This window comes from Alosa sapidissima, chromosome 3 (assembly GCF_018492685.1).
Source record: "Alosa sapidissima isolate fAloSap1 chromosome 3, fAloSap1.pri, whole genome shotgun sequence".
In the NCBI taxonomy this organism is placed as follows: Eukaryota; Metazoa; Chordata; class Actinopteri; order Clupeiformes; family Clupeidae; genus Alosa; species Alosa sapidissima.
In genome coordinates, this window is record NC_055959.1 from 6,208,550 (window position 1) to 6,332,328 (window position 123,779).

Consider the following 123,779-nt stretch of genomic DNA (forward strand, 5'->3'; position numbering starts at 1 on the left):
AAAATGTAGGTTCTTTGTAAGATAAATAGGCTATGACAGATGATGTTTTTGTGTCATTTATCCATAGCCACCCCTTACATTGTAGGTCTCAAAGCTCAAAGTAGTCACAAAGTAGCCTATGTACAGTAGTTTACATCATTTTTGGGTAATTTTGTTGGACAGGGTCGACTGTATTCAAACATTGTTATTTTATTTTAATATAGTAACTATTATGTGTTTTCTATGCATTATTTAAAAAACATATACATATATCATATCGATATATATATATATATGCCTATATAATTTTTATTATTATTATTTATTTATTTATTTATTTATTTTTCAAATAATGCATCGAAAACACATAATGTATATATATATATAGGCCTAATGCAAATATATAACTTTGTTTCCCCCAGTGCAGTAGTGACTTTCACAAAGCGCCAATGTACCCCATGTGAATATGATTATAAAACATGGTTGGTAACCTATTTATTAAATCTCAAATCCTTAAATTCCAATGGATGGCCATGTAAAAAAAAAAAAAACCTACCACGTCATCCTAAAAAACCTTCTAAGTTACAATGTAACATCACCCTCATTATAATGTCTAGAACTACTGGCCTTGCAAGAACGACTGTCCAATGATTACTGCCCTGTACCACGATGTCACTATAAATTGTCCAATGACATTCCCATGCAGAAAGAACAAGTGAGTAGTGGGCAGGAAGCTATCTGACCGAGAGGGGGAAGTGCTGTTGCTATCATTGTTGTCACACACCCAACGAAACTTTTTGTCACGATTTAGCTAATGATATATGACAGAAGTATCGGTAATTACAGAATTAAGTTACATGATTGACATATTGATGTAACAGAGGCACCATTCGTCTGATTTCACGTACAGAAGTACCGCTATATCTCTTCAGGACGTTTGAGACCTACTGAAGAGGTAAGTGTCGAGCTAGTTAGCATTAGCCAAGCCGCTTGGGTAGCGGTTCGAGACTATTATTTCCTTGCTTTTAAATGGCCAAGAAAATGACAAAGGATTGTCGCCAGGGGAGTACAAGGTTGTCTGTTACTCAAGTGAAGAAGACTGGGCATCCAAAGTATTATTGCCTTTTCAGCAAGGTGCGCGTTGATTTTTTTTTTTAAAGCAGTCTAAAGCAGGGTGAAGTTACGTCTTCGAAAGATCAACAGGTTAAAGAACAACTCAAGAAGTTAACTTGAAACCAACATGCTGGATTTTGGGAGTAACGTTAACGTTTGGTATCGTTCATAAACTGGCTTGGTTTGCTGTTAACGAGGAACCTGTGTCAGAATGTTATTTTATTATAACGTGAAATAAAAGGCGTGTGAATACTTTGCGTAGTGAGTATAAATTAGACGTCTTGGTTTATGATAACGAGCATGGACGAGATGCCACTTGCCGGTTAATTCGGACAGTTGCTCATAAAGTTCTTTCTGGATTATGGAACACAACCATCTCGTCGCGTCATCTCCTGGGATACGAAGTTAATTTAGTTGTCCAGCGAAGTCCGTACTACTAACCGACTGTCTAAATACTAAAATGTTAAACTTTTGACACACCCTGTGTGGGGATTCCTCAAATAACGTTTTGTCATAATGATGACTTCCTCCATTCCTCGCATTTTTACGTGGACAGTTTGGCGTAATGTACACCGGTTTCCAGTGCAGTTTGCCGCGCCTGGATTTAAAGCATAGTCCGGCAGATTACGGTGATTTGCAGTTTAATTTTGTGGATTTAACAAGTCTATTAATGCGTGGTTATTGGATTACTGTCAGCTGATGTATTACTACTTGCTGGTCTTTTATTCAGGTTGTAGACATCGATATGAGTGATTCCGAGCCACCGAAGTTTGTGTCCATTGAAGATGAGCGAGACTACTGGAGGGAGCAAGCAGCTCAGCAACAACAAAGGTACCTGGGTGGTGACAGGCTACATGGCTGAAAACAACCGGTGCTATTTCCCATCGTTCCTGGTCAGAGTGTTTTTGATCATTTTACCGGTATTCTGGTTTAAAATATTGATAATATCACCCTCCTTGTAATGATCAATTAATTGCTGCTCTCTTGAACTGGCAGAATAAAATATTGCTCTTTTCATAGCTCTAGTCTATGTATAGACTATAGACACACACACACACATCTATGACGAGTACACACACACACACACACACACACACACACACTCTTTTGTAAGTGGCGGTTGAGTTTTATAGACAATGAGAAATGAGCCTTCGCTCTTGTGTAGGGTGCAAGAGGCACAGGAGGAGCTGCAGGAGTTCCAGCAGATGAGCCGGGACTATGAGGTGGAGCTGGAGACGGAGCTCAAGCAGTGTGAGACGCGGAACCGGGAGCTGCTCAACATCAACAACCGTTTACGCATGGAGCTGGAGAACTACAAGGTACCGTGCTGACAACGTTCCCTCAGGAGAATTCTGGGAACATGCATGAAGTACATTGTAAACGGAGTAACGTAGAACGCAGAAAGTATTGTTTATGCTTTTTAGTCTTGATTGAGCGTCTGAAAGACATTGCTATTGGATTTTCTGTCAATGGATTGTGAATATTCATCTGCTCTGTTAGTCTGCAAGTGAAGCAAAAGCTATGTAATCAAATCAAGTAGAATGAACTGGGAAGAAAAACACTTTATGTAGATGCGTCATCAAGGTAATCTACAGCGAAGCAATTTTTGGTACTACCTTACGTTCTTAGGAGTAGCAGCCATAATCTGTAGTTGGCTTGATCTTTGAAGGTTCTCCCAGCCAACTAGAGCGGCCAAGCAAAATGTTTACCGTCATGGCTATGTCAGTCTGTGTGTCTTGGCTGTGCCAATATGTGTATCCTGCACCAGCATCCCATTGATTCACTGTGATGACATCTCTTCCCCTAGCTTCCTGTTGTGATTGGAGTAGTCTTGAGTGGGGGTTGGTCAAGACCTTAGAGCTGTCAGGCAAATATCTTTGATTGTGAAACATGCCCCATGTTGTATTTGCCAAGTTCTCATTTATTAGATTAGATTAAACTTTATTGTCATTGTGCAGAGTACAAATACAGAGACAACGAAATGCAGTTTGTGTCTAACCAGAAGTGCAAAAAAGCAGAAAAGTGCAATGTGATATACAAAGTAGGTGGTGCATAGACAGGACAAAAGATATAGTGCAGTGTAGACAGTAGTATACAGTTGTTTTCAGAAGGTGGTTTAGAGTAGTAAATTAAATATAAGTAGGTGCAGTGTATTAGCAGTAACATTATAAGAGCAGAATAAATATGACTATGTAATATGAACAATGTATGAACAACATGTACAGATATGTGCAATGTAGTGGCAGTACCATTATAGTAGTAGTAAGAACAATATAGATATATGCAGTGTATTAACAGAATATATTACAGAAAAACTGAATAAATATGGATATTTAGTATGAACCATATAATGGATGTCCGCCTCCTTGTCCCTGTCAAGGCTGCCATGGTCGTGGACACTTCAACAGGCAAGGAGGCATCAGGCGGGGGGGCGGGGGGTGATGGGGGCTTAGTTCGTTGGATGTCACTGGGATGCAGAGCTAGAGTTTAGTAGGGTGACAGCCGCAGGTATGAAGCTTCCTCTGAACCTGCTGGTTCGAGTGCGGAGAGACCTGTAACACCTCCCGGAGGGGAGTGGGGTGAACAGTCTGTGGTTATTTTACTCAAACTCTGAGATCATTGAGGCTTTCATAAGATCCGGTTGTACTGTCTGTGGTTGGAAGATGAGCTGGTGCATCTTGTATCATTTAGTTATGCCTGGAGGGGAGGCAATAAGAGCTGCTGACTACAATCACATATTCAGTGATCAACAGTGGCTGATTGAGGTCTAGGAAGCGGCTGATTGAGGTCTAGGAAGCAGCTGATCTGAGGCCTGTATCTGGAGGGGAAGATGTGAAGAACGTTAAGTCTATGTCGACCTTATGCTAGAGACGGGGGCAAATTATGTTTTCGCCTGCATTATGTATGGCTACAGAGTCTTCAGGGCTTGTATATCTCTACTGCCTTTTGTACTCTCAGCAGAAAGTAGGTCAACAGTAGGCCAACAGCAGTTTGGACTGCTTGCCCTGTTAACATCATATTAGGTATGATGATGTGGCTGAACACATACATGCTCATCCTACATTTCACTTTATTATCTACTTGTATGCAGGAAGTCCTGTTTTCACAGATTGTAGAAGTTTGTTTTTATGCCGTTTCAATTGCTGTTGTTTCCACATTGTTTCCACAATGACCACGTTTTGTTTGTCACCATTGAAAACCATGGCAACTGATTGGGTGTCAGACAAACACTCAAAATACTGTTCCAGTTATGTTGTGTTTTCTTTGACCTTGGTGATATCATATCTGTGATTATTCATTAGGTACATTGCTATCACGTCGGTTGATTGTATGTAAAGAGACGTTACAAGTTACGAGAGTACTCCGAGAGAGTAATTGAGAGAGAACTTGAGAGAGAACAGGGCTTGGAATGCAAAAGAGGGAGGTCTTGACATGCCTAAACATGGGAGGGCATTTTTGTGGTGTTTCCCCCCATTTAGAGTTTGTCCACACATAGCTGTTGACAAGGTTATACTTTATCCAAGATGTAATCCACACTTGAATCTGAGCAAAAGCTGGCAGCTACCCTTTTAGTTGACTTTCTGAAGAGATGCTGGTTTGGGTTGATGGGGGAGTGCTCCTGCTCTTGCTCTCAAGCAGAGATGGTGCTATCATTCTCTGTGTGTGTGTGTGTGTAGGAGAAATACGAGACCCAACACTCGGAGGCCGTCAGACACATCTCCACTCTGGAGGGGGACCTGGCCGAGACGACGGCCATCAAGGACCAGCTGCACAAGTACATTCGGGAGCTGGAGCAGGCCAATGATGACCTGGAAAGAGCCAAGAGGTGGGAATTGATAATCATACTGCTCTCGTATGGTTTTGCCATTTGTGTTATATATATACATATGTGTGTTTTGATCCCGTGAGGGGAAACTTGGTCTCTGCATTTATCCCAATCCATGAATTAGTGAAACACACTCCGAACACAATGAACACACAGTGAGGTGAAGCACACACTAATCCCGGCGCAGTGAGCTGCCTGCATCAACAGCGGCGCTAGGGGAACAGTGAGGGGTTAGGTGCCTTGCTCAAGGGCACTTAAGCCGTTCCTACTGGTCGGGGTTCGAACCGACAACCCTCCGGTTACAAGTCCGAAGTGCTAACCAGTAGGCCACGGCTGCTCTATATAGCCTATATCACAAAATGCATGCTGCAAAAATGCATACATTTCCCTGGCATTTATTGCCCTGAAAAAGTCTTACATACAGGCGATAAGGGACCTGTGTTTTTAGGGACTCCGATATTTTGTTATTAGATGTTTTAGGCTGCGGTAGGCTGCTGTGCCATGGGATTATTTTTTTTCACTGTCAAATGTGTGCTCTAGCACATTTATACAGTGAACTGTAGCATACCTGCCATGTAAGCACACTACTCTCTAACCGTAGCTGTAAAAGTGTCTTATAACAACATGTATTTAAAATAAGTGCAGTGTATCAACTCATGAATTCAGTATTAAATATAAATACACATAGCACCGCATGCTACATTAGATAAAGTTGGGTCGAGTGGCTGCCTGCTTTCTGTGACCCAGGAATTTGGAATGAACTGTTACCAATCATTTCTGTGCTCCTGTAGGGCCACCATTATGTCTCTGGAGGATTTTGAGCAGAGGATGAACAGTGTGATCGAGAGAAACGCCTTCCTGGAGAGTGAGCTGGATGAGAAGGAGAACCTGCTGGAGTCGGTGCAGAGACTTAAGGACGAGGCCAGAGGTACTCACCTGATGATGTCTCACTAAAATTAAAGGCAGGGCCAGTTTGCTCTACGTGGATTAAGCCTATTCCTAGGCTAATATAAAAAGCATCCTCGGAGACCTTGAGCTCATCCAAAAAACAGAAAGACTGTTACCCCCCACACACCCCCCTTCTCGGGGTTCCTTTTTTTGCGTGTCTGCAATTCAGCAACAGTAACTTAAAAATAGAATTAAGTATAAAAGGAGCAGAGCCTGAGGCTGAGCTGAAGTGTCTCCCCCATGTAAAGGGTGAGATTGGCAGGGCAGTGTGGGCCTGGTGCCTCCCGGTCAGCTCTGCTGTTAGGAGCTGAAAGGCTTCTTTGTATCTCAGATGTAACAGGCTGTGTTTGTATTTTCGCTGTCTCTGGGTTGGTTTGTTCTATCTGTGCGTGTGTGTGTGGGTTGTGTCTCTGTCTATGCAAACTGGTCTGTGTGTCTCGATTGTTTCTGTATGATCGGAGTTCCTTTGTGTGTTTGACTTGCGCACTTTGTTTGATCTGTGTGTGTGTGTGCGTGCGTGTGTGTGTGTAGACCTGAGACAGGAGCTAGCTGTGAAGCAGAAGCAGGAGCGACGACCGTCTCTCAGCCTCACTAAAGACACTGACGTGGCAGAGCCTACACCCCCTCCCTCCAGACCTACGTCTGCGCTGCCCACTCCCTCCAGACCTACGTCTGCGCTGCCCACTCCCTCCAGACCCACCTCTGCTCTCCCCACCTCCTTCAACACGCCTCCAGGCTCACAGAGCAGAGGTAAGCAAGTGTTTATAATCTATTTAGATGGGAATTTCCCATCTAAAACAAAGCAGTAATAACCAACAGGAGCGGGATAATGGACTTCATGCCGTTCGGCTATACAAAGTTAATACACTTTTCTCGATGGAACTCCCCTTCACATCGGGCCGTTTTACTATCTAGATTCTAGAACGTGTATTAACTTTGTACAGTCGAATGGAGTGTCGTCCATTATCCCTTACGTATAACTCAAGTCACTGTAAAATGTGGACGGCATGGCGTCCTGCACTTACAACCGCAAGAAATGAAGCCAGAATTGATTGACCATATCAGCAAAGATAGTGTCAGAGAGTCTACACAGGAAGTGTTTTTTGGAACCAGAGTGTGCATGCTAAACAGGAGATCAGACTGGTTACCCTCTGGATTGCACATGAATTACATATTTGGGTAAATAAAAAAAGAAAATGCCTTTTTTTTTTTTTTTTTAGTTTCTTCCAGTGGCTTCACTTTTGACTGCTTAGACTGTAAATAGTTTTTACAGTCACTGATGTAACTACAAGGGAAATTACAAACGTGTGTGTGTGTGTGTGCATGTGCATGCCAGATAAGAGGTACTTCTAAGTTGAGGATATTGCGTTCACTATATTTAGTCATTTAACTGTATTGTATTCTCTCTGGACTGGATTGTGTTCTATCTGATAATGGAGGATTTCATACTTTGATTAATTATCCATTTGTAATACTGGTTGTCTTATTCCTGTGTGTGCGTGTGTCAGTCATTCCAGGTGAGGGTTTGGTCGGAAGCCCTCTTACTACCTCTGCGCGTATATCGGCTCTGAACATCGTTGGGGAGCTGTTGAGGAAAGTTGGGGTGAGTCTGCTGTTTTTGTGCCTCACCAGATCATCAGGCCTTAAGGGCCCTGTGGTTTTCCCATACAAGCCTTTAGTCACTTGATCGGGGGAATCACCACTGTTGTGTAACTGTGTGTGTGTGTTCGTTCACTAGCGCCTCTGTGTCTCCCACTGGCACAGTGGGTCCCCATCATCTGGCTCTAGAGGGCCTTGCTCTTTTGGTATTTACCACCAGTCATGTGCTAGTGCAGGACCAATGTGGTGCATGCTTCAGGACAGGAGCTTAATTGTAATGGGTGAGGGCTCTGTCTCCAGTAAGCCCGGAGTCCCCATCCTGATGGTTAGCACTCGGCCACATTCTGGCCCGTCCTCGTCCTCTTGATCACTTTCTGTGTATTTAGTTATATATACAGCTCTGGAAATAATTAAAGAGACCACTGCGCAGTTTTCTGATGTCATCCTACGGTTGCTGAGGGACATTCGTTGACGGTCATAATCAAATTTGCAGTGGTCTCTTAATTTTTTCCGGAGCTGTATACTTTTGGGGCTTTTTGCCTTAATGCCTTTATGACAGTGAAGTATGACTGGAAGCAAGTGAGAGAGCGAGATGGGGTAGGATCGGGAAATGACCCAGGTCAGACTCGAACCCAGGTCCCCATGGGCACTTGGACCCAAGTGTGGTACGGGTGCTGTAGCCAGTTACATTTTTATGCAGTGATGGTGCAATGACAAGATATGTTTCATGTCTGGTATTTCTAGACACTTCATCATACGTCCTTTCATTTTGATCATAGAAATTCGATATGATGCATATTAAGAGATGAGAATGATAAAACTGGTGTAATAATCATCTCACCCATGGTGTTGTAGAACCTCGAGTCGAAGCTGGCCACCTGCCGAGAGCTGCGCGTCAGCGACAAGTCGGAGAGCCGGCAGAATCTTCCTGCATCCTCGGGGACGCCCGGAAACCAGCGGGAGAGTCCTGACATGCAGGCCAACACCAACGGGCTCTACGAGAAGGGGTGAGGCGCTGAGGGGTGGCATCTTGACTCTCCACTATTCCTGTTCACTCATGCGCAGAAAAGGTTCGACTTTTCTTTAGAGCCCATTGTGTTAAACGCAGCTGGAGAAGGCTTCAAGCAGAAGTTTAAATGGGCTGTTGACTGTGATGGATGGTGTTGGACTCGTCTGAAACACCCAGCAAGCAGTGCTCTCCATAGGCATAAGCATGCGCTAGGCTAGACATTGTGATATGCCGTATGGTATGGTACACTGTTATTGTATTTTGATGTCTATCGTGTGTTCTCTCTTTATGTCAAGTAATGGCCTATTTTTTTAAAAGTTCTGTCGGGGATGAGCAAGCCAATCTTTCAGTGCACTTGCCCAACATAACAAACACATGTATCCTATGAATCTCGTTTGTTTGATAGGAATTGCGATATATATTTTATTTATTTGTTAATGTTCAAAGTGTCACTATAGATTTTTGTCTTCTCTCCCACTGTTTTCAGATTGGTGAGGCGGTTAGATTTTGGACCGGGACCTAAGATTCTCCTATGAGCTCTCCCAGCATGCATTGCACAGCTCTGGTACTTCACCCCATACTGCACTCGTGTGACTGACTCCCCCACCCTTCCTCCCCACTCCTGGAAGGCAGACTCCTCAGCCGCTCCACCCTCTGCCTGCTGCAGTGTTCCTTCCTCATCCCTTCCCACTGTGGAGGAACCGAGCTCTTGATGAAGCTGGCCAGGAGTTCTTTTTTTGCGCACATGCACTGAGAAACACAACTGCACAACTGAGCAGAAAGAAAAGGAGGAGGAATTTTCATCTTAAGACTCTGGTGACTTGTACTCATTCCCTCAAGTCTGCCCTAACATTCTTTTAATCCACAGCATTACATTTGCCTTTCATGTACTGATCAAGTGAGACCACTAAGTTCAACAATGAGAAGACTTTTTTTTTTTTTTTTACTGCAGACAGCTCAACTCTGTGTGTGACATGTTCTTGTTTTTAACACACTGGAGTTCCCTTTGGAAGCTGGCGGTCTACACTTCTTTTTGCACTCTTTTTTTTTTTTTTTTTCCTGACGAGATATTCTCTCTGATGAATGATGATGAAATGGTTATGAGTTACTAGAACCGATTGGAGTCGTTAAGAGCTAATTAGAATAGATGGAGTGAGAAAGTGGAAGTAAGTATGAGGAAGGAAATAAATGAACCCTGCACAGAGCCTATGTGTAAGTAGGAACGGAAACTGCGAGAGCGAGAGAGAGAGAGAGGGGAAGGTAGAGAGAGGGTGAATGTGTTTACTGTAATGATGGGAGCAGAATGGCTGGCGAAGCAGACTGTCTCATCTTTCTATGTGATCGCTCTGGCTATCTGCATTAAGAGTTACTGAATTACTTTGTGGTATATGAAATGAATTGTAAGTGGATGTCAGTCAGATTATTTTTGTTTGTTTTTGGTTATGTTTGTGGGATCACCCCCCCCCCCCCCCCCCCCCCCCCTTTACTGTTCCCTTATATCATTTATCTTACTAACACAGCAGAATTATTAAGTAGCCTAACCTGGGGAGAGAGACCGTATCGTTGGTTATTACTGCTTTGTTTTAGATGTTGTCTCAACTAGAATGTTGAGATGTCGTCGTGTTGTCTCGAGCTTGTTTTTCCAAGTTGTGTGTGTGTGTGACTTGCTGCTGTTTTAATGTGTTTTTGTAAAACGTGTTGAACGTCTCAGGGTTTGTTGTGGGAATATTTAGCAGGAGGTATGATTAGGCCTATATTAACAAACTTACTGGGACAATGTGTTGAGTCCCCCTAATGCTACTCTTAAAGCCTTATTCTCTTGTACACAATTGATAGACTGTTTGTTACACCCAAAGGCCTTGTAGACTCATCATAACTGGAAAGGTGTACTATTTTTATAAAGATCTAAACTTGGTGTGCCTTAAAGTGTTAGGAATTCTAAGCCTTAAAGTATATTTGAGGAGTAAGGTACAATATTTGGGCCTTCCTCAGTGTTAATGTTTTTCTGTTACCTCAAGTGTTATGGTTTCTGTTGGGAGAGAACAGACTGAAAAAGTTTGTATTTTTTTAAAAACGTCTTGAGTCTCGGTCTCTGAGCCAATAAGTGTATATCTCTCACTGCAGAGGGAGGGGTGTTTAGAATGTTATGAAATATGAATACTTCAGTGAAGGGTATGTGTGTTTTATGTTAAAAAGATGGGAATCGAAGAGAGAATAGAGTTCATTTGCTTTGTTCCTTCTCACATCTTTCCCCCTTAGTGGCACCAGATTACTGTAGACTTGCTGATGTATAGATATACTTCTGTACTTATTCATGTGGCTGATGGATAGGAATCAGTAGGTTGATGTAGGAGAGTAGGCTTTGTAGCTTTAACTAACTTACGCCTTATCTCGGCATTTGAAAAAGTGTCTCCATACCTGTTAAACATTCCAGTTGGTGTGTGTCTGAAACAGGCGCCGTGTTTGCCATTGGGTTTGCGTCACTGTCGCTGAAATCCAGACGTGTCACGGTGATGGTTGGTGTGGCTTTGTGCGTCACTGTGTGTAGTCTGTTCACTTGTAAGTGCTTCTTACTCTGCAAAGCAATAGACTCTCTTGTCCTCTTAACCTGAGGTGTTGTATTTATTAATGCAAGGATCCTACCAAATGGGCACAATAAAGATCATATGAAGCATTTGTTGTTGTTGTTTTTGTTGTTGTCATGATGTTTACATGATTCGTTATAGAGTGAAACAGACAGGTTGAGTGGTTTTGAAATCTGTTTATTCCCGAGTGAGGAGAGGAGGTTTCTCGAAAGGGTGGAACAATGTGACGTGATCAAAATATGTATGTGTAAATATAAATAAATAATGCTATAACTTAACATGTGAACCCCACAGTGTCAGTCAGGATATTACTGTTGCCTTAAAAAGCTATACACTACAGGACAATACATGTTATAAATTAAAATATGGCATGAATAGGGTCTATAGTTATTGAGAGAATTGCTGGCTAGTATCTAAGTGTAATGAAAGGACTATAGGCTCTGCTATCAGTTCTAGATCAGGAAAAAGGTAAATATAAGGCACTAGACGATGGTGGACGCTTATCAGGCAAAGCAGAGTAGGATTATTGGCAGCAAGGAAAACCACATGTTACCCAAAGGATCAGACAAAAAGGATCCTAGTCTGATTCAGACAGCAGCGGACACTGGAACGTGCATGGCCCAGATCTGTGCCGTATGCGTCCCAGAATCCTCTGCTCTCTGTGTGGTCATTCATAAATTAGTTTTGATTAATCTAGATTCATCTTATTTAGGTGAGCAGGAAGGGTTCTAGTCGTAGTCTTCAGTACCATTCATCTCTCCCCGGAGCTCCTCCTCCTCCTCGTCCAGTGGGTCCATGATGGGGGAGGGGGAGCGTGGTGGACCCTCCTCCCCAGCCACGTCCGAATTCTCCATGACCCCCCTGCGGCTCCCCAGAAAACTGCTCCCCCCACCACTGATGCGCCGCGGGGAGCTGCTGAAGGAGGTCGCGGGGTCGTTACCACGCCTACAGAAGCCACAGAGGACAGAAGCAGGGGGTTAAGTTAAGGCTCTCGGAGGGGGAGCGGGGAGTGTGGTTACATGGACGGAGGTCTATTGAGTCACAAAGGAACAAATCAATTGCGCCTGCATTCCTGAGGGGGCTCAAGTGAGAGGATTAGTAGAAAACATCCCACGCATGCTCTAGTGGGTTTAGGAAGATGTGTGTTCAAATCCTTATCTCATGTCAGCTACTACTCTACCGTGGCATTCATTATATTCAGTTACCAACAATAAAACAGTCAGAGAGCAAGGTGGTTGCAGACTTTAGGACCACAATACTCTATAGGCCTACAGGATACTAAAAAACCCTGAAACTTGTCATCAAACACAACTGATAGAGGAACAGGAAAAACTGGAAGGGAAAAAACGCACAGTGCTGTGTTGTAAATCAAGCTTAGGTTACTTTGTCAGTGTGGAAGCAGCAAAGATTGATGACTTCCATAAATGTAGTGATTCATCTGTTGACCCAGGGCAAACATTCAGCTCTGCGTCACAGACCCTTTACTAAGACACAGCTACATGGTTCAGTGAAAAACATGGGAAACCACTGGTGATTTGGAGAAGAGCGCTGAGTAAACTTAGCTGAGTGCTATCTTGCAAAAGCTTTTGTCAAGTAATGAGTTAGTGTTCAGATACAAGCAAGTACCCCAGGGGCTTCTCCATACAAGAACTACATAGCCGGCCTACACTCCCAAGCTAAAAGTGTCTCATCTAAGACTGAGAAAGCTCAGTTGTTGAAAAACAAAGGTGTGAAGATCATCTATGAATAACAGAATAATGAAGAGCAAATGGCCTATGATATGAAAAGCAGGGTTGTCAAACCAGTGAAAGCAGAATAGTTACATGACAGTAAGAGTGAGTCCGGGTGGAAGTACAAAGCCTCAAAACGAGGGCACAGTTAGTCAGTGCAATGCAGTTAGGGTTAGGCTGTGTGAGTGGTGGACGCATGCACTACATACATTCACAGATAGAGGTCACTCTCGCACCACCTTAGTTTGCTCTTGAGTGAGGAAACCTCCCGCGTGAGCGAGTCGTTGGCCTCGGTGGCCTCGTCCAGCTCGCGCTGCAGCTTGCGGCGGGCGGCGGTGGCACGCTGGGACTCCTCCTCCGTCTCCTCCACCTGCCGCTTCAGCTGCTTCACGCGAGTGTTGGCCTTCTCCGCCTGCGGGAGAACAGACGAGTTCAGTACTCAGGTGAAATGTTAGTTTGATTGATGAAATTGATTAGATTGGTTGGTTGATTGATTGATTGATTGATTGATTAGGTTGTGTCCGTCAGCGTATCCTGTAAAACGTGTTGAGTTGCCGTATGCATGAAAATGTGCTGTAGAAATACATTTGACTTGACTTGGGCTGCAGAGAACGGAGGGGATGGAGGGGGGTGGAGGGGATGGAGGGGATGGAGGGGGTGGTTTTGACTGTGCAGTGTGCCATTCAGTGTTATTCTCTTCAGCAGAAAACAGAAGAGGTTTCATTTATTTAAATCAGCTTCTTAAGTCAACATGACTAATATGCATGTATGTTTGTATGGTATGTAGGCTATATGGTATGCAGAGAGATAAAACTGCCTGTGTTCAAATCTAGCAGGAACCGAGTCAAATCCCAGGTGCTTATTGCCTACTGTACATGTGTTTAAACAGACTGATTACTGCAAAGTAGTATACGTTAATTAGCAGTACTGTGCATCTCACGACCACATCACCTGGTCCTTATACTGCTCTGCCTGCTTGTGGTCGTCCTCCATCTGCAGAGTCATATCCTTCAGCTTCTTGTCCTTTTGACGCACAGCCTTGGCAAGGGCTTGTTTCTCCCTGACAGAAACAAACAGCATGAAACATCAAGAAGGGTCTGAGGGCAACATGTTCAGCCACAATCGCAAGAGTCCGACAACATGTGGTGTAAAGGTAAACTGTCACCAACTGTTTGGTATTTGATCATTAATAATTTGAGATCATCTTAAGAGACATCTCCCTTTGATATCATGGTCTTTTGGGCCCCCACGGAGAGGGCCAAAAAGACCATCAAGCTCTCCCTTCAGCTCCTTTGGAATTGGCAATGGGCCCTATTGTGGTTTTTATGTCCGGTGTTTTCTTTTCCTATAGTATGTTAAATGGCTTTTTGTATATGAAAACGGTCAGCAAAGTTACAAATGCAACCCCTTACCCCACCTAACCTTTTCCCAAACAGGCCACTCTAGTCCATGTCACACCCCGCTACCTGGTCACACCTGTTAACACCCCACTACCTGGTCACACCTGGTCACACCTGTTCACACCCCGCTACCTGGTCACACCTGGTCACACCCTGCCACCTGGTCACAACTGGTCACACCCTGCCACCTGGTCACACCCCCCCACCTGGTCACACCTGGTCACACCCCCCCACCTGGTCACACCTGAGTGCCCCCTCACCTGCTCTCCAGGTCCAGCTGCTCCTCCAGCTGCTGGAGCTTGGCCTCCATGGTGGAGATGGTGCCCTTGAACTTTGACTTGACCTGCGCCTCCATCTCCTGCAGCTTGCCCCGAAGGTCCTTGTTCTGCCTCTCCATCTGCACACGCGTGCTCTCGTTGCGCTGGGAAATGGAGCGCTCGGACTGGAGCTCGATGGTCAGCTGGTCCACCTGCAGCGTCACAGAGAAGAGAGGGACACGGACAACGAGGGCTTTTAAAGATGTATTTATTTTTGGTATTTTCTTGCCTGTATTGACGGGACAGTGAAGAGTAGACTGGAAATGAGTGAGAGAGTGATGGGGTGGGGGTGTCGAGAAATGACCTCAGGTCAGAAAAAAAACCCTCAAGTGGCTGTGGGTAAAATGGGTGGAATTAAACTCATGTCTCAACCGATCCGTACCCGTAGAATAGATTTGTAAGTGTAGGGTATATTTGTAATATTGACAGTTACTTGTACAGATCATTTTTACAGTTACAAATAATTTCTACAGTTTCAAAACGTGATACACACGTACAAAACATTTGATTCTAATATTCTTCCATATGTCCCCTGATAGGTCCACACATGTGCTGTTGTACATCATGTGTATCACCTCGTAGCTGTACAGTTTGCCCCACCTGTTGGATGCTCCGTCTGAGCTTGTCGTTGACGCTCTCCAGGTTGCCCTGCTCCTCCTCCAGCTCCTCCTCCAGCTGGGCGATCTTCGCATCCAGGCGACGCTTATCTTCGCTGTTCATTGTCCTACAAACACAGGCTGGCGTCACACTCGGGAACAAAAACAGAGCAAACTCCACTCTTTAGTAGTAAGAGATGATCATATGTCTTCTCTTCACAGACTGGTGTCACATTCAGGCAAAGCAAAGGAGCAAACTCCACTCTTTAGTAGTAAGAGATGATCATAATAAGTCTTCTCTTCACTGTTGCTGATGACCTCTGTTGCCCGTTTTAGAGCGTTGGATTTGTGACGTAAGATCGTCCTGCTACTCACTTTCCGGAGTTGCTGGCCAGCTCGTCAGCCATCTCGTCCCTCTCGGCCTCTGCCTGCTTGCGAGCCCTCTCTGCAGCTGCTAGCTCCTACAGGCAGAGTAGGACAACATACAGGTCAGCTGGACCCTCACAACTGGCTTCATTTTTTCATGCCAACTCAGTGATGGTCACTGGCAGAAGCCTTGTAATGCAAGTCATCACTGCTCATGAGCATTATGTTATTTACTGCATCTCTGTTGTTGTATTGTATTGTTGGGTGTCCAGTTGGCTGTGTGGTTGAACCTTTCCTAAATATTGGGATTATGATTTGGGTTTGTTATGATTTGGGTTTGTTATGATTTATGTATCTTCTTACTACCCATAAAAATAGATTTGAAAATGTGTTCCTATTGTCAGTGTAAGAGACTGTGTCTTCTCTGCCGATTACAGTGAAATCCAGTAAACCCAGGCGATATAAGCAATGCATCAATACCTCCTGCAGTTGCATGAAATCAGTTTCTATGGCCTTGGCCCTCCGCTCAGACTCCCTGTGATTGTTGAGCGCCTCCTTCTGGGCAGCACGGGCGTCGTCCAGCTCTCTCTGGATGTCTTTAATCTGGCCCTGTGGAAAGACAGCCATCCAGTGTTGCAGCAGTGTGACATGGTTAAGGGGATAGATCTCATCTATAGTCTGCAGTGTTGCAGCAGTGCAGCAGGGTTAAGGGGATAGATCTCATCTATAGTCTGCAGTGTTGCAGCAGTGCGGCATGGTTAAGGGGATAGATCTCATCTATAGTCTGCAGTGTTGCAGCAGTGCGGCATGGTTAAGGGGATAGATCTCATCTATAGTCTGCAGTGTTGCAGCAGTGCGGCATGGTTAAGGGGATAGATCTCATCTATAGTCTGCAGTGTTGCAGCAGTGCGACATGGTTAAGGGGATAGATCTCATCTATAGTCTGCAGTGTTGCAGCAGTGCAGCATGGTTAAGGGGATAGATCTCATCTATAGTCTGCAGTGTTGCAGCAGTGCAGCATGGTTAAGGGGATAGATCTCATCTATAGTCTGCAGTGTTGCAGCAGTGCAGCATGGTTAAGGGGATAGATCTCATCTATAGTCTGCAGTGTTGCAGCAGTGCAGCATGGTTAAGGGGATAGATCTCATCTATAGTCTGCAGTGTTGCAGCAGTGCAGCATGGTTAAGGGGATAGATCTCATCTATAGTCTGCAGTGTTGCAGCAGTGTAACATGGTTAAGGGGATAGATCTCATCTAGTCTGCAGTGTCTCTGGCACGGCGCTGTTCTAACTTCTACCTGCCATATTTTAAACCTTTACATGCTATATTTTTAACCGCACATGAAGTTAACTTCATCCTTGTCCAAGATCTTCCTTGTCCACGAATGATGGCCAGAAGACTCCAATACAGAAGACTCACTTGATACTGTATATTTATCTGAAAGAGTTTTACTTTTTAAATCTGAGCTTTCCATGCTATAGCTGACCGCAGAGACTCACCTGGACTTTACGCAGCTGTTTCAGGGCCTCCTCTCGCCCCCTGCAAGCGGTGTCAAACTGATCCTCCATGTCCTTGAAGTCTCCCTCCAGCTTCTTCTTGGCGGCGGCAAACAAGGACCTCTGCTTGCGCTCATCCTCCAGCTCTGCCTCAAGTTCACGCACCTGAAAAAATGCAAATATACCAGAAAATATGAAACATATGATCAGATTTATAGCACTCTGGCATGGAAAGACTCCTTCAGGCATTAATATAATAAACATTTAAGTAAACATTTAAAATAAGAGCCTTCGATGTCGGCTCTTCCTATCATTGTGAAGCAGAATTCACCAAGCGTTGGATTGTTCACCCACTAATAGGGAACGTGAGCTGGGTTTAGACCGTCGTGAGGGTTAGTTTAACCCTACTGATGATGTGTTGTTGCACCACTGATGGTCTTCAGTCTATGAATGCTTGATATGCTTGTAACAACTATAAACATTTGTGCCTTTATCAAATGTGGTTATATGCCGGAGGAAATTCAAAGATCATGCATTCATTGACAGCTGCAAGTAAGATTTTGACACAGTAAGACACATTGTGAAGAAAACATGATTGTGACATCCGTGGTGGATTCCAGAAGAGGCCAGTAGGACACCTGTTTGACCAGTTGCTTCTTCTTCTCCTCTCCCTGCTCGTCTCTGCCTTGCAGGTCGCGTTCAAACTGGCTCTTGAGCGCCTGCATGTTGACCTCCAGGCGGAGTTTGGCGTCCTCTGTGGCCTGCAGCTCGTCCTCCAGCTCGTCCATGTGGGTGCGCATCTCGTCCACGTGGGTCTCCAGTGTCCGCTTGGCCTTCTCCAGGTCATGCACCTGACAGAAGAGGAACCAGTGGGAAAGACTTTACCATCAACAGGTGGTCATTTCTCACAAATGGTTAGTGGGGAAGATGGTCTTCATTCTATGAATGCTTGATATGCTTGTAATGAAATTACTTTATCATTTATATATAAATAATAGACATAACTATATGTGAATAAATACACAGTGACCTGATATAGTCACACGATCAATACATGTGGGAAATATTGACTGTATCTGCCTAGTATGTATAGTGTCTCCATCTATATCCATGTTTATTTCAACAGCAGATGACTGACTCACATATTTGCCCACGTCATCCTTGGAGCTGACCAGGTCCTCCATCTCCACCTTCAGGCTCTTGTTGACCTTCTCCAGCTCCTCCAGACAGGCCTGCGCCTCCTCCAGGTTGCGAGCCAGCGCCAGGGCCTTGGTCTCCTTCTCCCTGGCCTCAGCCTCTGCACGGTCCCGCTCCTCAGCGTTCTTACAGGAGAGGCTCTTCTCCTCAGCCAGCATCTGCAGGGGGACGCAGTCAGTCAGTCAGTAGTTAGGTAGTTAGTTAGTTAGTAGATTGGTTGGTTACTTAGTAAGTTTCTTGTTCCCGGAGGGAAATTCAGTTTTAGGGAGATGGGAAGGGCTTTACTGGTGTACTGGAGGTGCTGTGGGGGACTCGACACAATTTGGCTTGACCAGGTTATTGATGGGAACACTGCCTAACGCTCTGGGGTGTGTTTCCCAAAACCATAGTTGCTAACCTGCTAACCTAACCTGGGAAATTGCATTGCAACCAACAAAGTTAGCAACTGTGGTTTTGGGAAACGCGCCCCTGGACTGCTTGTGTTTGGAAATTTGACAAGTTCCATTTCATGGATGAGGTTTCTACAGGTCACTCCTACTCAAGCAACATCAAGGAACATGGTGACTTAAACATATACCTAAATATATATAAATATGTAAATTATATAAATATAACATTAAATATGTAAATTAATGTGTATAAGTATGTCATAGAATGACCCATATGGGAATATATGTATTAAACCACCTGGTCGAACTTCCTCTGCTTCTTCTCCATGTTGGAGACCAGCTGCCTCTGGTTGTCCAGGTCCATCAGGAGGTCCTCCAGCTCCTGCTGCAGCCGGTTCTTGCTCTTGTCCAGCTTGTCGTAGGCGGCCGCCTTCTCCTCGTACTCGTTGTTGGTGGCCTCCAGGTCCCTCTGCAGACGCTTCTTGCTCTCCTCCATTAGCTCCAGATTGCCGCTCACCTCGTCCAGCTTCTTCTTGGTATCTGACAGCTGTAAACAGGTGCAATATTTATGTTTATGTTTATACTGCATTCCATTGGCTCCACTGGATTTCATTGGCTCTATACCTGTACTCTGCTAAATGACAATAAAGTTGAATCTAATCTAATCTAATTTATCTTTATTTTTATGGTATTTAGCCACAATATCAATATTTATGTTTATGTTATTTAGCCACAATATCAAAGTCACAGCATACTAAATTATTCAGTATTGCATATCATCTGACAATATGTATTATGACATTGTATGGGTGCTCTGGAAGAAAAGCAGAAATGCTATACTGTGTACACTGCACTTTTCTGCTTTTTTGCACTTCTGGTTAGACGCACACTGCATTTCGTTGTCTCTGTACTTGTACTCTGCACAATGACAATAAAGTTCAATCCAATCTAATCGAATATAAGATTAGCAAGATTAAATCACCTCTTTTACATTCCTCTCTGCCACTTGATCATCACCACCATCTCACTATGGAAGCTGTGCAGCACACCCACCTGCATGTTGAGGCTGGAGACCTGCCTCTCCACGTTCCTCTTGGACTCCGTCTCCTCCTCCAGCTGCTCCAGCAGGCCGTTACGGTCGTCCTCCACCTGCCTCAAACGCGTCGACAAGTTCAGCTTCATACGGGTCTCCTCAGCCAGCAACTCCTATGGGCCCAAAAAGATAGACAGATAGATAGATAGATAGATAGATAGATAGATAGATAGATACTTTATTCATCCCAGGGGAAATTTAGAATGACACAAAACATTAGATAACATTAACATGCTTTTAGCATGACAATAACAACCACTACAAAGAATCAAATACAGAGCAAATATATTGATTTAATATCAATTCAACGATCATTAAATACTTACCATAAATCTATAATATTTGATTACAGCACACTATAAAACAACTACCAAATACTAATGTGAGACTATCACCATCTTTGCTATGCACACATGAGTTCCATTAGCGTTAGTGTGTTTGGGGTAAAACATTAGGGACATTATTGAGTGTCATGTGGTGAGAGTGACACAGCTGTAAGTGAGGATCACCTGGGCATCCTGCAGCTGGGAGCTGAGGCTTGTGACATCTTTACTCAGCTTGATGTTCTTGCCTTCCACCTCGTTTAGGAAACCACTGGTGCTGTCCAGCTCCAACTGTGTGGAGCAGAGCAACACGACGACAACAGAACAGTCTTTTACAATACACAGTCTGACCATTGATATGAGCTGTACAGTCAGTGGCTTACATAACAGTGGATGTGTATTCTAAATGGAAATATACAGCAAGGGGTTATTTTATGTTTCTGACCAATGACAAAACACCACCAAAACATTGAGTCATTCAGTTATATGTACTGTGCAATCGATCCTTAGTGCTCACGGTGAGTTTCGAGACGCGATCCCCAAGCTCGGCCTTCTGTCTCTCGCAGTCGTTGAAGCGCGACTGCAGGTCAGACAGCTGACTCTCCACTTTCTTCTTCTTGTGCTCCACATCCTGCTTGGAGTTGGCCAGCGAGTGCAGCTCCGCACTCATGTCAGCCGCCTCCTTCTCCAGAGCCTGCTTGGCCTTCTCCAGGTTGGCCTTCACCTGATGACAGATGGAAACATCTGTCACAACTGGGTACTAAATACAGCAACATATTATTTATACTACAACCTTTTAGAAGAGAATTTACTTATGTGATTGCACATTATGCAACATTATGGTCAGAGTGATCATCTTGTAAGTGTCCAATCAATAACTGGCTCTTGGTTGTTCTTCAACTGTAGGATGATACCACTGAGAGATCTGGGGCTATGTTATGCTGCCCCCCCCCCCTCACCCGTTTGGTCTGCTCCAGCTGCTCACTGAGTTCCTCCGCGGCCTGGGTGTGCTTCTGCCGCATGTCCTGCACCTGGGCCTCATGGTGGCGGCCCTCGTCCTCCATGGCTTTCTTCAGTATGGCCACCTCCTGCTCCCGCTTCGCCCTACACAAGTAGTTATATCCACACACAAACACACACACATACTCACTGTGCTGTACTGTGCATGTTTGTGTATGTATGGCTATGCGGTATATTTGTACAGAGAACCTCTGGGTTACTCTGATCACAAGGGGGTAAGATGAGAGATGAGGATGTTATTACTTGCATTAGTTGCACTGTAAAATATGACCTTGCCAAGTCATCTTGTTGTTTTGAGTTATGTGTAATAAAACTTGACACTACACATTGTTAAGTCAACAAAACAACAAGATAACATGAGCGGGTTATGTTGAGTGTGCGTTTAAAAACTGGCCTGCCACCGAGCCCTGACATCGTTTCCAGTGGCCCTGAGACCCCTCTGCTGCTGACCTGAGCTCCTGCTGGGCGGCTGTGGTGTCCAGACTGTCTTCCAGCTCCGTCCGGAGGGCCTCCAGCTCCTCGCCCAGGTCCCTTTTGGCCTTCTCCACCTTGGCACGGGCGTTGCGCTCATTCTCCAGGTCGTCCTGGAGCTCCGAGATCAGGCCCTCCATCTCACGGATCTTCTTCAGGGCGTTGTTCTTCTGAGTAGACTCTTCTTCCAGCCTGAAGGACAGGTCAGGACAATAGGGAAAATTAGAGACAGGGAAAGACTTTGAGTCTGCAAGGCTAGGTTGCTGGTGAAACTTTGTGAGGTCTTTGGTGAAATGATGTTACCTAGGATATCATTCTACCCTTGACCGGACGCCTTTTTACGGCGTTTTATTCACTGATTGGCTCATTATTTTACCATCAGTGGAAGTTCTAGAAATGCACTAGACATTTGTTTATAATGAGTTGTCACATAATTTTACGGTAATTTACCGTGCCACCACTCCCTGATTTACGGTAATTTACCGTGCCACCACTCCCTGATTTACGGTAATTTACCGTGCCACCACTCCCTGATTTACGGTAATTTACCGTGCCACCACTCCCTGATTTACGGTAATTTACTGTGTCATCACTCCCTGATTTACGGTAATTTACTGTGCCATCACTCCCTGATTTACGGTAATTTACCGTGCCACCACTCCCTGCAGCTCCTCCTCTCTGGCGGCCAGCTGGGCCCTCAGGTCAGCAATCTGGGCCTGCAGGTCAGCTAGCTGGTCCTGGAGGTCGTTATACTCCCCCTCCAGCTTGCGCTTGGCCTTCTCTAAGTCCTGGCGAGACTTCTCTTCTTTCTTCAAATGGACTAAGAAGGATAAATGCTGAATCATTGAATCGGGTCATACAAATCCTTAACAACTTTCAACATCTTTCAAGTGATGAAATGATCAATGAATCATTTTGGTAAGAGATAAGAATATGATGAGCGAACCTTCAAGTTCAGTTATCATGGACTCGTGTTTATTTTTCAGTTTCGTCAAGTTCTTGGACTTCTCTTCCTCTTCAGCCAAATTGGAGCTAACATCAGCCATCCTTTCTTCCATCATTTGTTTTTCCTGTAAATTACAGGACAGAATAATATAAATGATGCTTGTTGGTCTGTGTTCAGATATATTTTGTGTTTTGCAACAAGAACACCAACCTTCAGTAACTTATTGTTTTGATCCTCCATGACTAGGACGTCATCCTCCAGTTTCTTGATTTTTCCGTCTGCAGAGACCTTCTCCAGCTGAAGCTTCTGTTTGGCATCTTCCTCCTCAGCCAATTGCTTCTCCATGTCCTGCACATCACATCACAGTAGACGCTCATCAAATGTCAATACAGATCAATGTATACTACTATTGTCACAGGTATCATTTCAATTAAATCCGATTGAATTTCTATCTCTGTAGCGCAAAAACAACGAGAAAAAGCGAGGCAAAGTGAGTAAAATCTATTCATATGACACTTTTCCCAGACAAAAGTAATGAAGAGCTTTACGAGAGCAGGTACCACTAAACAGGATAAAACACACAACAATATGCAAAGTAAAACAGCTAAGCACTAAGAAGATGGGGACAAGGAACACTCTCTTTTAACAGTAGGAAATGTTGATCTGAACCTTAGCTCAAATTGGAGAATGAGCAAATGTTTCCCTTGTTTGTTTGTTTGTTTGTTTTAGCAGACCTGGATTTGCTGCTCCCTGTCCTTTTTCTCCTGCTGCAGAGCGAGGCTGCGCTCCTCCTCCTCCTCCAGACGGGCCTCCATCTCGTGGAGCACCTCCTCCAGCTCCTGCTTCTTGGTCTCCAGACGCACACGCATCTCCTCCGCCTCGGCGTACAGCTCCGTCTCTGCCTGCAGCTTCTCCTGCAGCTGGTTCTTCTCCTCTTGCAGCTGAGATGCAACACACAGACAGACAGACAGACAGACAGACACAAAGACAAACAGACAGACAGACACACACACACACACACACACACACACACACACACACACACACACACACCGACAGACAGACAGACAGACAGACAGACAGACAGAGAAAAGTAATTAGGTTTCAAATGATGCCCGGGCAATGTAGGTACAGTATGTATGTGTGTGTGTGTGTGTGTGTGTGTGTGTGTGTGTGTGTATGTGTGTATGTTTTGTTTGTGTTGGTGTGTTGGTGAGTACAGTTGTTGGACCATGTTTGATGGTATATGCAAACGTTTCTTTTTTGTTTCTAGGTATGTCAAGTGGATGTATGACTGTGTCAGAGTATATGCACATTTGTTTGGATGCGTCTCTCTCATCCTCTACCTTAGTGTGCTTCTGGGTAATCTCTTTCAGCTGAGACTCAGATTTCTGCGCAATTTCCTTTGCTTTCATAAGCTCCTCCTCCTTCTGACCCATTTCCTCTTCCTGTCGGGTCACCTGGAGCAGAGGCTTGACCTGCGGGGGTTAGGAGGGGGGAGCGTATGACTTTAACCGCCATTTACAAAGACTAGGACATATCCGCATCCACATTCCACTAACGAGCAATGTCAACACACAAATGAAGCCACTTTAGCCAGTTATACTCTAGCTAGTTCAGTCACGCTCTGGCAAGCAGTGGTGGAAAAGTCATACAGTTTATTGAATTCAAAGGCCATCTGGAGCCACGTACATAGAGTCACCAGTCATGAACCTAACTTGCGTACCAATGTTATCCAAATTGCATAGATAAGATGAGACTGAAGAGCCTTGCCTTAGTGAAGAGTCTCCACCACTGCCAGTTCCGCAGTTTGAGGTACACAGAACAGTTCCTCTGGATCACTTTCATGGCAGTGAGCTGCTGCTGCCGCTTAGCAAAGGCTCTGGGTTTGGGAGAATGGAGAAACCCACCATATAGCTAGTTTTCCAAATCCAAAGTAGTACAATTACAGAGATGTCTTTTTAAAAAAAAATCAACACTAGACATACACTTCAAACTTTGACCATTGATTTATCTCAACCTAAACTTGTGAGACTTGCTTTGGATTTACTTACTTTTTGCTACTTCAATCTGCAATCACTTTCAACTTTTTTACACAATAATTACTGTTTGACCCAAGATCTGGGAACTCTGAAAAGAGAACCTATTCCTCTGAGAGGCTCCCTTGTCGGACTCACTTGCGGGCCAGGAAGCCGCGAGCCTGGCCCTGGAAGGCGATGATGACCACGGTGAGCTTGAGGTCGCGCTCCTCCTCCAGCTGAGCCAGGACGCCGGTGCGGAAGAACATCTTGCTCTGGCCAATGCGGTACAGGTTGGGGTCCAGATCAAGATGCTTAATCTGTGTGAAGTACAGAAAGAAGCGTTTGCACCTGCAGGAAGCCATGGAGCAATGGCAGGCACAAGCACCAGCAACAAAAGCAGCATGTCTGTGATGTTGTCTCTTAGACACACGTCAACACTGGCATGCACATGTACATACATCATGGTACACACAAAAAAGTAATACATTTGACACGTAATGTAATCAGTACTGTTGACTCTCTATGATGTTCTGTTGTGTATGATTGACATGAGCAGCTCTACAGCTAACTATGCCACACATTGAAACAGAGGCGGCGGGTGTTGTGTTGTTGGAGGACACTCACCATTAGTGTGCAGGCCTGTTTTCCATCCATGAAACCCTTAGGAATGGCACTGGAGGCCAGGATCTCATAGCTGTGGAGTGGAAGGCAAACATGCCATGAAATGAAATCATGAAACCATTAAATCCATATGACATGGTGCTCAAAGCTAGGATTTCATAGAGGCATATGAGACCCAAAGTGGGCAATAATACTTTAAATACATAAATCTGTTGAACCTGACTACCATATCTGTATGGTATCAAAGGAGATATTTCTTTCACACTGGACAGGGTAAAATGGTGGAGAGGCTCACCGCTGACGGAACTCATGGAAGATGACGCGGTTAGGGAAGCCTTGGCGACAGATCCTGATCCCCTCGAGTACACCGTTGCAGCGCAGCTGTTCCAACACCAGATTGGCATCCATCTTTCCTGCCTACAAAAGGGTGGCTCAGGTCAGTGTCCAGAACGTCCAATTTCTTCTCTCCAGGTGATAATTGTCATTATAACCTGTGTCATGTTGTGTAATGTTAAATAGGCTTGGTTGTTGACTGGTCACTGTAGGACAGTGTTTCTCAAAGTGTAGTCCGGGGACCACTGGTGGTCCGCAAGCTATCCTAAGTGGTCCGTGAGCAGACGCGGTAAAATATAATATAGATGAGTTGTTTTCAATATTGAACCAACTTGTGTGTAAATCCAAACCGTTCTGCAACACTGTCTATGTAAGATATGCCAGTTTAAATCATATGAATCCTCTGACACAATAAGCACAATAAGTGCAAAGACAATAAGCAAGGTGGTTCAGTGAGTAGGCCTATTGTAGGCTAATATACTGTTGAAGTAGGTGTAATCTTTTATTTTTTAGCTAGGTGGTCCGTGCGTTTCTTTTTTATTGGTTAAGTGGTCCTTCGTCTGAAAAAGTTTGAGAAACAACACAAGCTGTAGGAAATCTGCTACCTACAGCACAATGAATTAAACACCTTTCATGTGTATATCCGAAATTACCACAGTTGGCTGAAGCAATTGAATTCAGATTTTTTTCTGCGCCTATATTTTTGAAATGGCTTATGTAGTTGTAGTGAAGTTTGCTTGTTGAGCAGTGCATCAACATACCCCCACAGATGTAATGCTAGTCAGTAATGACAACACCACTGGCCCAGGTGTCATCTCTGTGACCAAACTAAGCACCTACCTTCTTCTCATGGTTGGGGATGATGCAGCGCACAAAGTTGGGCGTGGTGTTGTGGAGTGTGGTCATCAGCTTGCCCAGGGACTCCTTGTACAGCTGCCCAACCGTGCGGAACATGCCTTTCTTGGACTTGCCCGAGCTGGGCATGGAGCTGTCCGAGATCTTGCTAATCTGCTCCAAACCCACCACCCGGTCCGCTGCAGAAACCAAGCAGGGAGAGGGAAGGAGAAGGGGGGGGGGGGGGGGGTCAAGCGCAGGGTCAAGTGCTTCGTGATGACGGGGGAATTCATCTAAAACTCCTGGCCATTATGACCATAATAAGACTTTGAGGTAAATGAATAGCCTGAGAACCAGATGAAGATGAGAGCTAGAGCTTGCATTGGCTGGCACTGAGTCTGGCTGGTAAATATAGTACAATAATCAGTCTGGAAAAGTCTTATGTGTCACATGACAGTGTTTAACTCTTTGTTTTATTACACATTACACATTAGTTGTTTATGATTCCTATAATAAAATTGTACTGAAAAAATATCTCACTGTCTTTCCATAGATCCTGTATGAAAGCACTTGAGGAATTCTGGAGCAGTGTGGTCACGTTGTCATTGAGAGGGTCCATGTTCTTGGTGAGCCAGTTTGCAGCATTATAATCCACCTACACACGGACAACATGGCAACACATTTGACCAAATGCAATCAATGACTTTGCTTCTATATCAACCTCTTCATTTGTTTGGACCTAGAGAAATATCAGATACCTTCCCAGCATAGTGCAGAACTGCAAACATTGTTTTTTCTTTGTGCTGCTTCGGTTTGGAGAACTTGCAGTGGCTACCGTGTGTGTTCAAGACTTTGTCCACGAAAGAGATGTCACTGGCTTTGGGGAACCAGCACTCCTCATCCAGCAGAGCGAGGATGCCTGGAGGATTATTCTAGAACAAGGCACAGAATGATGAATGGAATGAAAACAGCGGCAAATGCAAAATTCTCACACCAGTATAATGTCAACTATTAACATAGGATGCATGCAATGCATGTTTACTTGCATATAACTGACTATTCTAATTTATTTGTCCTGATACATTGTAATGTTGCTGAATATTGGTATTACAAGTCACTTTTGTCTAAGTGGTATGTATATTATATATTTTGACTAAAGCTGTGAGCCCATTTTATAACTTTCTTTCACAGGATGTTCCAGGCCAACAGATCTGAAACTGACCGGCCTCTCAATGAGTTCAATGCAGGGCTGCAGGTCCAGGCCAAAGTCGATGAAGCTCCACTCGATGCCCTCACGCTTGTACTCCTCCTGCTCCAGGACGAACATGGTGTGGTTGAAGAGCTGCTGGAGCTTCTCATTGGTGTAGTTGATGCACAGCTGCTCAAAGGAGTTATCCTGTGGGGGAACACCAGAAGGTGACCATAATGAACTGGCTGCAGGAACGCTCTCTCTAGCATAGAGGTGATCTATCAGTTCCAAGAAAGTTGTACAGTGAAGATTCTCTCTCTCTCTGTCTCTCTCACGCACACACACACACACACACACACACACACACACACACACACACACACACACACACACACACACACACATGCATGCACATACACACACAGAAAAACAAAGACATATGCACATAGCTTCTTTACAGGGCACACTAAAACATATATACACATAGCTTCTTTACAGGGCAAGACTTCAAACCTCAAAGATTTCGAAGCCGGCGATGTCCAGGATGCCAATGAAAGAAGACCCAGCACGTTTGGTCTTGTCCAGAACCTTGTTCACACGTAACAAGATCCATTTGAACAAGCGGTCATACATGGCTTTTGCCAGAGCCTCAGTAGCAAAGTCGGCCTATAAAAACACACACGCACACACACACACACACACACACACACACACACACACACACACACACACACACACACACACACACACACACACACACACAATCTACTCAGTACTACATATGTGGGAACTGAAAGTTTCAAGGATCAAGTTGCTTGTCATACATTGAAATATGGCTTTGTATATGAACCATATTAATCCAAATAGCTATTATTTTATTTCAAAGGTTTTCCATCATATGTTAGCCAGTACAAATCTACCAAAATGATTACAGAGCCATATTGAGCAGTCCCCTGTGACCATGTTATTGGCATGTCATAAGGGATCTCAGTCTTGTAGAGGGCCACTCAACACCATTGTAAAATTACCACTTGAAGTTTATAAACAACACTGTGCAATATGGAACCTATCTCTCTAATTGTCAAATGTTTTAACATAAGGGTAAATAGAATAGAATAAGTGAATGTTTAGTTTTTTTATTTATTATTTATTTCAGTGCATTATTTGATTTCAGTTTTATTCCAATTCACAATTTGACAATTCAGTGATTTTATTTCAGTATACTTAAATAATACTATACTTTTGATCGTATGATTTAGCATACTCCATGGAACCCACCTGTTCTTTGGTCTGTGCCTTCTGCACCACCTCTCTACCAACTTTAATTTTGGGGGTAAGCATGGCCTTGGTGAAGTCTGTCAAGTTGATGCCTTGCAGATGGCAAACCTTCTGAGCAGCTGTGGGAGTGTTAGGAGAGTATAAACTGAATTCATTGTGTAATGAATTAACATAGGGCTAACCACTTGTGGAGAAAACCAAGAGAAAGCACTCTTGGTAATCACTGTAGTCCTATTTTAGGCCCCCATCTCACACAAAGCTATTAGAGAACACTGATCCTATGTGAAACTTTTAGCATGTCTACTGTAAACATTGGAAATCAACAGTTTTGTTTTAAAATGAAAGATATTATGGTCTTAAGTCAATTATATATGCACTATGAAGTTAATGCAATAAACTCTTAGAAATGTCTTTGGTGCAATATGCATTCATAACGCATTATGCTGTAAGCACCATCATCAATAATTAATATGTCTGGCTCAGCTCTACTCTTTTTGTCAACATGACTTTCCTCTGCTCTGAACATACACAGATATAGGTACAGAACAGGGTTGTGCACAATTCAAATTGCAATTCTGCTTCCTGTTTGCTACCTCAATTGAAATGCAAATGAAATTCAAGAATTGAATTGGAATTTAAGAGCCATTTTCAATTTAATTCTGGAATTTTGCACAAGCCTGGTACAGAAACCTAGATACCACATTGTCCATCAAGATCTATTGGTGGAATACGTCAACCGTATATTGAAGCAGTCAGGATCCGTAAAAAACAAACACGGACAAAGTTTATGCAGAGCAGAGGACTTCCCTACCAAAATGGTTAAACATCTACTTGGCTGAGGTTGCACTCTGCCATTAATGTCTGTACCTGTGGTGTCAGGCATGGCCGCCTGCTCCTGGTTCTTCTCCTTCTTGAACTCAATGTTACCAATGTGCAGCACAGTGGACACCACCTTCAGCATCCCTGAAGTTGACAAAGATGGCCAATAGAGAGAAGGGATGAGAACACAAAAGAGTTGTACACTCAGTTGAGCTCCATTCCATTGTATTTTCATTGCACCATAATAAGGTATGAATATGTCTCAAGGAGATGTACAAAGCCCAGCTTCAACCTGATCACTTACGCTGGACACTTGTTGATTCTTTTGTAAATATTTAGTTTTTTTCTCTGTTGACCTTTTTGGCTATAGTTCCAGATAAGGTATCCTTGAGGAAATGCTCCTCTGTAAGTGGTGGTGCAGTAGAGGTGTACTGTGGTGGAGTAGTGAAGTGTAGCAGTGCTAGTTGAATATAAACAAGGCCTAACCCACCAATTCTCTCGTCTTCGTTGAAGCCTAGGACGGCCATAGCCTCCAGTGTCTCCTCAAACATCTCGTCGTCCTCTATGCCCGGGACCTGGACATGGCCAAGGTTCAGGAAGCGATAGCTACTGAAGCTCTCAATCAGCAGGTCCTCTGTGGAGACATCAACCTTCAGTGCATTTAGAATATATGCACTATATATATATATATATATACACACACACACACACAAATATGTGCATAGTTGATGTTCACATGCAAATCTTTATTCAAACAACTCTGAACATTTATATTGACATTTAAATTTGCATTCAGCATTTGCATTTGCTTCTGAGATCTCTTACCTTAAATACAACAATCTACATTTAAATGTGTCAGTGTTTAACAGAAGATGGTAAGGGGTAATCAGCACACCTTTGAGCTTGTCCTTGGCCCCTGCAACCATGAAGTAGAAAATGTGGAAGGCCCTCTCGTTCTTTGCCTGCCTCACACAGCGGGACTTCTCCAGCAGATCTTTAGGTGTTCAATAGTTAGGGGAACATCGTATGATAGAGCCATGTTTCCATCCTTCCTCTAGCATAATGTGAACCACAACTACCTCTGGACATGATTTCTCCTGCTCTACCTGCCTAGAGACCTGCTGCTATTCACACATGTGTGGATTGGAGGGCTGTGTGTGTGTGGGGGAGGGAAGAAGAGAGGATGTCAGATTTTTAAATGACTCTGTTATTATCTATCCTGTGTGTGTGTGTGAGAGAGAGAGAGAGAGAGAGAGAGAGAGAGAGAGAGAGAGAGAGAGAGTAAAGTGTGAGTAGGGGAAGAGTCTGTCCAAGTCTGAAGAGTCTGTCCAATCTATCTTTTTAATTTTTTAATTATTTATTTTTAAAAGCACTGATCAGAAGTGGCACCTTGAATTTCATTGTGTTAATACGCTGTATTCAACGCAGTGACAATAAAGCTTCTATTCTATTCTATTCTATTCTATTTTAGACACATAAGCCAGGTAGACAAAAATCAAGTGACTATGAAATCTACTGTATAATGTAGAGCCAAAAGTATTACTGAGTAGTGCATTGCTATTTATGAATCCATGATGCATTCCTTTATGAAGGTATGCCCTCAGTGCTTTGTGTGAGGTAATGTCAACACATTAGGTTCCTTATGAAAACAATATCTTAAAGCAAATCAAATTTGAGAAGAATTATATGGTTTGCCATTTGAGGCTTTTTGAGGATACATGTATCAATTGTGGCCCCAACAATAAAGCCAGTCACGTCAAAGTTCAACTTGATGAACTTTCCCTTAAGGAGAAAATAGAAAAATAAATATTAACTTTGAATGCAATTTATGCATTTATCCTGCTCAACAGAATGTGTTTTTTTCTATGGATCTATGGACTTACAAATCTGGAAGAGTTGTCATTTTTAACGGTCTTGGCATTTCCAAAAGCCTCCAAAATGGGATTTGCCTGTAAAAGCTGTTTCTCCAATTCTCCCTGAATAGGACAGATCCTCACAGTATTATTTGAAACAATCAACAGTGTGCATCACAGAATGCCTGATTCATCAGTTTATGAGATGACATACACATATATGTTTTACTTTATACAGTTGCAAATACTTCTGATTAAATTCTGTGATCAAATGTCAAACATCAGTTATCAGAATCTTTACACAAAATATGGCTACTCAACCAACAATGTATTTATATTTGCCTAAAAGAAAGCATTGCTGTCCAACAGACACATACATGCAACGACAGGACGGAAACTGTAAGAGAGACAATACAGTAGAGTGGGCTAAGCAGAACACCCTGTTGCTGGCCTTTTTGTACTCTCCCAGACTAGTCCCCTCTGAGCTAAGAACAGCAACACTTTGATAACTTTGTCGTCATATGACTGCAAAATAAGACTACAAACCACAAATAAGGTCAGACAAGCCAACATAGTTTTTCCCTGCCAGTTGCATTTCACAAACATGATCACACACCTCTTGCAATCTAGAGATAGCACAAACGTACTAGGCCTACCTTACGTGGATTTGGTCATTTCGATTTGTTTTGCAGTCCTTTTTTTTAAGTCATGTGATAACAAAGGTGGCTAGGACAGTGTCACATGTGACAGGATTGTGACACGTGACAGTTTATGTATGCTAAACTACTAAGCAAACTTCAACAACTACAAACTATACACTCAAGAACTACCACTCTATCACTCCACTACAAATCTACCATTTTATTCTAGTATTTTACTTACGTAAGCCAGCTGACTTTGCTATTTGGAGAAAATGTTCATTATTCATTTTAAAATGAGATTGTATCTTTTTGTGACTATTTTTCCAGATTCAGATAGTGTCTCAGACAGTGTACACAAAGCAGAAAGCACCACCACCAGACATTACAAGATACATTATGGCCTTTATCCATACCTTAACCAATGCACCAGGGGCGGCCTGTCACACAAAGATTACTATCAATTTCAAGACATCCATCCACAGTGTGTGTGTGTGTGTGTGTGTGTGTGTATGTGTCTGCATGGTCTGGTGTGTGGTGTGAGTGTGAGTGTGTGTGTGTGTGTGTATGTTTGTGTTTGTGTGTGTGTGTGTGTGTGTGTGTGTGTGTGTGTGTGTGTGTGTGTGTTTGTCTGTGTGTGTGCGTATGTGTGTGTGTGTGTGTGTGTGTGTGTGTGTGTGTGTGTGTGCGCATGTTTGTCTGTTTGTCTCTGTGTGTGTGTGTGTGTGTGTGTGTGTGTGTGTGTGTGGGTGCGTCTGTGAGTCGTTCCATCTTTCATTTCTACATAAACAGTAACTGTAACTTGGGGTACGTGTTGGAAAGCAATGACGCTGACACTTACAGAGTCTTTCTTGGTTTTGTGAGAGGACGCCACCACTGCCAGATACTGAATGACCTTCTTGGTGTTCTCTGTCTTCCCAGCTCCTGACTCTCCTCTGCCACATGCACAGAACATTTAAAATGGAAATGCTACACATGCTGTTTAAATAAAAAAAAATTCAAAATAGCTAGGACACTCATCAAGATAGTGACCTCAGCGATTACTTAGGACTAGTTAATGGCTTTCTCTCAACATTTAAAACCTCTAATCTATTTAAATGCATCCAGCCAACGTTTATGTCAATGACAGCTGTGTATAATGTAGAGTCTTGCATTATGATGTGATGTTTGAGTATTCAAACGACCAAATTCAAATTGTGTAATGAACATGAACGAGAGCATATGAGAAGTAGGAGATTCTGTCTGTGTGTTAAAGGTTAGTGAAGTGCGTCGATCGGACACAAGTGCAATTTCCCCTTTCACTCACGTGCACAGAATGGACTGGTCATCACGCTCTGTGGAGGGAGAACAGAAAGAGACATGCTGAAAACTTTGTCTGAGGGACCACAGGGACAGGGCCAGCTCAAGCGTGGCTCCTCAAAGCAAAGCAAAGGGCCAAAACAGATTAACAGGAGTCCAGGGAGTCTAAACATGAACTTCACAGATTGTTATCCAAAGGAAGGACAAGCATTGGAAATTTAAAGGGGTCTAAATGACCACAGGACAAGATTAACCTTTCTCTCTCTTTCTCTCTCTCACGCTTCTCTCTCATATTCTTTCCAAAAATAGCGGATCTAAAGAGGCAGCGGGGCCATGTATGGCTATTCTGAGAGCGTACGCTGTACCCCAGTACCTGTGACGGGGATTTAGGATGTGGAGCTTGGATGACTATCACAGACTGGGCATGGGAAACCTCCATTTACTAAATGTCACAAGGTTGAGAGCTGCACTACAATGGACTGGACACATCATTTTTGCCTTTTGTCCAGCATAAAACACATCCATTATGCAGACATGGGATGTCAAATATTTTCCACTTTCAGACGGCTTGATAAATGTATATATTCTACTTCTACAGCAAGAAAGAAACATACAACACATAATCAAGTCACATGACCACTGCTGTGACCACTGGGACTTATACTGTATATAGTGCCATTCTTTCTCTGATCTTTGTACCTTGCATCATGTTCCTGTAAGCATTGTCCGTGATGGAGTAGATGTGTGGGGGGACCTCATGACGCTTCTTGCCCTTGTACAACTCGATGATCTTCTCTGAGTAAATGGGCAACATTTTGTAGGGGTTCACCACCACACAGAACAGGCCTGAGTATGTCTGCAAGAAGAGTAGTCAATGCATGCTCAGCAAAACACAATAATGCACACCCTACACAGGATATAGAAAGGATGGTAGGGAGGTGTATGCAATGATTTCTATCACTAAATGAGATTGTGACATTGCAACTGATGACATTTCCTAATTAATAGCAGGACACTGTTAACAGGTTTATTAACAGTTAAACTGTTCACATAAACTATGCTTCCACTGTATGTATTGACACCAGTTGAACAGTTAACAGGAAACTATTTATTCAATTTATTCACTGTTCTCAGCAGTCAGTGGTTTCAAGAGGGCCTGGGAGGCTTCATATATGAATGAGAATGCGTAAGTGTTTTTACTCACATAAATAAGCCCTGAGAAGTACCTCTCCTTCAGGTTCTGCAGCACCGAGGCTTCGTTCAGGTAGGTCAACGCCGCCATGTCCTCTGCCTTGCTGAACTTCGGTGGGTTCATTTTCTGGATGCTGTCTTTGTGGACGGTCAACTTCTGCCCATTATCCAGCTGGACCAGGACATCATCGCCCTTCTCCTCCTTGATGCTGGCCGACTCAAAGCCATCTCTCTCCGATGGGATCCACACCAGCTTCTTGGCAGACCAGTCTGCTTGGCCCACTCCACTTTGTTTAAAGTCTTTGTCCCCGAAAAGGAATCTGTCACTATCATCATCTGGTTTCTTGGACATGTTGACCTCTTTACCTGCCTATGTGCCCTTAACACAAAAAAAGAAAACAGGAAAATATCATGTATGCTCTTGCTGGACAGTTTGGCTTCTATCCACAATGACTTCACTTCAAGTGCCCAGAGATATGTGCAACTCATGCTGAATCCAATATAACATTCAAATCAGCAGAGCCACAATAAGACAGTGATGACTATATGATGACCAAATAAGGGCACAGTAGGTTCTACACTGTTGCTCTTCCTCTACTGTATTGAGGGATACTGGGCAAACATCCATCTAAGTTATTCCATATAAGGCATAAGCCATGTGTCCAAACCAAGCCAATGTCTTTTAATAATAAACTGAAGACAATATGATGAAAAACGTCCCTTAACTGTCACTCCATGATACAGAAAAAAAAAAAGTTACATGATTATGGAAATTGATGATGCTTTGATAAACTAATCAATTAATTAATTTCCAAAAAATATTAGGACTATCAACAAGAAAGCAGTAACACAACAAAACAATTACATTATGTTTTCACTTAGAGCTCAACATGATAGCCTAAGGCTTGCAATTATGCTGCGGCATATCACTGATGTGATACTTGAAAGAGATGTACTCTACTTATTAGTTGATTGCTAAACTGAAAACACTCATTTTATTTTTCACTGCATATACTACATTATATAGCATGGAAACATCAAATAATATAGCATGGAAACATCAACTAACTAGAAATAGCTTACAATAAAGATAAATGGCCTACAATAGAGAGATTATAACAGACACATTAGAGAGATGCATTTACTTGCCTATGTTCTCTTTTCTGGGTGCTGGTGCTTACGAGTTTGGGTCTCAGCTTGGACTGATCCTCAGCTGTGCTCCTCTGATGCTCCAGGGCCATTTGCATGCCTTATTAACTATCTTACACAGATGACTTCTGCAGGTAGGCGGGACAAGCTTCAGGTCCATTCCTGTCACTTAACTTCCCACGAGCCAATCCACTCTGTTACTTTAAACTTTTCTTGGTTGGATGAGGTCACACGTATGCAAATGTTCAAATCATCAGTTTAATAGACACCAGTTTACAGCAATAAGGTTTGAAGGATTATTAATGTGGTTCTTTTCCATACTGTGACTGTTTTGTCACCTCTTCTTCCAGTATAAACTACTTTATGCAAATCATTTCAGATAAAAAAAGGGGGGGACATGAATGAACAACATTCTGTTATTTACTGTAATATCTTTATATATATATATACACGGATTGTGCTTTGCCTTTGCAAACATTAAGTAGTTTGAGATAAGAGTGTGGTAGAGAGTTCTATGAAATGGACATTCCTGGACTAAAATTCCTTCTTTTTCCTCACTCTATTCTAGACACACAGAGGGAAAAGATAAATAAGAATAGATTTAAATGAAGGTGAGTGTCACCTACCTAGCAAGCCCAAGCTTGTCGGTCTATCAGTGGTGTCAAACATAAGGCCCGGGGGCCAGATCAGGCCAGCAAGCAGGTTTCATACAGCCCACCAGATGTTTTAGGTAGAAAGGGGGAAAACAATTCTGTGATAAATTGATTAAACCTACAAACCACCGTCAGGAGGAAGAGGCAAAAAAAAACTGACATGGAAGTAGGGTGTTTCAAGAGAGAAAGAGCAGGATATGATGGCAGTAGATGATTTGTACGTGTTTGCTCTCAAGTGTGTAAAGTAAAGGAGTATCACCAAACAACACTGATATCAGTGCAGAGAAATGATAATGACCATGACAGTGATGGCCCCCACCAGATGTCATTCCAACAAATCTGGCCCACTGCCAAATATGAGTTTGACACCCCTGGTCTAAATGTTGGAGATGTAGTTGTATGTCTAACCAAGTCAACCATTTTCCATGGCAATATTTTGGTTTGTGGAAATTATTTTATTATCACTTTCTGAAATACAGTATAATAGCCTACTATGGAACTCATTCTTTAACACTTTGTAGCCTACACTAATGCACTCAGGTTGATCGGCCTATATATTTTACAGCCTGACAAGTCTTCCCTTTGCCCATAGGCTATAGCCTACTACCACGACACAGTAGGCAATTGATTGTTTGGATTAAATGCAGGATGATGAAAAAGGAATTCCATTGACAACAAATAGACAAATAATTACATGACCATTTGACTTTCTCTGAAACAGGAAAGGAACTAACCAAGGCTACAACAGTTTGGAAAGACTTTTTGATTTATAAACGACATTATCACAAATTCGATTGTTATTTCTAGTAGACGAATAATACACCAATGTTTTCTTTGTAGGCCTACTTGTTATAGTGAGTGTCCAAGTTAACGTCTATCTAAGATTAATGAAAAAAGGAGCCAATTGTCATCACCTTAAAGGACACCCACGCCGATTCTGAAGGAAATGAAACCCCTGAAGGGCAGTGGAAAAACAAACTTGTGTAAAACTCATGGTGGCTTGTTTTACTTGCGTAGAGCGACCCCTATCATCTAAACACTTGTTCGTCGTTGTATTCGGCTAGAACGCAAAGAGAAAGCACTGGTTATGAAACCAAGGTTGCTGTATTCATTAAATGTTACGATAATTTGCAGTGTGGCGAATGGGTATTGACAACTTCTGCAGCGTGGACGGTTCCGATCCATTTTGGGTAAGTTACAGTCTTGCTCAATTACAACATTCCACAAACGTTATCAATGTCAGCTGTTGCCCATAACACAAGTTTAGCAAGCTAACGCTGCCTCTAATGCCTATTATGGCTTTTGCTAGCCATGAAGCTAGCGGTATGTTTGCCAGGCCGTCGCCGCCGGTATTTTAGCTTGCTAAGGACGGTGATTTTCAGGAATGGATTTTTGTTGTAACTGATTTCATCAGATTCTCCATTTAAATGGAAACTTCACTCACGACAATTTTCTCAAATGTAATGTTGAAACGAATGTTACAATGGCCCCTCTAGCTTCTACTTAGATAAGACGTTGTGGTTGTTTTGCAAGAGGTAACGTTAACGTTACGTTAAGCTTGGCTAACGTCAATAACGTACTGTTAGTTGCTTAGCTGGCTAAGTGACAATTACTTGCTTTAAGTAAATTTGCTATCGCTGGATGGTCAAGTTAGCCAGTTAATGCTATTGCCCAACATGATCAGCTGCTGTCCAATGGCCATAGCTAGATGCGAGATTGAACATAACTGGGGTAGTCTTGTTTCATGATACTCTGTACAGTGTACGATATCGTTGCCTCTAATTACTATACCTACTAAGAACTCTTACAATCAGAGACCCAGTAACTAGTGAGTTCAAACTTGTAATTAGCATCCCAATGGTAGGCTATTTGTTAAGGCCCATCAAGTAAATGCATTGTGGTTGTCATGTTCTTCACACAACCCCATCACATTGAACGCTTCAGACACTCTTAAAAATACTTCGGTTAACTTAGAGAGAGAGAGAGAGAGAGAGCGAGCAGAGACAGGACAGAGGAAAAGAGAGAGGTACCGGTTGTTATGCTATTTTATGTTGGGTTATTGAACCAAATGGCTTTTGTACTCTTTGTCATGTAATAAAACTCATGAGCTCTTTTATCCTTGACACACAAGATAGAATATTTGTTCTGATGACATCTTTCCTTTTCCTTCAGGACTGGAATCGTACATGGCAGTCCGACAACCCAGATCTGACGCCGTGCTTTCAAAACACTCTCCTGGTGTGGGTCCCCTGCCTCTACCTCTGGATTTCTGCCCCGTTCTACTTCCTATACCTCAAATTTAATGATCATGGATACATTTGCATGACCCACCTCAACAAAGCCAAAACTGTGAGTTTGACCCACAACTGCTCATGGGTTAAGGAGGCATGCTTTATGACATTCGTGATTTCTTCTTATTATTTTTAGAATAATTCTGCCTTTGAACTCTGAGCCATAAAGGATGTGTATTCTTTTGTGCTAGGGAAAGCAACATCCTCCCACTGTCTCTTTCCACAGGAGCAACAGGTGCTTGACAGTTTTGTTGCTGCCAGTGTTTGAAAGTCATACTGTGTGTTTATTCTCTTGTTTCCTCAGGCATTCGGTTTTTTACTATGGATTATCTGCTGGGCAGATGTGTTCTATTCTTTCTGGGAAAGAGGCCAAGGACAGGCCCTTGCGCCTGTCTATTTAGTCAGTCCCACGCTACTTGGCATTACAATGGTGAGGAGCCCCCCCATCAGCTACATACAATTTTGTTGTCTATATTCCACCATAGTGATCTCCTGTTAAAGCAAATGATTACACTGCAAAACCTTCCATTGTGAGAATGTGCATGTGAACAAAGGCACATGCTTTGACTTTTCCTTTTCAAATTGTGTGAGTGTATTATGTGTGAGTGTGTGTGATGTATTGGTTGTGGTGTCACTACAGCGAGAGAGCAATGAGGTAGTACCGAAGCCAAGACAGGAATTTAGTCAGTACCCTTTTGCCACCAAAGGGATCTGATGGAATTTGGCTGCAATCCTGTCCAATTTGATTCAGTCCTCAATCACAAGACAGCCTTGAGGCCATTATTAGTGGGAAGGAACAGTCCATGTGCTCATGATGCCTTATTTATGCCTTATTATTTCTAATTTTAGACTAATTAAATTATTCTTTGGAACTGGAACAGGTCTTGTTTGGTCATTGTTAATGTGTGTGTGTGTGTGTGTGTGTGTGTGTCTGTCTGCAACCCCCCCCCCCCCCCCCCGCAGTTGCTGGCAACATTCTTTATCCAGTATGAGCGGTTTAAGGGGGTCCAATCATCTGGCGTGATGCTGAACTTCTGGTTCATCGCTGTGGTGTGTGCCACAGTGTCCTTCCGCTCCAAAATACTGCAGGCTCTCAATGAGGTGAGACCCTGGCATCCCGTAACCCACTGTTGCAATGCAACACGCAACATGAGCGTTCAGCACATCATTCCCCAGAACCATTGACCCCATACGAGACACCATAGAAATGTTACTTAAGCATATTTTGGAGACTGACGCCCGCTCTTTTTGGAATTTTGCCCCCGCAGCCCTCCACTGTGGTGGTGTTCAGATACACCACTTTCTACATCTACTACACCCTTCTGCTCATCTCTCTTTTCCTGTCCTGCCTCTCTGACCGGCCCCCTCTCTTCTCACAAGCCGTGAAGGACCCGGTGAGTGTCAGTGGTTGGTGGCCGCTTTTTCAGACCAAGTGCAGGTGCTTGTCCATTTTTGTTTTTGTTTTTTGTTCAACACTAAAAGTTTCTCACACCTTTTGAACTTGCAGAATCCATGCCCAGAATTTGGAGCCTCATTCTTGTCAAAGATAACATTTTGGTGGATAAACAAGTAAGTAGGCGAATACTGAGGTGTTTGATTTTGAGCGGATGTTAGAATTGCATACATCAGTCACAAACAGAGAGTCCTTTTGTTGTTTTTGTAGGAGACATTGGAGGCTGCATTTACTGCATAATTCAATTTAAGTGATGTTTTGTTAATTTGGTCATAGTGTTTGCTTAATTGACTAAATGTGTCTACATACGCCTATGTCTATGTGTATGTGTGTGTGCCGGAGGTACAGTAATGTATTTGTGTGTGTATCCCCTCTGTAGATTAATGGTGCTGGGCTTCAAAAGACCCTTGGAGGAGAAGGATCTTTGGTCTCTGAACTCAGAGGACCGCTCCCAGAAAGTGGTTCCCCAGCTGGTGCGACGCTGGGACTTTGAGTGCAACAAGGTCAAAAGGTCAGACCGTGGTGTTTCATGTTGTCCTTGTGTATTTCATGTGAGTCATGTATGACAATAAGAATACGACGATACAATATGGAAAAGCAAGTTTTACATCAGACTACTTGTTTTGTTGGTTCTCATTCTGTCGTAATGCATTTATCTGTACATGTAAATGAGGACTACCCTCAATGAACCTCCGAGAATAAATAAAGATTGAATGTGTCTTAATTGAGTTCCATTTTAAAGATTTTCTGGCCTGCTTAAATGCAAGAGACTTCGAGGGCAGTGTGGAGACACACGAGTGACCTAACCTGCCTCCATCCCCTCTCCTCTCCTCCTCAGGCCCTCAGAGAAGACACTGTATTCCCCCAAGCGGCCGGTGATGGGCGAGAAAAAGGACGCGCGTCCGCTGGAAGAGTCTGAGATTCTCCTGGTGAAGACCATGCAGAAGACAGGCGAGCCCTCGCTCTTTAGGGCCCTCTGCCGCACCTTTGGCCCCTACTTCCTGGTCAGCACTGTCTACAAGATCGTCCACGACGTCCTCATGTTTGTAGGGCCCGAGATCCTAAAGTAAGTGCGTCTGATGTAACTTGCCCTGATTAAAAGGCCATAATGGCTGAAACACATAGGCTGTTGTTTTAACTAAATATAGCTAAGTGATATTAAAGACTGATTGCCACTTTTTGGAAAAAAATTTAAGCCTGATGGAACACTCCCCCCCCCCCGCCCCCCCCATATTGAAGACACAGTAACGCCCATGGGGAGAGAGCATCTGAAGGTTGTGACTGAGTTTGAATCCAGATTGCCACCACTGTGCCCCTGAGGGAGCACCTCCAAGGGAACTGTCCCCGTAGTTGGTTCACTGCAAGTCGTTATGGATAAGAGCATCAGCTAAATGCAGTGAACTGGATTGAGTGGGTGTGCCAGAATGTATTAGAGGGACTAAGGGTGATTGTTCCAGAGAAGGAGAGGGATAAAGTGGGAATGTAGTGTTAGGATGCCTCATTAGTTCAGTATTAGCATGTAATACTGCACAAATAAATTAAACATTAAACTGATCAACAGTGATTGGCGCTTTGGATTAATGGGCTCTCTGTTCCTGTAGCATTACTGAGTTCCATATCGGTCAGCTATTGCCTGCTGTAAGTGAAAATATACAAACTCTCTTCGAGCTTCGCTGTTGAGTGTCATGGTGGCGGTGTGAAGTGGACACACTACAAGGAGACACAGAGGGAATGTTTTAGTGGTTCATGATGATCGTGAATGGTGTCAGCGCTGCATTTTTAATATGGCCTTCCACTTTGGTATACAAAGTCTGTTATCCTAGATAAGAAACCTTGAATTGGTAGCAGTGAACATTCATAAGATAGTATTAAAAGGGAACGTCTGGTGGATGTCTGCTTAGTTGCATGTGTAATGCTTGGCTGCTCGTTTGGTAAAACAATAGTGCAATGTTGTGAGCGTGAACCCCACTGTTGTGAGAGTGGACCCCACTCTCAATTTGCACAGCCCCCCCCCTTGTTCCAGACAGATTGCGACGGATACTATAGTATACTTTAGCAGTTGTACAGTGGTTCAGCGCGTTGCCCTCAGAAGCAAGAATGAAATGTGTTTAGTGGAACTCAGACAGCTGAGAGTAAGTGTGAGTGTGGGTTAAGTGCCACCTGAACGTTGGAGTACTCTTGTCCTAGTTGAGTTTGGCACACAGCAGGAATTTTGCATAGTGGTTTCCCCTTAGCTTGCAGAATAAGACACACCCTAATCACCATTAAAACTAAGCTGAAACCATACCATACTGTCATTTGTACTAAATCAATGGCAGATTGAGCCATTCTTACATGAACTTTTATATATCAGGTTCTCAGGTTATCAGGTTCTTCTGTAAAGCAACTTGCCTCACAGAGACTTACATGATATGTGTCAATAGTCATTAGTATGTGTGCATCCTTGGAACCTGTGACCTGTGGCGTGACTAAGGAGCGGTAATTCTGGCTTCTTGCTTGACTGGTTTTACCATGAAAAAGCATGTGAATTCTTTTACAGTGCTAAGTGCTCCATGTGAGGGGACTTGAAAGAGTGAAACTATTCGATGAGATTCTCAGATATGATCCAAAGGCAAAGACACAAGTGCTCAGCTCACGCCCCTTCATGATGGAACCCCCTCATGTTTTAATTCCCTCTTCCTCCTCTTGCCCTCTCGTAGGCAGCTGATTCAGTTTGTGAACGACACCAGCGCCCCTTCCTGGCAAGGCTACTTCTACACGGCACTGCTGTTTGTGTGCTCCTGCGTGCAGACGCTCATCCTGCAGCGCTACTTCCACGTGTGCTTTGTCACGGGCATGCGGCTCCGCACCGCCATCATCGGCGCCGTCTACAGGAAGGTGAGGACAGCACACCTGTTGGTTACCATGACGCTGGCTTATTACTGCACAGTGTGTTTGACAGGTCAATAATGTAGGTTCTTTTGTGTGCATTGTAAACACAGGAATGACTTTGCCATCTCATCCATGAAATGTCAGGCATGGTTTTCTGCATGGTGTTTGCCACTAAAAGCAGATTTTTCATAACATATGCTCAAAACAAATATTTGCCACCTGTAGATGAACTATCTGTGTGTGAGTGCCTGTGTATGGATGCACTTAAGTTGTAAATTATTATTAATTCCTAATTTATCAATTTCCGTCATTCAACATCTATCATTCACTCACATTGCCCAGACTCATTGCTTTTAAGCTCTGTAAGGCGTGGATCACACTGACCAGTGGCAAGCGGCAGGTTTCCTATTGTTCTCTATGGTTCGGCAGTGCTTGCCGCTGGCCAATGTGATCCCCACCTAATGCCCACAACACAATCAAAGCGCTACCATCCAGACGTCTCAGATGACTCCGCTATGATTGGCTTGTCTGCTTCAGGCCCTGGTCATCACCAACGCGGCACGGCGGACATCCACAGTGGGGGAGATCGTGAACCTGATGTCTGTGGATGCCCAACGCTTCATGGAGCTCATTACTTACATCAACATGGTCTGGTCAGCCCCTTTGCAAGTGGTACTTGCCCTCTACTTCCTCTGGCAGGTGAGTGGTATGCAAACCACACACATGGACACACCCAGAGCATTACAGAGGATGTGGAAACAGAAAGGTGTGTGTGTGTGTGTGTGTGTGTGTGTGTGTGTGTGTGTGTGTGTGTGTGTGCGCGTGTGTGTGCATACATCTATACTGGTAGGTGTACAACACAACACAAGCATGAACTCAGCAAACCAGTACAACCAAGGCTTACACAGTAAATTCCTGTGTATAGTAGAGTCTTGGCTGAGACTACTCCTGTGAAAGTGATAAAGTTATTGTGGTGATAGTCAGCCATCAGTGATGGACCCCTAGACGCTACAACTGTTTCAAAAGACTTTGTGATCCTCCTTAATCAAACACACTGTTCTTTTCTTCCTAGAATCTTGGACCATCTGTTCTGGCTGGTGTTGCTGTGATGGTGCTTATGGTGCCAATTAATGCTGTCATCGCCATGAAGACCAAAGCCTACCAGGTCTGGCTACTCACAAAAAGCTCATTTTAGTCAGGCTGTGTTTTTGTTTGTTTCTGTGATCAGTTTCAAAGACGGGTTTGTCTTTGGGACTTAGGTTTGAAATGATTAAGCCTACCTCCAGACTGAATTTCCTGGAAGGGAAATGCCATCTGATACTATTTCCTTAAACTAGTCTAGTCCTCTAAACCATCATTTAACTTGACCAGATGTACCAGAAACTGTAAGTGACTAATACTGATGTTGTTTTGCAGTAGCTAGCATGTTAGAGCTATGTTTAAAAATTAGCTACCTCTCTAATTATTAGCTAATACCTTCTGTTCTTGACCCACTGATAGTGTTGTGATTTGGCTAGTTTACATTTATATTTATTTACATGTATTCATTTACCAGACACTTCTATCAAAAGTGACTTACATATGTCAATTATATTATAAGAGTCATTGTCTCCGGAGCAGCTTGGTGTTAAGTGCCTTGCTCAAGGGCACAACGGTAGAAGTTGGGAATTGAACCCACAACTTTTCAGGTTACTAATTGCTAGCCCAGCTCCTTAACCACTATAACCCCCCCCCCCCCCCCCCCCCCCCCCCCAGGTGGCTCAGATGAAAAACAAAGACGGGCGCATCAAGCTGATGAACGAGGTTCTGAACGGCATCAAGGTGCTCAAGCTCTATGCCTGGGAGCTGGCCTTCAGGGACAAGGTGACGGCTATCAGAGAGAGCGAGCTGCGCGTGCTCAAGAAGATCGCTTATCTGGGCGCTGTGTCCACCTTCACCTGGGTCTGCGCTCCCTTCCTGGTGAGAACACACACTCCACATTCAGAAGCTAGGGACTTTTGGTGTGTGTGTATACTAGTTCATTGCCATGATGATGTATTATATGCTGTTCCATGAAAGTGGAAACCACTTCAAAGTGGGAAACAAATCAAAGTCAAACCTGTGATTTGAATTCACTCCACTCCTTTGCAAGCCTCTGATTGCCTAGTATCTTTACTCTACATATCTGTAATTAGTGATATGATTTCATTTGGTGTCCTCCAGAGAGACTCGTTTGTATATATATTCTTGTCTTTAAATTGCGGCTGCTTAGCTGGGTTTTTGAACAATATACATAATATGAACCGCACAAGAGGGCATTTCACATGTTGAAGTTTGTGCTGAATATGACTTCCAGAAATAATCCGAAAACACAAAGGGTTTGTGTCCTTCACAACTTGATGGCACTCAAAACAGTGTATTTGTATTTCCTGTGTGTCTTCTTCCTCTGTAGGTGGCCCTGTCCACTTTCGCCGTGTACGTGCTTGTGGACGATAACAACGTGCTGGATGCTCAAAAGGCCTTTGTCTCCCTGGCGCTGTTCAACATCCTGCGTTTCCCTCTCAACATGCTGCCCATGGTCATCAGCAGCATGGTCCAGGTCAGTCGCATGACCTCCTCTCTCTGTCTCTCTCTTTCTGTCTGTCTCTCTTTCTCTTTCTTGCTATCTTTATCACTCTTTCTCTCTGTCTGTCTCTGCCTCTCTTTTCCTTGTTCTGTCTGATTGTAGCTGACCGACAGGTCAGGAAAAAGTTCTGTAAGGGAAAAGTTCCTTATAGGTCTGTTGAAAGTGCTTAATGTTCTCTTGTGGGCTTTTTCTGGTAAGAAGTGCCTTTTGGGTTAGAAAAAGGTTGATAGTGCCAAGAAGCAAGACTAATCTCATCTAAGTTCCTCAGCCAGTGATGTTCTTACTCAGAAAATGTTGGCTGATAGTGGAAGGCCACTGTCTGTTTAGAAAAACATCAACTATCACTATCATTAAAAACAGTTTTAAAATATTGTAATAACAGATTTAGATTTAAACTCCCTTTTTCTCCTGTAATTTGATTTAGTAAATCTTTCCTGGGGTGATAACTGATATGTTTACGGCATTGATTGAATCGCAGTGGCTTCCCCTAATGGGACAAGCCAAAACCCCATTTTTCCTGAAAATTGTAGTTTCCTAAACCAGAAATAGTCTGAAACTTAGTCATTTTGTGAAGTTGTGATGAAATGGCAACTGGTGAGTCACCACTGCCCTCTGCCATAGAGCACTAGCAGTAATTACAATCACCACATCTGTCATCTCCAAAATCCCTGTAAAACCTTTTCTGTATGTTTTCCTATATTTATGGTGGCTCATTTGGTGTTCCCTGTCTTGTTTGGACTGTGTGTTCTCTCCTGCCCCCGTGGTGGTGATCGGCTGGTTGGTTGGTGTCCGTCCCTGATGTCGACCCCAAGGCCAGCGTGTCCATGAAGCGCCTGCGAGTCTTCCTGTCCCACGAGGAGCTGGACGAGGACAGCGTGGATCGCAAAGCCATCACTGGATGTAAGTCACCTCTTCCCCTGTCCTGTCACTGTCATGTCTGTGGTGGAGCCCCCCCCAACAATATGAGTGCTATAGAGCTGGGTCATTCCACGTCAGTTCAACCAGGGCCCACGCACTTAGGTCTCAAAAAAATCTGAAAAAATTACCAGGTGTACCTATGTTACCCAGGAGACACACTGTAAAATTACTCTTATGTAAGATCAATACTTTCCAAGATACAGCCAGTTTTATAGGGGGAGGGGGTGTCGATTTTGCTCGGCCTCTTTTTTTTTGTCAAAGTTCACAAGCCCACAGCGCAAGAACTAAACCATGTAGGAGGCTCAAATTGTGCATGCTGGTACATAAATAGGAATAGTATGTAGCAAAATCGTCACGTTTGGTCTGTATAATCCTGCATGGTCATAGCTGTCCCTCAAAGTTGATACAAATTTTATTGGAGTTTTTGGCTGGGCTCTGTTTAAGCCTTCAGAAGACATATTTGTACTCAACATAGGCTGTTGATTTATTTTTCTTACTGAGATAAGTAGAAACACTCTCACAAAAAACAAGGAACAGAAAATAAATCCCTTCAGGGTCTGAACAGCAGACCTCACAAGTCTGAAAAATCATTTTGGTTATCATTTTCAGAGCACCCAAACACCTTGTGGGAATATACAAAGATTTTTTAAATAGGTTTTTCTTCTTTTTGAAAACACCAATTTGACTTGTCTTATGCAAATCTTTCTTTTTTATTTTCCACCCTGAACATGGGCAAAATGCCCCATTGACATCAATATGTTTTATATAGAGTCACCACACTGCCACCTGTGGTTGTATAGAGTAACCTGTGGTAGCTCTATACAAAACATATTGATGTCAATGGTGCATTTTGCCCATGTTCAGGGTGGATAGTGAAAAAGAAAGATTTGCATAAGACAAGTCAAATTGGTGTTTTTAAAAAGAAAAGATCATGGAGAATAAAGAAAAAAATATTTAAAAAATCTTTGTATATTCCCACAAGGTGTTTAGGTGCTCTGAAAATGAGAACCAAAATTATTTTTTAGACTTGTAAGGTCTGCTGTTCAGACCCTGAAATGATTTATTTTCTGTTCATTGTTTTTTGTGAGAGTGTTTCTACTTATCTCAGTAAGGAAAATAAATCAAGAGCCTATGTTGAGTACAAATATGTCTTCTGAAGGCTTAAACAGAGCCCAGCCAAAAACTCCAATAAAATTTGTATCAACTTTGAGGGACAGCTATGACCATGCAGGATTATCCAGACCAAACGTGACGATTTTGCTACATACTATTCCTATTTATGTACCAGCATGCAAAATTTGATCCTCCTACATGGTTTAGTTCTTGCGCTGTGGGCTTGTGAACTTTGACAAAAAAAAGAGGCCGAACAAAATCGACACCCCCTCCCCCTGTAAAACTGGCTGTATCTTGGAAAGTATTGATCTTACATAAGAGTAATTTTACAGTGTGTCTCCTAGGTAACATAGGTACACCTGGTAATTTTTTCAGAATTTTTTGAGACCTAAGTGCGTGGGCCCTGGTTGAATTGACGTGGAATGACCCAGCTGTAGTTTTGCCATGCCACAATTGGGCTGTTTATGTGAACGAAGACGACAAACAAACACAGTTTGCTTGGCAGCGGGAGTTATTGATGGCCTGGTAAAGCAAAGTCGTCCTTGATTTGTCATTTTGTTTTGGAAAGCAGAGAGGAGGAAACTTTTGGGTGGAGCTGTTGGTTTTCTCGATTCCGAATCAGAGGTTGTAGAATGTTGGGCACAGTGTGGTTGGCTAAATATTTCTTTCTGTGAAGGATGCTGATTTGAGATGAAATGTTCACCATCACCTGGAAGAACTGAGATTACCATGGCTTTGAGCATGACACAGGCCATTGCAGTTAAAAGATTTGGTATTCCCTAAAGGCTAGGAAATCAGACTTGTGGCTGAAAGGTCGCTGGTGCGATCCCCTGATTGAAGGGGAAATTATGGGGTGAGTGATTGAACAGTGCTCTCCCCTCCTTCAACACCCACAGCTGAAGTGCCCTTGAGCATGGCACCTAACCCCCAACTGCTCCCTGGGCACCTGGCTGTCCACTGCTTTGTTGTCACAAACCTATTTTTACTGTAGTCGACCATACAGAAGCTCCTCCCTTCAACATCATATAATGATGGGCCATATAAAACCAGGGTTGTTGTGTCTTTGTATCTCAAAAACATGTTTATGTTTCTTCCACACAGTTTTAGTGTGTGAGCCATTGCCATATTCTAGTGGTTATAAGTAGGGCCTCATTTATACATGGAGGCAGATAACTCACTTGAACCCCACAGTTAGCCTACTACAAGGGAGTCACTATCTGACCAGTAAGGGTATTAGGAATGGAAATTTGAGTATGTTTGTAATGTTTGTTGGATGTTATCTTGAGAGTGCTGTGAAAATAATGATGTTATGTATGCTAGGAGTGACTAATCACTGTGCAATCCATCAAAAGTGTTTGCACCAGTCAATATGCTCTTGGTGCAACAGGTCATTTATTCCCTTTTTAGTACATGGGGACTGGAAAGCACCAGAATATAATTAAACCTAATTAAAGGTCTTGTGAATGATTACTCTTCAGAAGAAAGAAAAACGACCGGAAACATGTCTTGGTGTTTGCTGACTTGCTTTGCTCTTTGACATTCTAAGTGCCCACCTGGAAACATGAAATATTTACTTGCTTGAAAGTGCTTCAAAGTGTTAGAACAACACAATGTTTTCCTCAGTAAGGCACCTCTAAACGGCCTGAGAGAGTGGATGAAATAGTGACAGTCATTGTTTCATGACTGAGAGAGGCTCTTGAGGGTGCTGCTCACTCACTCTCTCTCCCTCTCTCCCTCTCTAGCTCCAGACAGCATCAGTATTGTGGATGGTTCTTTCAGCTGGTCCAAAGGGGATGACCCCGCTTTGAAGAGGTAAGGACCATGGCTGACCTCTTCATTTGAAAACATCAATCTAATGTGGCTCTGTCTGTCTGTCTGTTTGTTTGGGTTAATCCAACTTGGAGTGTAAACTTCTGTTATAGTAATTAAGTTTTACAGTGTAATTCCTATTCACAAGAACAATGATATATAGAATAAACAAAGGCCGCTGACACTGCCAAAGCAAACAAGGTCAGACTCCTAATTTTTGGTTTGGATCTGTGTGGGCTTCATCTTCAGTGTATCGTCCAGACAGCAACACGTGGCTGTGGTTTGCTTTGTGGTTGTTTGTAATCCTCACTGGAAGGTTGATCACATCTTGCCTGAGCCGATGAGGTGCGAGAATTGAGACCGCTAGTTGGCAGCCATAAAATGTGGCAGATTTTTATATCAGAATTATGTCGCAGAATATAAAAGCCCTCTTACTTAACGAACAGTGATCATAACCTGATGTGAGATACAGAACTGCTGTCCCGTTTTATCTTTCTATCTACAAATTACACAAACGTCTGTCTGTTTGTTTGTCTGTCTGTTATTCGCATATCTCTCAAACAGTTCCTCCAATTGATTTCAAACATGACCGGTGTCTTGTAATGGGCACAAGTAAGTATAGTGCCAAGTTTGACGTTGTTTGGATAAGTAATACAAGAGATATCGTTAAATATATCGGTAAAAGAAGCACACATTGGCTTTTTCCCCTCTACTGTATCCACTCCCCCTCTCAAACAGCACTGTAGGCTCACATATCGGTCGAACCTCTAGTCCAATTGATTTCACACTTGACGGGTGTTTTGCTACGGGCACGAGTAAGTGCAGTGCCAAGTTTGACGTTGTTTGGATAAGTAATGCAAAAGATATTGTTAAATATATCGGTAAAAGAAGCACACGTTGGGTTTCTCCGCTCTACTGTAGCCACTCCCTCTCTTACACAGCGCAGGACCAGAGACAGAGAGGGTAAGTGGAGTTTTGGCAGCACTGAATCAGGGCACAGCATGAGTCCAGATGCAAGATGTTTGGATGATTATCATGTCTGAAGTCAACAATAAAGATTCCCTGTATGCAGTTTGCTTGCCTAAAATGATTCCTGATATTGCAACAACACGCTAACAAAAACTCTTCAAATAGCCCAGGCTACTTTGGACTTGAGACTTTGAATAAACAAAAGACAGTTCCGACTGCAAGGTCCCAAATTGAAACGAGCGATAGGCTAATAGCCCCGAATTTAACAACGTTTCAGAATGCCACACAGCAAGACAACAAGTGGCAGACAGAGCGACATGTCACTTATGCTACCAAAAACATGTTTGGCATGATTGAATGGGCACTGCACTAGTTTATTACAACCCTCCATCTTTAAAATATGTGTTCCTGACTGTTGCTTCCACAGTGAACTGCTGGCCCATGGCATGGCAGTATACTTGGCCTATAAACCTGATTTACATTTTACATTTACATGACATATTCACTTAAATTTTTTAGCGACCTGTAAATACTTTTATGAACAATGTGTATACACCTGACATTGACTGACAGTGACCGTGTCACCACGTAACTCTTGAAGACGGGCCATATGATGATGATTTGGTTCTTCTCTAACCCTTTTCCCGTGCCTCACTCCTGCCCCCTATTTACCCACTTTGCTGCTTCTGCTGGTGGTGGTGGTGGTGGTGGTGATGGTGGGTGATGCCCTCCCCCTGCCCGCCCCCCTCAACCCTCTCGTTGCCCTTGTCTCAGGCTGCTCTGCCCCTCTGTCTCTCCTTGTGCAGGATTAACGTGCATATCCCAGAAGGCTCCCTGGTGGCGGTGGTGGGTCATGTGGGCTGTGGGAAGTCATCGCTGCTCTCTGCTCTGCTGGGGGAGATGCACAAACAGGAAGGGTCCGTCAGCATCAAGGTAAGAAGGGAAGTATAATACCAAGCATGTGTGATTGTGATGTAATTTAGCCCAGAATATTGCCGGTTCAACAAACTTTTTAATGGGGCCAAAGTCCTGTCCGATCTGTCGTGTAGTTTGAACAGGCTCACGATGTCCGATTTAGAAAACGTCACAATCAGCATTCCAGCTCCGGTCCGATGTCAGAATTGTACGTCACAGCATGCCTAGCATGCATAGCATGTCCGATTTTTTTGTCATTTGTCTTGCAGTGTGAGCAGTTGAAAGTACAGTGTGAGCACAGCAGTCACATCCAATTGAAACGTGTAGTGTAGTTGCTATATTGTACATGACTGGGTATAAAAAGCAGTGTTTGTCTGGCGTAAGACTAAAGCAGTAAGCACTTACCCATACCCCTCGGACAGATGCTCTAGAATATCACTCTGACTCTGAAAGTGAACATTAAGGCAAGCTTACATAACCTTGCCATCATGTATGTTCATCCCCAATTCTATTTCCAAAATGATTATAAAGTTAAGGCAAAAATTACAGCCACAGCCACAGCTACAGCCTTCATGTAATAGCACAAGTTGAGTTGCACTTGAACATGGAGTCTCCATATACCACGCTGTGCCAAGAGTTTTCCCTCCTCCCTCAGGGCTCAGTGGCCTACGTGCCCCAGCAGGCCTGGATCCAGAATGCCACCCTGCGAGACAACATCGTCTTCGGGCATGAGAAAAAGGACATGTGGTACCAGCGGGTGGTGGATTCCTGTGCCCTCCTGCCCGACCTGGAGATCCTGCCTGGAGGAGATGCCACTGAGATCGGAGAGAAGGTATAACCCAGCACCCCCACCATTATGGGTACCTCATACATGGTGGTAGCATGCTAAGTACAGTTTCTGGGATGCGAATGTAACAATCAGCACAGCTAGCAAAAACTGCAAAACAGTCATCATAATGTCTATATCATAATTTAACATTACACTTGGGTCCCAACCAGTCCACCACTGAAGTTCTTTTGATCCACAACTTGTTGTGAAGCGGTTTATCCAATGCTCTGTACAAGCCCCTGAGGTTTTTGTGATTTTGAAAAATTCACTGAGCCGTCTAGTCTTTGACTGCCTAGTGCTCTGGGGATGGCACAATAGATTGTAAGTTATGGAGCCAGCCTAGCCGAGCGGATAGGACAGCTCACCCACACTGGCACACGGAGAACACCGTTAATCCCCTGGGCGTCTAGCCTAGTCAGCAGATTTGGAGATCCGTTGTGGCAGTGATGAGTCACTGGCCGTAGCCTCGGTCACCAGACGGTGGCCCAGACCTATAATTAAATGCCCTTTAGTAGCCTCTGGGACCAGGCTTAGTGCATTCCTCAATGAATGGTTATTTTTTTGTCAATGGGTGGCTGAAGCTGACTGTCACTGTTTGTGAGGACATCTTCCATCTATCTGTTGTGTCACCACAGACTGTAATGTTGACTTGAGTCACGAAAACTTTGAAGGTTGTTTGTGAAATATTATATTTTTGTATTGTTTTGTATTGTTATTTTGATGTTTTATTTACCCCACCTTTAAACCAACTCTGTGTTTGTTTGGTATGTGTTTGGTCTGTAGGGTGTTAATCTGTCAGGTGGTCAGAAGCAGCGGGTGAGCCTGGCTCGGGCAGTGTACTGTGACTGTGCCGTCTACCTGCTGGATGACCCTCTGTCGGCCGTGGACGCCCACGTGGGAAAGCACATCTTCGAAAAGGTCATCGGTCCTCAGGGCCTGCTCCAGGGGAGGGTAAGGTTGACTGCAGTCGCATATTCAGTCCAGTTCTACTACATTGTTATTAATGATGATCGTGACTGAACACTTCTTGGGAAAAAAAGGTCTTAATTAAATTGAAATGAAGACTACTGGAGGCAGTTGCATAAACATACTGGTAACAGGCTGTGTCCGAAACGGGGAAAATGCTGCCTTTTAAGATAGCATTCGGGTGCATGGAGGCATGCCCGAATCAAATATTTCTATAAAATGCTGCCTTCTAAGACACCTTTTTAAGGCAGCGTAGATGTATCTTTCATGCTGCCTTCAATGTCCAAAATTCTATCTAATTGTGAGCTGAAAGATGCAGTCGAACATTACGTTATTCTGCTTTCTGGTATCCTGGCAACGCCGTTCTGTGTTGCTATCTTGCTAGGCCTCCAAAACAGAGTTCGTAGCTGACAGACCCTTAGTCATTAATTTAAAATCTTGACTAATAGTCAGATTATCTAAAGACGCCTGAACAAGACTGTTGCATAAAATAAACCCATGGCTATCTTTAGTAACTCAGACTACTTTACATTGCATTGTGGGAACACTGGAAAAGTAAGACAAGAACAGGAATATGGGAGTTTTTCCTTGCCACTGTTGCCATATGGCGTTCTTGTAGGGGGTTAATGGTTAACACAATAATAGAGAAGAAAATAGTAATAATAATAATACATTTTGAGGCTAATGCAGCAAGTTGTTGCAGTAGTATATAGGCTTTGCTAACAAATGCCTACATAGCCCTACAAACCGCAAGCCCTTGTTGCGGACCCCCATAATATACCAGCAATAATGACCAATAATATACCAGCATTTCCTTCAGTAATTTCACTTCGTTGCTGTGGCCGTTAATGATCCAATCAGCAACATATTAACATGCCAAGCAATATCAGAAATACTTCAGAAATACAGCGGTCATGTCGTTAGTAATTGTTGTGATTGTATGAATTTATATACAGACGTTTAAGGAACACAACGACCGGAAAACTGGCAGCCTTAATGGACCCGTTCACTTCAAATTCACTTCAAATCCACTTCAGAATTCACTGCTAATTCTTTCAGGGACTCATTTCATACCATTCTCATTGCTCCATTCCGTTCTTCTCTGTGTCCATCCACAGACGCGTGTTTTGGTGACCCATGGGCTGAGCTTCCTGCCCCAGGTCGACCTCATCCTCGTGATGGTGGACGGCGAGATCACGGAGGCTGGCTCCTACACGGAGCTGCTGGGCCGACAGGGGGCCTTCGCCGACTTTGTCCACACCTACGCCAACGCCGAACAGACCGAAGATGAAACGGGTGACCCCTCAAAGCCGTAGATACTGCCTGCTTGCTTCTGTCCTTACATGCTTTTACATTTCATTTTCCCCATCATCCCTTGTGTCGTTCCGTCGTGTATATATTGTGTTCAGATGACTGTGAGGGGTGTTGTCATGTTCTGACCCCAGTGATAAGGCATTTGGTTTGTTAAGCTGCCCTTATCTGGGTATATCTCAACACACCATCTGTTTTGCATGGTGAGCGATGTGAGGGTTATCGGCCTATTGATGTACAGCACACACATGCACCATGCACATTTGAACGCTTACTGAAGCATTATGGGAGTTTTGATCTACATCTAGCAAGGTACCGACCTGAAAGCAACCAAAAGCCTTGGAAATGCCACTCGCAGTCCCAGGTGGTTAATAAGCACTCTTTTTGCGCTGTTGCTCTTTGATTATTTATCTTTTTGCGGGGCGTTCCTACCCGGACCACTGAACAGTATAGTGCATAGCGCTGGATGGCCAGTGGGAATGACGGGTGTGTTTATCAGTCTTCCACATGACCGTAGTCCATCCAAATTAGTTTGAAGATGATACAAATAGAGGCTCATGAAAAACATATCTCAGGAAGTGGCAGATTGTTGCATAGTGTAAATTGTGGATCCATTTGAACATCAGAGCATTGCAATTTCATTACAGAGACTCCTAGTAGTTGTCCTCTTAAAGCCATGTGTCTTTTTGGGTAACTAACTACAGTATAACAGTTCACTAATGTGACTGTTTCATTTGCTGCTGAAGCCCCCTTGTGGCCAATCTGTGCGTGGCCAAGATTTCTGTATATTGTCAGTTTGCATTTCTAGTCTAGGTCCTCAATAGCATAAATCTGCATGTAACGTACTCTGGTGTTTTATATTTCACATGGTTCCTGTAAATTAGTCTACACAAGAACTTAGATAAGTTTCAACTTAGTGTTTAGTTTCTAAGAGGTCAACATATATTGATTACTCTGTGGAATACTTTTGGGAGATTATGCAAGTTACCTTAGATCAGAAAGAAAGAAAGAAAGAAAATAGGGTTTAAAGGGACACCAGGCAAGCCTGATGCTTTTTCTCTACGAAACTCCCCCTCGCTCGGTCTGAAGCTCTTTTCCTTTTCTTTGTGTCTTCCGTCAAGGGTTTTCGCTGCTTCTTCGCCGGCTCTGCCATTATACACACGGTTGCAACAATCTCTAGCCTGCCTCTGTGCTGTAAACTGATCCTGCTTCGGTCGGCGGGTAGGATACACCGAACTTGCAAGTGGGATATTCTTCCTACAGGCAGTAGGGGCGGGCGAGAGAGCCTTCATTCGCCCCGTAATGAGTCATTTAATCATATACCGACTTACGAAGATGATTAATTAACACAAAAACGTTGCCTGGTGTCCCTTTAACGGAAGTTGTCTTTGAGAAAGTAATTTGTAGTATGATATGATATTGCCTCATTGTGGTCAGTGTATGATGAATTTTGTCAAAAATGTAGTTGAAATAACTATTGTGGCTCAGGGCATCATGATTATGCTTCCCACAAGTATAGAACAGGGTCTCTACTTCTAAAAACGTTTATTTATTAATTAATTTATTTATTTATTCATAGTATTTTAAGCCTCAAAATGACTGGAAAAAGGACACTGACTTTAGTAGGAAGTTTTAGAGCAGTGAAAAATGGGCTGCCTCCATTGCTGGGCTTCAACAGGAGCAGGTTGGGCTACCCCCAGGCAGCAAGGCACTCTCTCTCGTCCTCAGTTCTGGCTCTGCTGGTGGGACCGCTCAGGTTCAGTGATTATAGAGTCCTGGGCCGCCACTGGCGTAGAGTTCATGAGATTGACTCCAGCCCAGTCATACGGAATGAATAATTGCAGCAGTGTGGCCAGGCCCCCCAGACAGCTGTGTGAGAATGGGCCTCACCTCCCTGGGAGGACAAACAGCAGATGCAGTTGGAACCCTATGAGTTTTCTTTTCAAGGGAAGCTTTGGCTGTGTAATGGTTTTCTAGTTGAGCTGTATCTTTGCTTGAATGAGCCCGGTGTCAAGTCAAGTCAAGTTTATTTATATAGCGCATTTCATACAAAGAGGTCATTTAATATGCTTTACATAAACAAAACCAAACAGTAATAGTAGCAAATAAAAGCATAGATATGTGGACATGTATCAGGGGGGTTCACCAGGCCTTCTCTGAAAGATGACCATTGTTGAGTTAATAACTTTTAAGTCGCAGGTTTGAAAGGATTTTTTTTTTTTTTACATTTGAAAAAGATCAACACATGCTCTCATACATTACACACACCAGGCAGTGAAACATGAAGAAAGGTGGTCAGAGCCCCCCCCCAACACCCACACACACATTCCGTCAGGGCGTTCCATCACACTCACAGTCTTTGTCTTCCTTTTGATCCGCTGCTTGGTCTGCTTCTGTTCAACCATTTAAGCCTGTTTCACACTCAACTCGGGCAGCATCACCTCCAGCCCCGCCTGTGTCTTCCTTCCCGCCCGCCCTCTGTTACTATCATGTGGTCTTGTTTGATGTTTTGCCTTTATGTTCATGTGTTTCCATTTCTTTTGTCCTCTTTTTGTTTTTGTCCTTCTTTTTGTCTTCTACTTGCTGTTCAGCAGAAGAGGAGGAGGAGGAGGAGGAGGATGAGGATATGGGGGGAGATAAAGGTTTGAAAGGGTGTTAGATCCCTAAGCCACATATGGCGCCATAATGCGTCTGCACGACTTGCATGGCTGCTGGAGAGACTTGTTTATGTTTTGTGGCCCAGTTGGTGCAGTCGTTGATGGCCTGCTAAGCCCTGATGCCTGGGGCCACTGATGGAGTTGGAACACTGGGCTGTCAGGGCCAAAAAGGGAGAAAAGAGAAAATCCAACGCCCCAATAATAAGTAGCTGTCTGCAAGACTGTACTGCCATTCCTGAAGTGTATTGACATAGGCCTATTATTTGATTTTGGCATACAAATTCAAACGCATGTGTTACAGAAATGGTAAAAGAGCTTTCTTGAGCATCTGGTTGTGCAGACTTGCAGAGAGAGTAATTATTATGGTACACATGGTAGATTGTGTTTCCAAAGAGCTCCACCTCAAGGTTCCGAAGGCCCGAGGTTGAAGCAAGACCTTTTCCCCAATCCATTTCCTCACCCTCACACTTGAGCCGTGCTGAGAACTCAACACAAGGGGAAAATAAATTGTGTAGATTTATTCATATAAATAGATGTGAAATTACTTGATTTAATTTTTTTTCATTGTTACACATTACCAGTCAAATGTCTGAGAGCAAGCTTGTATACTTGAATAGTTTGTACATCTGAATAATTGAGCTGAACTTGGCATGGACAACCAGCCTTTCACTCAGAGGCTTTTAAAGCGTTGGGTCCAGATGGTTTAGCTGTGACAGACTAATAAAGTTTAAGAGGGTAGTCAATATTGACCACAGAAGCCAGATTTTACCAAATGAAGTTCTGTCTCTCTCTGTGAAGTGTTACCCCAGTGTGTTCAAACAACAGGGTTTGGCAATCTGTCTCCTAGTCCATTGAGTTTGAACCCCCAGGGATTGTCACTCAATTGGAGATGAAATGGGTTGCTTTTAAGCTCTTATGTAAGTGTCTGTTGTGTGGCCAATGCCTGTGTAAACAACAGTTTAAAACCTCATGTTGAGGAGGCGTGCTCAGCCTTTTGACTGGTAGCATAGATTGTAACCAAACCAAGGAATTCACACCCATGGGATGCGATTGGGGAAATGTTGAAATAGGATTCAGACCACCGCCTTCCCCCTAACTGTGGTAGACCCATCAGTCGTCAGTGGTGTCCCCGTCAGTGGTCATCCCTGACTAATGTGTGTGTCCACACCCTCTGGCCCAATGTGCTGCAACATCAACTCCATAATTCATGGATTATGATTACATCCATATATTGAACACCATGGATGTGAAGATTCTGCAAATAGGCATTAGCTTCAGTGTGACCAGTCAGATGCCACCGATAACCAGGGACCATGGCCAGTTAGATATTCATGGGTTTGGGCCTTGCTGGTGGTAGTGGACTATCTGATCTGCTCTATCTGCCCAAGTTGTGTCAAAGACAACTCAAGAGTCACTTCACACGTCTCAAAGGCGCAGAGTCAACTCTTTGGTTTGGTCAAAGGCCTGTTGTAGTGTGCTTTGATCTCCTCCAGTCGTCTACGGTGACTTTGCTTTTTGTTGCTTTGATGTGACAAGACTTGATGGTTGATAAAAGTGCCCTTCTAGTCCAGTTTCTCCAAGCTGAGACTGAAGTGCACCTGCACCATGCAGTGCTGATGAGAGTGGCGATGCTTGTGGGGCTGCTCAATTACGGACAAATTCATGATCACGATTATTTTGGTCATTTAACACGATTACCCAGTGACTTTGGAAACATCCCTCTGGTGTTAATAATAATAATAATAATAATAATAATAATAAAACAATGTCAGTTGAAAATAAAATGAGAATTTGATTAATTGCACAGCCCTAGATGGGGGATGTTTGGGGGTGGGGATGGCATCGTGGCATGGTGGGGTGTGGCTTTCCTTCGATTTGTCTCACCAACACTCTGATCTCCCAACAGACTCTGCCCCTCGGAAAGGCCTGGAAAATGGAGGTCCTGTGACCTTGTTGGGGTGAGCGATCACTGCCTCTATTCAAATTTGAGTGTGCAATGTTTTTCACTGTGATTGTCTACTAAGTAGGTAGAAAAATACATAGATTGCTCAGTGTAAAGTATTTCGATTTATTTAGATAGCACAATTGAGTACTGATACAGTTAAGAACAAAATTATTCATACCCACTGCATGTGGCAGTGTCATTTTCAGTCAGAACAAACATATTGGTCAAGAGAAAATCAACATTACATCAATATTTGCCAGGGGTAGGAATAATTTTGTTCTTAACTGTGTATACTTTTAGGTAACACATTTAAGTTTGGATAGAATCAAGTGTCGCAGTTATCAGACTTCAGAGAATCATATCAAACGGTTGTGTGTGATAAAATGTTTAAGCACAATGCTGAAGGTCAACAGGTGTCCCTGTCTAAATTGTCTCTTTTGAAAAGGGATTGCTTCCTCTCGAGAATACAATTAAAAATAAACACAGTCATATGTCTCTTGTAAACTCAATTCAATATGATTTCAAAAACCACAAAGAGCGATTGAAACAGAGGGATAAATTGCAATCTGAAAGTGATAACCTCTAGCTGTGACGCCTCGCCATAAATCTGGAGCATAAGTGTGTGTCCGTGTGTCCATCTGCAGACAGAGCCAGAGCACGCTGACCGCTGCGGGCTCGGCCAAGTCCCTGCTGAAGGCCGAGAGTGCTGGAGAGGGGGCCAAGAAGAATTTCAGGTCCCCCGAGGCTGCCAAGCTGACGGAGGCGGACAAAGCCAACACCGGCCGGGTGCGGGAGTAACTCGTTACTTTACAAGTCGTCGGTTAGCGGTTTGGACAGTGCTAGAACAAGGGTTACTCTGGAACATCCTAAGTGCCTTGTGCTCGTCATGAAAAACAAGCGAGTGTGGCTAACACTGTTGTCTTTAGAGGAAGTATTATGTTGACTTTGTTTGAGCCTTCTTGTGACGCATCGTGTCTCTGCGTGTCTCTCTCTCTCTTTTTCTCTCTCTCTTACAGGTGAAGCTTGCCGTTTTCTGGGAGTACATGAAGGCCATCGGAGTGTGCCTATCGCTGACCAGCGTCTTCCTCTTCTTCGTGCACCACCTGGCCTCTCTGGGCTCCAACTACTGGCTCAGCCTCTGGACGGATGACCCCGTCATCAACGGCACGCAGCCCAATCGCAACATGCGCCTGGGGGTGTACGGAGCACTGGGCCTCTCCCAGGGTCAGTCCTGCTTCATCTCACTGGCGGACATACTGTAGATTGTGATGCAGTCCACTCATTGGCCAGTATTGGCAGGCTCAGGCACACAGTAGGTCTAGCAGCAAGTCATAGGTCTATGTGGGAGAAGCTCAATGTTTAGGTCATCTGAGTTTCAACATCATTCAATCATAACAAGTTTTTGTTGCATTTCCACAAGTTTTGAACCATCAACGACATCAACGGTGGGTGTTGTGTACATAACTAAACCGTAGAATGTCTCACCCATGCCGATTCTCAGAAAAAAATGTTTTATTTAAGTATTTTATGGTGCCAGCGCCAAACCAACTTTTGTTGGGTAGCCGTGGCCTACTGGTTAGCACTTCGGACTTGTAACCGGAAGGTTGCCAGTTTGAACCCCGACCAGTAGGAACGGCTGAAGTGCCCTTGAGCAAGGCACCTAACCCCTCACTGCTCCCTGAGCGCCGCTGTAGCAGGCAGCTCACTGCGTCGGGATTGGTGTGTTCTTTACCTCACTGTGTGTTCACTGTGTGCTGAGTGTGTTTCACTAGTTCATAGATTGGGATAAATGCAGAGACCAAATTTCCCTCACGGGATCAAAAGAGTATATATACTTATACGTACTTATACTTGCTGTTTTAAACTGATGTATTTTTGGTCAAAATGCCCGAACATTTCAACATCAAGAGCGTGAACCAATACACAACCGGGCCCCTGTTGGTGGAAAAGGTCAAAATTTCAAACCTCGGTGGTCGAATGTATGCTCCATCCATACCATCACACATATATTTATGCAAACAGACTCTCTTACATAACAGTGTAGTGCAACTGCAGAGTGTTAGGGCCTGCTGACAACGTGTTCAAGCTCGCTGTTGTGGAAGAATGTTTTTAGATACTGCTAGAGACTGACTTGACTCTGTGAGCCTTGGTGGTTCCAAGGAGCAAACCTAAAACCACACTGCAACCAGGTAATTAAGATAAGCGTCAGTCAAACCCGAGACGTAGATAACGCTGTAGGGCTGCACGACAACGGTGAGCAGTGGTTCAGGCTCGGGGCCTATCATTGACTTTGGTTAAACCATAAACTGTGGTGCATTGGAGCGACTGTTTTTCTGAGGAGCAGCAAGCCTGGTTGGGCCCTCATTGTCAACATTAATTCTGTTGTTGTCAGGGATGGATTACTGCACGGGCCTACCGGGCCCAGGCCCAGGGGCCCAAGGGGTCAGGGGGCCCTGAAGCCCAAGCTTTTTCATGAAATCATTGCCTCAATATCAACAAATCAGGATGTAGGCTATGCATCTGATTGAATTTAGTATTGGCCATCCCCAAAATGCACCAGAATACAGGAAATCACATCAAACAAATTAAAAAAATTCTGGGGGAGGACCCCCAAACCCCCCCTCCCACATATACAGAAGTTCATAATCCGCCCATGGTTGTTGTTGTGATATGTATTGGTGTTGCAAGATGTTGTGCAACAAAGTTAAGCTAACCTCAACCTTTGAGACGACAAGGGAAAGAGTGAGTTGCCTCATGTAGGTATCTGGCTTCATACCTTCCTTAACACCGTCTCTGTTCCCTCCTCTCTGTCGTTTCTCTCCACCTTCATTTCCCCCCAGGTGTGGCAGTGTTCCTCTACTCTGTGTCCGTGTCCATTGGAGGTGTGCTAGCGTCGCGCTACCTTCACGAGACCATGCTCTACAACGTGCTGCGCTCCCCCATGTCCTTCTTCGAGCGCACGCCCAGCGGGAACCTGGTCAACCGCTTTGCCAAGGAGACGGACACCATCGACTCGGTCATCCCCAGCATCATCAAGATGTTCCTGGGCTCCATGTTCAACGTGCTCAGCTCCTGCGCCATCATTCTCTTCGCCACGCCGTTCGTGGCCATCATCATCCCACCCCTGGGTCTCCTCTACTTCTTTGTTCAGGTTGGGCAGCATCCACACGTTTCCTTTGTGCATTTGTGCAATTTGCTGCAGATTTGTAATGTTTTATTTGTAATGATGTAATGCTTTTGACTGTAGTGCCGAGTTTTATTAAATTAGTTTAATGTAATGTAAAGAATAACACCGGTGCACAGAATCCCAGGGTGAGTGTACACATCAGTAAATGATTTAAACCCAATACAAGAGGTCACAATGTTGATACAGTATTGTTAAGAAATAGTAGCACAATTCAGTTGTACTTGGTTGCATTGGGACAGTTTTCATTTTGGGACAGCTTAATCTTCCAATAAATTCTTCTGTGATTTTTTTTGATGTGAGATTAAATATCACAGACTTGGATATAGACCTCCTGTTGTATGAGGTGAGATAGTAGAGACCACACCAAGCATCCCTCATTTGACTCCGCAGCGTTTCTATGTGGCCTCCTCGCGGCAGCTGAAGCGCTTGGAGTCGGTGAGCCGCTCACCCGTCTACACGCACTTTAACGAGACGCTGCTGGGCACCAGCGTCATCCGGGCCTTCGGCGAACAGCAGCGCTTCATCCGCGAGAGTGACAGCCGTGTGGACCACAACCAGAAGGCCTACTACCCCGGCATTGTGGCCAATCGGTACGCTTGTCCACGCATTCTTATCTCTGTTAGCACGGCATGAACACACAAACGATAACAGTTACCCGGTTTTCATCGAGCTGGCAGCGTCCAGTATATACACACAGTAAACCCGGCTTCTCCAGTTAACCCCCAACTACTTTGACGGCTAATACACAACGCCATCTAATGATCATTTTCACCTCTAGAGAACTTCACCTTGAAAAACTGAAATAGTCAAAAGGCTAATATCTGGAATGTCCATTGAAAGTTTAGTTTAAATGGCCTCAAGACAGTCTGGACGTAGGAGACACATTCATAAGGAATCATAAGGAGAAATAGGAAGTCAAAGTAACCATTGTCATGACTAGAAAATATACATTTGCCAAAGAATGATAACAACACAGCATCAAACAGCTTGAGAAGTACATTGCAAATGTATTTAACAATGTCTTTGTAAGCCTATTAAAGTAGCCAGTTCTTTTAGAGGAAATGACTGAAGCAGCTTCCTCTGGTATGTCTGGTGAGGTAGGGCAGGGCATGCTTTGTTTATGAGTTAAGCAAACAGTTATTCCAGAGGACCTAAGGAGTGCATTTCCCTTGCATAAGGTCCATCTCCCGTTGTCCGCCGACGGTGCAGAAAGGTCCAGGCTCCAGTGTTTAATTACCCCGGTGTTGTCTCCCGCCTCCACACTGCTCTTAGTGGTGTTGCAATGGCTATTCTTGGGTCCGTTTTTATCTCATCAGTATGTGTTGTGCTTCCTGCGGTAGGTGGCTGGCCGTCAGACTGGAGTTCGTGGGGAACTGCATTGTGGTGTTCGCCGCACTCTTCGCCGTGATGGCCAGAAATAGCCTGAGTCCTGGGCTCATGGGTCTGGCCATCTCCTATGCCCTGCAGGTCAGTTTGGGTGTTTTGATCCACTTTACCGGTCAAACATTTGGGGTGACGAAGACATGTCCAGGGCTTAAAGCGTTAAGGCACTATGCCTGAATTCAGGTGTGGGCTGGGGAGGTTAAGGTTGGAAAATATACAGTATGCCTATTCATGGGTTTCATCAGGTCCCTTTCCACAGGTGTATTAATCAAGCACCATGCAGTCTGCATTGATAATTAAGGTGCTTAAGGTGCTACATCTGTGGAAAGGGACCTGATGAAACCCATGAATAGGCCTATGATGCTTTTAAGCCCAGCATGTCGTAGTTTTCCATGAAAAAAAAATGAAATATATATATATATATATAATAAAGCAATGGAAATATAGCAAAATGAATAAGAAATATAGTCATCGATATGGTTAGAAAGAATCCTGCCTTTCAAAATGTCACACTATATGTCACACTATAGCTGGTGAGAGGAAGGAAAGATCATGTTGGCTAGATCTCACTCTTTGTCTCCTGTATTCTTTCTTCATCTGTTTAGCTCATCCATGCTCTGGTCTCATTGCTTCATATTCTTCTCTCTCTCTCTCTCTCTCTCTCTCTCTCTCTCTCTCTCTCTCTCTCTCTCTCTCTCTCTCTCTCTCTCTCTCTCTCTCTCTCTCTCTCTCTCTCTCTCAGGTCACCGCTTCTCTGAACTGGCTGGTGCGGATGTCCTCGGAGTTGGAGACCAACATTGTGGCGGTGGAGAAGGTGAAGGAGTATGGAGACACAGAGAAGGAGGTCAGTTGGTCGGTCAGTCTGAGATGGCTGCAGTTGAATTGTCCTTCATAGTATCAATAATAATATATATCTGTAGTCTGAGCTTTGACAACACAGTTTCCCTCTCTAAATGATCAGGACCATTGACTGAGAGGAAAAGGAGGGCAAATGTGATGAGCCGTGTGTGTGTGTGTGTCTGTGTGTGTGTGTCTGCATGTGTGTGTCTGTGTGTGTCTGTGTGTCTGCGTGTCTGTGTGTGTGTGTGTGTACAGAGCAGATGGGAGTACTGTAAAGAGAGACTGTGTTTAGCGGAGACACTATGTAGACAGATAGGCGGGGAAAAGGGGTGGATGGACAGGAGAAAAAGTGGCCGGAGGTGGAGAAAGAAAGGGAGAGAAAGGATGGAGGAGGTGCGGTGGGGGGGAGAGAGCGGGATGTCCCACTGTTCCAGTGAAGTCAGCAAGCTGTGATTAGCCTAAATTCCCCTCTGCGGTGGCGTGCGCCTCTCCAGCTACAGGGCCATCCATCTCCCGCACACAGCCTTTCACACTCCCGCTGCCACCGCAGCCTGGATTCCACAAGCTCCGCGTGTCCTGCACAAGCCTGGACTCCAACTCCACCTCTGTATCCAGGCCGGGATGCAGCTCCCGGGCTCTGGCATGTGGCTCCGCACGCTAGCTGGTCCCTTCGCCTGATTGGACCTGGCGTCCAGCCCCCCTGCATCAGAAGGGCTACCCTAAACAGAGGCACGCGGCACGTCACGCTGTCTCTCGGCGGCTGCCAATCTGAGGGGCTCAGCCTAAAGCTGTCCTGCTCCTTAACCTTTATGCAAAACAGCAAACCCTCCTATTCCCCCAGAGTAGATCTGTAGAGGATGCTGGAATACAGTAGTACGGTTTTGGGACACAGGGATGACACTCAAGTGTGAGGTCTCTCCTCCGTGTCAACTCTACTGCTGTCCAGCTATATTTCCACTGCATCTTTCTGTCCACAAACTGTCTTTTCGCACTGTGCAGAAGGTGCGCTGAACAAATACTCTAGAAGTTACAGTTAGTGTTGTAGTTGACGTGAGGTGAGGTGAGTACATGTAATGTCAGGACATGGTTCAAGTTAATTTATGGTAGAGGTGTGTTGACAGCAGGGCTTGTCCGTCATGTGTAGACAGGCACCCTTGTTAACCACTCTCAAATTCTGCACAGCCTGCGGATGAATGATTTATAAAAGCATAGTATAAACATAACATACATTTGTATCATAAATCGTAATTACACAAACATTCATGTTATCTTCTGTACATGAGATTTGCATGGGACGATGAGGAGCTGAACGCTTTGGCGTGGGTGGTAGGCTGAAGTGTGAAGGCGTTGCGCAAAATTCCACTTTGTTGTGTCAGTCACTGTTTTTAAAGACCGCTAGTAAATGTTGTTTAATTTCTCTGAGGTTTTGTTATGGCTAGAAGTACAGTCAGACATGGACACTTGAGCGTAGCGCAAAGGCGCTCAAATGCACTCATGGATAACCACCGTCTTGTGTTTGTGTGTGTGTGTGTGTTTATTTTTTTATTTTGTAAGTGAAGATCTGTCTGTGCTAAAGTTCCCCTTGGCAAAAACTAGAGAGAATAAGCTAAACTTATCTCACTGACTTTCAGAAAGTAAGTTAAAAAACACAACAAGGATAAAATAGGGTTGCAGTTGGTAAACAGTCATGGTGGCACAAATTGAAAACACAAAACACAAATGTAAAACAGACCCAGAGGGCACATGGGTCGGTCGAAGACCAGTGAATGGTTGGTTAGAGAAACCACCCACTGTTGTGGGATCAGAAGGAATGATGATGGTGGATTAACCACGCATTGCGGAGTCTGAAAATGTCTAAAAATACAGGGAACAGACTTGCCGTGCAAGCTCCAGTTAGCTTGCTAACTGATGGATTTTGGTGTTTCCCCCCCCTTCATTTTCACTGTGTTCTTGACCCAGACCATTAAGCTGTAGTGGGTGTGAATGACCGGTGTGCTTATCCCCTCCTCACATGACTGTGTGCTCCCCTCCACAGGCGTCCTGGAGGCTGGAGAGTTCTAAGCTGCCCTCTGGCTGGCCCACGGTCGGACACATCGAGATCTGCGACTTCGGCCTGCGCTACAGAGAGGACCTGGAGCTGGCCATCCGAAACATCTCCGTCACCATCGAGGGCGGAGAGAAGGTGTGTGTGTGTGTGTGTGTGAGAGTATGCGTGTTGGAGAGAGAGAGCGTGTGTGTGAAAGAGAGAGAGAGAGAGAGTATGCGTGTTGGAGAGAGTGAGAGTGTGTGTGTGTGAGAGAGGAGAAGTGGCTGTTTGCATGTTTGTCTGATCTCTGATTTGTGTGTGGACCAGGTGGGCATAGTTGGGCGCACGGGAGCAGGCAAGTCCTCGCTCACCCTGGGCCTCTTCCGCATCATTGAGTCGGCACAGGGGGAGATCCAGATCGACGGGGTCAACATCTCCCAGCTGGGCCTCCACGACCTCCGCTCCCGCATCACCATCATCCCACAGGTACTGCCCCTGTCCCTCCCATCGCTTTTTTTTAAAGTAGATTATTTCTCTTTTTGATAGAACATAGAGAGACTGACAGGACATGACTGAGAGAGAGACAGAGTCAGACTTGGATCCAGGTCCCCATGGGCACTTGGACCCGTATATGGTACAGGTGCTGTAAATCGTCAATCCGGTTTATTGGCCAAGTATACTTGCCTATACAAAGAATTTGTTCTCTGCCCTTTACCCATCTGGGGATAGTGTACAACACACCCACACACACAGTGTACACCCATTCAAACACATACATACACACACACACCCTCAGTGCACACTGAGCACACTAGGAGCACACATACATAGTGGGCAGCCTTCACACTGACGCCCAGGGAGCAGTTGGGGGTTAGGTGCCTTGCTCAAGGGCACCTCATCCGTGGATGTGGATGTGGGAGAGTGCTGTTCAATCACTCAGTAGCCAGCCCCCACTGTACTGCCCTGCATCTCAATGGGGGTTTGGGACATTGGGGGATCGGAGTTCTGCAAAGCTTTTTCCTAATGTAGCTCATTTTACCTCCCCCCACCCACAATTTCTGCTATCAGTCAGGGATTGAACTGGCCACCCTTCGGTCACAAGTTGGATTCCCTAACCAGTAGGCCACGGAAATAGCCAGTCACATTTACATGTATTCATTTAGCAGACTCTTCAATCCAAGTCGAACTACATATGTCCATTACATGACAAGGGCCACTCTCCCCAGAGCACCTCGGCTTGCTCGGCACAACAGTGGAAGCTGGAAACCCATTACTTCTCAGGCTACTGCATGCCACCCAGCTCCTTAGCCACTACGCTACCACCGCTCCAGTTGCGCCACAGCGCCCCCTGTCTCTCCCATCTCTTACCTCCCGCCTCTCCTTCTCACTCTTCCTCTCCTCCTCACTCTTCCTCTCCTTCTCGCTCCCTATGTAGCTCTTTCACTTGTGAAATCCCCAGCGATGGCAGGTAATTAAAACAACAATGGAGTAAGTAGAATGACAGACTGACTTTGCCAGATCAACATCATCAATTCATCATCATCATCAGCATCATCATCAACATCATCATCATTAGCAGCATCATCATCATTAACATCATCAACAACTCATCATCATCAACATACCCCAATGTTAAATTGATCAAATAATGAAGCACCAAAACATAGCAGCTTTCAAGTGAGAATCAGGCCTCCCTCTCAGGCTCATTCATGCTCAGCATTAAATTCAGATACAGAGCCGCCTTTGTTTTTGTCCATCTTCTGCACAGTTTTTGAAAGTTTGCGGACGAAACTGAGCAACGCTTGAAACGGGCAGATCTGTGTTTGTACTAAAATGGGAACCAGCACTGTAGCACTGTATATGCTGTGAGAGAGTGCATACTTGTGTGTGCTCAGGAGCACCAGGGTACTCCCATACAGAAGTGCACAGACCGGCATGCACGTACACATCGACGTCCTCTTACACACACACACACACACACACACACACGTCATCTGTAGTCGGGGAACTCCAGTAGCATTTTGTCAAACCATAGGTTCAGGCCACAGTGACAAAAACAAAAATGCCGACTGCACGTCTGCAGGTTTGCCCGTGGGCCGGTAAAAAATTCAGTAAAGTGTCATGTATCGCCTCCTGCCAGCATGTTGATCTATAGCCCCTGTGTGCACAAACTTCTATTGTGGGGAGGGAACTCGAGAATAAAGTGCAGAGGCATAAAGTAGGTCATACATGTGGTGTTGAGGGCTTAAACCAAGTATGCCAAAACAGCCATTTCCCTCCAAATAAGAGATCTCATGTCTCCTTCAGAAAACAGCCAAGGTAGGGGATTTTAGGGAGTTGTCGGAAAATTATTACAGGATTTTGTTGAGCCACAAACCATCATATAACGGTAAACTGTATAATTTCATAATATATCACTAATACTATGATAAATGTGGTTTCTGGAAATCAACATATCATTTTACAGGACTTGAGTTATGGAACAAAATAGAGATTTATATGCATGTATGATTCCCACATATGTGCATGCATGTTTATGCAAAAGGGAAAATGCATAATTTGGGGGATTGACTTCCCGCTCATCCGGTGTGTGCAGTGACAAAACCGCACCACCTCCACGTCTCCACAGTCATCCAGTCCACTCACCAGGCCAAAAGTCCCACTCCAACATTGCCCTCAGTTGCACCCTCGCACAACAACGTCAACAACGTCAACAACGCACTGAGGTTGCTTTTAGGGAAAGTCTCACACCACCCTAACCCAAACCCTAACCCAGAACAATACTTGCTACTTCAGTCACACTTTAGATTTGATTCTATCTAAAGATACCCTAAAGATCTTTGGATCAGTAAGTGGCACGTATAAAGAGGTATCGACTCAGATTGATTTGGCCAAGGAATTTGTTTCTGGACATTGGTGTCCCCTTAGTTTTACAGTCTTATACACACCCCTTCAAATAATTGTATACAAAAGGCATTAATAGTAAAGCTTAACTCTAATCCCAGTTTCCTATTTTAACCGGACAACACGTGTAGAATTTCTGGCTAGCATAGATTTTAAAAAAACTTCTCTAAAATATCATTGTAGTTAAGCTTGTAATAGTTCAACATTGATTTCCCATATCTTCTACTAGCATAGCATGTTCTGGCCGTTAAATAGCCTTACATGTAGGTGCTGATATGGCTTTAAACAAGCAAACAAACAAACTACACATATGAATTAGCATGCGTGGAACAATATTTAGCTATGAAATAAGTGCATTGAACTCATGATACAACATAGTTCATAGATATTCTCAGATCAAGTTTTTAGATCAAGTTCATGATCCAGTGTCTAGGTGCATTATTTTACTGACTCTTTGAAAGTTCTAGAAACGTTGAACAGGTTCTGTCTGTGTCTCGCAGGACCCAGTGCTGTTCTCGGGCACTCTCCGTATGAACCTGGACCCGTTTGATGGCTACTCTGATGAGGAGGTGTGGAGAGCTCTGGAGCTCGCCCACCTGAAGAACTTCGTCTCTGGTCTGCCGGACAAACTCAACCACGAATGCTCTGAAGGTGGAGAAAACCTCAGGTAACCTAAATACTCTTTTCTGATTGGCTGGAAGGTGTCCAGATATTTGTATATAACGGGACTCCTCTGAAGTAGATCAGGTTAAAGGGTTTGAAAGGGAAATGTTGAATGGTCACAAATCCTAGAAAAAGGACACTAGATTGATGAAAACCTGTCCGTCGATAGAGGCCACTACAGTGAATGCGTGGTCTGCTAAACTAATGAATGAACAAAGCATGAATCATCTCCCGTAAAAAAACAAAACCTGAACCAAAAACCTGAACCTGAACTTAACTCTAGCGGGAATAAGTGCTGGGAAAGGACGGGATGGCTTCCTGAGTCATCTTTTCCGTAGGGGGCCCGTGTGCTTATCCAGATGACTAATCAGTTGGCTAACCCATACTCTTTTCATTTCCTGTTTTCTTCTTTGTGCTCAAAAATGTGATCTCGAAAGTGGCCGTGAATGTTTCAGTGACAAAAAAAAGTGGCCAAAAAAAATCTTTAAAGAAACTGGAACCTAAACAGCAGTTCTGTCAATGAGTGGTACCCATACTCCTCAAATACACTGCTACCACCACTGCTTTCTGTGCCTCCTTTATCCTTTGATCGCCTGTCTGGTTTGGATCTAGCCACCAGATGAAAGAGGACATTAAACATCTGCCTGGGCCTTCTTCTCATCACCTCTCTGTTCTCCTTCCTCAGTTTGGGCCAGCGACAGCTGGTCTGCCTGGCTCGCGCTCTCCTCCGCAAGACCAAGATCCTGGTCCTGGACGAGGCCACAGCAGCCGTGGACTTGGAGACGGACAACCTGATCCAGTCCACCATCCGCACCCAGTTTGAGGACTGCACTGTCCTGACCATTGCCCACAGGCTCAACACCATCATGGACTACACCAGGTAGCTGCCAGCACACCACTTTAGGAATTCGACATAATACACATTTCAGAGCATTGAATGCAATGCGTCATTGTTCTAGTGTTTTTGGTATTTTTGACGCAAATGTTTTCACGATCCAGCTGTTTTTATTAGCGTAAAGATTTTTTTACATGCTAATAAATAAATAGTCCAAGTGCAGAATTTCACGTTTTACAAATGTGTGGCTGTCAGATGCAGATGACAAGCCTTGTAGAAGTGAACTGGCAAGGAGATAAAAAAAAAGTGTGATATACTGTATTACACACCACAAGTGTGCCACCCTGTTTATAGCAAAGCCCTCCTGTCCTTGTGTCCCTCCAGGGTTCTGGTTCTGGACAAAGGCCAGGTGGCAGAGTTCGGGTCACCATCCAGTCTCATCGCCCAGAAAGGGATCTTTTACAAGATGGCCAAAGACTCTGGCCTGGTGTGAAAGTGACTTGAGGAGGAGCAGAAGATGCTGAGCTGGCCAGTTCTCCTTCTCTCCCCTCCCCCTCTCCCTTCCTCCCTTCCCAGACCAAGCCTGTAGGCAGGGTGTGTGGGGACTTGGTGTGCAATCCCAGTCCCACTTCATTCCACAAGCTCATAAAATAGTGTCTGCTCTCCCTCCCAACTGCACCTCTGCTCATTGTCTTTGTATTCTACCCATCATTGCTTTCTTTTCCTCCATTTTTTTTTTTCACCATCTCTCTTTCCCCTTTCATTACATCATCTCTTTTTTTCTGTCTTCATGTCCACTCTACAACAGCTGCTTTTTTAGAAACCAGGAGTTTCGCTTTGGAGACGCACCGCTTCGGAGAATCACCGAATGTGTGGTTTTCTGCGCAGGCACCTCTGTGTGTGGAGTTGTAGTGCTATTTCTTATTCTCTTCTTTTTAACTCCAGATCAAGATGCCTGGTCATACAAGAATATGATTGTGGACCATGTCTATCAGCTGCGGCTGCCATTTGCAAGCTTCCTGTCTTGGGAATGCCGTCAGTTGATGACGAGGTGCTTGGACGGCCCTGGGATTTCTCCCCAGTGCAATATTCTGCCTTAATACTGGCAGACCAAACAGAGACACACACACACACACACACACACACACACACACACATATAAACACATGCACACACAGATCCAACCAAAACAGGAGTATGTCAACTCCCTGCCAGGCTGTCTGATGTATCCACAGTGCTGGAGGAGTCCCAACCACCATGATTGGGTCTTGAGTGGGTCCAGACTACCCAGAGGAGAGGAGAGCAGACTACAGCCACCTGCTTTAATAAAGTGGTGACTTGTTTCAAGTGATGAATGTACACTCCTCAGTTACCAATTGCAATCATTTCTCAGCTTGGCATACAAATGTTTTTTTGTTTGTTTGATTTCTGTGGTAAATATTCCAAATAATGTCACTGGTGCAATCTACTGTAGCCCAAACGCCTCTGAAAGCGCAGCACAGAGGTACAAGTTTGTGTGTGTTCTTTTTCAAAAGGTGAAAACGCTTCAAGTCAGAGACTATTGGTCTGTTTGATATTTGCTCGTGAGTTTCGAGGCATTGGAAACCCACGGAGTGCATAGTACGCTCTGTTTCCGCACGTCGTTGGTCAGTTGCTCATTTGTACTGGCGTTCTTCTGCGTCGTTGTTATACTCATATCAGATGAACGTACTTTTAGGCTCCAGGGTGGTATCTTAAGCTAACACAAAACACTGGAGCTCAGAAGAGTATCTTTTTGTTTATTTGTAGCCTTTTGATATGTATTTTACAAGATGGAGTCAAGCTGTCAACACTCGGCTTGAGTTACTGTGGCAGAACTTTGGAAAAACACATACAAACATGCTGTTACATATTTATATTATTTGTATTTGTGCTTATTATGATTAATATTATTTCATATTGTATACATGCACTAGTTTTAAGTGTGCTTAATTTCATAACAGGAATCAAATGTATAAAGAAGAAAAAAATAAACTGTTTTTCTTAATATCTGTTGCCTCTTGAAATTGCATGTGTACCAGTTGCATGCACCTCTAATTGTAACATTTTACATGACTTATATTCTATGCTTCCTGTACTGAATAATCAATGCAAGCTAATCAGAGAAATCAAAGAGTGATGATGCACACTGAACACCCATTTATATGAAGTGCAAAGTCATAATATCTACCGGTAGTTAAAGATAATTTAGTGAATATTGGCGAATACCAAGAGCCCGATTCGATGTGCAGACATCAGTGGGTCAGATCAATGTTCCCACACACCACACAACCACTTTAGTTTATACAAGAGACACTTTGCTCTTTGCATGAGTTTGCAATTTGCCTGTCATTTAACCCTTTAACTGGCACACCATGATAAAAGTGATGAAAAAAATATTGTTTTTGTTTTATCTTGCTCTATTAGGCTGTAGTATAAAAAATCTGTGATTTTTTTTTTTTTTCAAAGGACCCTCCCATTCAATTTCTATGAATCTCTACCAAATGGTTGAAGTGCCTGTTAATGGTAAAAGTCAGTTATCTGACTTTGACATGAGATTATTGTGTTTTACTGAAAGAAAGCAGTTTTTCCCCAAAAAAGTGGTATTATCTTGTAGCCCTGGTCCCAGAGTTTAAGATAGATCATGTTAACAAGAAATAGACTCATTCCTGTACCTGCAGACCACTTAAGTAAATTTACCATTGAAATGAATGGGATTCTATGGATTTAGGTGAAGAACGTGTACACAGAATACATTTTGGTCAGTACCATGAAGACAAAACTGATTCAACTATATAAATCATATATTTTCTGACAGCTTAGACCCTCAGGATGTGATCTAACATGACATGAGTCATGTCCCACCCTCCTCATTAGTATGCAGCCCATGCATATCACATTGGGTATTGGTACAGTAAATCGGTATACTGTATGGCTGATACCTTTGGGTCTGTGCCATTTAGGAAAAACTGATTCAACTATATAAACCATATATTTTCTGAAAGCTTAGACCCTCAGGATGTGATCTAACATGATATGAGACCTGTCCCACCCTCCTCATTAGTATGCTGCCCATGCATTACACATTGGGTATTGGTAAATTGGGTATATGGCTGATACCTTTAGATCTGTGCTATTTAGGAAAAACTGGTTCAACCATATAAACCATATATTTTCTGAAAGCTTAGACTCTCAGGATGAGATCTAACATGACATGAAACATGTCCCACCCTCCTCATTAGTATGCTGCCCATGCATTACACATTGGGTATTGGTAAATTAAGCGTATGGCTGATACATTTAGGGCTGTACCATGGAGGACAAACTAATTAAACCACCTAAACCAACATTGTCTGAAAGCATATACCCCTCAAGATGTAAACTGACATGGGTTTTGACATTTGTCACCCTCCTCATGACATGATAGCCCAAAACAGTATTAGTCATATACACTATTTACCAATACCCAATGTATTATGCTTGGGCAGCATACAAATGAGGAGGGTGGGACATGTCTCATGTCATGTTAGATTACATCCTGAGGGTCTAAGCTTTCAGAAAATATATGGTCTATATAGTTGAATCAGTTTCCCCTTCATGGTACAGACCAAAATGTATTGAATTGCATTGAATTAGCATAGCTGATAAGCCTATTTGATATATTTCATGCGTATGCATGCTTTTTAAACATATATATGCTGTGTTTACAGTAGTAGTATACATTTGAAAACAGTATATAATGGTTAATATAATTAATTCATGAACTTTGTCATGTTTTCAAGTATTATCTATACGGACCTGACTTTTACGACACATCAACCGTTTGGTAGAGCATGTTTTCAAACAATTATTTAACCATGAATTTTTTTTTTTTTCTTAATGTAAGTTAATACATGTGTTATTCCACTTCAGTTTTACATAATAATGAAGAAAAAAAAGTCTTAGCTTTAAAAACTTGGTAGATGTGACTCCACAAAATATGGCCGAAATCGCGTAAATTAATTTCTTAAATTGCGTATGATGAGAAGGTGTGGCCTTCGATATTACAGAGGTATTGAGCAAATATTTTGTGCTTAACATGTAGTACTCAAGTGGTAGATATGGGTCCATATGTTTAAATTTAAAACAGTTTGATTTTTTGGTAAGATATGGTGTCTTAAAGTGTGCTCTACCAAACGGTTGAGCAGTCAGTTAAAGGGTTAAATTGGGGCCAAGTATGTGACTACAAGTTTGTTTTTTTATGAAAAATCTCGGGAGATTCCTAACCGGGAACACACAAGACAAATATGGAGCCCGTTTGGTCAAAACAGAAACAAATTGGTCTGACAGATGATTATAGTGTTCATGGGAAATGCACGTCGTGTGTAGAGACAACCAAAATGGAGGAGACAATCCAGAGCCTATTGAATGTTGACTTCACATGAAGAGAACTCAAATCTTCATGGCTGGGCTTGACCCTTTAAGAGGAATTCATTTTCAGTACTCCATGGGAAGGACATGTTGATTGAAATGTTAACGTTTTATTCATTTACTCAAAGCATTTCAGAAGCACACATTTCTTATAGGCCTCAGCCTGTACACATTGGCATTCTGCCAGCTTTCTGTACAACACATGCATTTTAAAATTCAAGTTTCTTAAGACTTACATAACATGTAAATAATCATCCATGGGCAACATGTTAAAAATATATAAAAATACATCTACAGTACAGTACAAAATGGTGCACAAAATAGTATACGGAGTATTGTATTCTAGGGAAGTGGCACTGCACATGGATAAAAGTACTAGTTTGACATTGCCACATTTTCATCCTTTCATTTCATAGTTTGACTGCAGTTTTTGTTCTCAAAGAGGAAAAATGCATAACATACAAAAATTATATCAGTCAGAAAATAGCAAAATAATGTAATATCCAACAGTAGCCTATTACAGTACAGTGAATTATGTGTATTGTGGTCATTTGTATCAGTTATATGTTTGTAAGACACATTTTTCAAACTGAAAGATAAACAAAAGCCAACACAGAAGCAGAATGTAATTTCAATACAAAATTTGACTGTAGATCTTTGACTGTATTAGCCTACATTTAAAACAAAACCTGTTAACTGCACTTCTGTCCAGTGGTGTCCACTTGTTGTATATTCAGATAAGAAGGCAAAGCCTCTTGTCATGAGGTTGTCAGCGATTTACCAACACTTGAGAGAACCGTATATATTTTCTGTATTGTTTTTCCAACACAATGATTCTTTTCTTCCTATGGATTTTTTACATGTGAAAATATTTCAGTTACTAGTAAATATTCCCTTTTCTCTAACATGCTTGCACTAAAAATATTTGACAAACGTCAGTTTGATTCGATGTTTAAAGCTTAGCGAACAAATACAACAGAATCAGTCCTGTTTAATTTTTCACATTATGAAATGACTTCAAATTACGTCCCTGATGAAGGCCAACGGCCACTGGTGGCGACATTCACGTCTGGATTTGACGCACAAGAGATGCTCAAGACCATTTTTCTAAACTTTGGCTTCGACGCGCGTCTGATGCCGCCAGTGTGGTTTACTCCGCTGAAAGTAATGGAATTCTAAACTATGCCGTCACTTGATGTGCGTCAGACCCCGCCAGTGGGCGTTGGCCTACTCTCCTCAGCGTCACTGGTGTGCTCCTGATTATCTGCCACATTCATTTCAATGAGCCCCCTTTTGGGTATCTGCTCTCATGGAGATGGGGATACCTGCTCTCATGGAGATGGGGAGCAAGATGGGGATAGCTCACCTCAGAAAAGCTTCAAAGGGGGTCACACCTGTGACCTCAACACCAGTCAAGGTCAAAGGTTGCCAGAGTTCTGACCTCTTTTGCTTGTCCTGCTGCTATTGGAAAGTACATAGTGATGTTTTAGCTTGTGTTTGTTTGCTTGTTTGTGAAGTCATCAGTATGCTTGTGTTTGGAATGGCGTGCACTGGTCACAGCGGCCATCTGGAGGCAGGAAGGAACACGCCCCTGCTGTAGATTCTCCCCACCGGGAGAGCCTCACACCAGCCCAGCCTCGCGGCACATCCTGTAGAACTGCCCACGCTGACTGATGAGGTTCGACGGGGAGTCCATCTCGACCACATAGCCTCTTTCCATGACAATCACCCTGTGAGGAACAGAGATTTCGCATGTGACGGGAAGACATGGTCCTTCAGTACTAGCAGAGTATTATTCAGTAATACCAGAGTAGACCTATAATTCATATCAATGGGAAATATTCAGGAGTAAAAAATTCAATTCTACTTTGTGAGGGAACTCATTCGTTTTTTTTCCTGCTCTTCAGGAAATGTATTGACAAAACAATGAATTAGCTAATTAACAGAATGCTTGACCGTTTTAAACTATGGCCTAGCATCCTAGTTTTGAAGGTGTGTTCTCCTTCTGTTTTCCTTACCTGGTGTAGTCCATGATGGTGTTGAGCCTGTGGGCAATGGTCAGGACAGTGCAGTCCTCAAACTGGGTGCGGATGGTGGACTGGATCAGGTTGTCCGTCTCCACGTCCACGGCTGCTGTGGCCTCGTCCAGGACCAGGATCTTGGTCTTGCGGAGGAGAGCGCGAGCCAGGCAGACCAGCTGTCGCTGGCCCAAACTGAGGAAGGAGAACAGAGAGGTGATGAGAAGAAGGCCCAGGCAGATGTTTTGTCTTCTTCCTCACAAGCAGAGGCATTATGAACACAAACTGGGAGATGGTGAGTTTTTACTCTAAAAAATTGTTGCAATGAGAAGTGAAGGGTGATAGAAGGGAGGGTCACATCAAATTGTTACAACAACACCTGGCTATCTATATTTTTCTGTCAAACATATTCAGTATAATAAACCACTGAAATATATCATCATGTGAATGTGTTAAATCACCAGACAACCAACCAATCTATCCAGAGACAATTGCTTATTGTCTATATTGTCTGAGAGGATACCTGAGGTTTTCGCCACCTTCGGAGCATTCGTGGTAGAGTTTGTCCGGCAGACCAGAGACAAAATTCTTCAGGTGGGCGAGCTCTAGAGCTCTCCACACCTCCTCGTCAGAGTAGCCATCAAACGGGTCAAGGTTCATACGGAGAGTGCCTGAGAACAGCACTGGGTCCTACCGAACGAGAGGAATGGAAAATAGGTCAGATTTTGAGATCTTCCACAGGGGTTTTTGTCTGTTTCCAAAAAAACGATGTGAATTGAGCCTGTTCTTTCAACACAACATACATGTCATATGTACATGTAAGTAATTAACTGGTACACTTAATAGGTTTATTCCACTGTATCAAAGAGTAACAAGGTTGTAGCAGCACAGCTGTTACATGTACACTGAAGACAATGAGGCCTTGACTGGAGCTAAGAATGGTTTGTATATCAAATCTATCATGACCAGATTTACCCCATCCAGCAGGTCTCAGGTTTGCCTCTGATGAAAATTTAGGCAAATTGGCAAAGTTTTGTAAAAGCACTCAGTATTACAATGTAACAACTATATGTAGGTACCCACAAATACATAATGCAAGTACAATGATAGTACCTGATAGTACATGTTGTTACACAGGTTGTACCACTGTACCTAATTAGGTAGGTACACTATAACAGCGACACATTAAAATAAAGTGTTACCCTTACAATTGTCTTACATAGTCTATGATCTATAGTACATGCAGAGAAGAAGTCTCCCATTTGCATTCAAAAGCAGATGAGGTGTCTCCTGTTCACAGACGGTCTCTAAAGGCATATTGTTTTAGATGATCTCTAAAAGATTGATCTTTAAAAGATTGATCATTGATCATTGATTATTGTATCTTCTGTACTGTACCTGTGGAATGATGGTGATACGAGACCGCAGCTCGTGAAGACCTATCTCTGCAATGTTAATACCATCAATGTGGATCTCCCCCTTGGCTGCCTCTAGAATGCGGAAGATGCCCTGGGTAAGGGAAGATTTTCCTGCTCCAGTTCTTCCAACTATTCCAACCTACAGAAAGAAGAGTGAGGCTTTCATTAGGACCAGGGCCATGACCCAGTGTTAACCCTCACCTATTGTTGTGACTAGACTGACCTTCTCTCTCTCTTTGATGAGGATAGTGATCTCCTTGAGAGCCCAGTCCAGACCCTTGCGGTACTGCAGGCCATATTCCCGAAATTCAATGGTGCCCGTTCTTGGCCAGTTAGAAGGCATAGGACTGCTCTCCAGCTTCCAAGGAGCCTGTGAGACGGACGACATGTTGAGTGTTTGTGAGACATTTCTGAATTTTATTTCAAGTTTTATTGTCAAAATTTATTTGCAGATGACTTACCTCTTTTGGTGTCTCTGCATATTCTTTCACTCTCTCGACTGAAACGATATTATTTTCCACATCTGTCCAAGAGCGCACAATCCAACTCAGGATTCCAGTGACCTGCATTGTATTTAAATGCACATACTGTACATTAAATTGGTGGGTTGGAATTATATACCATACTACCGGATTAGGCAACATTTCAAACCGCATAATCATAAACCCCATAATCATATACAGTACATTATACCAGACTTGAGAGTACTAATCCATTTTCAAGCGTATCTCGAATAAGATCTCGAAATTAAATTTTCAATGTGTGCAATTATCAATGGATCATCTGATCCATTTGCCAGATGGATCCTCTCACCTGGAGGGAATGGGACACGGCCAAACCCACGATTCCGGGACTCAGGGTCGCTCTTCCCCAAACAGAGAGAATGGCAGCCGCAAGGACCAGCAGGTTGCCAAGGAACTCCAGGTTCACCGCCAGCCACCTATTGAAAATGACAGTGGAGGCCCTCAGACAACGGTGTCAGATGTGTAAACAGACGCCCAGGCCCGTGGCTATGACAGAAACAACCATGGCCATGAGGGAGGACAAGAACCGCACTGTATAGAAAGTGCTTTGTCCCTGACATGACAGACTGACCTGGTGGCCACGAATCTAGGGAAGTAAGAGGTCTGATTGTGGTCCACTCGGCTGTTGGCCTGCAGGATGAACCGGGGCTGCTCGCCAAAGGCCCGGATCACGCTGGCTCCCTGCACCGTCTCGTTGAAGTGGGTGTAGATGGGCGAGCGACTCACTGACTCCAGCCGACGGAGCTGGCAGGACGTGGCCACGTAGAAGCTCTACAGAAGAGAGAGAGTGAGTGAGAGAGAGAGAGAGTTGGAGAGGAAGTAGAGTGGAGGAGTGGGGGAGGAAGAAGAAGAGGAAAAAAATCAGCATGGTTGGGTAAGATGTGGTGGTAAGCTGTAGCGGACATCTATTCTGGAAAAAACAAACTGGTGTAATTATCAGGGCTGCAAGGAAACAAGGATTTCATTGTTAGCTTGCCAACATTTGTGAATGAAACTGTTATTGCGGTTCTCTTAAATTAAGCAAGATTCATAAACCCTCATTAGGTAACTGTAGCCATCTTAAAATAATATTCTTTAAATGTATTAAAGCCAACCCGCCTACTTAAAAACATTTCAAGTCCTCTGTTACTGTATTATTAATAGAAAATACTAACGGCTAAAAAAATTGAGATATACATATAGATCCACCCGTGGCAAAACAAAGAACAGCCATGTTTTTTCATATCTTTAATAGGCTTATTTCTGAAATTGATGGCTGTATGAGATATTGTTCATAAGAGTCACTTGTAATTTTCACATACTTGTATGAAAACGTAGAAGAGCGCGAGTGGTAGCAAGATCACGCCAGCGAACGGAGTAGCCATCAGCACGATGATGCAGACCTCCAGCAGCTTGAAGACGTAGCCCAGCATCATGCGCAGGCCGTCGGGAATCATGCAGTCGATGGCATCGATCTCCTTGGAGAAGCGGTTCAGGAGGTTGCCGCTGGGCGTGCACTCGAAGAAGGACATGGGAGAGCGGAGTACGTTGTTCAACAGGTCCAAGTGCAGGTGGCGGGCTGCAATGATTCCTCCCAGAGAGATGGCCACCGTGGTCCCAAAAATGGCCGTTCCTGGATTCAAGGTCAAGGTCAAAAGTCTTTAATTACTACTACCACCCATATTATACCGGTAATCATCACAAATTGATATCACCTACACTTAAGGATGCAGGAAATTATCATAGAGAAAGGTTTGTTAGTTCATTATTCTAGCTCATGAACAACCACACTCATTACAATCACAACAAATCAATATCACACACTTAAAGAAACAGCTAATCAAATTACCCCCTGATATATAGCTCCGTCTAAGCTACTATAATTCCCATTCAAAGAGCCAGCATTGCTGAATTTGACAAAAAGTCCAATAGATTCTATATGTTAACCAGGATGTCAGGGCTCAAAAATGGTCGGTTTGACAGTAATGGGACTGACCGTGTGCGAATCCCAGTGCCCCGAACACGCCGAGCTTCAGGTCGGTGTCATGCTGTGTGCCGTTGATGATGGGATCATCGGCCCACACACTGAGCCAGTAGTTGTAGCCCAGCGAGGCCGCTTGCTGGAAGGCGTAGAGGAGGAGGATGGGGAGGGTGAGACGGAGACCCACGGTCTTGAAGTACTCCACGTACATCTCCAGCTTCACCTGTGCATGGGGAGCAAGAGGAGCTTTGTGAGGGGGGAGCACACAGGAGGTGGATGGGACGATCAACAGTTCTTTTGTGGAACTTTCTAGAGCTCTTTCACCCCTACTGTTAAGTGAGATCTTCTTTCTCAAATGTGTCTTTCAGAAATGTAAAAGGCCACTTACAGTATGACCATGACTAGGATGACTGATGCTTTAAAAATTCATATTGAGAAAATTCATATTTAAAAATGTAATATTGAGAAAATCAAGTGTACTGCATAATTTAAGAAGCATTAACAATGTCAACAATTCAAATCAAGCAACACGTCTTTGGTTGTTGTTGTTGTTGTTGTTGTTGTTGTTGATGTTGTTGTTGTTGGACTCACCCTTCCAGTGTGGGCCTTGTCAGCCTCGGTCAGTTTGCCCAGCTCCTCCTGCTCCTGCTCCTGCTCACTGTCAGGGATGGCCTCCATGTTTTGGAGACTGGCACTGCCCATGTCTCCGCTGGGGGCGCATAGAGGTTTATGAGCGGGGGGCACGACTGGTCACACTGTCACCTGACTATCATCACTGAGATATCTAAAGACAGTTGCGCAAGTATTCAGAATATCTGAATGGATACAGAGTGAAGGGTGTGTTTGATTACCTGATGAGCTGCTCTTGAGACAGGTCTATTGAGAAATCAGTCATGCTCAGACGTGACACTGACTTCCTGGTGCCTGAATTAAAGAGACATAAAACATAAACTTCATCAGTCTTGCTTCGTGTTGTTTATGGGATAAGAGAGGCTCATGTACTTTTCTCAGGTGCTATCCCTGTTTTCCAAAGGCTTAGTGTAGAAATTCCAGGAGACTGTTTGAACATGAGTGTCTCTGTATTCAGTAGAGCATCTCTTTTTAAAAATGTGTGTAACATGACAACTTAAATCGCTGATTGAAAGAGGCCATTTCACCTTTATGAGTGCTGCTCTCTCTGCGGTCACTGATGGCGAAGGCTTTGATGAACTCGGCAAATGCGCCCTTCCTCGCGATCAGCTCAGGGAAGGAGCCGGCCTCCGTGATCTCGCCATCCACCATCACGAGGATGAGGTCGACCTGGGGCAGGAAGCTCAGCCCATGGGTCACCAAAACACGAGTCTGTGGGAGGACACAATAAAAGACTAAGTACTTGGTGTGTACTTAAGTGAGTGAGTGTGTGTGTGTGTGTGTGTGTGAGAGAGAGAAACAATGCATTGGAAGCCTGCCATGTGTTTTTAGTTTAGTTAATGAACTGTTATGGAAGTACTGAACTTACACTAGCCTATTTATTTACTTTTTTTTTTTTTTTTTTTTTTAAAGTGTATTTTTTGGGCTTTTTTGCCTTTATTTGGACAGGACAGTGGAGAGTGACAGGAAGCAAGTGGGAGAGAGAGACGGGGTGGGATCGGGAAATGACCGCAAGTTGAATTCGAACCTGGGTCCCCGTGGGCACTCGGACCTGTATATGGTACAGACCCTGTAGCCTGCTGTGCCACAGCGCCCCCCAGCCTACTCATTTACAACTTGAATTTGACAAACTTTATTTGTGCCACCAGATTTTATGTGCCACCATACTTTTAATTGCACACAATGTTAGGGTTAGTGGAAGCATGTGCAAATTAAAATGAGCTAAAATATTAGTCATTAAAACAGGGTTCCCAATTTTTAAGTCAAATGTAAAATTCCATGACTTTTCCCTGACTTTCCCTGACAAAAAAAACTGAATTTCCATGACTTACTGTAAAAATGAATAGTACAATACACCGATGAATGATTTCAGAGCACCTGCATAGCGTTCAAGAATCTTTTACTTTTTTGGAGCGGGAGATGAATAAATAGGTATTGAATAAACAAAGATGGGCTACTCAAGTAAGCAGTAAAGCTAATAACCGGATATACACCAATTCTGTGTGGAAATATATTTGTATTAATGTATTTTGGCAAATAAATTTTAAACTGCTACAACAAAATTCTCTGATATTCCATGACTATGCCCCAAAAATTATAAAATTCCCTGACTTCCCATGTCTGGAATAGACTTTGTAAAATTCAATGATATTCCAGAAATTCCATGACCCGTGGGAACCCTGTTAAAATAAATCAGAATACCAAAATACCTTGTTCTTCAGTACTCCTCTGGGACCAATGACTCGGTCAAAGATGTGCTGACCCACATGAGCGTCGACTGCAGACAGAGGGTCATCGAGCAGGTAGATGTCAGCCTTCCTGTAGATGGCGCGAGCCAGGCTGACCCGCTGCTTCTGCCCTCCCGACAGGTTCAAACCCTGGAAAGCGATTGCAGAAATACAGTGTCACTGTACAGTGTATTTGTGCTAAGTAGCCATCTTGGCTCTTGTTGATGCAGATCAGAAGACAGTTGGATTGAGCTGTACCTTCTCTCCGATCTCAGTGGCATCTCCTCCAGGCAGGATCTCCAGGTCGGGCAGGAGGGCACAGGCCTCCACCACCCGCTGGTACCACATGTCCTTCTTCTCCTGCCCGAAGACGATGTTGTCCCGCAGGGTGGCGTTCTGGATCCAGGCCTGCTGGGGCACGTAGGCCACTGAGCCCTGCACACAGAAACAGGAGAGGGTTTAATTAGGGCAGGTTTTTGGTGTGTACCTCATGCGCCATCAGTGGGAAGCGGCAGCAGCTTAGCCTGGTGCTGTGGTCGTCTGGGAATGGAAGGGCACTCAGGTTATTTTGAGTACAACTATGGGCGGAAGAAAGAACATTCTGAACCTGCAGCTGCTCCCAAAGGATGGGATATACTGTACTTTAGGAGCTTGCATAACAGCCTCTGTTATTTATGGATAGATTATATCTGTGATTTAAGGATACAGTAGATTTATACTGGTGATTTACTGATAGATTTGAATTGAAGTGTAAAGTGCTTTGATGGACTGTAGAGTACTCTCAGCACTCTGAGTGTGGTAAATGCTACAACTGCAGTCCATTTACACTCAAAGCCCCTGTGGTATCTGAAAGTTGGCCTGTAATTTTAGTTTGCTTGTGACATTGTTTTGATGGCATAGTGTGATATGCCTTTAATCATGACATGCTCTCTCTCACTTGTATTTGTCATACTAATTTGTGTTTGCCTGAAAGAAACTTGTGAGTCGATGACTTTTCTTAACTGAAGACTGTATGTAACTCCCATTGACTGACATACACTGTACCTTCACAGTGACTTGGCCTTTCCTCCGCTCTGTCTCTCCCAGCATGGCTGACAGCAAGGATGACTTCCCGCTCCCGACATGGCCTACGACTGCCACCAGCGATCCACACGGCACCCGCACATTTATCCTGCAGGAAGACATCACCACAGAATGCCATCAATGCTAACCGCTAATCACACCTATTAAGATCAGTATGATACGTGGGGCAACTTAGTGAGCAATGTTGCTGGGTAACCACATAACCAGTTCCATTTAGTCTGATTGGATGATCATGACAATGTGCCTACTGATGATTAAAGTTCCTCAGAAAATGTATTGTTGCCCAATATCAATGGGAACATCCCAGAACCACAGTAATGAGGAACACAGCCCAGCAACTTTGCTCCAAAATTTGGCCCATACCATCAGCTTTAGATGGTGGCAAGTGGGCCGCAGCTAGGTGACTGATCGAAGACAACATGTTGTTTACTGGTAGATTGTTGGTTGGTAGCTAACAATGAGGCCCTGGAACGTCAATGGGATGGAATGTTTACTGAGTGTGGTGGTTCTGGTTTACCTCCTCAGACATGGAGGGCCCTCTTTGGACCAGCTGAAAGTGCCGTTCTCTATGGTCACCCCGTCGCCATCTGGTGAGAAAACAGACAAATGTGACGGAACTAGAACAGAGAGTTCTGAAACTACAAAACAGTGCGTAGCCTATGTCAACAAGGAATGAAGTCATCTCCCCCTCTTTCCTAAGTAGCTGTGAGATGCATTAACAATTTGGTGCGGCAGGGAGAGGACTTGGAATTGCAGAAGCTGAATTCTGTTTTGGCAAATTCAGTCCATGCTTGGCTGTAATTATATTGCTTTTGCTACACAACTGGCGGGAGGGCCGAAATATCAGGTCCACGAATAAGAGGACTATTTTAATGGCACCATAGCTTTGCAATCTCCAAACTCCATTTTCCTGTGTCATAATGAGATCATGGGCAGGGGCATGCAGTCATGTAGCTCTAAATTTCAACCACAGTCTACACCCCCGCGGTGCCCACATAATCTCACTGCCACAGAGGGCGAGTTATTCTCCCTAATGACATGTAATTCACAGCCTTTAAAATGTCTCTTTCAGACCTATAACATCAGAAAGCATCTATATTTTATTGAAAATACTGCAATATCATGACTGCAGATTTATTGCAGATTTTTATTTTTATTACTCTGGGTTGGTCTTTTGGGTGCATGCCTATGATATGTTTATGACTTTAATTGAAACGTGAGATATTTATAGAAATGTTATTACATGCATATTAAATGTAGGTTTTAAATGTGTGATTCTTGCCATACCAGGGCTGAAGGGAGCTTTCTCTACACTGCCCGGTTTCAGCTCGTCTTGACAGAGAAATTTCCCCAACCGTTTCAGTGACACAACCGCCTAGGACAAACAAACAAACAAACAAATATGCATATTTTACCATCATACTAAAAACATATTATCTTAAGGTTCTATATAAAATCTGGACAAGCTCAACAATACGTTACTTTTCCATGTGGCCATGACAATCAACAATCATGTCGTTCAGCAGCTCAGATGTAGAGGCATAATCATTCTGTCTAACGAGCATGTCAAGGCTTTCACTCACAAAACCAACTAGAGTGGTGACTTGAAATGCCTGAGACTTTTCTCTGGTCTTTCTATGGACTCACTGTAATTTGATTACCATTTTTGGCAGTGCGGTCAACAGAACTGTGATTGACAGTACCTGCATGGTGGTGCTCATAGCAAAAGGCAGCTGGCTCAAGGGGGTCTTCAGAATGTTAATCAGCGCCATGGAAACGAAGACCTTCTGTGCATCCAGAACATTCCGCTCATCAATTAGCACATAGACTCCAAACATGGCAAAGGCAATCTGCAGACACAGAACAGAAAAGCCATTGGTTGTGCATCTCAAGGGAAACATATTACATCATATGATTCAGGTCTGTGTTCTCTCTGGTTTCAGTTGTTACCTATAAAATGGCTCAACCACCAATCATCTCTGTGGCCCATCATAATAGTTTAGCTGACAGTGGACATGGTGACCAGCTAACATCACATTGTTACTGGACAGTATGCTCTTACAGTAGTCCGAGGAGGTGCCATGTGAACCATACCAGGAAGGAGGAGGCGTTGAAGGAGGCGAACGAAATGGAGTACAGGATCTGAGATTTCTTCAGAGCCTTGAGCTCGTGCTCTCTGTAGCCAATCACACGCTCCAGAAAGGCCTTCTCCCAGGCGTAGAACTTGAGGATCTTTATCCCGCCCAGAATCTCATTCATCAGCTTGATCCGGCCATCCATGTACTTCATCTGGACCTCCTAGAAGAGTCACACACACAGATACGTAAGTTTGTTGTTTTCAATACATGCACCCTCAAAACTATCCTTGACTAGTAAAGTAGCCTACTGTCAGACTGTCAGACGTTACAAAGCATCTTTCATCTGACTGTAAACAACCTGAATCTACTGTAGCATATACATACTGTAGTATGCATGAGAAGAAGTGTTTTGCTCCAGACATGTCCAAACAGAACACAGACATATTAATCAAGCTGCACTGATCAAGCTGTGGTCTTGACCCAAAGGAGAAGCACACAAAAACAGTGTTTACATAACATGAGCTGGTCTGAATCAATACTACGTTCAATTTAATATCGTCATGACAGTGGCTTCCATTTTACAAGACCAAAAGAGTCAAGTGTGTGGCTGCCAAGTGTTTTATTATTGAGGCCGGGGGAGTAAATAAAAGAATGTAGCCCTTTCTTTACGGCAATGGGAAGCTCTTTGTGGTTGTTTTCCACAGGCATTAAACAGGGCGCCCATCAAAGGGGCAGAGCCTACAGAGAAAGCCACACACTCACGCCACTTTCTTTTTCTCCCTGATGGCTCCCAGCTGTGGGATGGGCCGCAGAGAGAGAGAGAGAAAGTGACTGAGAGAGAGAGAGAGAGAGAGAGAGAGAGAGAGAGAGAAGGAGCTCTAAGATCCTCAGGTCTGTATACAAACACACAGCTACTGTTGCCCTGAGGAGAAACTCCTACCTGTAATTTGCTCCGCATCTTGGCGATGAAGCCATTGAGGGGGAAGATCAGGATTACCGTGGCGATGCCAGCCAAAGCTGATGGCCCTAGGCGCTGTTCAGGGAAGGGAGGATCATTACACGCAAGGCAATTATATACTTAAGGTCTTAAGATCCTTAAAGCGTTTGTTACAAAGCCTCACACTACATTTACAAACATGAAATAACTAAAGCTAGCTCTGATATAAGTTGCAGTAGTAGTTGATGGCTTCGACTTTTAAATAGTTTTAAATATTTCCCCATTGCAATACTATATGTTTTCATTACATGAAATCCTTTGAGGGTATATTCTAGTCAGTTTGGTTAATTCATTGTCTCATGTTTGTTGTTACCTGCCATAGAAAGAAGAGGCATAAAGCAATCTCAATGGGAGCCACCCAAACTGCATTGAAGTACACCACAAAGTCCATGAGCTTCTGTGTGTCAGCTGACACCAAGTTTACAATCTCCCCCACTGTACACGACCTGCGAGCGGCACTGTTGATCACCAGGCACTGGAGGAGACAGAGGAGAGGTCAAGGAAGGTTCCAGAGTTTGTCAGTAGAATCAGTAGATTAGTAGCGCCATTGCTTGTTTGCTTGTACACCGGCAAAATGACTGGTCTATCAGTTGGGTACAACACTAGATGGAAAGGACCTCCAAGAATCAAATTTCCTCTTTTTGAAATTCCAGTATGGACTATGGGTTTACTGACCTTCCTCAGCAGTGCATATGGCATGCTGGTACTACATGTTAGATTTGTACAATAAAAACGTGGTAGGCCTTAACTCTGGCACCAAGTCTAATCTTCACTCTTTATTAAGGTTGGCATGACTAACACTAGCAATCCTGAGGCCACTGAGTTCGTGTTTGATATGCGTGTGTGTGTGTGTGTGTGTGAGGGGGTGGGGGATGCTCGGTTGCAGTGTCCACGTACCTTTCTGTAGATGAGGCCCATGACGGCGGTCTTGACCCTCATACCCACGGTGAAGCAGGTGTACATGTACTGATGGTTGAAGAGGGACTGCATACAGGAGAGCAGGAACATCAGGAAGGCGAAGAGGTAGCCCTTCCACAAGGGGGCGTCTTCATCCCTCACAAACCCCAGGAGCAGGCTGTATACACACACACACACACACACACACACACACACACACACACACACACACACACACACACACACACAGACATCCACACATGAAGGCACACACAGGTACCCAAACAAACACACACACACACACACACACACAAACACATCCCACACACACACACACACACGGCCAAAGAAAACAGAACAGATTTGGAACCATTACCTACTGCCATGTCACAGACGTTTCCTCCCTAACCCTGGAGGCACGAGACTAGACTGCAAAGTCAGCAGCGCTGCCACCCCAATGGCCTCAAATCGCCTTGGCAGCATGCGGCCCACAGGCCTTGGTTCCCACAGTGGCTGCTCTTTAACTCTGACACACGGCCATAGTCTGCGCCCGGCAGGAAGCCCATAAAAACACACCATCATCGCAACACCGTCCATCTGCCTGGCCACTGGCCCCAACGGCGGCTGCATCTGCAGCAGCGCCGAAAGACTAGGAGGACCCGTGGTTCCCAGAATACCCAGTCTGGCTGAAACCGGTGTTGTGTCGGCTGTGACTGTGATAGTTTTGGTGTGTTTTGTGTGTGCGTGTGTGTGCGTGTGTGTGTGTGTGGGGGGGGGAGGCCACAGCTCTGCTGGTTTCTGCACACAGTCGCTGGAGACTGTCAGCAGGGCAGGACCTCTGCCTCTGCCACGGCCGCCTCGCCTGCTGCGCTTGCACTTGACTGGTGGCTGTCTTATTGCGGCGGCGGCGGACGGGGTAGAGTCGGCCGTTAAAACCGCTAGAGCCGGTTAGAGCGGCCCGGGCTGCTGTGGTTCAGAGGCTGCGGGTAAGAGTTGTCTGGGACTTTATCTGCCCATCTCTCTCTCTCTCTCCCTTCTCTCTCTCTCCAACCTATCACATATTTCTTTTAAAAATAGCTTTGTTTCTCTCTGACTTTCTGACTAACATCTCTTTCCAGATTTTTCTTTTTGTTTACATATGACTCTTTCCCTCAAATTAATCATTTCTACCACCTCCCTCTCTTTTGGTTCTCACTTTCACTCTACCATTTTTCTCTCTGTCTGCCTGCTTTTTGGGCAAAGATATAATTAACAGAGGGAATGTGTGGCTTCACCACATTGGGCCCAAATGTTTTTCCTGCCTTCCAGATACCAATTGCAGGGGGCAAATCTCCCTGGAGCAACTTGGGGTTAAGTGCCTTGCTCAAGGGCACAACGGTGGCAGTAGGGAATTGATCCTACGACTTCTGTGGCCACCGCATGCTAGCCAAGCTCCTTAACCAGTATACTACCACCGCCCACCAGTACACTTAACCAGTATACTACCACTGCCCACCAGTACACTTAACCAGTATACTACCACCACCCACAAGTACACTTAACCAGTATACTACCACCGCCCATCAGTACACTTTGCAGAGTCTCATTCTCACCTCAGCACCTGTGGGATGGAGAACATGAAGGCGTCGTGGATGACTAGGCAGAGAGTTCCGGCCAGAAAGCACGGCCCGACGTTCCGTGCCAGCATGCGCAGCAGGCAGAACCCAGAGCTCTGTTCCTTCCGGAGTTTTCTCAGGAGCTGCGTCTGCTCGGTGAGTTTGTAGCCCACGGCCTGAGCGGCATTCAGAGACTTTTCCTGCCTGTGCGCACACACACACACACACACACACACACACACACACACAGACACACACACACACACACACACACACACACACACACACACACACACACACACACATACACACAGCCCCACCAGTCAGTGATGTAACTCAGACTTCGCAACCACTGCTGCTGCTGCTATTCCTTTTGGGGTTTTGTAACTGCTGGTTACAGTACAGATCAATGATCTCTAATGCCACTTTAATCACACTTCATAAGCAGCAATATTTAAAGAATAATTGGTCAATGGTCAGAATGGATCAGTAACAGTATACAGTGATTTGTCTATTTGAGGACTCAGACCACAGAAATTGACCAAGTTGAATCATGGGAATGGATAGTGATGAAATACACAGGCACAGTGTGGCAATGCTGTCATCTGATGTGGGTGGTAAGGATGTTTTGGTATGGTCATGGTGAGTAAGGATGGTCGTCATGTGGTATGGTGTGTGTCTTACTGTTGGAGCTTGGCACATTGCTTGGCCCACTCGTCCTCCAGGTCAGCGATGATCTTGTCTGACGTGTCCTTCTCCCGGAGTGGCCACAGGTCCTCGGCTTTCAGTGGTGAGCGATAGCCCTTTACCATTAACCTATGGGAATATATATGTTTCACTGCTACCTGTTCTCTTCGTAGTTACATTGTATGATAATGCACCTACCGGTATTCACATTCGCTAGCTGGTTGATTGTTGGACATTTGTTTTTATAGATGAGTGGATGGATGGATACATGTATAAATGGAATGATGAAGGGATGCATGTATGAATGGAATCAAATGATAGAGGGATGGATGGATGGATGGATGGATGAACTAGGTTGTTAGCATACCGATTGACTCAACTGATCACAAACAGTTTCTCCCACACTTACCCACTGTACCACCAGAACAGTATTCTTGACAAGAACGAGGCGTCCTCTTCTGGGCATGGGTTCTGTAGGAACAACCCAGCTTACTCAATAACACAGCAATCGCATGTATTACAAAAAAGAGCCTCATGTTCAAGATGAAATAAGACATAATTGTAGTGTAGTAAATGTGAAGATACAGTATCTGGAGTTGCTATGAACCTGGAATAAAGCAAGATGCCTTTTAAAGGCTAAGGTTATGGGAAGGTTAGTGAGGGTGGCTAAAGGCCCATAATCCTGTATGGCTTTTAGGGATACGTGATGGATAGGCCTCATGAAGACGCCCATGTGTCTGAACACTGTACCTTGCCAAAAATGGGCTTCCTGGTCCGTGGGCGCTGGTCAGCAAAACAGCTCAGGATCATCTGAGCCAGCTGCAGGGAAAAGTAGACGAAGAAGGCCACGAAGCGCATGGCATTGGTGGAGAAGCCCTACAACACACACACACACACACACACACACACACACACACACACACACACATTAATACACATTAACATACATATGTTCATTGGGCACCGCTGAACAGAATATGGTTGTAAACTATCTGTAATAATCGTAGTGTAGCATACCATCATTTAGCATTCATCTGAGGTTGAATGAATTTAGTCAATTTGTTTTTTTTGCTTTCAACTTTATGTAGGTTTTACATCTAAATCAGCAGGACACCAATAGGTTTACAACAAAACTCATTAGGATTCAAGAAATAATGAAGGCATAGTATCTTGTAAGAACGGCACATTCCAAGTCAAGCAGGTCTTAAATACACCAATAAAAAACATCAGGTAATGATAGACCAAAAATCTGCTCTGCGAGAATAATGCTCCACATTTTTTCAATTTCTCTTTATGGTGTATGCCAGCCGTGTAGTGGGAAAGGTAAAGGTAAGGAATATGATGGGCAAAGACGTTAGTGATAAGGGGACTTAGTGAACAGTGGATGGAGCAGGGAAGAGAAGAAAGTGAGGGAAAGAGACGGGCAGAGAAAGAGAAGAGGCACTGAAAGAGGAAGGATAAAAAAGAGAGGGAGTAAGCGACAGCAGTAATATGAGCAAAACAGAGAGAGCCATGGAAAAAAGGAGTCAGTCACTGAAACCCAGCCATGGGATTCCCATGCGCCCTGCAGAGAAGCCCTAGTGGGCCGCGCCTGAGGTTGGCGCCTATTTCCTGCTCGACCATATGTGTCTATTTCCTGCTTCCTCCTCTACCATATCTGCGCACGGCTCTTCCGTCCGTCCTTCCACTCGTCCGGCCCTGGGAGCGCCTGCGTGAGGCCCTGCCGACGTGAGGCCCTGCCGACGTGAGCTTGGCACACCGGGCCCCCAGCCGCATGCCGCAGCGCAGTAGCCTCCCTCCGGCCCCCGCACCGGCAGCAGTGGAGGGTGGAGGCCCTCGGGGCAGGGAGTTCACCGGGCTGCGGTGGCTTTGAAGGACTCCCCGTTCCGCGGTCTCTCTCTCTCCCTCCCCACACACGCCGAGCCCTCGGTTGGGACACTGTGAGTGGCATCGTGGAGCCTGGCTGCAGCCCAGCATTAATGACTCACTCAATATACCACTTCATCCCCAGTGAGTCTTAAATCATAAGGCAAATAAACGACAACAACAAACAACAACAACAAAAAAACGCAGGAAAGAAAGGAAAGAAAGTAAGCAAGAAAAAGAAAAATAAGCCACCAAACCACTACCACCACCTCAACACATGTATATATATATTTATCTACACAGATGGATTCTGCATGGGAGAGTAATAAAAGCTTGCAGTCACGGCATCTATAAGTAGAGAAGGCCTGGTGAGGGCAGAGGCCAATGCACACTGAAAGGGAAACAGGGCCAAAGACAAATATTAACCACCGGAACATGTGGTTGCATGCGGTGTTTTGGACCAAAGTCAGTGTGTGTCTGTGCTCCTGCTAATGTGTTTGTGTGTGTGCGTGTCTGTGTGTGTGTGTGTGTGTGTGTCTGTGTGTGTGTGTGTCTGTGTGTGTGTCTGTGTGTGTGTGTGTGTGTGTCTGTGTGTGTGTATGTGTATCTGCAAGCAACTTCTTTGTGTGGGTTTATGGGTGGATGTAAATAGATGAGTTTATCTGAGTTGTTGCCTTTGTAGGGCTTTTTAGGGGTGATGTATGCACTACAGTAGTGTATGTTTATGCATAATGATATGTTTTATACTGTATATATCAGTGTTTGTGTGTGTGTGTGTGTGTGTGCGCGCACGCGCGTGTGTGTGTGTGTGCGTGCGTGCGTGCGTGTGTGTGTGTGTTTATAGGCTATACAGGTTTATTTGGTCACTTTACATAGAAAGACCAATCCCCAACCCCCTGGATGTGTTAATGTCGACCTTGTGCTGTGAAGCATCGCAGAGTCCGGTGAACACAAACAGGCCTGGCTGTGTTTTGTGCTGAGGCCTGAGATTTACTACGCAGCCACCCCCAGAGGACCTACAAAAAGCAATAGCGCTCCAGGGCAGGCAAAATATGTAGGTCAGTTGACTTCTCGAAGGAAATGTCAACACCAGTTTGCTCATTTACTTCGACCGCCACTCTGGGTCATAGAACTAAGTTTGGGCACCACAACTCCTGACCCCTTTTTAAAACTCCTCTGCTTGCTTGGATTTGGAGCAACAACAACAAAGAAAGAGAGACAGAGAGAGAGAAAGAGAGAGAGAGAGAGAGAGAGGGAGGTTTGGAGACCGATTGGTCATGCAACACATTATGCCACAAAGCCTGATGGCGAGTCCGCAAAGCTGGCATGAAGTTGTTAGTGTTGGCACCGAGGAGAAAGGGCATTGAGTTTACAAAAGCCATTGAAAAGAATTTGGCCGCCTAGCCAGAGCGTGAAATCCAGGTCTTTGTTTGCACAAGTGGACATCGTCGTGGCAATTTTTAGTGACAGATTTCCACACATCATGGCTCAGCATGGCAGACAAGCTTATTAACAAAAACGTCTGGTGATATAGGGCTTAAGAAGCCCTGGCATTTATGTTGCTGAAGTTACGTGCGCTTGTGGTTTTGAGCCATCAGACACTGCTATAAAAACAATGGTCTCGGATCTGCACCCGACAAGTGCATTCTCCACACTCCACACGGGCTGTGGCTGAAGATCTACAGTCCCAAAAAACCTGAGTCTGAGATGCGAGACATAAAATAAACTAAATGTATAAATTTGCCACAGGCCCGTATAGCGTGAACCAGACGCACACTTAGACTTTGTTGACACGTCACATACGACTGATTGCATCCTCCATGGGGGGCATGGGTGTGGGTTGTTAAATTAGAGTGCTGAGATGGCGGGGTGTCACACACCCACACAAACACACACACAGACACGTACTGTACACACACCCACACAAACACACACACAGACACGTACTGTACACACACACACACACAGACACGTACTGTACACACACACACACAAACCGGGGGGAGACGGTGGGTGGTGGTGGCATCCGCAGAAGTGCGCGGCCTCCCCCGCGGTCCGTTATCTGTCTGGAACTTCACCAGAAGTCCTGACCGCACAGGCTCTGCCCCCAGACAAGGCCGGGCATTCAGCGGACTGCTGAGGTAAACCAAGAACCGCCTACAACCCACTGGGGTGTAGGTTTAGGCAAACAGAGAGAGGGATTGAGAGAGACAGGAGTGGCGGAGGGAAAGATAGGAGCAGCTGGATGAGATCCATAGGCTCTTTACTTACGAAAAGGTTTTTCTCAGCAAAAAAACTACCAAACTCTTCATAAACGTCCCAGACAGACAGACAGAGACCGATATAGCTGGTGTACAGTAGCCTATAATCAGGCTGGTTGTGCCGTGTGCATTAGCATGTTTCGGGCCTTGGGAAAAGAACCTCAGGCTCTGGCAGGGCCGTCACATGACCACTTACCTCCTCCATGATGGTCTGGATGTTTGCCCTGAGAGGGATGATGGAGCAGACCACCGCCATGGTCCAGAACAGGAAGAGGAAGACGGATGAACGGCAGCCTTTCAAACGCTCCACCTGTATGACAGCTACCGCCAACACCTGAGAAAGAGAAGGAGAAAGAGAGAGATAGACAGGGAGGGAGGGAGAGAGAGATAGACAGGTAGAGGGAAAGAGGGACATAAAGTGATTAGATGAAAAGCTGATCATTTGCTTCCATTTTGTTCTCCTCAAAAATGTCGCTCCACTACTGCCCAGGCTATCTTATTTATCCATCTTATTTATATATATTTGTATCATATAACATGCAGATACCCATTTTGAAGGCCACCAACTGTTTGTCCACAGTGACTTCTTTGCGATCACAAAAAAATAAACTCCATGAATGAATTTGCGTTACTGTGGTAAATTATGAGTCTTGCTCTTGACAGTATTTATTGATTTATTTATTTTTTTTTCATAAAGGAATGCAAAAATAGCAGGAATGTGCCTATTTTCAGGACAGTAAAAGTTGAGTTATCGGCTGGGTCAGCATCCGTATAACTGCCCCGTGCTTCAGCCACTGTTGACCCTGGTGTCTACGGTGACCGCAGGTGAAAGATGTTTATTTATACGGGGAGGCCATAGGAGAGGGCAACCAGACGGAGCTCAGTCCTGGGTCACGGTGTCTGAGTAAGTCACACAAATGCTCAATCTCACACATCATGAAACATCTAGAGTCCCTTCACATTTCCACTGACCTGAGGCGTTGTGATTAGACATAACAGTTTTGATATATGTCTTTATTTGCTTTGTCTTTCTTGCTGCCCGGAAGACAAAGCAAATAAAGACATATTTTTTTTCTTTTCATGCCAGGGTGGCGGCAAGAGGAACATCTAAGCAACGCTCCTCTTGCGTTACTTCACAATGTCAACACCAGAAACACATAATACTATACTCGACAGAAAAGCGCACTACGAGTCAACCAACGCCCTGGCTTAGTTTTAGCTTAGGATGACTGCTAGGCCCTCAGGCTGTGGAATTGATGCGGGCGCCAAAACAGACGCGGACAGACGGTTACCATGGTGAGGCCACGTATAATGGGACTGAGGAGGAACACCATGTGATGCTCCAGCTCTGAGCTTCTCTGGGCCAGCAGGTAGAACACTTCCAGGAAGCCAAAGGACGCCAGACACAGCCCCAGAACCTGAGAGATAGAACAGACAGACAGACAGATATAGATCAAGAAAAAAGAGGGACAGAAACAGAGTTTCAGATACTTCCACGAACAACAAGATCTATAATCAGCAACCCGAGACATTCTTCACATTTTCGTCCGACGCACAACAAAACACCATACTGAGCTAAAACAGTTTTTACATAGTGCTACTGCAAGGGTGTTTTCAACATTTTTGGGGAACGGCTTCCGCTCTTTCCAGCATGGAACCACATTATGATGCTGATGACATTGTTGTATGTGTTAGTGGTGTCTGCGTGTTGAGAGTGAGACAGCTGCAAGTATTTCGACATCTTTTCCAAAAGTATACAATTGACTGCAACATATTTTGTCACACTTTACTTGGATTATCCTCTGTAGACTATCTAGATAAGCTATGATTATCTTTTGAAACGTTCTTTTAAAACTATTTATCACAATGTATGGTCAAGGTTAATGTCAACATGGTAACAAGTGTGGGATATAAAAAGTACATGTAAGTAAGTGAAAATCATGTCATGCTAGGATTAGGTTAGGCTTTTCACACTGTTTTTCACAGCTCTTTAAATATTTACTCAAACACCTCATTTGAACTTAGTGCAGACTCTTTGACCTGTGTCCGGCACGGGTTTGACGGAGACAGGCCCTGACTCACCGTTTTGGTGCAGCAGAGGCTGGACAGGGATATGCGCCCATGGTCTTGGAATTTTAGGAACAAAAAGTAGAAGGGCACCGAGAGCCACAGATAAAAGCAGGGAAACCACACCAGCACCGTGTGCTGGAAACATTGGGTCAGGTCAGGGTGCGGGGTGTACCACGTCAAGTTCCAGTCCTGAAAATCACACAAACACACATGAACTCTGTGCACTCTGTGGCTCAGTTCTTTTAAGAATTGTTTGCAATGGTATAATATTCTGCTTGACTTGGCCTCGGCCCACAGTGGGTGGTATTCATTTTTCAGCGATGACACACGTTCTGTAACTAAACAACCCAGATCCTCACTGAGGACGCAGTGGATACAACTTCCCCTGTACTGTAAATGCCGATGGGGTAACAAAAATCAGACATCACGCAAATTGGAAAATATAAGTCAGAATTTGACCTTTCATCATTATTCTATACAAAGAAAATGCTGATCATGTGGAAAGCTACATTTAGGAAACCGTTAGAAAACCAATGTATCATCAGAATAGTAACCAATGCTCTGTGGCCCTGGTGATCACATCTTGCTGAACGTCACTAGACATGCTAGCAACACCAGTTGCAGATGATTTCAGGGAAACACCTTTAGATGCTGTATTAGCCATGGGCGGTTAATATTTTTGGAATGAGCAGAAGGACTCAGGCTCTGACTTGTTCCATTGGAAACCTCAGTCTAGAATGTTAAGCACAAGATTAGACAACAAGCATTTCAGCAGCTGTCAAAGATGAAACTCATCGTTAATCGTCTCTCGTGTGAATGAGTCAGTTTCAGTTCCCCATTGTGAAGGTAGAGACTTTCTTGGGCTTAACTCTGACCCAATGGCGGCACACCAAAACCGAAACACAAGAGCTGACTTGGATTGTTTTTCCACTTGATGTTCAGTTTCTGTTTAATCAAGATGACCGATGAAGGAGTATATTTTTTATTCAAACACTATGGACATAATGTTTGGGTTAATGAGGCTAACCCTCATTTGTGAAGATTGGGAGGCAAACACAATTAGACACTGGACTAAGAGAGCCAAGGATGGACAAATCATCCTGCTGAGAATGGTCATTCACCTGCTGTGACCCTTTAGCTACATTCACACACCAGGTGAAACCCAGGGTGGTGTTAGAGTGGTGTGGGGGTGAAATGGGACTGAAGGTGCCAACCGCTTTCTCAGCCCAACTGTAGGGATTGTAAAATCCACAACCTTCTCAGAGAGCTGAGCAAATATAGCAACCAGAAGAATCTCAAGGCTCCCTCCAAAACCTACGGCTCCCACGGAAACCACGGTGACCAAGGTTGTTTGTTTGTCAAATCATGGTGACATTCAAAATGCTTAATATGCACATAAAGGCATTAAAATTGACCAGTCATATTCTATAGTCATAGTTCATTTTTCCGCTCTATCCTGCAAAGGTGGATGAGTGCACAGATGTTTACCAACTTGTATACAACATCTGGATTGTGTTTTCTAGTATGCATCTGGTCATAAGCATAAAGGATTAAAAGCAGACACCAGGAAAATAAAATGTTTGCGTTTTATGATCCTAGAGTGCTTACCGGTTCCTGGGAATTCTCAAGGTCATTTGAACTATGACTGACTTGTTCGATCTTAATGAGGAACTTTTTGAAATGCCTTGAAACAGTTTCATACATTTTATGTGCATCAACTCTTTAGCCCCCTGTTTGCCCAAACGTGGATGTTATTGCGGTTTCTCTGTTCACAGAGACTGTTCACCCCCAAAGATTGAGATTAGAGCACTGTACTGGCAAATACTGCACGCTGCCTAGAAGAAGGCTTGTGGTGCAGCGGTGTATGGGGGCTTGCCAGCTCTTCTGTGGAGGTCCCTACTGCCTGGTTGGAGAGAGAATACGAGAGAATAAAAGAGAAAAGGAGAGAGAGAGAGTAAATGCATTCCTTTCTGTATTACATTGAGTTGGTCTTTATGGTGCTAAGTGCAACTGTACAGATTGGTCTACAGGTTCCTCTGTAATCTCATACGTTTGGTGTGGATTCTCTCACAATCTGCTCTTTCCTATATCTATATCTAGCTATATCTATGTACAGTATGTCTAGCTTTCTTTGTTCTCCGCAGCCTGTATCTGTCAGATGCGACTGTAGCTTTTCATCACACATACACGCAAACTCTCTCTTTCTCTCTCACTCTTTCTCAATCTCTCTCTCTCTCACATACACACATTCTTTCTATCCTGCTGTTCTATCCATACACACTCTCATGCTCTCTCTGTCTTTCTCACACACACACACACACACACAGACATGGTCACTCTGAAATGAATGTGTGGTCCAAATATAGCGGATCCAGCTGGCTGGGTCCCTGGGCCTCAGTGCAACACCTTGCAGGGCGAGAGAGAGAGAGAGAGAGAGAGAGCGCTCTGGCGTGGCCACAGGAAGGGAAACGAGCACTCGTGTCACCTCTTCCCACTCATTTTCCTCCCAGCGCAGTACAACAAACCCTTCTATACCTTCTCTCTCTCCATCTCCCTCTCTATCCATCTCTCTCTTTCCTGCTCTGTCACCATCTCTCTCTCAGCCTGCCTCCTTGCTGCCTCCTTTTCTCCAATAGTCTCTCTCTCCCTTTCTCTCTTTCTCTCTCTCATCACCATCACTGTGACTCTTTCTCTCCTTAGCTGTCTGACCCTCTCAGTCTCTCCTCTCCCAGTGTATCTGTCTCCCTCTCTCACTGCTGTTTCTCTGGATGTCTGCTGTCTCCCTCTCTCACTGCTGTTTCTCTGCATGTCTGCTGTTTCTCCCTGTTCTGTGTCTCAGTCACATTGTACTTCTCTCTTTCACACACTTTCCCTCTTTCTCTCTCTCTCTCCATCTCTGGGACTCGCCGCTATGGCTCGGCACCAGGCTGGGATGCTACAGTGGGCTATTCTCTCTCTCTCTCTCTCTCTCTCTCTCTCTCTCTCTCTCTCTCTCTCTCTCTCCCTGAGGCATTGTTTGAGTTGGTCTCCTCCCCAGTCCTCACCACATTCCCAGGACGTGATTCAGGAGCCGGCCTGTTTGTGTACGCACTGCAGGCTGCGCACGGGGCCAACAGAGTCAGTCCAAAGCCCAGAGGGAAACCATGAGGACTGTCTTACATTCGGCCAATTAGCTGAGACAAGCATGTTGCAATATGATACGTTTGATATGCCCAAATATTTCTTTCTTGGGGGGGGTCAGAAATATGCCCAAATATTTCTTTTTTTTTCAACTGGGTTCATTTACATGCACAATATCTAACCTGTGCATAAGCAGAGCAGCATACAGCATGGTGGTGTGACTTTACTGCATTAGAGGGATGCCTTTGTATGGACCCCTTCTATACATGCAATATGGACACAGCAGTTTGGTGCTCAAATTCAGGGTGCGTTTGTAGAATGCATGCATGGACAATTTAGCATGGATGTTACCCATGTGATACGTGTATAGCCATGCAAGCAGCCTCTAATTGTGGCCATGTCACAACCCTGTCCGAGAATTAATGTATATTGGCATTAGGCTGTTAGAAAACTCCTTAATGTCACAATCATCATGTGAAGTAGAACAGATGTACTAACCCAGATAGGGTTAATCCATGATCTATTAACTTTGACTTCAGCAAGGCTGACATGAATAATTCGTTCAGTCAACAGGGTCTAAGTACAGAGCAAGATCACCTTCTGATTTAACATATTTCACATTTGAAACGTGAGTGTTGGATTTCCACACAAACTATATTAGCTTTTTCTCACTTCTCACTCAGTGAGACTATCCCTGACACACATCCAAGTGTGCAAAAGCCAAGCCAAGTCTGGTGCAGTCCAACCAACACGAGAAACTCTCACTGAGGAGCCCAAGTGCCTGCAGTTAACGTTAATTTAAGAGCGGTTCTTTTGGGACGGTTGGAGATTCTTATGTACTCCTCTGAGGTGCTTCTGGTTAAGCTAAATAACAGCCACCTGAGACAGCTCTGTTGGTTCATCATGAAATCTGGTTCACTGGGGTCAGTGAATCATGGGGAATCTGTGACTCGTGTCCTTGGCTTGTGCCAGTTAATGCAGACAGAAAAAAACAGTTGTCACTTCTGAGAATCAGTCTGAGACACACACCACTAATGCAAGCAGGCTCTTGCTTCATCAGTTCAACTCATCAATAGGACAAACAAACAGCCGCACACAATAGTCCCCAAATTAGTTCAAACAAACATCCAATAGTCCCAAACTTCTGTAATTGAACACAGAGCTGTTGGTCTAAACACCCTGCACATCAAACTTTCCAGCAATCTGCAATCTCATATTAATCCTCCATCTTCCAAGATAGCATCCAGTCTCTAAATTCCTTTCCATTGATTTATTTCTCTCCATCAGACTCATGTAAGCTTTTGGCAAATGGAACAAAGATAATAAAAAACTCATTGCCCAGTCTTTCACAGTACTGTCAGCAGTCCCCTCCGTCATCTACCGGGGGGCGGAGGGTGTCACTCAGGCACTTACCCAGAGAGGGTCCAGCCCGCTGAGACTGCAGAGGGCATCCATCCTTCTCTTCCTCCCAGGCGTGCTGTTTGCTTCACGACTCCCCTCCTCTCCACTCCTCACCTCACCACAGTAAAAGTCTCCACAGCTTCCCAGGCAAACGCCGCTCTAGGCAGAGAAAGCTGCCTTGCCCAGTCTGTGAGTAGCCTACAGAATGAGTTTGGAAGTGTGTGTGTGTGTGTGGGCTTTACTGTCTGTCTGTCTGTCTGTATGTGTGATGTCTATGTTTGAGAGGGGCAGTGTTTTTCAGACACTCAGTGTGTGTGTAATAGGTAATAGAGAGCGAGTGTTGGAGTTTTAAGTGTCAGCCTCAGCCGGTGAGTCAGGTTCGCTATGCTTCAGTGAGGACAACACGCCAGGCTTCTCTTGCTCTCTCTCTGGAACTCTTGTGTGGCTGTCTTGTTTTTGAGTTCTGGGCTGCCAGTTTTCTTCAACGCCCCCCCCCCCCCCCCTCCCCCTCTAAGGTGGGTGGAAGATATTTCTTTTTTTCTTTTTTCTTTTTTTACACACACACACACACTCTCCCACTGTCTCTTTCACCCACGTGTGCTGTGGTCAAAGGACCACAGACACTCCCCTATTGAGGGGAAGAGCACATCCAGACTTGCAAGCGTCTTCTCTCCTCCCCAACCTCACCAATGCTTTCTGGACTTTCCCCTCCCTTTTCATCTCTGGACATGCCCCCTAAATTAAGCCCTCCCACCACCGTCTTGGCCACACCCATTTGGAGTAACACATTAAATCCCTGCAGGCCAGGCTTCTATATATAAATTAAGTCAGATATCCCCCTGATACCTCACAACAAAAAGAGAGTCACTGACTCTTTGCCTAACTACACATTATTACACAGTTTGTTAACAAAATTGTCATGTCCATATACTTTACACTCCTGGGTCTATTTGTAATTGCTACAGGTTCCTGGTGGCTTCCTTTATTCTGAGAAAACAAATAATAGTATACCAGTATGATAGAGATAGTTGATGCAACAGGTAGGATAAATCTTCTCATAATCTATGCATGATACGTTCCCTCACCCAACATCTTTTGGAACGTGTTGTGGCGTGAGACATGGCAGAAGCATGTGTGGTCAGGTGACAGTGCCGACGCACTTGTGTTCATTCAGGACAAGACACTGTGCTGTGGGACACACTTGCGAAAAATGCACCGCGGCGATTTCAGCACCTTACCGAGAATGCGAGCCCCCCTGTTAAATTGTACAGGGCCAGGAGGGGTCTCGTAGGGGTCTGGGGAGGGGGGGTCTGCAGTGGGCTGTGGCGAAGGAGATGGTTTGGTTGGGGATGCGTGTGGTGGTGAGAGGTCTGGACCCCGTGAGCTCTCCGCCGTGACGTGACATGATGTGTGAGCTGATGTTGTCCTGGAATAGGTGAGAGGAGTATTACCTGGTAAAAGCTATCACTCCAATGAGGAATCCCACAAGTCCATGCTCTCTGATGTGTGTGTATAACTGTGTGTGTGTGTGTGTGTGCGTGCGTGCATGCGTGTATGCGTGTGTGTGTGTGTGTGTGTGTGTGTGTGTGTGTGTGTGTGCATGCATGCATGCATGCGTGTGTGTGTGTGTGTGCATGTGTGTGTGTTTGCGTGTATGCATGTGTGTATGTGTTTGTGTGCATTTGCAATACAGTATGTCACATGGGGTACATTGAAACCGTTGTCTCATCCCTGGCTCTTTCCTGAGCCTACTCACTCGTACACTCACTTGGTCTCCGGGGACACATAAGCAAATTACGGTAACGCAACTCTTTCGAGGAGTGTTGCAAGAGGGACACATAATGCCCAGTAAGCACAAACAGGTCCACGAACAACACTGGTCCTCTTTGGATCTGCCCGCTCTCATTCATGGGTGTGACGGCATAGTGGACAGTCTAGAAAACAAACAGGGGATTTCAGGGCATAATGGAAAGTTTTACTGCCCTTAAGAAAATGAGAACTGTGGATACTCTGTCCAAAAAGTCATCAACATTGAACCATCTGGACTGGACAGTTGAGAAAACATGTTGGTTTTGATTAAAAAATGTGGAATAAATGACACTTGGTGACAATAACACAGTGTTATGTAGCTCATATAACTGCTTTTGTAAGGGTGACACAATTCTCACTGTTATAGTTTTCATTTTAAAATGTTAAGACATCATACTTGTGCATTTACAATCACACAGAATCAAGCCGCTTTGTAACGAGGACACGTTCACATCGAAATAATCATTCAAAACAATGAGTGCATAAAGGAAGGTTTTTTATCACCTCATGACCTCATAATGAAGTTGGCTCTACACTGGATAGGACATTGTGTGCACCTTGTTCCAGACCAGTGGCTACTCGGGATCAGAGCCTTATAGATCTCTCTCTAGGGCTCTGCTCAGGATATTAACCTTCAGCAGGAAAGTTCTGAACAGTCTAATAAAAAAATGCGCTCATCAACAATGTAAAATTCGAAGGCCACATACAGACAGCGTCCACGTGTGCTCAGCCGTTGGCCTCCAGTTTCCAACAGCATCATGCTTGCCAGTGTTGCCAGTGGCATGAGGGATGTTTTCCAAAACAGCTAGGTGACAGATCAACTCCCGACGCAACATCTGAACGACAGTATCGCTGGCATCCGGTCGAGAAGTGAAAAAAAAAAAAACGTGAACGCACTTGGGTGATGTGTGATTTGTCTGAGCCTGTGTGCAGTGTGTCCAGTGTACTGCAAACATCAGGCGCATGCGTGGACAGGGCCTACTGTATATGGTGGTGTGCTGTTGACAGCGTGTCCCCGGCCTTGACGTTACAGTTACAGTACGTGTGCCCCACTCTCCCACAAGCATCTACTGTAATTAACGCTTCATGCTTAATTACACAGACAATCTGGGTCACGGTCCCATCCATCCAGTTTCTCGACTGGATCACAACCCAGTCTTCAGGACTGAGCAAAGGTTTAAATACCACATGCTTTCCAAAATAAATTCTAGGCTTCGTTCAACAGAGGCCTCAGTGACAACTCAGGCTTGTCTGTTGGTGTGAGGTCCACCAAAAAGCTGTGTGCGAGAAGGAAATATCCCCGAGGCTTCTTTTTAAAAACTCGAAAAACTTGAAAAGTTCTACACACCAAGACAACACTGACAAAAAGTGAAAAACAGCTACATAAAGAGAAATGTTTTGGAAGGAGGTAAAAGGAAATATGATTCATCAAAGGTCTCTTCTCTTTCTGTGGAAAAAAACAGTCAACCCAAGACAGATTATAAATTGTGCCCTTTTTTGACAGTAAACAAACAGTGATGCAAGAGACTCAATAACAAAATCAATGGGTTTGGAAGGAGTGATGCTGGGAGACAGACACAACACATAGCCACCCATAAACAAACTTTTTTCGGAGTTATTTTTGTGCCTTAGACAGAGATACAGACCAAAAGAGAGAGAGGGAGGAAGATAGAGAGAGAGGGAGGGAGGGAGAGAGAGAGAGAAGGAGGGAGAGAGAGAGAGAGAGTGAGCTGCAGCGGAGACACTCAGCAGATGTGGCGGAGCTTGCCATCTGGCCTGTTGCCACACCTACCATCTCCATGGCAGCCTGCGGTGGGGCTGATTCTGGTCAGCCGCAGGAAGTTGCCCGCACCTCCGTCAGACGGGAGCTTTAGGAAGGGAAAGGAGGCAGTGCCAAGCCAGTGGTGGACGAGTCCCGGTCACCTACACTTCCTCTGGCCTCTCCCGCGGCGGTAGCCGAGAAAAAAAAACATGTCTAGTCAAAATAGTGGTGTCACTTTTCATTTTTGCGTTTAGATTCTCAGACGGGGCGCAAATATAGCCACTCCACGGAAGAGGCCGGGCCAGAATCTTTTCAGCAACAAAATAAGAGTGAAAAAAAAACCCAGAAAAAGAGCAATGTGTCTGACTTCTCTCTTTTTGTATATAAAACGGCGCTTACAGCATTCCTCTGGGCAAACAGAAAATGCATTCAGATGTGAACGTGTCTGTGCAGGGTCATTATGTGGTCAGTGGGATTATTGGCAGGTGTAATGAGTGGTGGTGTCATGGTGAGAATTCCATTTGACAGATGCTTGCTTCACATACCAGATGGGGTCATGGGTAGTATTTCCAGAACTGTGCAAATATTTTAGACACTTGTGTAAAATATTCTGCCATGTGAGGATGCTTTCCTATACTGTATGGGCACACTTGTACAGTTTTAAAGGTACTTGTCACTACTACTTGTTTACAGCACTTTAGTCTCTCACTGTGTTGCTTTCTTTCTTTCTCTTCCAACATGTGCAGTAAATGCTTCACCAGTTGAATACTAATTATAATAAAAATGGAAACTAACTGTCCGAGACAAATGTTTTGGTAAACATCTAAAGCGTCCAAAACCCATTACTGTACATCAGATTAGATCTAATGATCGTTCACTCCACATCACAGATCTGATGGTTCATTCATAGTAAATTGTCTGTTTTCACTGTAGAGATAGCATGGTTTACGTCATGGTTTTGGACTGGAGAGCACTCAAAGAGGAAGTTCCCCACTGAAACGCAAACAGCCTGGGCCTAGCCTTGATCCGTGTCTGGGAAGCCGCCCAGAGTGGGTGACATCTCACTGGCAATCCTGGGAAAAGTGCTGCGGCTCTTTAATTTCCTCTCCCGCACTAATCCCTTCATTCCTGCTCTTGACCTCGCAAATCCTTACCACATTCCCTGGACTTCACGTCCAAATCCCTTTTGTCCTGAGAAATCTCCGAGACATCTGTCCATATCGACTGATAAAAAAGAACACACAGAGAAGGGAAGACAGAGAAAGAGGCAGAAAGGCAGAGCAATGGAGATGGCAAATGCAGAATGATGGGTAGAAAAAAACCTTGTTGAGGGTAAAGATAACAAAGACATGCAGGAGAGATTAAGATGGGATGAGGAGGGGAGTGAGCCAGGCAGACAAGAGAGGTCTGTCATCCTTCCAAGAGAGGCATGTTCTTGTGTTAGCTGGGCTGACCGCAACAAGAGCTTTGTATCTTTTGCTAGATTTATTGTCCTGTGTCCACTCAGAGAAGTTGGCCAAAGATAAGAAAGGTACATGTATTTGTCCCTTTCTCTTTCAGTCCTTAGGATACCGTGTGGAGGAGGTGCAGATTATCTATCACATGAGGATGACTTTGAGACAGAAGTCAAGACAGCAGGATGACTTTGAGACAGAAGTCAAGACAGCAGGATGACTTTGAGACAGAAGTCAAGACAGCAGGATGACTTTGAGAGAAGTCAAGACAGCAGGGTGACTTTGAGACAAGACGAGATAGATAGATAGATAGATAGATAGATAGATAGATAGATAGATACTTTATTGATCCCCAAGGGGAAATTCAAGACAGCAGGATGACTTTGAGACAAGACAGCAGGATGACTGCGACAAGTCAAGACAGCAGGATGACTTTGAGACAAGTCAAGACATTGAACTTCCTGATTTTCTTCATTCTCTCAGCATTTCTTTGTCTCTCTCTGAGTTGGTGATGTAGCTGCAGCTACAGATGCATGCTGTAATTGTAGTTCTGTAGCTTAAATGTGAAAATGTTTAAATGTTAACAGCTTAAATGCCATTCTGTTGCTGTAAGTCGCTTTGGATAAACACATCCGTCAAATGAATGATTGTCATTGTAAATGATAATCTCCTGTCTGAGTATCTACTGGTGGTTCTAAGTCTGTAGCTCCTCATCTGGTCGTCAGTAATTGCCCTCACAAACACGCAGGAAAACACACGGGCAAGTGTTGTGGGAAAATAAAGCTGTTTATAGCTGATGGTAATAAACATTTCTTTGCTTGGTCTGTGCATTTTTTTAATGTATTTTTATGTTCACTTCCTTTGGTTCCTTCCATCTGGGGTGCCCTAATAAAAAGAAACATTTTCTTTTTTGGTGTCCAACAAGGCCAGGGCCCATATATCAGACACGCAAGTCTGTTGGCAAATGTACAGCATACAGTCACAGGCAAGTTGAGCATCCACAGTGTGTCCTCAGATGAACTGCGCTGCGCTGCTATTCAGCCCCTGGGCCAGCATGGTGATGCGTGGGTGCTGACGCCTGTTATTTTGCTGGGGCTGTTCATCTCCAGAATGTCATCAGGCTTGAATCGTTTGGTTGATGCACAGCAGTGCATATTTTTTCTCCCCGCTAGCTCTAGACATAACTGTGCCACAACACCAGACAACCTATTTGGATGGACAAACAGTTTATGATGGCCCTTGGAGTTGATGGAACCTCTCCAGTTAAGGGACATCCTGTAATTTGGGTGATTTTGATTTGTCTCGTCAGGGACAGCTCCAGTTCCAAATTTCAATCACAGCCTCATTGACCTTGTCAAGTTGTCAATGGGCAATAGTAGGCCTAGTCAAGAAGGGACAAAGAATTCACATTTTAACATTCAAAATGGTTATGCAATAAAATACTCCCTGCAACTGCATTTTGATAACCCTTACAGTATCAGCAGCGTTGCTGTTGTGGATTTTCATTTTGATTTGAGCATTGATATATTGGGTAATGATGATGATACATTCACATAACAAAAGCTAGAGTTACCAAATAAGACTACCATTGCAACAAAGAGATATTTTTAAAGAAGCTTCAAGGACTGGAAAATCAAATCCTTAAAGGAAAAGTGCACCTTCCTGAGCTGTCAAATGGCATTGTGGTTGTAGAGATAATTATACTCTAATATGCTTAAAGAACTGATAGGCTTCAACAAGTCTTTCCTGCAGTCTCAGACACACTGTCATGCCCCACACTGGCAAAACAGCATTTTACTCTTGCCTTGCCCAGTTGTAAAAAAAGATGTGCCGCAGGGCCTGATAAAGTTGTTTATCACATAGCGACAAACTTAGTCACAAACTCCATTGTATGCTCAGAAGAGCATGGCTTATGGAGACGAGGGCCGTATTGAATAATGTGGGACAATCAACAAGTAGTCCCTGACATGCCAATGGTCAGACTGGACTGACTTTGTGGCAAACCTCCTCACGCCCTCGCGGTCCTTGGTGGGATGGTCAATGTCCAAGCAAACCACCCAGGGTCACCTCACATCACACTAGCCTGTCCAATAATATTGTTGGTCGTTCGGCATAATTGCCTCCAGCAACACCAAGGCTGTCCAAAACAGTGGAGCACTGAATTATGCAGAGAGTAGTGTTTCCTCTGTGGTCGACACCTTGGGTTTATGTAATCCCAGTAAACAAAAGTGCTATAAAGTAGGCCAAGAGGGTTTTGAACAGAAGCTGGTTGAAATCGGCCAGTTACCACAGAGTATCATCATTATGTGGGTATATGTTATGCACATGGTAGGCTATGTGGAATGGAAAACATAGTTGATAACAGTTTACATTGGTGGGGATTAAAAAGGGCTCCAATGGTGCCTTTCAGGGCAATGGTGTTTACAGATAAATTACCCAGGGCAAAGCTTTCAAGAGACCCAAAATGCGTCCAGCAGCTTCTGTACAGTATCCTTTGAACACATTTTCCACTATCACTCTTAGTTTTATCCAGTTCCATTCATAGTTCCGCACATCTGCTTTTCGTCCTGCATACTTTGCTCATGAATCCTTATCATGTTTTGAATCCTCATCCTAATTTACGATCCTACAATATTTCATAACTCAGAGTTTGTTTGAGTTTGTTTGAGAATAAATGTCATTAGGTATGTTTTGAATCTGGACCCAAAGTCAATACAAATTGATTGGTTGATGTTTATGCATTGATTGATTGGTTGGTTGGTTGATTGATTAATTGATTGATTGATTAAATACCACATGCATATCTCATAGGGTAGTCTAGCTTCCTTTGATAGGCCTACTTGGATACTAGTTGTTGTGCATTGGCCTCTGGTTGTTCGTTTTTTGTGTGTGAAAGACTGCCACCTATAGATGAATGACAAAAAGTGCATCCGATTAACCTACAAGATGTCAACACTTTGTTGGAAAAAAACAAACAAACCGTGACTCGGTTACTGCAAATGTTTGCGAAGTTTTATTAATATTTTTCTCCTGCCATTATGCTGCTAATGTCTGTCAATGTAACTTTATTAATCGTCTCTGTTTAATTTTGCGCAGACGTCATCCACAAGCGACTTGGATGGATGGAGTCTTGCGAAACGGGAGGAGGCGTTTGACATTCAGGACTTGCCTGGAGCTTTCACATCTACTGTATGTCATGCAACGAATTGTTAAACATCGTCTTTTAGTCCAAGAGTGCACAATATCATTTCTTGCACCGTCGACATCACGCCAGTTATGCTTAAATAACACAGGTAAGGTAATGTTAATGTTGGTTAACTCAACACTTCTGTTTCAGTTTTGTAACTGCCATCACGCACGCACGCACGCACACCCCCTCATTCACAATAAGTTTACAACAAGGAATCTTAATGTGTAAATCTGAGCATTAATGTGCAGTCTGTATGTAGGCTAAAACAAACGCGAAGAGTCTACGCGTTTGGTTACTTTAAATATGAATTAGATTTTTGTGTGTTGTGTTAATGTAAACTAGCTAAACATTTTGTTTATGTGCATTATCTGCATGTGTTTTTTGTAATACCGCAGCTGCTGTGGTGGTCTCCAGTATACGACCATATAGCGTGGTACCACCGTCTAGCGACCCCGAGGAAAAGGCCATGCTGCACCGCATGCTGAGAGTTGACCATGCTGGGGAATACGGAGCCAATCGCATTTATGCCGGTCAGATGGCCGTGCTCGGCAGAACGCAGACCAGACCGGTGATCCAGGTGTGATATCTGGAACTGTCAGCTTAACCTACTTGACCTGACAAACAGACACAATTCAGTGGTGATCCTCCCATGTCTGTCAATATGGTCAAGTTGCCAAATTATATTAACCTCGTTTTGGGCATAGCTTGTCAGTCAACTGACTAGTTGATTTAGATTTTGTGGAATTTAATTTATTTGGTGATCGAAGTAATAACCTGTTGGGTTGGACAAAGTGGTTGTAACTGGAACCTTTTGGATCTTGGCTCAAATGATAGCCTACATTTTAATGAATTACATGGTTCATTAGATACTTCTATCTTAATAGGAAATGTGGGACCAAGAAAAGAAGCATTTGACAAAGTTTAATGAAATCCTTGCTGAAAACAGAGTGCGCCCCACAGCCCTTCTCCCTCTGTGGAACATTGCCGGCTATGCACTGGGTATGTCTAACGAGCCATGTGTCACATACATAACATGTGGAGGAAATATAATAGATATCAGTTTGCTGGAATAACACCTTGTGGGGGTCGTCATTGTCATGATCATTCTCATTATCTTTTTTTCTGCGTGGGTATCAGATTATTGTTTGATGATATAGGCCTACTCCTTTACTACACCCACTTATGAGCACACAAAGCATATAGGTTTATCATGTGCTGCTGTCATATACTGTACTACTCTTTCTCAAAATACCCTATACCCTCCTTTCTCTTTTTCCAGCATATGGCTACACCAGCATCATGTAATTGTCGGTGCTGCACACAGCATTTCCCCTTTTCCTTTTCTGCCTCTTCCTTCCTGAGGATGGTTTGTAGTGCTAGCTTTAATTAAATGATCATATCATAGAGATATTGCTTATACTGTAACACATAGTCAGCGACCACTGGCTGTGAATGGCTACTTTATTTCCCCCTGCCTTCCCAAAATATTTGGGTTGCCATATTAAATCTGCTGGTAGGACGGATGTGGCCCCAGGGCTTTATGTTTGGCACCCCTGATGTAATGTATTCTCTTTTTCTGTCTCTCTCTCTTTCTTTCTTTCGTTCAGGTGCCACGACTGCTCTGCTTGGTAAGGAGGGGGCTATGGCCTGCACGGTAGCCGTAGAGGAAAGCATCTCTGAGCACTACAACAGCCAGATCAGAGCTCTGATGGAGGCCGACCCAGACAGATACACTGAGCTCCTACAGGTAAGCTGGCACCCTCAGCACTAACAGATACTAATGCCATGCATGGGACTGTGGACGACCTCACACTGGGCACGGTTCACTTGTACCATGCCGGAGTACGGTTCTCTCCCGTTCTTGGTCCGCACTCACACTGCATACTATCAAACTGTACCCAAGCACGGTTGAGCTGCTGTGCTCTAGAGTATTTGCATAGGCTCGATCATAAGCCCAGCCGTACCGTGCCCGAGTCCACCTCCTCAAGTGGACGTTGGCACGGATAAGCATACCGTGCCCGGGTACGGTACGGAGCGATCACACTGGTCAAACGAACTGGACTTTGGGGGTCAAACATACTCAGGTACGGTACGGATGGCATAGTGTGAGTACACCCTGAGAGTCCTGCAATTTGGTCATCTGTGATTGGCTTAGAGTAACCTTTAAACATTTTCTTTGCAGCAACAATAGGATAAATACACTGAACCCTCAATGCTGAATGTTGATTACTTCTAGAGAAGCTTAGTATACAGGAAGTTTAGCTTAAAAGGCTAAATTATAGCTTTGTTTTACCTAATGCCATGAAATGAGCAAATATAGCTTTTCTTTGCAGCTTCCCCATGGGTAACGTGAATAATACTGAGAGAGTGATACTGTAGGTTAGCATCTCTATTGCTGTTGTTCAGTTAGCACCTTCAAGCCAAATTTACCAACTGGCATCATTCTTCCTTTTCAAACCAGGCTCGAGTGAGGTATAAACAGGGTTCCTACGCAGTATGGAAAACCTGGAAAAGTATGGAATTTGATTTTAGTAATTTATGTATGGATAAGTATGGAAAAAAGAAACAAGGGTATGGAGAAATATTTATGTTTCCAGACTATTGCATCTACAGTACTACCAGTGTTTAAGCCGAAAATAGCAGAGCTAGGTATAGGGCACGTGCATATTTGGTTCGATTTGGTTTTGGTACCAGGGTCCCCTTGTGGGAGAGATTTTTTTCTGAGGACCCCCATTCAATTGTATCTTGATGATGTGGACTGACATCTTAAGCTACACAACAGTAGGAATGGTTTATTATGACCGGAGTGCACTCATCAAGATACAATTGAATGGGGGTCCTCAGAAAAAAATCTCTCCCACAAGGGGACCCTGGTACCAAAACCAAATCGAAAACCCCAGTTCTATGCACGTGCCCTATACCTAGCTCTGCTATTTTCGGCTAAAACACTGGTAGACTTTTTTTGATTTTGTAAAAGTTACCAAGACATGGATACTGCATTATCTGATAAACTGTTATTGCAAACAAATAATACTGTTTAGGGTGATTTCTGAGGCCTCTGCCAGCAGTGCACTAGTTTCCAACATATGTAGTATGCTGTATTAAATGTGAGTGCACCTTCCAACACAGCACTTCCCCATCGAAAAGTATCCAACAATGGGCAAGTGTTTTCTGAGGGCTAACAAGTTAATAATAAACATTATTATACAGCTCTTCACAATGCTAGTAGAACACTCCATTGACAATATCTAGAATACGGTCAGAAAAATCTACCGAGAAGTTTGAACATTTGAGTATGGAAAAAGTATGGAATTTTGAAATGGAAAATGTGTAGGAACCCTGTATAAAGTAATGGTACTTTAGATTGTAAAGTGTCAGAAGTAGTCAAGTCAAGTCAAGTTTATTTATAGCGCATTTCATACAGAGGTCATTCAGTGTGCTTTACATAAACAAAAGCAAACAGGAATAGCTAATAAAAGCATAGAAGGGCAAAAGTCCAAGAATAGTTGAAAAAGTAAACAATAAAAAAGCAAACATAAAATACACAAGAACAAAAACATGAAAGGGCAATAGTTTAAAAGTGTTTAAAAATGAAAAATTAAAAGACATAAAAAACAACATATAATGATTGCAGAACTTGTTTTCTATCTCTCAAGCTGTGATTGTGAACACAAATTTCAGATGACTATAGACACTGGGTAGCGGGAACACATAGGAGGATGTTCCAGTACTAGACCTTGATGAGTCCGGCTTGTACAAATACTCTCTGCTGATACAAGCTAGTGGAGCATACGGTATACTGTGATTATGTAGCTGTTAATGCCTTTAAAATTGCACACATCTTGTTCACTGTCTGCAGTAGAAATAAATGGAAAGGTCAGAAGACTTAATTTGCAGTGGGAGATATACCAGTGGGTTGATATTACCTTCAGCTATGAGTGGTAATCATTGTTATCTGTGCCACAATCTTATCTCTCAAAAATGAGTTAATGCTGAATGGTTCAGAGGAAATGTAAGTTCCCACTAGATGGCGATAATGGGTTACAGAACAGCAGTGTGGTGTGTTTTCAGATGCTATTGTGTTCATGAGCAACTGGGAAGTGGGAAAAGTCCCACTTTTGAGTGGCAACGTCACTCCTGAATGTCCGTTAAATTGGGAAATCCCACTTTAAAGTGGGAGCTCTTTGAAAGCTCTCAGAAGAACGTTTTGTCACTAGACACAATGAAAGATGTAGTTGTTTCATTCGCAAATAAGTCACTTCATTGTTTATTTACGATATGCTCATAAGCACAGGTGTTCGTGATGTTAAACAGTATTTCCCAGTTTACTACTGTGTAACTATGTGATGTTGGCCTTCTGGCTTCCTAGCCTACGAACATTATAAACGTCACCAGTTTGTTGTTGTCAAGTGAACACTCTCAACTTATAAGTGGGAAGTTCTGAAATGGGAACTTTGCCACTTCCCAGTTGCCTGACACACCATATTCAATAGTGTGTGGAAGATTAACTTTTCTTCCGTTCTTTTAAAGATGATAAAGGAATTCCGTGATGATGAAATGGAACATAATGACACTGGACTGGAGAATGATGCTGAATCTGTAAGTTGTGTGCTGTGTTTTTTTTTTTTTTTCCATCAAAGGCAGTTTTTAATTGTGCACTTGTTTATCATGGTTTTCCAAGCCTTTTACATACACAACAATCAACAGACCCTTTTGTTTACACTTGAATCCTTGAAATTCAACAACCACTCGCAAGAAAAAAAATTTTTCCAACTCACAGATGAACATCTGTTTGTTCTCTCTTTCAAATGCATCTTGCAGAGAAGCATTTTTAATTATCTACCATTTAAAAACATGATACACTTTTACACTTTGAAGGTTATTTTATTTCTTTTAGGGTTAAGAATTTATTATAGGCAGACGTATGCTGTTGCCAGTTTTGGTTTTCCTGGTTGCTTTTCTTGTTTTTGTACAGTTCAATTAATTACAGAGAATTATTCTCTAGAAGAGTGCTATGAGAGAAGATTAACTGGTTTGTCTATATTACAGGTCCCTGGCTACTGGCTTTTGAAGAATGTGATACAGGCTGGATGCAAAGCAGCGATTTACGTCTCTGAGCGCGTCTAGATCTCAGAGTTGTCTTTGAAAAGGAATAACCAAAAGACTATTTTTTTTCATTCTGTAAATATGGTTTTGGATTGCTCCTAAAGAAGTTGTTTCTATTGAAGTTTGTTTGCCATTATGTGTGGGATACATTAAATGACCTAAATTATCTATGATAAAGTGTGCTAAATATTTTTACGTTTGTCCTATTACGGTACTATTATTGTTTGCAATACCTGGACAAATTTGGATATTTGGATGACAGTCTTTGAAAAAGTCGAGGTTAATAGGTTCCTGCTCACCATGATATTCAGAAAAAAAACTACAAAAATAGAGATCTTAAACAAAAACTAACCAATTTGGAAAAGTCTGGAATTTTTGTATGGGGAAAGCACAAGCACCCTACAACCATTTTATTGAATAGTCCTCCTTCCTCCAAGTGAGAGTGTAAATGCTAAAGAGGCACTTAGTGGAATCAAGAGAAGAGGCCTGAAAACGAGGCATCGAGGGAGAGCTGTGGCGCAACTGGTTACAGCTCCAGTACCATATTCGGATCCATGGAGCAATCGACAACCAAGCCTATTTAGCACTACACAACATGACGTGGGTTATTACAACAATGCACAATTGGCAGCAGTCACAACACGCTGCGTGTCGTACCTGGGATCCCTAAAGGCCCTGCTAAACCTTAAGTGCATTACCAGCAGCGGTGGGCAGCATTTATGATACATGTATTTAAAATACAAATTTCAAATACAAATTTATTGGGTTGAAGAAAATGTCTCCGTATTTTTTATTAAAATGTTTTATAGGTATGTATTTTTGTATTTTAAAAATACTGCCAAATATTTTGGTAAAAACAATATTTTGGTGATGTGATGACATCATACAGTGCAAAACAATGAATGTGGCCTCTGACTGGGGCTGATTTAGTAATTTGCCCAGGCTTGTTGTGATCAGAATATTGTGATTCAGAAAGATTATCCAGTGCAAGATGAGTACCATGTAGGTTACTCACACACACACACACAATACACTCCCTCTCTCACACAAACCCACTCACTCAACCTTACCTTACCTTCTCACCCACACGTATAAGTTTGCCTGTTTTTGGTAGATCTTTGGAACAACTTTGACTGTGATGTGTATGTGTCCTCTGTTGATACACAAAGCTGATGATACACATCAGCAGTGTTCCTGAGTTGCTGTTCTGGCATGGTCTCTTTGATATTGGCCAACTTATTTTTCTTGAGAACTTTAATCAGTAGGTAAATTAACATGATCATCCGATCAGAAGACATGCCCTGCTTATGAAGTTGCCTCATGTATCACCTAAAGCAGTATTAAGCATCCTGGGCATGCACTGACAATGTCAGAGACTTCATTCTCCATATTATATGTCAGTGTACCATGAGCTTGATGTTGTTATTTTAAGGTAATAGAACTACATTGGGTTATATTCATTCATACATTCTGTGGCTCTCAATAGGTTCAGTGGTTTGGGCTCTCAATAGGTTCAGTGCTTAGTTTGTAAGTTCAGCTGTGACTTTTTTTTAAATATTTTTTGGGCTTTTATGCAACAGGATAGTGGAGAGTGACAGGAAGTGAGAGGGAGAAAGAGTCGTGGTGGGATCCGGAAAGGACCACGGGGCGGGAATCGAACCCGGGTCGCCGGCGCACGGTGCAGGTGCCCCAGCTGTGACTTTTTGAGTACATCTCTGATACAGTATTTAGGCTATGATGTAACAGGCAGGTAAGCTGTTGATCTGTTGATTGTTTGCAGATTTATGGCATGTCTTGTAGGCAGAGAAATGCTGTTGCTCTCAAACACTGTCCACTTAATCAACAGAGTCAGTGTACTGACGAAGGAATAGATTAAATGGACAGATATGGAAAGTTTGCAAACTGATTTCATGCTCCTTTTAAGAAGTATTTTTAGTATTTTGAAAATACAAAAATACAGTATTTTATTTTTAAACATGGTGTAGCTACTCTATTTTGTAGTTTATTTTCATGCACTTAAAATTAGGGTATTTGATACTTTAAAATACATTTTGATGTATTTTTGCCAAAACCCTGATCACCGGTAGCCTTAATGCCCAACAAAAGAACCAAAACAGCATGCACCAAAACTCTTGACCCTAGATTTGACCATCAGTGAAAATGTTTTTAGGTTTTTGGACACCAGAGGGCAGTGGGGTATGAATGTGCCTGGTCTAAGAAGCACAGAAGTTGTACCAGTACAGTTGTACTACTGCGGCTAATTTGACTCTTTAACTTGGGCGTAGGCTGATGAAGGCATAAATTCAATGCAGATTGGTTGGCCATACGTTTGTGCCCCACAGCGCTCAACAGCATGTTTGTAACCGTGTGGGACTGAACGTTGGTAGTTGAAACTCCTTGAACTGAGCTGTGGTATAAAAATGCCTGATCTGGATTGTCAGATGGGCTTTCAGTTGAGACATGCCTAAGCTCCTGACATCAGAGTGAATCTGAGGGGGGAAAGTGTGCCATGTTTACACACCGCCCGCAGGAGGAGAGGGAGCACAGAGCGTGGGTGGTCACTCTGATAACACACGTGTAACCTGATCTGCACACTGGTGCCCACGCAAGCTGGCCAGCTGGAGTAGTGGTCTCTCATGTAGGACTTATCTATGTCTCTCTCTTTCTCTCTCTCTCTCTGCCTTGGTCTCTCTCTCCTCCTTTCCCACTCTTTCCTACCATCTTCCTCTCCCTCCCTCACTTTTCTCGCTCCAGTTCCCATGACCTAATCTGTATGTCATCTGAAGGGATAGTCGCCGGGCTGGCCGTTAGGACTCTCTTGTGGGATTCAATCTCAACGGCGGCTCCTGGCCCGTGGCTCCTCCCGACTCACTCCAAAGAGAGCCACCACTGGCCCATACACACACACACACACACACACACACACACACACACATTTATACTGCACGTACGCACAGTCATTAAAAGCAAAATCTGCCATTTTGGCAAAATGTTGATATTTGAGATTTCAAACTGCAACTGTCCCTTCCGAGACAATGCTGATTGGCCACTTGGTCTCCCATTAACAATGCCAGGTCTGTGTGAATACCAGCGTTTTTGTGAGAGTACACGATGAATGGACAGCTTGAGAATTGTCCAGAGGAATTAATTTGACAAAAAGTATGGGATTAGAATCGCAGACTGTCGCCTTGAACATTACAGCACATTGCACGTCGCTCATTCGCAACTTATATTATATTGCACACACTCAACACTGGCCACTTCATTCATTCACTCCAACGTGTCCACTCTTTCCCCTGTGTCTAACTGTCTCTGTCTGTGTGTGTTTCTCTCTCCCTCCCGCTCACTCACACACACACACATTGTGGAGGCCGCTCTGGGTAGTTTGGCACTGGAGGCTGGGGGGGCTGTTCATCCGTCCCGTTACAGAGAAGGAGAGAAAAGGGGAGGGAGAGAGAGTGAGGGAGAGAGGGAGAGGGAGAGCGGGAGAGAAACTGATGCAATCGCTGTGTAACAGCGCAGCAACGCAGCAACTTTGGCAGTTTACATTATTTGTTCAGTATACTGTGTGTGTTTGGTAATAGCATAGCAGTTCAATAAATACTACAAAGTCAAAACAAAACTTTGTGAAGCTCTTGTTACAGGTTGTGGGTGAACAGAAATAGCAAACAGATATTTAGAAGAAATCTCTGGTTAGATTATATTTCTCGGTTTCGGTTTCACGTAGACTTATTCATGAATTAGACACAGAGAGAGCACTGACTTGGCACTGCTGGTGCCCTTGAAACTCAAATCAAGGGACTGTTCTGCTGCCTCTCTGTCCATGGAAGAATCCCTTTTTTCATAACAGTCAGAGAGAAACCAGAAAACAGCCCTGAGGTTTAAAAAAGCCCTTGCTGCTGTACTTGCTTAGCAGTAACCAGATAGTGAGGTCCTGGACCCCTATCCTCAAAGCAATTACACACAACCGCCATGACCTACCGGCCGCGAGTGGTGATTTGTTGAGAGTGAGCAACTCAGTCAGCATTTCCTGGTGGGCCAGCTTCCTCTTCCACTGAACGGCCATGAAACCATCTTTCCACTGTGCGATACAGAATACCTGAAGTGTATCTTACATGAAGCTCTCTAGCCAGTCGGTCAAGCTTAGCTGTCGTGGAGCAGGGTCACGTATGGTCAAGTATGCTTTTTTTTTTAGGAGAACGCAGGGAGTGTGGTGTGTGTTATGTGTGAGACCACAGTGACTCAAGTGTTTGAGAGTCATGGGATGTGAGTGGAACCAAGCGTGTCTGGAAGAGCTGGAAAGCCACCCATGCTCCACAAGCATCCCAAACACACACACATACACACACACACACACCTTCAGGCTTATGTTCACAAAGAGAGAGAGAGAGAGAGACACACACACACACACACACATACATGTACACACACACACCCTCAGGCTCATGTTCAAAAGGAAAAAGACAATCACACACACACACACACACCCTCAGGCTCATGTTGACAACGAGACACACAGCACATGCTGGGGCACCCAAGGGGAAAATGTTGAGATCCTCTTTTTGTAAACTTTACACACACACACACACACACACACAGACTGAAGCCTTGGGAACTGTGATACTGATATTTATTTTTAAGGTGGGGGTGGGTTAGGGGGGGTTGAGTGTGAATGAGACTGAGCTGTGTTTGGCAGGACAAAAATAGACCTATGATAAATAGAGGGTGTAAGGGTCAAAGAAACACTACTGCAAATCTCCTTTAGAATTTATTTCTCTCTGTCTCTCTCCTTCTGCGTGTTTTCCTTTTCTTTTGCCATTGCTTAAAGTAAACACTGTTTTCCGATGCTGTAAATACAGTGACCGCATGAGAATATACCACATAACCATGAGAAGGAGAGCATACACACTGATGTAGGTCATGCTGTTTTGAGTGTGCCCATTTCTCCAGTTGTTTGTTGGGGGTCAACAGGTTTGTGCGACAGAAGGCCAGGTGGCTGTGTTTGCGTGTTTGGTCTTCTTCTTGCGTTTGACACCTGCGTCGATCCAGCCGAGATTGTTTGTTTTGAAAACCTTAGTGTGTGTGTGTGTGTGTGTGTGTGTGGGTGTTTGTATGGGCGTCTTCCTGTCCAGCTCTTTATTTGAAGGAGCGGGCGGTTTGGCTCTCCTGCTGTGACACCTCTTCTCCCAGCTGTCTGTCTGTGGTCTTTGCATGAGCTTACATCCACTGTTTGCTTACATGCAAATCCTAAAGATGGAAGGCTGTAATCTTTCCTTCTAAAGAAACTTGTCTGTCTAGCTTAGTCCTCGTCTGTCAGCTTTTTTTTTTTGTCTTTTGGAAGAGTTATTCTGGCTGCTCATTCTGCCCGTGGGGGCTGGATGAAAACACAAAAGACTTCAGTGTCCAGTGCAGTGGTCTGCTGGTCAGTGTACACAAGCCCAGAGAATAGAGGCCCTGGTCAGGCTGGAGTTTGGACGGCTTTGCGTTGGAGGAGGGTCAGAGAGGGTCATTCTCCGCAGTCGTGCGTGAAGGCACAGGGTGGGTGCAGGTCAACAGAAGCACAGAGTTGTTACTGTGGAAGCAGACTTCTCTCTCTCTTTCTCTCTCTGTTTGTGTGTGTGTGTGTGTGTGTGTGTGTGTGTGTGTGTGTGTGTGTGTGTGTCGGTGAATACATGTCTGTTTTCGTGAGACGGAATGTGTTACACCCTCAATGAGAGGCTCAATGAGCACATGTTAAGTTTTATAGGGTCAACGCCTTTACTAATGTCATGGGCTGCACTGTAATTGCTTCTCTGAGCTTTTTCCAGGGTTGGCCCCAGATGCTCCTTTATTTCAGCCGGTCAGCTTGTCGTGTAGGTACACCTCTGTGGGATCCATCAGCCTGCCAGCTGTTTTACTGGACACTATTTCTGGACACATGGCCTTTGACCATTGGAGGGGGGTGCACTGGCTTGACCTGCTGATCCAGCTGATCGATAGTGTGTTGTAGTTGATCAATCTGGGCAGCTGTGGCCTGAGCTAATTATGCCTGAGGGGAAGGTGGCTTAACACAGATGGCTCTGGACACCAGAAGTTAGGGCACTCGGACATGCATGACCACCAGCAACACAGACAGTGATTGTGTTTGGAAATGACTGAGGCCAAAGAGGAAGTCACTGCTCCGTCTGTGTGTGTGCATTGTGTAATATATGGATGGGTGTTAGTGAGCACTTCTCAGTCTAAAGGCATCCGTGTGCTTGTCCGCGAGTGGCTCGACTGGGCTGTCTGTGTCTGTGCGCGCGTGTGTGTGTCTCTTTAAGACGAGAGGGAGGGGGTGGAGGGAGGAGGACGGAGTTTAGTCTCGGAGTTCTGCTCTCTTTTTTTAAAACTCAAATTCCTCTCTCAAGAGTTTGGCATTTCCTCCGAGCACACAGTCAGAAAGCCGCTCTCTCGCTCTCTCTCTATCTCTCTCTCTCTCTCACACACAGACTCCCTCCCTCCCTCTCTCTATCTCAGTCGTGTGTTCTCAAAGGGCCCGCCACTCCAAAGGGGGGGATTTTCAAACATCCCGACGCGTCTCCGGACTTCTAGTTGGACTGCATCACCCAGCTGTGGAGAGACTACAGCGTGAACTTTTACCTCACCCCCCCTCCGACACGAGGAAAGGACAACTGGAAAAGAGGGAAGCAAAGACAAACAGAGGAGGAAGAAAAAGAAGAGGAGGAAGAAAAAAAAGAGAGAAAATTTTAAAGAACTGCTTCAACACTGGGCACTTATCAACACGGAGTGGACAGAGGAGAAGAGAAACAGTCTGGCTTGTTCACCGCTGGCAGCTCTTGGTCGTAGTCAGGATGGGCTAGCCTGCTCGGACTACTCACCATACTCCCACTCACAGCCTGGTTGGAAGGACCTGCGTGTCTGTGTGTGAGTGTGTGTGTGTGTGTGTGTGTGTAGGGGAGGATGAGTGTTTACACGCTGAACCTTCGCGTGTTCTGGCCTCTGCTCAGCTGCGTGTTGGTGGTCCTACTGCTGCTTCATCACCTCACCCTCCGGAACGTACCGGACACCTCAGCGGGTGATGGCTGCCAGGACCCCCAGGCCCTCCTCCTCGGGCCCCTGTCGCTGCTCAAGTACGTGCTGGCGTTGGCCCTCTGCTACTTCTTCTTCCGGCACTGTGCCCGCGGGCCCGAGGGCGGCGGGGGGAGGAGGGGTCTGGGCCGGGCGCTGCTCCTGGAGGGCCACGGACGTGCCCGGCGCGAGCTGCTGGAGGACTACTATGAGCGCGAGGTGCGCCTCTCGCCCCACGTCCTGGGCCACAGCAAGGCGCATGTGGCCAAGCTGGTCAGCGAGCTGGTGAGGGTGGGCCGCAGCGATGGGCCCCCGGAATCTTCCCTGGCATTTCGCGGCGATCACGTGCAGATCGGGAGCTCGTACGAGGAGCACAAGGTGGGCTCGCCGGACTGCTTCGACATCCTTGTGCCGCTGCGGCTTCCTCGCGGGCTCACTCTGGACCCGGTGGTCTTCGCCGAGCGCCCCGGCGGGCCGCCGATGGTCGCTCTGGAGACGCCGCGGCGCTCGGACTGGACGCGGCGGCACCGGGCGTTCGCTGAGGGCTTCCTGCGCGTGCACGCGTCCGCTAGTGCCCAGCGCCTCAGCCCGGATTGCGTGCTGCGCTGGTTCTACCCGGCCGCCCAGCGCTGCTTGGCTACGGTCCGCTACCCTTTCGAGCAGCGCTGCGCCCTGAGCCTGTCGCTCGGCGAGGACCAGCGCGTGCAGCTCCGCCTGACGCCGCGCTCCGACTACGTCTGCTGCCACATCTCCATGGGCGTGCGGCTCATCCCCGCGCTCCCCCTGGGCGACTCGGCCTTCCTGGTCCCCACGTCGGACCCGCGCCACCCGGGCGAGGACCTGTGGGCCGTCTACTTCCCCAAGCAGGAGCAGCGTCTGCTGGGTCTCCTGAAGGGACGTCTCCCCTCCGGCTCCTGCCACCTCAAGGTCCTCCAGCTGGCCAAGGAGGTGCGGGATTTAGGGGGTCAGACGCTGGACAACCAGGCCCGCGCCGAGTGGAAAGGGGCGCTGTCCTCCTACGCCCTAAAAACCGCCTGGCTGCGGCTGCTCTTCAGCACGCCCGCCGAGGCCTGGGAAGACCGCCACCTGGTGGACCGTCTAGAGGACCTGCTGAGGAGCCTGAGGGAGAGCCTGCAGAGCTGCACCCTGAGGCACCTGTTTCTCGGGGGCGACGTGGGCCTGCTCCCCGAGTCCGTGGCAATGCCCAAGCTGCTGAAGGATACACCGCTGGCCAACCTGTGGGAAGGGGTAAGCGCGGCCTCCCTGGAGCTGGTGGCGGCGCGGCTTTCCTACACCTGGGCGCACCTTCACCGGCTTATCCGACTGGGGCGGCCCCAGAGAAGCAGTCTAGGCAGGGGTCTGCACTGCAAACACATAGAGGCCGAGTGAGGAGCCTCTACAACACCACTCCCAATGAATCTAACAGCAATATCTATTGCCCAGGGTCCAGGGACTGGCTCCTTACTTCAGGGCAATTGTTGGCTTGATAACTCATTCTATGTTCAGACTCATGTTTGCAGACATTTATAATGCCAAACAATGATCTCATTAAGTGATAATGTTGATTTTGTTTTTTGCACTGCTAGATACAACCATTATGTTTTATGGAATATTTATCAGCAAACACCGGTGCCTTATATATCATTAAAGAAACAGTCCATTTGGAAAAAGTCTGTAAAATTCATATGATGAAAGTGTTTTAGCATAGACATAATGCTGTGTTTTTATACAGTTACATAGAAAAATTATATTTTAGTTGTTTATTTTTATATACCTATGTTGCATGTTAAAGGGCATTATGCCATTTAAATGTGCAAGTTCTTTACCACCGATTTAACATGCAAGTACATGACAAGTGTGATTCTTGTGTGTTTTTTACA

General features: G+C 44.3%; 6 protein-coding genes across 11 annotated transcripts in view; 4 read left to right on the forward strand and 2 right to left on the reverse strand.

Moving 5' to 3' along the window:
* Nucleotides 1–683: 683 nt before the first annotated feature.
* nde1 (nudE neurodevelopment protein 1) lies at nt 684–11,151 on the forward strand. Of its 2 annotated transcripts, none has more exons than XM_042085529.1 (9): nt 684–934; nt 1,823–1,923; nt 2,258–2,411; nt 4,770–4,918; nt 5,710–5,846; nt 6,398–6,616; nt 7,375–7,469; nt 8,321–8,472; nt 8,962–11,151. In XM_042085529.1, exons 2-9 carry the CDS (start codon nt 1,838–1,840, stop codon nt 9,008–9,010), a joined length of 1,041 nt encoding a protein of 346 aa, XP_041941463.1. In that variant the 5' UTR covers nt 684–934; nt 1,823–1,837; the 3' UTR covers nt 9,011–11,151. The 2 variants fall into 2 exon arrangements, with proteins under 2 accessions (XP_041941463.1, XP_041941465.1); XM_042085531.1 differs by lacking the exon at nt 684–934 and adding an exon at nt 1,499–1,721.
* On the reverse strand, nt 10,493–35,808 carry myh11b (myosin, heavy chain 11b, smooth muscle). 4 transcript variants are annotated; one of them, XM_042085526.1, is made up of 44 exons: nt 35,629–35,808; nt 34,493–34,858; nt 33,988–34,144; nt 33,296–33,323; nt 32,831–32,924; nt 32,406–32,429; nt 31,382–31,474; nt 31,217–31,280; nt 30,394–30,492; nt 29,989–30,132; nt 29,547–29,642; nt 28,680–28,798; nt 27,915–28,067; nt 27,435–27,608; nt 26,971–27,144; nt 26,753–26,867; nt 26,219–26,412; nt 25,341–25,462; nt 25,049–25,118; nt 24,581–24,741; nt 24,177–24,285; nt 23,750–23,881; nt 23,138–23,344; nt 22,614–22,751; nt 22,404–22,527; nt 22,114–22,277; nt 21,908–21,915; nt 21,437–21,649; nt 20,926–21,070; nt 20,484–20,690; nt 20,153–20,257; nt 19,604–19,756; nt 18,849–19,097; nt 18,107–18,319; nt 17,603–17,815; nt 16,968–17,129; nt 15,949–16,077; nt 15,478–15,563; nt 15,107–15,230; nt 14,450–14,658; nt 13,741–13,849; nt 13,029–13,201; nt 11,288–12,004; nt 10,493–10,503 (listed from the first exon to the last, which is right to left on the reverse strand). In XM_042085526.1, exons 2-43 carry the CDS (start codon nt 34,829–34,831, stop codon nt 11,788–11,790), a joined length of 6,009 nt encoding a protein of 2,002 aa, XP_041941460.1. In that variant the 5' UTR covers nt 34,832–34,858; nt 35,629–35,808; the 3' UTR covers nt 10,493–10,503; nt 11,288–11,787. The 4 variants fall into 4 exon arrangements, with proteins under 4 accessions (XP_041941460.1, XP_041941459.1, XP_041941461.1 ...); XM_042085525.1 differs by lacking the exon at nt 21,908–21,915 and having other exon boundaries at nt 22,106–22,277; XM_042085527.1 differs by lacking the exons at nt 21,908–21,915; nt 32,406–32,429 and having other exon boundaries at nt 22,106–22,277.
* Nucleotides 35,809–37,267: 1,459 nt separating this feature from the next.
* On the forward strand, nt 37,268–72,799 carry abcc1 (ATP-binding cassette, sub-family C (CFTR/MRP), member 1). Of its 2 annotated transcripts, none has more exons than XM_042085058.1 (31): nt 37,268–37,471; nt 38,454–38,630; nt 38,877–39,002; nt 39,536–39,673; nt 39,841–39,966; nt 40,080–40,141; nt 40,405–40,536; nt 40,864–41,091; nt 42,725–42,902; nt 43,434–43,595; nt 43,969–44,061; nt 44,652–44,855; nt 45,328–45,474; nt 46,314–46,401; nt 49,275–49,344; nt 51,117–51,243; nt 51,881–52,057; nt 52,838–53,005; nt 54,139–54,316; nt 58,895–58,946; nt 59,578–59,719; nt 59,950–60,157; nt 61,774–62,084; nt 62,511–62,710; nt 63,461–63,587; nt 64,246–64,347; nt 66,379–66,525; nt 66,697–66,855; nt 69,774–69,940; nt 70,622–70,816; nt 71,156–72,799. In XM_042085058.1, the coding sequence occupies exons 1-31, from the start codon at nt 37,424–37,426 to the stop codon at nt 71,262–71,264; spliced, it is 4,548 nt and encodes a 1,515-aa protein (XP_041940992.1). In that variant the 5' UTR covers nt 37,268–37,423; the 3' UTR covers nt 71,265–72,799. The 2 variants fall into 2 exon arrangements, with proteins under 2 accessions (XP_041940992.1, XP_041940993.1); XM_042085059.1 differs by lacking the exon at nt 37,268–37,471 and adding an exon at nt 37,601–37,741.
* A 3,371-nt stretch (nt 72,800–76,170) lies between these two features.
* Nucleotides 76,171–101,965, reverse strand: LOC121704659 (multidrug resistance-associated protein 1-like). The gene is made up of 31 exons (XM_042085060.1): nt 101,544–101,965; nt 97,023–97,199; nt 96,233–96,358; nt 95,137–95,274; nt 91,564–91,689; nt 91,223–91,284; nt 90,811–90,942; nt 90,124–90,330; nt 88,532–88,709; nt 87,948–88,109; nt 87,578–87,670; nt 86,654–86,857; nt 86,263–86,409; nt 85,847–85,934; nt 85,077–85,146; nt 84,521–84,647; nt 83,735–83,911; nt 83,459–83,626; nt 82,277–82,460; nt 81,971–82,043; nt 81,711–81,828; nt 81,135–81,342; nt 80,461–80,771; nt 79,731–79,930; nt 79,449–79,575; nt 79,097–79,198; nt 78,859–79,005; nt 78,616–78,774; nt 77,741–77,907; nt 77,218–77,412; nt 76,171–76,929 (listed from the first exon to the last, which is right to left on the reverse strand). Exons 1-31 carry the CDS (start codon nt 101,583–101,585, stop codon nt 76,821–76,823), a joined length of 4,524 nt encoding a protein of 1,507 aa, XP_041940994.1. The 5' UTR covers nt 101,586–101,965; the 3' UTR covers nt 76,171–76,820.
* A 7,687-nt stretch (nt 101,966–109,652) lies between these two features.
* Nucleotides 109,653–115,043, forward strand: LOC121704660 (5-demethoxyubiquinone hydroxylase, mitochondrial-like). The gene is made up of 6 exons (XM_042085061.1): nt 109,653–109,849; nt 110,142–110,323; nt 110,631–110,745; nt 111,354–111,493; nt 114,277–114,345; nt 114,796–115,043. Exons 1-6 carry the CDS (start codon nt 109,675–109,677, stop codon nt 114,871–114,873), a joined length of 759 nt encoding a protein of 252 aa, XP_041940995.1. The 5' UTR covers nt 109,653–109,674; the 3' UTR covers nt 114,874–115,043.
* Nucleotides 115,044–120,472: 5,429 nt separating this feature from the next.
* The window catches only part of LOC121705618 (inositol 1,4,5-trisphosphate receptor-interacting protein-like 2), a 4,419-nt gene continuing 1,112 nt past the window's right edge, over nt 120,473–123,779 (forward strand). Inside the window, exons 1-2 of the mRNA XM_042086693.1 lie at nt 120,473–120,514; nt 121,760–123,779. The exon at nt 121,760–123,779 is cut by the window's right edge and continues 1,112 nt beyond it. Of these exons, the coding sequence (XP_041942627.1) occupies nt 121,792–123,288 (1,497 nt within the window). The 5' untranslated portion in view covers nt 120,473–120,514; nt 121,760–121,791 and the 3' untranslated portion in view covers nt 123,289–123,779. The remainder of the gene's footprint in view (nt 120,515–121,759) is intronic.

Excerpts from the sequence above, each read along its gene's own strand:
- myh11b (XM_042085526.1), bottom strand. The coding sequence starts at position 34,831 with ATGTCCAAGAAACCAGATGATGATAGTGACAGATTCCTTTTCGGGGAC. Across the intron at positions 28,068-28,679 it reads AGGCACAGACCAAAGAACAG|GCCGACTTTGCTACTGAGGC; the intron begins GTGGGTTCCATG and ends GTGTTTTTATAG. Across the intron at positions 12,005-13,028 it reads TCACTCAAGAGCAAACTAAG|GCGTGGTAACGACCCCGCGA; the intron begins GTGGTGCGAGAG and ends TGGCTTCTGTAG.
- nde1 (XM_042085529.1), top strand. The coding sequence starts at position 1,838 with ATGAGTGATTCCGAGCCACCGAAGTTTGTGTCCATTGAAGATGAGCGA. Across the intron at positions 5,847-6,397 it reads ACTTAAGGACGAGGCCAGAG|ACCTGAGACAGGAGCTAGCT; the intron begins GTACTCACCTGA and ends GTGTGTGTGTAG. Across the intron at positions 8,473-8,961 it reads AACGGGCTCTACGAGAAGGG|ATTGGTGAGGCGGTTAGATT; the intron begins GTGAGGCGCTGA and ends CACTGTTTTCAG.
- LOC121704660 (XM_042085061.1), top strand. The coding sequence starts at position 109,675 with ATGGATGGAGTCTTGCGAAACGGGAGGAGGCGTTTGACATTCAGGACT. Across the intron at positions 111,494-114,276 it reads GATACACTGAGCTCCTACAG|ATGATAAAGGAATTCCGTGA; the intron begins GTAAGCTGGCAC and ends GTTCTTTTAAAG. Across the intron at positions 114,346-114,795 it reads TGGAGAATGATGCTGAATCT|GTCCCTGGCTACTGGCTTTT; the intron begins GTAAGTTGTGTG and ends TCTATATTACAG.
- LOC121704659 (XM_042085060.1), bottom strand. The coding sequence starts at position 101,585 with ATGGATGCCCTCTGCAGTCTCAGCGGGCTGGACCCTCTCTGG. Across the intron at positions 86,410-86,653 it reads TCAACGCCTCCTCCTTCCTG|ATTGCCTTTGCCATGTTTGG; the intron begins GTATGGTTCACA and ends CTGTGTCTGCAG. Across the intron at positions 81,829-81,970 it reads TCTCAAGAGCAGCTCATCAG|CGGAGACATGGGCAGTGCCA; the intron begins GTAATCAAACAC and ends ATGCGCCCCCAG.
- abcc1 (XM_042085058.1), top strand. The coding sequence starts at position 37,424 with ATGGGTATTGACAACTTCTGCAGCGTGGACGGTTCCGATCCATTTTGG. Across the intron at positions 38,631-38,876 it reads ACCTCAACAAAGCCAAAACT|GCATTCGGTTTTTTACTATG; the intron begins GTGAGTTTGACC and ends TTGTTTCCTCAG. Across the intron at positions 44,062-44,651 it reads TGAAGACCAAAGCCTACCAG|GTGGCTCAGATGAAAAACAA; the intron begins GTCTGGCTACTC and ends CCCCCCCCCCAG.